Source organism: Callorhinchus milii, unplaced genomic scaffold (genome assembly GCF_018977255.1).
Source record: "Callorhinchus milii isolate IMCB2004 unplaced genomic scaffold, IMCB_Cmil_1.0 Scaffold17, whole genome shotgun sequence".
Lineage (NCBI taxonomy): Eukaryota > Metazoa > Chordata > Chondrichthyes > Chimaeriformes > Callorhinchidae > Callorhinchus > Callorhinchus milii.
This window is the reverse complement of record NW_024704758.1, coordinates 13,712,186-13,856,364: the sequence shown is the minus strand read 5'-3', so window position 1 is coordinate 13,856,364 and position 144,179 is coordinate 13,712,186. Positions and strand designations below refer to the sequence as shown.

General features: G+C 40.1%; 4 protein-coding genes, 1 long non-coding RNA gene and 1 other non-coding gene across 6 annotated transcripts; 5 read left to right on the top strand and 1 right to left on the bottom strand.

Moving 5' to 3' along the window:
* The first annotated feature begins 29,999 nt into the window (after positions 1-29,999).
* Positions 30,000-31,424, top strand: chst1 (carbohydrate (keratan sulfate Gal-6) sulfotransferase 1). The gene has a single exon (XM_007887866.2). The coding sequence runs from the start codon at positions 30,053-30,055 to the stop codon at positions 31,403-31,405; it is 1,353 nt and encodes a 450-aa protein (XP_007886057.2). The 5' UTR covers positions 30,000-30,052; the 3' UTR covers positions 31,406-31,424.
* Positions 31,425-34,625: 3,201 nt separating this feature from the next.
* Positions 34,626-98,357, bottom strand: LOC103175028 (transmembrane protein 263-like). Its single transcript, XM_042341437.1, has 3 exons — positions 98,291-98,357; positions 95,476-95,584; positions 34,626-36,067 (listed from the first exon to the last, which is right to left on the bottom strand). The coding sequence occupies exons 1-3, from the start codon at positions 98,294-98,296 to the stop codon at positions 35,781-35,783; spliced, it is 402 nt and encodes a 133-aa protein (XP_042197371.1). The 5' UTR covers positions 98,297-98,357; the 3' UTR covers positions 34,626-35,780.
* Positions 60,445-69,336, top strand: LOC103175027. The gene is made up of 2 exons (XR_487427.2): positions 60,445-60,663; positions 68,894-69,336. It is a non-coding gene; the product is annotated as an uncharacterized LOC103175027 (long non-coding RNA).
* trnav-uac lies at positions 60,753-60,824 on the top strand. Its single transcript has one exon. It is a non-coding gene; the product is annotated as a tRNA-Val (tRNA).
* A 2,521-nt stretch (positions 98,358-100,878) lies between the features above and the next one.
* LOC103175026 (guanylyl cyclase-activating protein 2) lies at positions 100,879-103,251 on the top strand. The gene is made up of 4 exons (XM_007887754.2): positions 100,879-101,378; positions 101,614-101,763; positions 102,519-102,627; positions 102,995-103,251. Exons 1-4 carry the CDS (start codon positions 101,184-101,186, stop codon positions 103,120-103,122), a joined length of 582 nt encoding a protein of 193 aa, XP_007885945.2. The 5' UTR covers positions 100,879-101,183; the 3' UTR covers positions 103,123-103,251.
* A 579-nt stretch (positions 103,252-103,830) lies between these two features.
* LOC103175025 (golgin subfamily B member 1) lies at positions 103,831-143,749 on the top strand. The gene is given in 31 exon segments (XM_042341494.1): positions 103,831-103,983; positions 108,201-108,260; positions 108,830-108,976; positions 109,683-109,829; positions 110,297-110,419; positions 110,530-110,697; positions 111,108-111,302; positions 111,813-111,935; positions 114,279-114,392; positions 114,541-114,865; positions 115,546-115,661; positions 115,906-116,023; positions 116,109-116,200; positions 117,066-117,217; positions 120,432-120,582; positions 121,241-121,364; positions 122,701-122,831; positions 123,456-123,503; positions 124,860-124,969; positions 125,171-125,339; positions 125,633-125,737; positions 126,080-127,820; positions 127,823-136,539; positions 136,920-137,098; positions 138,352-138,514; positions 139,308-139,460; positions 139,609-139,764; positions 139,932-140,029; positions 140,587-140,721; positions 141,783-141,897; positions 142,111-143,749. Coding segments are annotated over 30 exon segments (14,322 nt in total). The 5' UTR covers positions 103,831-103,983; positions 108,201-108,212; the 3' UTR covers positions 142,270-143,749.
* The last annotated feature ends 430 nt before the right edge of the window (positions 143,750-144,179 follow it).

The following is a 144,179-nucleotide window of genomic DNA, read 5'->3' as shown; positions in this document are numbered from 1 at the left end:
ACAGCCTAAAGTCATTTAAATTATGAGATGTGCAAAGCACCCAGTGAATTAACATATGGTAGAAATCAAATTTGCTGCATCCAGGGAAAAATGTGTTGCATGTGGGGAAGATAAGTAGAGTACTCCTTATTAATTCAGTCAAGGTAATTAAAGTGGGATTTATTTCAATAGATTTATTTCATCCGTTAGCACTGGAATTGAGAAGCTTATGGGGGAAATGTAAATTTAAGCTTGAGCATCTCATTATGATGATTGACAAGTGACGAGCTTACCAGCTAAAGTGAAAGCTACAGTAAAACACCTATGTGTTTTTTTTTAATAACACAATCTCAGGTTAAAAAATACAAATGCTTTAGAAAAGGATCCAGAAGTTAACTCGTTTGACTTTAACATACTGGACATATGTTTGTTAAATGTGATGATCGGATTAAAAGCAGTCGATTATATTTATGAGCACCACTGGAACCTTAGCTTTCACTGTTGTAGCTGCCTTACCCAAAGACACATCTCGGTTTAATACACAGCAGTGCTATTTTTGCAAGCAAAGGGCTCGCAGCATAGGAAATATGGCTCATCAAGCCTAAACCGGTGATAACAAGAACAACTTGCATTTATATCGCACTCCTCATGCAGGGTGGTGTCCTGGAGCGCTTCACAGTGGCAGAGTCTGACAATCACAACGAGCCAGCCAACGTGATAGTCATCCATTCGGAACGAGCTACACCAATCTCAATTTCATACCCTTGTCATGGAATCGTACAGCACAAAAAGAGGCCATTCGGCCCATCGAGTTTGTGCCGGAATTTTATATTCTTCCCTTACAAAATCTTAATCCTGTGGTATCTACATCTATGCAGAGGTGGAGGGTGATCTCTATTCAGGCAGGAATGTTGGAATAAGCGCTGGTTTAAAAGAAACGATTATGCTGGTTATACTATGCCAAATATTTGCACGTTCTTTACATCAAAGAGAGAGGGAGAGAAATAAACACATCAGTCACAATGGCACATTAAATCGATAGTTTTTTAAAAAATCTTTATAAAAAAAAACTATTTGGATGCGTTGCATTTGTCCAGCAAATGATTTGCTTGATCAACATTAACTGTTTCTCAACATTTTAAATACCTGGATCATGTCTTCTCTCAACCTTCCTTTCTCTGCTGAACTTCTGTTCCACATATAAGGCGGTCTTCATATACTGCAACTCCCGGGAGCTACATCAAATGCAAGATTTATTATTATCTTAATCACTCTTCACTTAACTGTGTCAAGCGTTTCAACGCAATGTGGAAGGTAGGATACTTAAAATGTTACGTAACATTTTAATTGTGGCCTTGCCTATGATTTATCCACGGTTAAAATAATTAGTTTCGAAATACCTTAGCGTCAGATCCCAGGTGCTCCTATTTTTTAAATATATATGAACACACCCAAATCTCTCTTTTTATATCTTTGCTACGAGAAAAGAATAACAAAACAATTGCACGCTTTTGATATAGTGCCTTCATTTGGGAGGACATCTGAAAGTGCTTCACAGGATAGTCTGTACACAGAATGTTCTCTATTGTACTGACTGCATCTTGGAAGTACAAAGCTAATATTTATTCGTTTGGCAGTCAGGCGACTGATACACGTGGAAACCCATCACGATACAGAATATCCAAGCCAGACTTGGTTTGTATTTAGCCACCTACACATGGACATTTCCCGATGGAATGTGTGCTCTCTCCCTGGAGAGATGCCCTCTTCTTACCGAATTTCCCAGCATATTAGGTGCAAGTTGGCCGGAGCTGAGGTTTGGGGACCCCAGAGTGTGTGTTGGGGTACTGCTAGAGACTAATATATACACAATCTGTCAGTCGAAAAATTCTCAATACAGTATTTCTCCAGAAAGCCTGATCCTTCCCCTTCTCACCCCACTTGTTTACTGTCATGGGATTACCCCATAACGGCGAGCACCATTACGCTTCAAATAATATCCATCTTATACAGGTCTGTTCTCTGCGAGAGAATTAACATTGTGTCACTCAACTCGCCCCTTAATTAGAAACTCTACACATTTACAAACCAATCTCCTAGGAGATTACCTGAAAACAGTTCCAAACAACAAACATGCCAGTTTGATCAAATTACTGGTAGGAATTGTAGCGTTTACATTGGATGCGCAAAATGAATACGAACAGTTTTTCCTTATTTATCTCTAATTTCATACTTGATCTGCTAGGCCAATGAATATTTTTCCAGGCTGTTTCCATATTTTGATACGTTTATCCAAAGCCTCTGACTTAGCCTGTGGTATTAGACAGTGATGCCTATTATCTCTGTTCTTTGTTTTTGCCGCTAAACCTCTTGTGTGAGAGGTGGATAAAGTTGGAAGCATTACAAGACACACCTCAGTGCTAGGCAATGTTTCTAATAATTATTTGGAGCTGAAATAATTCTAGTTATTTTTCATTTAATTGGTTGTTTTGCAGAGCTATCCAACTGCAGCAATAAATTGGTCAGAATTAGATACTGCATAAAGGTTATTGTGACACGATTGCAATTTCTATGGAGACCGTGGAGGATTAAAGCTTCTATATCATCCCACCAGCTGGCTGGGGATTTGCACTGCTGTTAAAGAGTGGAATAAGAACATAATAATGTTGAAACAGTTTCAGGCAGATGTAGCCCATTGGTCCACCTAGCCTACCCATCCAATTCCCCAAGGGTTCCTTCCAACACATCTATCTCTTCATCCTAATAACCCTGAATTCTTTTAATTTCCGGGAATCTGCCTAGTTCTATTTTGAAACCCTTTATAGTTCCGTGATCCACCACCTGGTGCTGGCTGTTTATTCTACATATACATATTTCACCTCTGCACNAAAAAAAATCTCTGGGAACATTTGCTAACATATATAGGGGCCCATGGTCCTCAGCTCATAGACAAACATGCACACAGCCCATTTATTAATCTCTCTGAGGTACAGCTAATAAAATGGTGGTTCTGAGAAATGTGATTTTGTTAGTAACACTAATTTTGAGGTCAAATATTTTCACAATGGTCAAATATGGGGCACAGAATTCTTAGAGGCAATGGTTTAAAGTCAACATAGCACAAGCCAATTTCAATAGAACACTGATTTATGCCAATAGGACCCCCACAAGTGTTTGTGCAGAGAGGAAAGCAGAGGTGCTGATAACATTTCTCATGTGGGTTGATGGAAGGTGTTTTCTTTGGTACCTGCAAATCAACACCATAGCTTTAGAATAGAAGTATTCACATTTTACAAGACCAGGACACAATAAAGGTACCATCTACATCTACACTGATAAATGCATCAGGCAGTGCACTGGAATAAAAATCTCTTTGGAAGTCACCCACAAATCGGATTAGAGAGAATTGCCTTGATTCTTTAGAACTGGTTGCATGTACTTCATTAATCAAGGAGCCATGAACAATGAATCTTTTATTAGCGACTGGCTCATTGTACATCAGAGTCTGCTCGTATGAGGGCTACTGCAATACACACGCATTTGCAAAGATCACTTCTCGGATGTTAGCAATTTCTGTCGCACATATGTTGCTCCAATAAGCAAACTGTTAATGTTAATGATATCCTTCTGACTAGTGTAAAATCTCTCACTGCATTATCCATTTGATACAGTGCTATTAAAATGTTCCAGCTGTGTCTTATTTACCCTTCCCTCCCTTCGAAAGCAACCTCAATATAAGATATCATTTTGTTTTAATAAACTGAACCTAGACACCAATTGTTATGAAGTTACGATAATATTAACGTTTAGACACTTTCCCCGGTTATTTCCGCTTGTTTTTTCCATAGTTACCATTGAATGATCCCAACACATATCTTTTAATTAAAACCCAGAAATAGTGTCAGAATGCTCAAGTTTTCAAATTATACGTCTGTGCCTATATTTTACTAGTTGCCATCTTATTCGAAATCAGAATTCTAAAATGCACGTATGACATATTCAGGGCTTGACTTAAAGCCCCACACTAGATAGTAATAAAAATAGTGTTTAATCATATTTCTTTCATTCAGCAAATACACAGTTACTATTACTGTTAAATGTATGTCTGGGAGCAGCACTTGCACATTTGAACATCTCTATATTCCTTGCAATATTGATTAGGGTTGTCTTTTTGTAACAAAAGTAGATCCATCTAAATGCTCATCACATACCTTCATGTTTCTAGGGGCAGGCACTTTGTGGTATGTTTGATGTGAGGTGATTTCCTGATGAAAATGGTTTGTGTGTTCAGACAGCCGTCTTCCTGTGAGCTTTCAACACAGTGATTCTGACAGCCCAGGCCCATTGTTATTATGTTGTGTTCTTATGCTGTAATTGTACCTCTAAGGTATGTACTTATTCTAAGGTTTGATACCTACACTGTTATCGTTCAGAACCTGGTTGCTTCTGGGACCTGCAACTCAAATTTATGTTACAACCGTGCTTTTTTTTTGTAACACCTTCACTGATTCTTTCAGTTTATACATCATATTGAGAAGGATAGCTAAACGTATTGGAATCTCTTTCCGCTTTGTACTTATATCATTGAGGGAATTCTTCCTAAAGAGCCAGGGTTGTCTTGTTCCTGAACAATAATATTCTTAATAATATTATTGGATAGTCTTCAGCTTTGCCCTATTCTTTAGAGGGAGGACAAAGAGATCTGATGGATGGTAAAGATCCCACGGAACGATTCAAAAAGAAAAGGGAGTTTCCCCCAGTGTCCTGGCCAACAATCCTCAGATAAAATTAATCATTTCACTTCATTCCATTGCAGGACGTTGCTGTGGTGTTCGCCTCCAAAGTGCAGTCACTACACTTTACAGAAAACCCTGTAAAGCACTTTGAGATGTCCTCCCAATGTGACGGATTTTTTATTTCTAATGTGTTTAATCCACACCCTTGAATGCTTTGTTAAAAACCACGAGTGTATCATGCATTTCGGGAACCAAGGATGTTAATGAGATTGCTTATCAGTCTCAGCAAATACTGCAAGTCCTTTAATAAAGTCATGAAGCTATTGCCCCATTACCTTTGATTATTCAATTTAGCAGCAGAACCTCAGTTCAAACATGTGGAACATTTGTGACAAAGTCTAAAATGAGTAGTGCCAAGGTCAAAAGCAAAGAGAAGTTTATTCAAAAGAAACTTACATAATTATTGCAATGGACAGTTTTCAAATATCCATTAACCTTTCGTAGCCTTGGGTGACATTACATGGAATCCTCATTTGCTGTTCAAGGTTGGCTTTTTTTTAAATATAGCTCAGCTATTACAAGTCAACTATACAAACTGTAGGAGTCAAGAGAGCAAAGTGTGCATTGTCTGCATTGGTGCACACTTTTTCCATATTTTAAAATTAATAACTCAACAGTGATGCCTGTCTTCACAAAACCTATCCTGCCCATAATGTTAGGAGGCAGAATATATACATTTTGTGTCAGAATGATTCTCAATACATTCTTGCACATTAACAGCTTAGGTTAATTAGAAAACACTTTCCTGTACAGTTCAAAAACCATAACTCGCACCCATAACAAATTCAGTTTGTTTAATCATCGCCCTAAAATGAGAATGTTCAGATATGCAGTTTCATATGCAAAATACATTTTGTATAAAATAAAATATGCTTAAACATTGCAATTAGTATCTTTGTAATAACACTAAAATGGATGTTTATGACTGAAATATCATAAATTCAAATTCCATATGATATATACCATAATGTTGCTTTTATTCCTGATTTACAGCATCTTATACTATCAGCTGTAATTGTATACATAAACTGTAATATTTTTCCAGCTGTCTAGAAGCACTATATTAACATTACTTTACATGGCGCTGCGTTGGGGGAAATCTATCATTGTAACAATATATGCCTTGTTCAGGTTTAGTTAATACTTCATTCACATAAAGACTCAACATTTTAAATCACTTATAATAATAAAAATAATTATTGCATTTGCTATAGAGTCTTATCAAGCCATCAAAATGTCTCCAAGTGCTTCACAGGGCTTTTATTGTAAAGGGCATCGATTTTGTATTTATGGGTCATCACAGCAGGCTTTCCCGAACAGAAGCTTTCCCTAACACTGGGAGCTGCATTCTGCATTGCAGAACTTCTTTCGGGAGTTTTGTTTTAAGTGTAAAATCACACTAATTATTCCGCAGAATCTCAGGGCAATATGTCCGTTTCACCTGCACGGTTATGAAGGGAAAAGCACGAGCTAAGGTTATTGTTGGTATCAAAAATGATGGATGGTGTGTACGCTTGCTCGAGGGTTACCTTCCAACTCGTCTCAACAGAAGTGTCGCGGGTTCAATCCAACATCGAGTCCAACACATGCTGCTCTGCAGTGGCATACTTCAGTTTCCCATCTAGGTTTGCCATGGTGTATTTTAGGCAGGGATTGTTCCGTACCTTTGTAGCTCTATTGCACGGAGCTCATTATACAGTAATCAACGTTTCCAGTCCTGACGTTATTCAACCATCACAGGGTACACACTGACAAAGAGGACAACTCTATTACAGGAACGCTATCCACAATCAGAAGACACACACTCAGCAGATCACTCCTGATAATGCTTTGTGCAGCATCCACCAGAAGTAGTCTTTATCCAGTTTATGTCTATCGTGTACAGATACAATGTGACCTCTGGGAAAGAAATAAGTGACTACAAGGACTTTCATTTAACAGGGATTGCAGAAATCAGTCATTTTATCCTCAAGGTTGTATTATAGTCCCATTCAGAAAGATGACTCAACTCCTAAATCTGGCCAAATATTTATTCTTGGTCTACATATGCATGTGCTGCATTTCACCCAGAAAATAATTCACTTTACAGTATATTCGCTGACATCTCAACAATGTGATAAGGCTCTATATCAAATGTAAGGATTATTATTACCTAAATAATAAGACAAAGCTTGTATTAAATTGTCCATACCTACTGTATCAATGGTGTGGAAGGATGTGTGGAGCAATTCATACTCCATGCCACAAATGGCAGATAAAGCTCAGAAGCAATAGATACAGTACAGAACCAAATGTACAAGAAAGATCAGAATGCAATGCAATGTGCACGTTAATCTGTACTTAGGCAAGAATAGTACTTATTTTATGCATGACAGAGGAAGGGGATTAGTTTTGCACCATTGTGTAAGCTGCAGAAAAATTAAAGCCCTATTCTTAAGAACATGAAGTACAGAACAAAAAGACAATTTCGACAATCAGTGACTTTACCCAACCAATTAAATCTGTCGGGAAAGGCATCCAGCTCCGGTCAAACTCAAACATGATAAACGCTGGAAAAGTGCTCCCAGACCCCAAAAGGCAATTATCACAATTCTAGACTATTAATCCAATTTACAATTCACACTTGTATAACTTTGACTGGCTATACTGCAAAGGTGACTTGTCCGCACTTTTTAAAAACATATGAGCTGTTGGGACTCCGAAGAGTATTTATAACTCAGTAAAAATCATCATCCTTACATTTGATATTGCACCTTACATGTCAGGAGGACGTCTCAAAGCGCTTCACAGAATATACAGTAATGTAAGGAAGAGTGACTGTGTATTTTGTGGGCAAACTATTTGACCATCTTGATCTATCTTTATTATTTTCAATTGCAGGGTTAACTAAGACACATTCAACGTGTTCTTGACATAATATCAACTGCTTTTGTAAGAAATTTCCCTGTCCCTTCCCGGCAGAACCTACTCTATGCAAATGAAGCAGGGTTCCTTTCCAAACACATAACAGGCATTCTGAATCCCAGTGACAAACGCTCTTGGACACAACATGAAATCCGTTCACCGTTTGCATTGAAGATAGAAACTCAGTGAGGGATTCACAGCTGCTCAATATTGCCGATTAACCTTTCAGATTCAAGTGTAAAAGTCAGAGCTTCAGCTGTTAAACTTATTTTAGTTTTTAAATTGCTCCGACAGTTTGGTACTGCTGATGGTTTAAAACAAGAAACTTATGCTGACAAATGGGGACCTTCTGACTACTAAGTCAGTAACTGTTTTAAATTCCCTGTTTGTCAGGGTAGAAAGGCGAGCTGCGAGGTCTTTAACTTCACACATTTAGAGATTCTCATGAGATTATATTGTTAACAACGGCATCTTTTGATATGCAAACTACAAGCTCATTATAATGCTGCTCCTCTTCCTCCTTACCCTCCAAAAGTTATTAATTAGAGAATGATGTGGTACAATGTCTCCTTCACCTTCTCGGAAATAAACCAGTGCTGCCACTTTCACTGACCTCTACTGCACAAGAAAGGACAATCGGTCAGTTACTACGACTGAAATCCAGATTGTATTTGCATGAGAAGGCACAGAGCTGGAAAGCGCATCGAGAATGTTGAATTTCTCGCAGTAACTTTCCTAAAGTGGAAGTGAGTTTGTTTTTGATTTTTTTTTAAACTTCGCTGTCAAGTCATTTTGCATAATGTAGTCGACAGATCAACGCACTACTTTGTCCTTGGCCATGTGTATCATAGCGTATCATTCTGCTTCAGTGAGCCAACGCTCTGCTTGGTGCCAGCTTGGCTCAACTGATAGCACTGCTGTCTCGGGAGTCAGACGGTTGTAGGCTCAAACCTCTTAATGCGACTTGAGCTCCGAGTCCAAGCTGACATTCAAGTGCAGGAACGGGGGGAGAGCTGAATTGTCAGAGGTGCCATTCTCCAGGGTCTCTCCAGGAGTCCTGTTGCAAGTCCTAGTTTAAATTCTGTTCTCAATTAAATATATATTCGGGTTTCCCTTGGAAGACGAGATAATAAAACCAGCACTTTTTGTTCACAAATCCAACAGACCTCCCTCCTCCAACCCTCTGATTACTATCCAGCAGGATATGGACAGAGACTTACATCAGTATTTTCTGGGAGATAGCACAGATTAAATGATGAAGAGTTAAAAGCTTCTTGGAATGAAAATTATATATATATTTTAACATCATTGTTACTGTAGTTAAAGTAGGTATAAATCTGCATGAGGGGGAGGGAAGGTTGGGGGAATAGGGACGATGTTTGATTTTCAAATCAATTCCCAAGGTTAGTTATTGTTCACTGGTAGGAGGAGAAATTGGGGTGACAGCTTGTAAGGTTCTTTTCAAAGGCACAAATAAGGACTTTAACGTTGTGCATTCTTTAGATGTAATTTGCTTTTTGCCTCACAATGAATACGAGTCCATGCTAAGTATCAGCTTAGTATGAGACAGTTTCACTTTGAAAGACAGAAGAATTTCTCACCAGCTTTGATCAAGTCAAAGCCAGGTCAACTGAGAAGTAGCACTGATAGCGATGGCAAAGATTAGAATACACGACATGGAAGTGAAGAGAGCAGAAAGTAAGAAATACAGTTAAAACAGTAAGCAGATTTGTTTTCCCTCGATGATAGAACACATTGGAATGCCCCACATTACCAACAAATAGAATTTCATATCCCAGCAAAATGGGAATTGAAACAATATATTTTCCGGTTTCTCATCTGTTTATAATGTTTCTTCACTCATTCTTCACATTTTAATTTTCCTTTTTTTGCGTCGCTTTATGCCACACGCTCAGCAAACCTCAAGGAGACAATTCTACACCAATATATTAAATTGATACGACAATATATCGAATGCTGAAACTCTTAAAAATCTGCTGCAGCGTAATAAAATCATTTGTAATGCAACATTTGAATTTGCAGCTAAATGTAATAATTCACTGGGAAATGTTCTCAAATGTGATACAATAATTTTCTGAGATTCCATACAGTTTTCCTCGACAACAACATGCATTTATATAGCACCTCTCATGCAGGGTTGCGTCTGTGTGGCTTGATACAGTCTATACAGCTATCCTAGGATTAAATTTGTATCATATTTTAGAATTGCTTCTCCGACTGAGACTATTCCCCCCACACACACACTCCCATCAGATTGCAATGCAAATGCCATGCCATCAGGAAGCACTTGTGGGAATAAATTGTTCTCAAGGCATTCAGTACGGTGGCCATTCTATTCAAGAAGCATAATAGCATCATAGAAAAATGAACCCTTAATCCTTTTGATAACCCACTGATTCATGTCTGACACATACAGCAAAACGCTTTGTTTTCAGCTGCTAAACGAAGATTATTCTGGTAACTGCTGCAAGACATATATGCAGGGTGAAGCAGTTTTCATTAAATGAATAAAGCATAAGTAAGCAGCTGAACTTTATACATCTAGTTCACTCTTCTATCAATACTGTCCTGAATTAATCCTATAACTCTTTACTGATGATTAGCCATCAGGGTGACCTTTACTGTATCAACTATATTCATTAGGAGTTTGTTATTTTCCCTTCATATGTTTTCTGGCTATACTGATTCTAATTTAGCAAGTTGTAGGGTGTAACAAATTAATATAACAAAATACAATGATATCTTGGGCAACGCATAAATAGTTTGCCAGGAAAACACTCTGCTTCGGTGAAGGTTTGGCTTGGATAATGAGTTCAACATAATGAGAGAGGGAGAAAATGTGACGAGCACATCAGAAATCTGAGCGAGCATTAGAGCGACATCCAGCCACCACACACTACAATATGGAACTAAAACGTCCCATTTTGGTGGTGGTACAAAGATGCTCTGAGTGAAAGAAATATTTCACATGGATTTGTTTATGCACTTCAGGTTTCGTGAAAATATACCCATAAATGTTAATTGTTTGACTTATTTCTAGGGCCCCCGCAAAATATGTGACATAAATACAATACAAAACAATTTGCAGGTGTATTGTGCCTTCCACGTCAGGAGGAGGTCACAAAGATTTTGCTGGATGGGCAGCCGAGCTAGTGCTGGAAACTGAGACGGTGGAGCGGGGAAAAGATAAACGACAGTGCAGTCAAAGAGGAATGTTTTGAGACCTTTTAACCATTCCTATTGGGTGAATTATCACTCAAAAAGTTCTGGTTCTGTTGCGTCTTTACACTGGTTTGTGTCTTGTACACAGTTATCGATGCCAAAATGTCAGTTCACGCTTCTGAATCACGAGGTTTGCTTGAAACAGCTTATCCTCCCGACTTGAAAGGCGCGATATAAATGCAATTTGATGTTGTTGGTGCTTTTCTAATGAAATGCTACCAGGACAAACAAGCAAACAACAAAGGCAAAGGTCACTTTTCTGCTCATTTAATGGCACCGTAAAAGAAAAATTAGATTAAAATGTGAAATGCTTTAGTATGGCACAAAATTAACCTAGTGTTTCAGTTCAATCTGTACCATCCAGTTCAATCTGTACCATTGGCACGTGATAATTATTTGCTGGAGTGGTTACATGCCAGAGAATAAGAAAAGCCATTAATCCTCCAGCAGATGGCATATCTGAATATTTGGATAACATCATGATTTTATAATCCTCACCAATGTAAATCAGATTTACTCAGAAATTCATGTTCAGCAACAACTCATTAGCCATATTCATGAAAGGCCTATAATCGAACGCAAAGATTACTATTGTGGTCTCCCTGAACTCAAAGGGAACAAGGGAAACATTAAAATATTGATTATATCTATGACAATTTTTGTTTTTTTTAAAAAATGAAGCTGCCAGAAAAAGATTGTAACACAACGGAAGAGATTTGAATTATTTTTTCTTCTTCCCAATATTCCATTGGGAAATAATGTGGCAAAATGGCAGAGACAGTGACCAGATTCTCAGAGGCATCAACCAAGCATCACTTGGGAATTAAAGATTAGAAAAAAGCAAGGTGTTTATCAGAGGACACTGAAAGCAGATAACTCTTCAATTCTTAAAATCACGCTTCGGAAAAAATAAATAAGACTCCCATCGACTTCCTTCAAATAATCTATTGATCAGAAATGGAACTTTTTAAATTAGAAAAGCGAAGGAGTTAGTGAGTTAAACCTCCCTTCTTGTTCCTGTTTTTTTTTCATATCATCTTTCTTTTGGCAATTTTTTTGAAGTCTCGGAAACAGAAAGGTCTTTTAATTTGGTTTTGATTGAAGCTTTAATAGAAACTCTGTCTAAGAGACTATCAATTACAACTGAGTGCAGGACATGTATACGTATCCAATGACAGCATTTATTTTCATTCCAAAGCCCTCATCAATTATAAACCCAAAAGGACATTTAGTAGATTTTCCTGAAAAAGAACAGACAGTAATGTCTGGAATATAAATGGTAAATCTCTTTCCTGTACGTCATCGAAATACAAAAGCAAATTAAAGATTTAATTATGGAAGACAATTTTAACGTACTGTAAGAACAGAAGAATAAATGCATGATTCTGGACCGAAAAGTTGGTGAGATATGATGCATTGTATTCGAGTTTAGAATTGAACATCAGTAAATTTCAGAAAAGCTCCTTCACTTCAACATTTAAACCTGATTTATTGTAGTTTTAAATTAGCATCAGAAAAGATTTAGATATTAAAATAAATTACTATGAATAGAAGAGAATCTGAAACAAGTGAATGAGGTAAATCGACATATACAATAGAAACATACTCAACTCATCATAATTTTACTGGTCTTATCCCATTAACTGGGAAAATCATTATTCTACAAACAGAAACAATGCATTTATTCTTCTGTTCTTGCAATGCAATGCATTAAAATTGTCTTTCATAATTAAACATTTAATTGATCAAATCAACGTGCATTGTTTGGACACTTATCATTAAACACTAATAGAGGTCTGACAGAGGATCTTATGACTTCTTGTGGGATCAGCCTGGCTCAGTCGGTCGTCAGAAGCTTGTGGGTTCAAACCCCATGTTGGAACTTTGAACTCAAATAGCATACGTTGACAATCCAATGCAGCGCTGGGGGAGAGCTACACTGTCAGAAAGTGCTGTCATGCAGATGAGATGTTACACCAAGGTCCCATCTGCCTGTTCAGGTAGATGTTAAAGATCCCATGGCTCTATTCAAAAAGAGAAGGGTGTTTCTGCTGGTGCCCTGGCCTACAATCCCTGAAGTAAAATTGGTCACTCACTTCATTGAGTTGCAGATCAGCCATGATCTTCGCAAGTGTGGGGACAGGCTCGATGGGCCAAATGACCTAATCCTGTTCCTACATTCATGGCTGTTTGTGGGACATCACTTTGCACAAATTGGCTGCTGCATTCAAAATAGAGTCACTACACTTTACAGTATGTTCTTTGAAGGGCTTTGTGACTGTTCTTTTGACGTGAAAGCTAATATATTCAATGCAAGGATGATTGTTGTTATTACATAAAGTTGGTATAAATTACTCCTTATTTTCCTCATTGTAGCTAAGACTGACATATATATGACCCACTCGTTGTGGTAATATTACTTTATGTTGAATCTCCTATGAAAGTGTACAGTGCCAGCACAATAGTCTTTTATACATTTGTAATCGGTTTGGAGCCTCTGGCGCACTTATCTTGAAAGAGGTAAATTATGAACGACACAGTTTTCATAGTGTCTTAGGTGTAGCTTTCCAGATTAAAGCAATTTCATCTAAAGTAAGTGAAGAACAGTGACTAGCGAAGTTTCACCGTGATCTTTTCTTGGCCCCTGCTTTATATAATCTCCAATGATGACCTTGATGAAAGGATTATGAGCAGAATATCTAAACTCATTGATCATGCTAAAAATGTGTGGAATAGATTTCGGTGTCACTAAGGAGGAAGATATCCACAAGGATTAGAGAGGCTTAAGATGGGCCAGAAGATTGGCAAATGGCATTTAGTAGATACCGAAAACATCAACTGTAGCATTACACAAGCAATGCAACACCATCATAGTTGACAGTAAATATGAACCATTCATTTAAACTCCTTATTGAACCTCTAAATACAGTTACCACACTTTAGAGTAAATCCTGTAAAGCACTTTAGACATTTCGACAACGTGATAAGGTACAATATCAAATGCAAGGGTCAATTATTAATTCTCATCATTACCCCAAAATATTCTGTAAGGCTTTGGCGAGATACAGAGTCTGGCGGATGAGGGCGGACTGTTTGTTTTTGAGATGCCAAGAAGGACAGATTTAATATATTTGGTTTTGCAATACATCATATTTCCAACAATGAAAAATGCTCTGCGGATTTAGAAAGAAATTGATAGTCATTCGCTTCCTCTCCACCATCAAAATTTGCACACTCATCCCACAGCTCTTGTGCCAGTTATATTGCAGTACCAACTGGCGTATTGCAAATCATTGAATCCTCCGATTCCCACGAGTTCAAGTTGCCAACAGGCCCGAGTTGCCAAGCTCAACATTTCAAGATGATCAGAAAAAAAATACGATACCATTAAAAGTGATATTGCGCTATGGTCTAGAATACAATCTGGCACCAAATGTAAAATAATGATCAAAACTTTTACATCTGAAAATGTAAAACCAAAGAAAAGGAAAAACATGGGTTTGCAAACACACATAAATAATTCACAAAATGAATTCATGGCTTTCTGAGTGGTGCACACTCTGTCTTTTCACCCGTTAAATTTTACACACTAGTTTGAAACCTTGACAGAAATATTGAGCAAAATCTCTTTTTGTCCAAGTATCTTATCTGTAATGAATCTTTGAGCAAACTCTCTTTGCTAGTGGCAGGAAGGCAAAACTGCCTCTAATTCAACCTTGGAGCAGCCATAAGGTTGGACATTGAAAACCTTGTATGGTGTGAGGTCAGAGTTAGGCAAAGATGCAAAGAAAAAAAGCACTTCAATCAAGCCATTTGTTTCAGCTGTTCTGCAGTGTTTGATGCTAACGCTGGATGCTCTCGACACAGATATCCATCACCTTGATCAGCATAAATCAAAAATCTGATTCCATCTGAAGCATCTATGCTATGCCTGTCTGGACAAAAATGATGAAACACAGAAAGCACAGCTGGTACGGTCACTGGCTTCACAAAATGTTCAGACTGCAATGCAATTTTTAAGATTGAAATGCCTGAAATCGACCAAGGAAATCTGTGACTTGAAACAATTAAGGTTCCGAAAATTGCTAGTTCTTCTCCTTCCCAAAAGGTGAGCCCTGACATTGACGGTTGTCACTGTACAATACACAAGCGCTGCCATCTCTGTACTGACACCCCACTCTGAGCTGAAACTAAATACAGGACCCACACTGGAAGTGGGTATGATAACGTCTTCAGCATTCTTCCCTGAAAAAGATTGAAGACCGCAAGCATATTTCAGTCCTTATGGTCACACATTTTAGTCAAAGTATTGGGTTCGATGTTGTAAGGAGCTGGAAGACTGTAACATGCAGAAAGTGCACTGGAAGGAGACAAACCAATTTTATAATACTAATTCTTGCATTCAAGTGTCTCAAAGCGCCAGACGGGACCTCAGTTCAACATCTCATCCAAAGGACGGCACATCCAACAAAGCAACATTTCCCCCACGCTGCATTGGAGGCTCAGTCTGGGTATAGGTTATAAAAAATATTAAGTTAAGTATATTCAAAAGCAACAATAGATACATAACTCACGATAATTTATTTGTAGCTATTTTGGTAACTTCTGCAAATAATGTCTTGGTATTTTGAGAGAAATAAAATCTTGGCTGTGCAGATAGCTGAACAGCTGTTTGTTTAATACTCCAGCGGACTTAAATCCCACTGTTTAAAAAAAACATAAGTGCAGAATCAATCTAATTTAGTTTCTGTTAGCATTTTAAATTAACAAGCCAACTATCAAATCGCTATTACAATTTTAGACAGTTGGAGTTTACATTGTTGTTTATAATTGGCTATAGGACAATTTGGGTTTTGCTTTTCATTCTTTTCGGCTTTCCTTCTTGTGCTATTTTACTTCCATCATCTCCCTGCCAGCCAATTGCCCCCCAAGTCTCTGTCAATGCATTAAGCTATCACTGTGATGAAGGAGGTGCATCATAGTGACCTGGCAACTTTATAGTATATTCTGTGAAGCGCTTTGAGACGTCTCAAAGACTTGATAAAGCACTCAATCAAATGCAAGGATTATTATTCTTATTAGACATTTTTCCAGAGAGTTTCTCCTCCAGCTATCAGGAAGTAGCTCCCTGTGTCTTTCTATAACGGTGCATGAAGATCAGGACCTCATCACACTGTGACCTCAATTATAGATGTGAATCCACATACATACTGCTACCCTGTGGCACACTCTTTTCAGACACCCGGGCCTTGCTATCACCAATAAGCTATGATACCAAGAATTGTTAAGACCCACAATTTTAGGTTACTTCATTAAAATATTGAATACATATCCTAAATACATTTCATGTTATTTGCATCACACTGTGGGATCATGTATCGGCTTGGTTCAGTCTGTAGCACTCTTACTAGTGGGTCAGATGATTGTGGGTTCAAGTTGCATATTGGGGACTTTGAGCTCATAGTCTAGGTTGACATCCAGCGCATTGTTCGGCTGAGCACGGCATCTTTCAAATGAGGTTAAACTGAAGTCTCGTCTACCTGTTATCATTGAGGCGTCTCACATCGCTTCACAGGATATACTGTAAAGTATTGATCCCAACCCCAGTTCTGGTCTGAAACACTGACTGTCCAGCGCCTTGGGATGTCCTCCCGATGTGAAAGGTGCTATGCACATGTAATTTGGTTGTTGTTGTTGCAGTGTGACTGTGTGTATTTTGTGGGTGAGTGCTTATGAAAGAACAGATACTCGTCATCCACAAGAAGCACTCCAGCTACGAATGAGTTAAATCATTTGTGCCAAGAACCAGGTGGAGCTTGCTATCGTTGTCAAGGTATCAGGTTTGTTCTGCGTATCAAAGCTCCCAGCAGAGCATTAAGCACCTCTTTAAATTAATTCAGGAACACTGTGCATTCCTGTCAACCAGTAGGTGCTATTTCTTATCCTTAACTGATCATTTTTGATATTCACACAAAACCATAAGTGGTGGATCGATGCAGTTAAGAAAAATGGCAATTGTATCGCTCTAAATTTTGGAATTTCACATTGATGACAACCAGAATTCAGAGTTTAGATAATGTCCCCACTGTTTAATGGCTCAATTAATTACTTCTTCAGTTCACAATGTGTGTTTTAACCATCATTCATAATTTATACCAGCTTGATTATCTCTACTTTATAATATTTCTTCCACGGCAAACATTGCAATATGGTATGGTATTAATATTTGTCACAATTGACTGTCAGAGATTTTCAAAGTTCACAAACACGAAAATACATCAGGTGCTTCACACACGAAAATACGCAATGTTCTATCAGTCTCGCACTGGAGTTATTTAAGAAAAATAAAAAAATTAAAATCACAATTTAGTTTAAAAAAAGGGTAGTTTCACAAAATAACGGCAAACTTCAAGACTTAAACCCAAGTAGAAAAATTGCACTCCCTCCAATCACACAGTCTACATAAAGTACCGACTGTAAAAGAGAGATAAGGTGAACAGCCAGTTTAGGTTAGACTACTTTTACACAGTGAGCAGAGTGTCCTCTGGTGAGTATGCAAGAGGCGGTGCAGACAGATTGTGTCAGCAAATTTAGGAGGTAATGAAATGGCTGCTTGGCAAAGAAATCAATAGAGGGGTATGAGAGATGTTGCAGTCAACATGTTATTTTTTCCACAAAAAGAGAGACGACAATGGTCGTTCAGTCCTGTGTCTGATTTTTTTCCTATACATTCAATTAGTCAAATTCCTGCAAATTTCACCAACAAAATATACAGTCAACTTGCTTTACAGTATATTCTGTGAAGGGCTTTGAGTCGTCTTGAAGATGTGACAAAGCGCTATATCAAATGCAAGGACTAATATTATTAACTAAACATCAGATGCTAACTGAAGCAGACCACTTAAAGAAGGGTGAGGTCAATGTATGCAGTTACAGTTCAGTTAAGGAATGGAAACGGTTCACAGATGGAAAGAAACCAAACCAAAGACAACCAAAGTCACGAGGTCATTTGAAACTTGAGTGAAAAAAAGTAAGGTACATTGGGAGCAGGATAATTGTATCTTTTTTTAAAAAAAATCTTAATAAGTCAAGATTGAGAATAAAGGAGTTTGCTTTTCTTCAGAGTCTTAAAATGATTAAAAAGGCACTTAATGGTCATTTGTTAGGAAGCGCTTCACTTTGAGTTTTGACAGCAGAGTAAGACTAATAAAGGAACTAATTGATGACTTAATGGAAACAAAGGCTTTTCACCTGGTGTGACAGTTATTGGCCATACAGCAGATTTCTGATAATTTGTTTTATTCCATTCATTAATTCTGGCTGATACAGGACTACAGCAATGAAGTGGTATTGTGGAGTGGGGGGGGAGGTCACAAGCAAGAGTATTTAAAGCCTCTGCAACTCATTGCAAGTATAGGGTTTCCTCATTCGTCACCGCTGGTGTTGGTTCTCTCTCACACCAATTTGGTTGCAATGGATGCTACAGCTAATCAACGTAACCAAGAGTAACATTACAGTTCCTGCAGCGTGCAAGAATTTAACAGCGGGAAAAGAAAGAATTCCACCTGGATCAAGTTCTGGTTGTTTTTCTTTAGCCTCATTTTATTTACTCCAGACATCCATGTGAATAGCAGCAATTACACCCATCAGGTTCCATCACCAGCCCTTGTAAAAATCACAAGCGTATTAAATTTGATGTTTTATTATTTCTACTTGTGGATTATTCTGATCATTATGTGGGCAGAGAGTGGCTCGAACCTATTCAACCCGACATTACAAGTGAGCCTCAATGTATGGGCCCAGAGTTGATGTTGAAGCATTGCTGGGGTTAATGACTACATCTTTATTAATGTTAAAGCGGTTCACTGACATTGTCAGGCTCGGTTACACTCCCCACCTCATCTCTCACAGTGATTAAACAGAAGCATTCAAAAAAACGTCAACACAGCTGGAAAGGAGTAAACAGGGCGCAACATTTATTGTGTTTATATGTAACTATGTTTTTAAAAGTCGCCGATGTGAGTAGGAGCTGTTTAAACTTTAAGAAGAAACATAAAGTAAATATGTCTACCCAGGCATGTCATCCCTTCTCAGCATTCCTCGTTGAATATGAATCATAAAATGTCAGTCCATAAAACCCAGTCGTGTACAGTATTGTGTCCAAATAAAACCCTCTGGAATGTTTTATTACAGTTACTAAATTCACAGATGGTTATTACATACAACCAGGCAGATTTCATGATTTTTGTGACTTGGCAAATAAAGCATTAATCATAATAAAAACAAGGGGTGAAGGTACTGAAGGTGCACTGGCAGCAAATAGGACCTGTTCACACTCATTAACCTGCTCACACTGTGGCCTGAGCATTTATTCAATACATGGCAGCCTTCTCTCTCTTGCTGAAAGCCACGGATGTTCATTACTTAACCCAACGAATGAAATAGAAATCCATATGTCCATACTCAAATAATATTTTTTTCTGTGTGAAGCTTTGTATGCCACTGTATGGTCTCAGAGTCTGAAAAATATTTTTAAAAATACAGTGAACCTCTGATAACTCATTGCCCCAGGGAAAATAGCTCAAATGACTACTTATCAGAGTTGGCTAGTTATCCAAAATACAGCGTCTTGTAGATACAAGGTACTCGAAGAGCTGGAATATTGAGTGACTATAGTAGTTATGTAGTGTTGATTACTTATCTCAGGCGCTAGTTATCAGAGTTTCAATGTATATTAATTTTATGACCAGACTTCTACAAGTGGCGCTCAATTTTTTTCCCATTTCTGTTTTTTTTAAGTCATTAACATTGACTACATTTTCTAGAAGTGTAGTAATAATGTGCATTTGTAATGCATACTACAACTTAAACATTGCAAATTACATCTTTAGGTGAATTTAGGTGAAGGACTATAATTGCACATTTTATTCCTTAGGGGTGGGAGTGGATACTAAGGAGATTTGCGGAGGGGGGGGGGGGGCGGAGTGGGGGAGGAGAGGTGGAGAAATATTATACAAAAGAAGCATTGCTAGACATAAACCTTTTGCAGGATGGATTGCTTATAAATATGTTAGTAGACCATAGCTCTGTTATGAATATTGCTTGCTTGCATAAATGTTATGGTATTAAGTTATTTCCTGGTATTCCAGGAAAGCATTTAATCAGCTTAGCATTCAGCCCTATTCCAATGTTATCACAATCAACCGCTCTATATAAACTCTTGTGGATTGATTTAAAATGATGATCGAGGGATCATGCGTTCCTTCAAAATGAAAGCTTCCATTGCAGCCAGTTGCTTTTGACAGGTAATTTTCTGCGAGGAACAGGGTTTATTTCAATAGTTGAAGACAAACATTAGGTGAATACTTCTCATGATTAACCTCATGACCCATTTTCACTGGGGCTTTGTGGAGAAAGCGTATATACTTTCAGTGTAACAGGAGATACCTGGGAGGGAATCCAAAACCGTAATCTGATTGAAGGGTTCAGGTGTCATAAACTGAGAAGGTATTTAATTAGTCCTGCCTAATATGTGCAATACCGTGACAGGGGAGACTGTGCAAGCGTGTCTGCAATCAGTATTAAATGGATATTTATTGCCTATTTGAACAATATTACTTTTTCAGAAGGTTTTAATTCTCGTCGTGTGGAGCTGAATTCTCTGGGAGATGCAGTCAATTGAATAATTCAAGAATTTAGCTGTATCCACTTCCTATGGTGTGTGTGTAGGTGTAAGTACCTTTCATTTCTAACTCTTGCTCTGCAGCTCAAGATTGAGTCACACAGTGATCACACCTCATCCCACTCATTCGATCATCCCAATCGCTCCTCCACGAGCAAGACAGCTGTTTCCAGCCTTCCCATACAATGTGTCATAGGCATTGGACCTTGATTTTCACTTTATTCTTTATGACCGGTCTTGGCTGAGAGCTTTGTGAGCAGCCGCAGAACATTTATCATGTGAACAAACCAGCCTTATCAGATTGAAATTCTAGTTTAAACTATGCGACAGGTTTCAGAGGTTGACGGGTGTTTGTGAATCTAACATTGACACCTGTTGTTCCAAGTCTCGATCAATCGTTCTTTACTCTCACTGTAAGGTTACCGCGTGTGGTTACTTTGGCAGGAGGAGATTTCAGCTAAAGCGAATAGCTAATGTCTAAAGCAGATACTAAGCTTTAATAGTGCAGAAGTTGATGACATTAACATTGCATAAGCATGTACTATATGGAGAGTAAATATTATATTACAATATTCATTGTATCTCCTGCCTCAACTCTGGTGCAACCAAACGTTCAACGTTTTGAATGGGAAGACACATTTCATGATACGTGACCACTAATTGTAGCTAATCCCTTATTTCCTCTCTCTCCTCCTCCCCCCCCCCCCCGGGCTCCAGGAATCCACAAATTCCTTTTCGCGAGTTTCAAAACCGTTGATAACACGATGTCAACCAGTTGCTGTAAACTTATCTTCCACAAACCAATCAATCTGTTGCAAATGGCAAGCTTAGTGATGAGCGCGTAGGAGAGCCGGACTAAGAGGTCACAGGGCTTTACTAAAAGGCCTTCATCCGTGGGATATCTTTGGAATATCTCCCAGTGGTTTGGCAAGCTGGTTTGCATCTGGGAATAAAATCACAAATGACTCTATTTTCACATTTGACCTTCTTAACTTTAAACCATGTGGGTGTATATATATATATATTATATATCTATTTTCAACAACTTGAGTATAACAGCGAAGGACATTACTGGTTGTGCAGATATGTAGTGGATTATTATTGTTGTGCATAAAGGGAAAATAAAAAAACACATCTTTACCCTTTGTGTACAACAATAACAATCGTTGTTAACAAAATAACAGAAGTTGTATCTTTCTCAGCATATCAAAGGCAGTAACTAAAGGATGTGAAGATTAGAAGTGACATTGTTTCCAAAATACATCATGCCATTGGATGTCTATATTTCCAAACTTAAAATCACCCTGAACACCCCCCTCCCACCTTCCCATCCATTTACCATAGTGAATGGCAACATCCATACAGTACCCTATCCATCTATCCATCCCGGTCAGGGCGAAACCTTGGGCAAGTTTCCTCACGCCACCACACGCCTCATAATAATCCCTCCAAAAAATAAAACAATAATAAATTGGTCATTTCAATCCACAGCTGTTTGTGGGATGCTGCTGTGCGCAATTGGCTGCCGCGTTTCACTCACAAATATACAGTCAATTCGCTTCACAGCATATTCTGTGAAGCACTTTGAGACGTCGAGAAGACGTACATCACACTCACGTACACACCCCGATTGTCAAGCGCCTTGAAACGTCCTCCTGACGTGAAAGGCACTACACCAGTGCCATTTGGTGGTGGTGTTGAACTTGCACAGGTCCCTTTTGCTTTCAATGAATGCTACAGCACAAGAACAGACCATTCACCCCCTCAAGTCTCTGCTGCCATCCCCCCGCCCCCCATGAACTATTTCATCTAATCCCTGTTCACTTTGATATAACTCTTGTGAAGCAATCTTTTCGGTTTCATCTGTTTGACTGCTCCCAGTGCCATTGTCCAGGACAATAGATGTTGAGAACGAACAGATTATAGGTATACATGAAAATGGACCTGACCAATAATGTTCGAGTCCTAAACATTAGGTTGTGACATTTCATTTCCCCGCTTCTGCAATAGTATTTCTCTGTTGCATCGAAAAATAGACAGATATATTTCTGCATTTTTTTCCTTCTCTATGTTGTGCATTTGCTGTGTTGTTGTTGTCGTCGACACAAGTTGAGCTTGTGTTTTTCCCCCCCTTATTGAAAATCATTAACTAAATGATGTTATTAAATATCTTCAATCAAAAATGTTAATGTGTCTGTAATTATGGAGGGGGGGGGGGGAGGCTGTTGGCGTTCAAGACAGGAATCTTAATTTGTGAGATCCACCATCATAGACTTTTATATGGGAGGGGGAGAGAGAAGGGTTATAGAGAGATAGAGAGGATGAGCAAGAGGGGCAAGAGAGAGGAGGAAGAAAGCGAGGAGGGAGAGAAAGAGAGAGGAGAGAAAGAAAGGGAGGGAGAGAAAGAAAGTGGGAAAAGGAGAGAGAAAGGGAAGAGAGAAACTGGAAAGAGAGAGACGAAGGGAGGAAATAGTGGGGAGGGAGACAGAGGGAGGGAAGAGCAGAGAGGGAGGGAAGAAGGGGGTGGAAAGAGAAGGAAAGAAGGGGGGGGGGGAAAAGAGAGAGAGACAAGGAGACGGGGGCGGAGGCAGAGAGAGTCCGAGTTAGAGAATGGTTGGAGATGTCAGGCTGTGAGCCCATTGCTCTCACAGATACAGTAATTATGGAGCTGTCGCCAACACATCGCTCTCAGCATCACTGTCACATGGAATCTGTCTGCGTCTCACACACACGGTAGAGAGAGAGGGAGGACAGAGGGGGGAGAGAGGGAGAGAGGACAGAGGGGAGAGAGGACAGAAGGGGGAGAGAGAAGGAGAGAGAAGACAGAGGGGAGAGAGAGAAAGAGAGAGAGAGGACAGAGAGAGAGGGAGAGAGGACAGAGGGGAGAGAAGACACAGAGGGGAGAGAGAGACAGAGAGAGGACAGAGGGGAGAGAGAGAGAGAGGGAGAAGACACAGAGGGGGGAGAGAGAGAGGGAGAAGACAGAGGGGGGAGAGAGGGGAATTGGGAGCCAAAGGGGCTGAAGATTTGCAAACATTTCGCAAGAGGAAGGCGCCGCAGCTGGAGATGCGCTCTGGCCGCTGCTATGCTGTGGCTGTGCGCTCAGCGGTTGGAGAGGGGAGGAGATGCCATAGGAAAGTACTGGGAGCGAACAGAGCAGCAGAGATTGTCTTCTCCTCGAGCAATGAGCTGTGAACTCCAGTGGAGAAGGTTTTTGGGGAGTTTGAAAGTGAGTGTCATTCCCTCCCTCCCCCCCCAACATCTTATATTTGAAGCTGAGAATGATTATTGTTGTTGTTGTTGTTGTGTGTGTGGGGGAGTAAATGAATATGTGTACCTACAATGGGGCTGTGTACCAAATGGCAGTGTGTGTGTGTGTGTGTGTGTGAGAGAGAGAGAGAAATAAGAGGGTGAGTTTGTGATCAGCATCGGTCGTAGCTGAGGGATAAGACAGAGGTAAGAGAGTGTGTTGAGCAGTGCAGCCTTGTTCAAATTAGTTGTTGCTTTTGTTTTATTTCCCCCTCTCCCTCCCTCCCCCCCCACCCCCATTCGGCATCTCTCTATTCGAGGGGAACATTCTCGTGTGCAAACAATAAATCAGAAATTGATTTGCAATCATTGTTTTTAAGAGAAAACCTCCCCCCAAAAAAAAAATCACACGCAAGTTTTTTTTTTGGGGGGGGGAGATCTCGAAGAAATAAAAGGAATGATTTCAGTGGAGCTGAAATATTTGCCACAAATGGGTTTAAACGTACATTTATTTGGAAGTCTTATCTACATTTCTCCCCCTCTCTCTCACCTTTTATCTACATGTACACTCCCTCTCTCTCTCTCACAAAGTCCCACCCAAGGCTATAGTGGGGGGGAGAGGGATTTGGGAACTGGGCAAAGGGACCTGATGAGAGTGACAGGGTCTCAGCCTTTGGTTGGGGTGGGAACTGGGTTGAACTTAGTGAGAGATGCGAGAAGGCAGTGACTGAGCGAATGGTCCGACCTGAGCGGATGTCCGACTTATACTCTCTGTACACGAGCACTTGTGGAGACAGATGTGGTAAACACGACTTGTACAGAGTGGAGACCCGGCAGGACCCCGAGAGGGGGGATACACCTCCCAAAACGGAAGAAATAATTCATTTAAAAAAATATTTAAACGAGAGGGATATGACTTATAGATCCCACTTTTTTTTTTTGGGGGGGGGGGGGGGGGTGGGGGGGTAACCAGAATTGTTGGCGGTTGCTCAGAAGTAGCTGATAATAGGTGGAATTGGCCACACAGACTGTGGGGGTGAATTGTTTACATTAAGATGGGCTTTTTTTTTACAAAACACACACACAGTGACCAAAAAGTCTTATTTTTCAGTTCCCCTCTTATGCCCCAGAATTAACCTCAGCATTTCTCTGAGACTCGTTAGACACTGTGATGGTATCACGACTTTCCGGTCACCCGATGTCTCTGATGTACTGTATATAAAGGACATTTATATTGTGCGTAAATGTGCGACTTCCCCGTTATTTATGTGCTACTCTGTTCGCTAGAGGGCGGTTCACGCCTTTCATCCCCTGTTACAGCCCCAATTCTCTGTTGCAAAAAGGAAACCCGTTTCGGTTCATGAGAGCAGATCCAACATTTTCAGAGACAGAGAAAATATACCGACGGTGACTCTTCGCTCCGTTGTGGCCGCGATCACTTCGAACCGTTTGCGCAAAGCGCGTTATTGCCACGATTTGGTCGCGACACATTGCAATGATTTTCAGGCAAAATCATCCAATAGTACCCGAAATACCATTGAGCCCACAACACGAGTCAGACCCCTCTGCTCGTTGGGGGCAGAGCTTTCTGTGTTGTTAAACAATCCATTTATATTCTAAAACGATCCGGTAATACAACAGCTTTATTTTTGTTCGCACAAAAGTACGAAACTCGCATTTTTTGTTAACAAAAAAAAACTGGTGGCACTCAGGAAGGCGTCATCGCCATAACAATATAAACCTGGACTTTAAAACCCAGGCGTTTGGTTTGCAAACTGACACTTACCCCCATTCCATCTCAATTCACACCACAGACTCTGGAGCGACTCCCCCAACCCCCAATAAATAAAAAAAAACGCAAATTAAACGATTTGGGAAAGACGGTGAATTTCTAACGTTGGAGAGCCGGTGACTTGGCTGATGCGTCTTAAGCTACTTCTGCAGAAAAGGCGAGGGAATCGCTCTCTCCATTTATTCCACTGATCATCAGACCAAAGACCACTTTGCAAAGAAGCCCCCGACAAGCAATCAAACCACCGAAACCAATCCAAGGCCCGACAGGCGATCCATTCTGATCATGTCCCAAATTGGGAAGGAGTGAGTTTGCTCAATAGACCCAATCAGTTCACCCAGTGAGTGAGTGAGTGAGTGAGTGCATTCTTCACGTGGGAAGAACAGTCACTGGGGTTCACACACAGAGATACCTCTTATTTTACTCCCCACCCACCCACCCACCCCATTTGCTCTTGCTATATACCATCTTTCATCTCAGGAGGACGTCTCAAAGCGCTTCAGGGTTTTTTTAAAAAAAATATATATATTGTAAAGTTGTAGGAGCTCCAATGTCTTGATGCATTTCGCTTTCAATAAAGCCTAAAAAAAAAGGCGAACNTTTCTTTTTGTAGCATAAAGTCGGGCCACACCGCTGGATAGTGAGAGGAGAGAAATTAATTAGAAAAAACGATTTGTGCTCAGCTGCTGTGATGCTGTCCCTGAGTTAGTACAAATTGTGTGTGTTTGGGTTTTGCTTCCAAAAACATGCCAGGTTGCAATTAACTTTTTGCAAAGAGAAGATTGGCTGATATCCATAGCAATGAGCTGTATTGGGACGATTTTAACTGCATGGGAGGGTGGAAGAAAGTATATAATGACCTTAATAATTAGCTTCTTGGCCATGAATTGAAACAACCTGCAGCTTTTTATATCTCAAGCTATTTGCACGCCCCATAATAAACTGGGTGGGGACAGATTCCTGTATAATTTCACTCTGTGGTTAGTGATTAAATATTGATAAATCTATTTATTTTAATTCCAATGGAGCAATTTTATTTCTAACCCATACAGTTGTGCATTGAAGTATCCATCTGTTTCAGTTCCACTCATCTCCAGCGCAGTACACACTTTTAATCGGTGCGTTAATGCGGAAAGAATTCTCTCGACTCAACCACAGGAGTTCAATATAGGTTTTTTTTTCTCCCTTTTTTTTTATAATATCATATAATAAAAAAAACAAGAAAATCGGTGAGCCGTCGATGAGATGTGCTGCCTTCTGCTCAAGTGGCAATATAATGTGTGCGATGTGATTGCCTGGTTAATGTGCAATTGATGTGTCGGAGGGAGAATTTGGGCAAGAAAACAGAATTGATGCATTTCGCTTTCAATAAAGCCTAAAAAAAAATGGTACCCACTGGACCAGTTGATGATGACACTGTCCATTACACAGAGGCACACCACTCCAGGCTGTATTCCGGGGTGTGTTCGCTGATGCTTGTGTTGGGATAAATAGATCTCCTAACTTCCAGAGTTAAATAGCCTGGCGATACGCACAGAGGAGGGAGGGCTAAGACTCAGACAAACTCATGAACATTTTGACTGTGACCATTTGGGTGAGATGCAGTTATTATTATTATTATTATTATTATTCATGTCCTTGGTCGGGTCCTCGAGTTCAGCAGAGGAGGAGGAGGAGGGGTGGGGAGGAAGTTGGAAAGTTACAGACCATCCCATTGACAACAACTTGAGCCCCGAGATGGATTGTGTGCGTCTCCCTCCCAAACAGTAATAGCCCATTGCTCTCTGAATTGGAGTGCGACTCTTTGCAAATTGAATTACAGTCAGTCCCAATGGCTGATCTGTAAGAATCATCGCCCGAATACATTCGCAGTGTCTAATCTTTGGGGTATTCAGAGAGAAATACTAACCCCCCACTCCCTCACCTGTCTTTGCACCAATACAGAAACATGGTTGACGCAACGTGCCGAGAAGAACTCATGTTTCAGTGAACTCACTCGAATCTTATACCCCCCCCAACCCCACCCAAACATGGCTCACCTTCTCACGTCTGCTGTTGTCTTCTGATAACTAAAGGAAAAAAAGTACTTTCAGCACCAAAGGTAAGGCAATGGGTGTCGGTGGCAACTGATGTGATGCTCTGCCCTCCGCACAAGGTTACTGGGAGGGAGTGAAACCAATTCACTTCCACAAGATATTGAAGCAGGATTTATACACTTGCTACTCCCCCCCCCCCAACCCCCCGCTAATGAGTCCCAACAAGTCCACACCTGTAGCCACTCTTTATGTGACAGTGTGTGTGTGTATCTGTATGTGGGTGTGTGTGTGTGTGTGTGTGTGCGCAGGAACACAAGGTCAACATCAGGTGTTTTCAAAACGCTGTGAAAAAGCTGATTGTGTGCATCCAATTTTCTTACTCCACATACGTCAAAAGTAAGCAGGAACCTGACTTCTTAGTGGATTGGCTGAAGTTTCTCCTGGGGTAATAATCCCTTTAAAATAATTGGGTCACTCATGGGAACACTGCTGTGCGAAACTGGCGGCTGAGTTTCGCCCACAAAATATTGCATTCACTTTACAGTATATTCCGCGAAGCTCTTTGAGACGTCTCAACGACATGATCCGGGGCGGTGTCAAATGCGGGGATTATTATGATGATGGGGTCTGGAGCATCACGTGTGCAGGTCTGCCCATTTCACAACACTGTGAGCAAACATCTGCATTGCTGCAAATGAGCTCCCATTTGTGTAAAAATTTGTATAAAAATTTGTATAAAAAGCAGTATAAAAATAGACCCTTTTCTCACAAAGCTGCATTCAGTCTTCTGAAACCAATGGTGCCACGGTGTGGCTAACAGCAACGGGTCCTCCCTAACGTGCTCACTGTCAAACAACCGTCTCAACTTCGATTTCAGTGACATGAAATATTTGGCTTACACCTGACGGTGTTCATCACTGTGCTGTGGAACGGAATCGATCTGTTGGGCAAAGTGGGATCGGGTGGTTTATGGCTGCAACGTTCCCTTATGCAGCGATGAAGCTGCTGCATCAATGCAAATGCAAGTTGTTGTCGCTGTTGTCGTTGTCGACGTTGACTACCGTATAGGGGCTTTTTGATTTTTGCGTCAAGTTAATTTTGCGCGAAATTCCTGGCAGCCTCAGAGTGTGGGAATATTGCCCCAATTTTACAATATCATTTTTGGGGCTTTTAAGTATGTAGGAACTTTTCCTTTTGCTCTTGCGACTGTTCCAGTGGCCACCTATACTTTAAATTGTGTTCTGACATCTCAAAGCAAAATAGCACCCACTCCCCCACCTCCCTTCTCTCCCTCCGCCCCCCCCCACCCCAAAAGGAAGGGGTTTAAAATTCTGACATCTGGAGCAAAGGTGAAGCAGTTAATCTCGATGATCGATGTCAAGCTCTTCCAGTTGTCGGGCTATTTCGCTGAATGTTACTTTACATTTTCTTTGCTCTTAAATTCATGACATCCCCTTCTGGCGTGAGGAAGCCCTGGGGTTCTGATCCCGCTCAACTGTCCTCGCAAAGCCTGGTTGGCAAACGGGGAAATTAATATAAAAATAAAACAGGACTGTGTATTTAATAGTCTTTTTTCCTCTCTGGGGAAGCAATAATAGAGTCTTAGCCCTTCTGTAATTGGTTTCGAAAGTGCAGAGAGGCAAAAGGATTCTCCTTTGCAATCCCCTCCCATAGAAAACATGTTACTTGTGGAGTCCTGTAGAGCACTCGCCTCGCAAGCGAGAGACCAGGGTTCAATCCCCGGCAGGTCAGGGCGAAACCTTGGGCAAGTTTCCTTACTCCACACAGAGCCTAATAATAATCCCTCCAAAACCACAAACAATAATAAATTGGTCATTTTCAATCCACGACTGTTTGTGGGACATTGCTGTGCGCAATTGGCTGCCGCGTTCGCCCACAAATATACAGTCAATCACTTTACAGTGTGTTCTGTGAAGCGCTGTGGAGACGTGAGAAGTGCTGTATCAAACGCAAGGATTATTATTATTATTATTTCCTTCTTTTGGTGTGTGTGTGTGTGTGTGTGTGTGTGGTGGGGGGGATAACAAGTGTGACTCTCGCGTGGATATTCAACTGACTGTGATCTTCCACGTGGGGTTGACTTGGGAGAGGAGAGCCCCTGTGGGGAGAGCCCCTGTGGGGGTCACACCAGCATTTGGAGCTGAGCCTTCATCAATGGCTCTGCGGTGTTTAAGACGGATTAATGTTATTGTAACCGTTAGTAGGGAGTCCCCCCCCCGCTGTTTGCTCACTAACCGCTGTGCTCTGTGTTCCTGGCTGTGCTGTAGGGTTGATTGGACTCGGGGTGGGGGGGGGGGGAGTGATCGGCGGTGGTGGGGGCGCCCCCCGAGCCGTGTGGCCCGCGGTGGAGATGGAGTGCTCCTGGAAGGCCGTCCTGCTGCTGGTCTTGGCTTCGGTGGCCGTCCAATTCACGGCCATCAGGACCTTCATCGCCAACAAACCCTTCCACATCTGCCGAGTGGCCAAGCGCACGGGCTGCGCCTCCTCACCCCCATCGCTTCTCCCCGGGCAGCAGGACCAGGGGGACCCGGGGGACCAGGACCCGGGGGAGCAGGACCAGGGGGCCAGTGGCAGTCGGACCCCCCGGGGCTGCGGCCAGGGCTCGGCCCCCGCCCCCGCCCCCCGCCCCAAACCCAACCACATCCTGATCCTGGCGACCACCCGCAGCGGCTCGTCGTTCGCGGGGCAACTGCTGAACCAGCACTCGCGGGTCTTCTACCTGTTCGAGCCGCTGTACCACGTCCAGACCACTCTGATCACCAACAACAACAGCCTGAACCGGGTCCGCCACCCCCCGGACCGCCGGGCGCTGCTCGGCTCCTACCGGGACCTGTTGCGGAGTCTGTTCGACTGCGACCTGCACTTCCTGGAGAACTACATCAGACCCGCGCCCGAGAGGCACGAGACCCACCGGCTGTTCCGCCGGGGCGCCAGCAAAGCCCTGTGCTCCCCCCCGGTGTGCCCGGCCCCGGCCCCCCGCCGGCCCGAGCCCCTGGAGGAGGGCGAGTGCGCCAGGCGCTGCGGGGCCCTGAACCTGACCCTGGCCTCCAGGGTGTGTCGGCAGATGAGCCACATCGCCATCAAGACGGTGAGGATCCCGGGCATCAGCGACCTGCGGACCCTGGTCCAGGACCCGCGCCTGAACGTCAAGGTCCTGCAGCTGGTGCGGGACCCCCGGGGCATCCTGGCCTCCAGGATCGACACCTTCCCCGACAGCTTCCGGCCCTGGAAGGTCTGGAGGAGCAGCGGGAGGAGACCCTACAACCTGGACGTGTCGCACCTGACCACCACCTGCGAGGACTTCCTGAGCTCGGCCGGGACCGGGCTGTCCAGACCCGGGTGGCTGAAGGGCAAGTACATGCTGGTGCGCTACGAGGACCTGGCCCGGGAGCCCGGGAGGAAGACCCGGGAGATCTACAGCTTCATGGGGATGGAGGTGGACGGGAACGTGCGGCGCTGGATCCTGAACAACACCCGCGGCCCCGGGGGCTCCGGGCACCACAAGTACGCGACGGTCCGGGACTCGGCGGCCACGGCCGAGAGCTGGAGGTTCCGCCTCTCCTACGACATGGTGGCCCTGGTCCAGAGCCTCTGCAACGCCACCATGGCCCGGCTCGGCTACAGGATGGTCCGCTCCCCCCGGGAGCTCAGGGACATGTCCGTCAGTCTGGCCGAGGAGAGGACCTTCCTACCCTTTTTGTAGAAGAAACTTTTTTTTTGGGGGGGGGAGTGGGGATGGGGGGTGGGGGGGGGGGGGGGGGGGGGGATGGGGGGGGGGGTGGGGGGATGGGGGGGGGGGGGGGGGGGGGGATGGGGGTGGGGGGGTTTTGTTTGGTGCCCAATTTAGTGGTTATATATATTTTTGATAGACAACAAAAGGGGGAAAATGGAACCACACGACGCGTTTCGAAAACGTCGCATTTTATTAGGTGACTTCTCTTTTTTTTCTCTCTTCCCCCCACACACACACACACCCCCCCCCCCACACCCCCCCCACACACCACATCCTCCTCACCCCCCCCCCCACCCCCCCCCACACACACATCCCCCACCCCCCCCCCCCCCACACCCCCCCACACACACATCCCCCCACCCCCCCCCCCCCCCCACACACACACACCCCACACACACATCCCCCCCCACACACACACATCCCCCCCCCCCCCCCCCCCCCCACACACACATCCCCCCCACCCCCCCCACACACATCCCCCCCACACACACATCCCCCCCCACCCCCCCCCCCCCACACACACATCCCCCCCCACACACACATCCCCCCCCACACACACATCCCCCCACACACACATCCCCCCCACACACACACATCCCCCCCACACACACACATCCCCCCACACACACACATCCCCCCCACACACACACATCCCCCCACCCCCACACACACACATCCCCTCACCCCCCACCCCCCCCACACACACACATCCCCCCCCACACACACACATCCCCCTCACCCCCCCCAACCCCCCACACACACACATCCCCCCCACACACACACATCCCCCCCACCCCCCCCACACACACATCCCCCTCACCCCCCCCACACACACATCCCCCCCACACACACATCCCCCCCCCACACACACACATGCCCCCACCCCCCCCACACACACATCCCCCCCACACACATGCCCCCACACACACATCCCCCCCACCCCCCCCACACACACATCCCCCCCCCACACATACATCCCCCTCACCCCCCCCACACACACATCCCCCCCCACACACATCCCCCCCCACACACACATCCCCCCCCCACACACACACATCCCCCCCACCCCCCCCACACACACACACATCCCCCCCCACCCCCCCCACACACACACACATCCCCCTCACCCACCCCCACACATCCCCCCACACACACATCCCCCCACACACACATCCCCCACACACACATCCCCACACACACACATCCCCCTCACCCCCCCCACACACGCATACCCCTCACCCACCCCCCCACACATCCCCCCCACCCCCCCCACACATCCCCCCCACCCCCCCCACACATCCCCCCCACACCCCCCCACCCACCCACACATCCCCCCCACCCCCCCCCACACATCCCCCGTTTAAATGAAGTTTGCGCACTTTCTTGCTCGGTCGATAGCAATGGATCAAAAGGACTTGGGTTTTAAAATGACATAGCCCGACCGAGGTATATTTTACTGTTGGCTGAAGACGTTTTAGATAATAAATGTACAAAAAAAAACAAAGAATATTTTTAAATGCCTTGTATCTTTCTATAGCTTGTAAATACCTTTAAAGAGACTTCCAACACTTCTGCGTGGAGATATTTTTCATCACCATATTCACCACAAACTTAAGACAGGGTGAAAGACAGGGTTACCAATCTGGTTCACACTCCCCCCCCACCCCACCCCACCCCCACCCCACCACCACTTCTTTTATAAGGATCAAGTTTTGATTAGTGCAGTAGTTTCTTATCCATTGATACAAGATTCCTGACATTTGGGAAAATTGCGTTATAAACTGTTAGTTTCTCCCACAAAATACACAGTCAATCTACTTTACAGTATATTCTGTGAAGAGCTTTGAGACACCTCAACGATGTGATAAGATACTATCTATCAAATGCAAGGATTATTATTATTATTACTACTACTACTACATGTGGCAGTCAAGTCATTATGTAAGATCATAAGAATTTGCCGAAAGAAAGAAGACCAATGTCCATCCAGTTCACCTTCCACCATCCTGGCAGTCACACACCCCAACCAAACCATACGCTTTATCCCGAGACATTATTTCCTAATCTATCTAATTTGCGTTGGAAAGAATCATTGCGTCACTGGAATCTCTGGTATGGTCTTTATACTCCGGGGCGCAAGTTAAAGCTGTGATTCTAAAATGGGAGCATGGGTTTAGGGAAAAAGATACTTATTCTAAAATGCTGTTGTCAGTGACTTAGCCAGGTATTACTGCTCAACCCAAATAAGTGGCCTAATGGAGGTGCCACCAGTTGAATCTCATCCCGTTACATGCTCCCGCTAGTCAGCCCGAGCAATTTATTGTGGTCTACAATGAACATAAAAGAAAGTAAATGTGGGGACACGGCTGATATTTAATTTTTAGCTCTTCAAGTAGTCCAGTCACTCTCCTCCCGCCCCCTCCTTCAAGAAATGATTTTCCTTTTAAAAAATAATAATTGCCTGTTAGGGAAAGCCCATTCAGCTAGTCCTAAGAGGCTCTGTAACAATTCAGAGTCAGTCAGAGTGATAGGTGCAGCAGTCAAATTACTCCCACTGTCCCTAAGCAACATACTCAACATAACAATTGCTACGCTTCAAAGTCACTCGTTGCGTAAAGAGCCTCGAGATGCTTAAACGTAATAAAAGTCCAGTACCAATGGACTTCCAACAGTTTATGGCAAAACAGTCGGTAAGTTGGAACTGTAACCGCCGGAAATAGAGCTCATCCAAATGACTTGACTGGGCAACTTTTTCTAAATATTATATTCAAATAAGAAATGGAATCAGGCAAGTTTCTGACTCGTGTTCGGCTTCCAAGACTTGTGTTCTGAGGTCAGAAGTAGTAGCTCCAGACGACCTTGTAAGCTAAGTCTCTAACAAAGTAGATGGTCCAAGCTTGAATCTAATCCCGTTTCAGGAAGCTTGCCAGTGCTCTGTAACTCAATGTACACTCTGAGATTCCCAAGCACTGTTTTTTGTCAACCTGCATCTAAATGCCCCAGGATTAGCTAAGCAAGGTGCAAAGCCTCTGGGGATAGTGCACACTGAATACCAATGAATGCCACACTGAATCTTACCAATGTAAGATTCTCAGTACTTTTGTTTGAAGACTCCAAAGCACGGTGACAGGTTTCCAGTGTGTGTTTGTGGTAAGTTGCTTAGCTGACCAAAAAACACAGCACGAGAATATTTGAGTTTGAGCTTTCGAAACTTTATTTCCATTAAAATACAGACTTACAGTATAATTCATAGCTTTTCACATGTCATATTTGCAAAAATAGTTCTATGATAGACAAAAACTAAACATTTTGGTCAACAGCAACCAACTCTCTATTTCAATCTTAATATATGGACACATTTCAGAAATATTAGATGTATAGAACATTGGTGCTGGGAAGGAAGGTAACCACATAGTATCATAAACAAAACTGAAACACTAAAATAGCAGCGATAGTATCTTGGGTTGTATGCAATATTTTACTGAAATGACATGCTGAGCCAGTGTAATTTATATTGAGTAACATTAATCCACAGTGAAGACTTAAGGTTGCACATCTTAATGTGCAACCGAAGGAAAAGCATTAAAAGCTATAGCTCGACATTGCTCCCAACACTGACCTAATTAGGCACAAAAAATAGGAGCACAATTTAGTGCCAATACAAAAAAGTGACTTACTGCATTTAGGAAATATTTTTTGAAGACTTAATGCTAATTGTTCTCGTCAAAGCATTCAAAATTTCCTGCCACCAGCATATTGGATCCATTTGAAGTGCCCATTCACCCTTGTAGTGTTCTATTGCAAACAGATGAGTAAAACTTGAATACTGAAATTATTTCCATTATAACTAAATAATTAACTAACTAACATGATCAAAACAGGCATATAAAATGATAAAAAGAAACTAATAGATAGATTTTGAAGGGATTTCTGGTTTCCTTTCGGTGTTGCGAATACATGCTTTTCTGCAATAGAAACAGAATGCTGTGAAGATCTGAGTTGCAAACATCAGGACCAGGAAATATGCTGTATATTTGGTATAACCACAACAGTCAGGATGTTGCCAATGCTTCGGCCAGTGGAAGCCTAGAAGCAAATGGTATACCTTATCAACTGACAACATAGCATGTGAGGATCTCTTCAGTTTATCATGACAGCAAAGTGACAGCAAAGACCTGATGAAACATGGCATGAGCACTGTAGGATGAAGCAACATATCCCACAGGTTGCCTTCTGTTTTTTTAAAAATAACTTATACCTTGGCACTGCATCCAAGCCATGCCGGGTATATTAAAATCATGATGAATATTTGAAAGAAAACCAACCCTAGTTATAACTGAAACATTTAGTCAGATTTGTCCTTTTTCTTTGGTGTAAAAGGGACCTTGCTTGCTACAGCTGATCCCACAGCACTGACACCCCCTGTCACTGCCGACATACTTCCCTTCATTAATCCAACGCCAGCGGCTGGAACAGTAATCACAGCTGTTTTGGTTAGCTCAAAACTTTTGCTTCCAACCCAAGCCACACCACCCAGTGTAGCACCCACAGCTCCTCTTGTGATACTGTAGAGGCCACCGGTCATTCTCCAGATCACCCCGGGTGCCTGCACAGGATGTTCCTTGTTGGACTCTGTATAAAAAACAAAAAGGTTTAATAAGAACAGATATTAACAGTGTAAGTGGTTGAAAGTAAAACTCTTCTGACACTGCTGTCTTGCCTATTTTTGCATAGGAAATAAAAATTAAACGTTAAATGAAATACATTCAATCTCATCACATAGCGGCACCAGTTATGGCTGCCAGCTGACCCCATTTCCACTGGCATTTTCCCAGCAATTTTAACCTGTTGTTGATTTTATAAATCTGTGATGGTTTACCACCAATTAAGAGGGCACATGGCATCCCATTTCAAATCAACATTTATACCTGTGTGGAAGGAATAAGAACCATTTTAGAAGAACTTGGAGATTTCTATATGGCTGTTAATTCATGGGCACAATCAACATTGAAGTCAAGAATACACAATGAAACTGAACCACGATGAAGTGCAACTGCCTTAGATTACAAACTAATCTTGCACAACTCGTCTGTTTCTTATGTCAGTTATGTTAGTAATTTTACACTGTTCAAATAATTCACCTACAAAATGCAATCAGTTAACTTTAACAGTAAATTCTGTAAAGTGTTTTGACGTGATGATGCTATACCAAATGCAAGGATTATTATTTATTATGATGGATGTTAAAATCATGTCAGGTTGATATAAAATCTGCAGTACACCCCATGAATTCAGACTCATGATCTGGGATTAATCGGTTTTAAAAGATAGGGATATGAAACCACTTTAAGGTGGTGCAGAGCAAACATTGTAAGTTCAAACCATTCCCAGGTGGTCCACTGATCCATTGTTAAGCTTTTAATGTTAGTAAAGAGCCAGCAGTCCAGCCACTGACATTAATAATTGAAGTGAATCGAAGTGACATTCGGATGTTCGTAGGTGGGGACCCACAAATGCTACAGTAGAAGGTAGCTGGAAGCAGAACCCTTGTCTAAAATATCTGTGTTACAACTGGGCGATTAAACACCAACCACCAGCAGGATTATAAAGTCCCTGATACCAAAGTACTACATTATTAAGTATTGTAGCAGTCTCTCTTTACGAAACTTGGAACTGGTAACTTGTATTCTGTAATCGGACAGGATAGAGGAACTGTCTGCACTATTTAACCACAACAGACTGTGACTCCCACACACCTCTCTCCCCTCCCTAGTGCAGCAGCTGTATTTGGGGTTTCTTCATGACATCACCTTGTAGCACACAACATTTCCAGTTTACAGAATGGGTCGGAGATGTGGACGCAGGTCTGTAAAATCTGTAGAAGAGTCCTTTTTTTTTAAAAAAAGACAACTACCTGATTTTGCCCACATTGAAGCTTAAATCATTTGAGACGCTATCTGTCGAGTGATCTCTTACATTGGTTACAGTCCTGACTGGGGGGCAATAGAGTCAATTCTAAGCTTGTGCACTGTGTAACTGTTTGAATGAGATCACATGAATGCATATTCATTCACTCACTCGAGCTTTCGTGTGAATTATCCGGGTCATGCTTCTCCCCCTGGTCTCCTTCATCTTTCACTTAAAGGTCAATACTGAAATGTTCGTTCAGGAGTAAAACGTCAGACAAATTCATGTCCACAGCAAATGCTGCTAATGCAGTACGCCTTAGTCAGACTTGCTTCTCCCCCAGATGAGTCTCCCACTGTTATGACGGCTGAGTTTCAGAAGTGCGAATGATCTCTCAGCACGACTCCAAAAGCTCTGTCGTGCAAGCTCTGCTATTGCCTGGCAACACAGATACTAACAGGTGAAGTTGCATTACCCTTCTCATGGCTTCCTGTAAACTCCGGGTACTTTTATCCTGTAGAACAACCACACCACATGAAGCAGTATTTGAATAGTTCAGATGATTTTTTTTTCTCTCTCTCCCTCACTGTCTAAACTACCACTGCCATTGCTTCATTTAAACTGATATTATTATTTGAAGATAATGTTCGGTGGATAAACATTGTGATGCACCAAAAAACAGCTTAATTAGCAATTATAGTCCCTCCAGCTCAACTGGAATCAAAACCCAAAGGAATCCAAGTGCACAAAACTCTTTTTAATCTCTTTACCTAATGAACTTTGTCTAATTTCTTACTAAAATTAATTGCAGCATCAATAGATCCCTTTATAAGACTCGTGAGAAAGCAACTATTTCCCACTGTAGCAATGACCACAACGTCACTATCTATTGAGTTAGTTGTTCAGTCCATTCATCATCACTGTTGGTTGGTCTATTTGTTGTACACTGGCTTTGTTTCCCTAGCTGAGAGGTAGTAGGATCAATGTCTAATTATCTTTTAGATTCAATTCCATTTCCCTGATACGTAGAATATGCTTTGAAATAAACATCTGCATTAAAACTACTGGTCATGAGTATGATTTATTAATCTTGATAAATCCTCTCTGTAAAAGTCTGAATCTAATAATAAATACTTAAGAACCTTTGGAAAATATGCATAATGCAACATAATAATGTATTCACACTGTTTTATTCCAGATAACATTTCCTTTTATTCTCTGGTTTGTATAGTGGTAAGGTCAAAATAATAAAAGAGTTGAAGTTGAATCAATTTTCTTATTGCCAGGCAACAAATCTTAGAAAAGTGTCAAACCTCATAATTAAAATCAGAATCAAACTAAGAAATATATTCTGTTTTGGTTACCATGATTCTGACCGTAAAGGATTGCACAAGAGTTTGAAGCTCATGTTTCTATGGGTCCCACCAAGACTATTCTGTTGCTCAAAAAAAACGAGTAACACAGTAACACAGCGTACACACAATATTGCCTTCGGATTTGGTACAATTGGTGGAACAGATGGGTTCGATCCGTGAGGCATCCCATACAAATATAAATCTGATGCAAATGTCGTAATAAAACAACCTGCACTTACATAATATGAGATCTTGAGATGCCATGTTGATCACTGCACCACAAACCTACATTTAAAACAACTCACTCTAAGCAGTCATCATTAAGTTTTAGCTTGCTGAACAAACAGAAAGCCTGGACAGTCAGCACTCCAAAGCTACAATTATTCCCACCCGATTATGACATAAAGGTTCTCAAAGGAAAACGGAGCAAGTTCTCGAGCAATAATACCATTAAAAAACCCAATGAGTGGCAGAAGCAATTAAATAGATCAATTGTTTTCAGGACTTTCACTTGTGTACACAAGCACAACAAATTTCCATGGTAGATCAAGAAGCTATGTAATAGTCCGTCTGAAAATTTTAAGTATTCTCCGATTGAACACTGTATTGGTATTACAAATCATATTTACTGTGCACCTTTGTATTTAGTGAATACAAAGTGCATTACTTAGTCTAATCTTCCTAAATATTCTTCAAAGCAACCAAAGTCTCCTGGGAGTTCAATATTACAGAACCTAATTATCCACTGCCCCCCTCCCAATATTTTCTGCATGGAAGAGATATTGAGACACCTGGTGCCGAAACTTATCCAAGCTCATATTTGTTACAGCTTTAATAGATATTTAACATCATTTTTTGTACCATTTAATGCCCAAGGTTTATAATAAACTACAAGAAAGGCCTTTTCAAGAATTTGTAACACTCCTGATTTGCGAATATTAGCTTCCCATACATTTTAATACATACTTAATGTCATATTACTTGGTTATTTATGACTCATATTTTTATAATTTAATATTAAAATTTAACCACAGGAACAACAATTAAACATGCAGTGCTATTTCACAGTTTGGGGTGATAAGGTTTAAAAAAAAAACAATTTATACTATGAATTCTGATTTACTAATTTACTATTTATACGTTTGAATGATTTCCACTTTTTAATAGAAGAGGTGAATATCATGATCCTCTCAAAATGATATCAAGATATTTAATGTGCGTTGTACAGTATATCCATATACAACACACACATTGGTAAAAGAAGACTGAAAGCGGACATGATATGGGTCTTTGAAAAACTGAGACATAGGTTATGCCGACACATGCAAATTAATTAACGTACACTCTGACAGTAGAACCAAAAGACAACAGTAAAGAATTAATAACTTTCAGGCAATGATAGAGATTAAAAGCTTTGTTTCTAAGGCCATTCATTTTCTACGAATATTCAGTGGTATTCTTTTTCTCGCTCGTGAAAGTCAATTGGTGAAAAAAAATATTTTCACCTTAATTTAGATTTTAGAACCCAAATGTGCTAATCTTTTCAGTGTCAGCGTTGTGTGTGTGCCCAAACCTACCTGACTGCACTGCCAGTTCTGGGAATGTGCAATATGACATCTAAGAAAAGAGTCCTTTCTGTCCCCTTAGCTATAGAAGGAAAAATACCTATAGAGATTAACTTTTCTCTGTATCTTGGGACTTGCAACCTGAGTTGCTGGAAAGCACTAATAATGTAAGTTGCGGGGAGGAGCTGGGTGTTTCTTGGGACAAATGGTTATGTTGTGCTTTCCAGGACCGGACAGCTCCATATTGGATCGCAGGACAGTCCAATGTGCTCGCTTAACACTAAATGGAGTTATTTCAGGTTATGAATAGCTCCTACACACTCACATGACACGCCACAAACCTGGCCTAACAGTCAGGGTGAAGGGTCTCAGGCAACAAATGCAAATAAAGGTTCTTTGCTATGGGCAGATCATATTTTTATATGGATGATTTTTTTCTTCTAAAACGAGAGGCGATACGTCTTCTTTTCTACCCCATCCACGCTCTCCACTCTCTCGTTCTCCTCCCTCGTCCCCAGGATATAGGATACAGTTACAAGGGTCTTTGACTTTTACTGAGTTTCACAATCTTTACAACCTGTTTGGAAATGTTACCTGTGCAATCCAGAAATGTGGTTTTATTTGAGTAACGCAACAAATGATATCCATTATGAAAATATCTCTTTGCGAGTCTTGATTAAACCACTGGATATTGTTTTTTTATTTATCGCGATATTCTTACATTATTGGAAAATGTACCCTTGTGCTGTACAGCTTTTTTAAAAAAAATTACTTTGCGCAACTTAACTTCCCGCTGAAAGAAAAGAAGATAACTAAAAAAGAACACATTTTTAAAGCAGATCAAACCTGAACCATTAATTCCATTCTGCTTGAGTGTTCTATTCTGTTCACATTCAAGTGATTCTAATGTGCAGCTTATCATATTTGTCTTAATTTGACAAAAAACAAAATACGATGAATCCTCAAAAAGAGACACACTGTAATGTTCACTAAAAATTAATGGCTTTATGTTTGGCTCCTCGCGTGTGACCTATTTTCCACACTAAGTGGAAGCGGCAATGCCTACAGGCCGCGCTGAGGACCCCTGCCAGCTTAGAGACAGCAAACTCAGAGTCACCACCAGCTGGAAATCATGGGACACTGAACTGCAGTTGCTGCAGCGCTGCTGGGGTGCTCGAAGGTTACAGGAAAAAAAGATCGACGAGGGTTCGTGCTGAAATGGGAATGCAGAAGGTTTTAAATGCAAAGGATCTGTTCCGGGAACTCCTCTCTCTCAAAAGTGCAAGTGCCAGACTGTCCCATGACTCTGTTTCACAGTATCAATTGGTGATTTGTACTGTCAATCATCAACCTTCCATCGCTGAGTTAGATTGGATTGGGAATATGAGTCACAGAACTAGTGTCCTCCCGACTGCTCTTCTGTATTCACAACAAAGTTCAGAATGAAACTCCTATTGACCATTGTCCTCTCAGTAGTGTCTGTTTGTTTCATATCCACAAGGTCTGGAAGCTTTCATTTTGTGGTCGTTGCCTATTCACTTTGTTAGAGTTCTTTTGCCTTCCGTACACATTGGGTTTGCTAACTCTTGCCACCTACTTGGATTAACATGCACACACTCGCTCAAACAAGTGACAAGAGTTCTTGCTTTCACCTCCTTCCAATTGTCTTTTTATGTCAACTGTGAGTTTTTCTAGATCAGGCAGATAAATTTATGCTATGAGTAAAAAGATAATAATAATCTTTGCATTTCGATATGGAACGTCATCACATCTCCAAGCACTTCACAGGATATACTGTAAAGTGGGCATTCTGCAGGGGAAACTCAGCAGCCTGTTGCGCACAGCAATGTTGCACAAACAGCCATGGAGGGACATGACCAATTTTATTTGGAGGATTGTTGGCCAGGACACAAGGAAAAACTCCCTTCTCTTTTCGAACAGTGCCATGGCAATCTTTAACATCCACCTGAACATCAAATGGGACCTCGGTTGAATGTCTCATCTGAAGGATGACAGTGCAACTTGCCCCCAGCACAAAATTGGAGTGTCATCTTATATATATATATTATATATAAATATCCAGGTAATACAATGTAAAACTGGAAGAGAGCATTCCATGAAAATACCATTGCTGTTTGCCCCGGAAAGTTGAAGGCTCCTTTCCTTTGCTCTTTAAATGAGATATCATCTCTACATCGCTTCCTATATTGACAAACTCAACACAAACTACTCTCGCCTCAAAATGCTTCATTCGATCCAATGCTTTCTCATTTTCAGCAGAGTGTATGTTAATTCAGAGCGAATCCTCTAAGACAATTCTCTTACTAATAGTTTTAAACATTTGCTTTGCTGAACAAAAGACCAGAAACTGGCAAAATATAGACGTGAAGAATTAACCACAATTATTTGCAATTCTATGATTCTGAAGAGATGCTGATAGTAAATCTATCAAAGTGAATCTAATTAAATCCAACACGTTCCTTAATTAAAACTCCCACTGAAAGCCAGCTATAGTTTAGTGTCATTTTTACACCTTGTCTGTGTGAGTTGTAAGCAGTTAGATTGGAGCAAAATGATGTCTGGAGGCTGATAACCTGATTCTATTTTATCATTTCAAAAATGACATTTTATTGGTGTCGAGAATGCTCTGAGTTACATCATTTACAAGAATGGAAAAGACCATCGAGGTCCATATTTTGGGCAGTCCCCCAAATCATCCTAATCTTGGAAAGTTGTATATGTGATGTTCAGGCGCTATACCACATGCAGGTATTATTCCTATTGATGGGCTCTCCTTTTGACACAGTGGGGAAAGAAATCATAATGAGTTTTACTGAACCATTAAGAACAGGAAGGTCCCAGAGGTATGGTTGGGTGAGGTATGGGGCAATGTAAATAAGATTGAGGATCTTGAAGTCAATCTGCTGTCAGTGGGCAAGTGATGGGCCAGCAAAGCTTATTATGGGCAAGGATGTGGGTCCAAATTTTGGAAGAACTGGAACTTGTGGATGGTAAAGCTGTGGAGACCAGAAAAGTCCAGTCTGAAGATAATGAAGTGCAGATAAGGCTTTTCGCTACAATTGTCATGAGCTAAATGAAGAATGGGCATCAACATCAAGGACGTCACCAAAAGCTGCTGGTTCATGGAAAGGAAGTATAAAACTTTTCAAACACAAAAGTTGCATAAATGTACGCATGAAAGACAGCCAAAAAACCTCCCATTACTACAGGAAGAAAATATTTCAGCTGTAAACTTTTTTGATCTGTACTGAATATCAGAATTTTGGGGGAGGAAGGGCAACAAATTCAATACAGCTACGCTGGGCTAGTTCCACATATAAAAGTGAAAATATTTTTGCTCTTTGAGCAAATTTAAATCTGTACCCTGGAGGTGGGAGTTTTTCTTGCTGCCAGGCAACAGAATTGCCATAGGCACATTCACTGTACGGACAGCCGCAGCTAATCCAATCCCTTTACTAATTTGCTAGAAAACTGAATTAGCAGCTGCCATGTAAACAGCTCGCTTGGATCTGTGTTACTTTGGTAACCATAATGTCTTTCATATTCATGAACTAAAATAATGCAAGTACCCGTCACAAACTTCTTGTAGCCAATTTACCTTTTCCAATTATAGAGATTAATAATCTTAAAATAATGTTTATTGTGTTGCTGTATACTACCAGTCAGTTTTAAAACAAATACTGGATATAATTTACACTATACAATTTACTAAATTTAATAATATTGCAAGACTGCAGAACGATACAGGTGGCAATCACCCGGTTTGTGCAGCAAGATTCTGATTCGGTATTCACAGTCTCACCTGCGTGCACTAAGCAATTAAGTAAAATTAATGCTGAGAATTCCTCTCGTCACTTTCAATTCGCCAACCCCCAAAACAGGCAATGTGTGTAAAGTAACAAGAGGTTTAACTCAATCTGCTGCACACATCAAATCAATCGGAATAAAGAAGTAACAATTATAATATTCCTTGCAGCTGACGTAGCACCTTATCAGGTGGTCGAAACATCTTATAGTGCTTGAAAGGATTTTACTGTAAAGTTTATTAGTTGTGGGTGAACGTTGGTGGGATGGTCGGGTAGGTATTCTGGAAGGATGAGATCAAATGGCCTTCTTCATCCAAACTGATCATGTGGCACGCACGGCTGAGTTGAGCAGAGCTCAGTACGTGGGCAGCCCGATGTTTTGGAGGCCATTATGCTCATCTCTGCCTTGAGCCACCAATTATTACTGCAACTGAAGTCAGTGCTGGTAATGTGATTCTCAAGGTTGGTAATGACTATCATCAAGTTCAAAGAAAATAATGTTATTCTAGGTGTTATGAATCTTTGACTACGTTTCTAAATTTTGTTCCTTTGTGATTTTTAAATAGGCTGAGGTTTGGCTGAAATGGCATTTTTGTGGTTAACTTATTACATAACCAAGTTAACCACTTCCATGTTATGCAATCTGTACCAGCGCCATGCGTCGCTTTGCTCTGTTTTGAACAAAAAGAAAGCTTCCCTCTCAATCTAGACTCAGAGGAAGTAAAGTCATTTAGATTCACTCACGATAGGCCAACGGGATTTATTGTGCGAGCATAATCGCAAAACCAGGATGTCTTGCTTATATTACAGACCACGCAAGAGAAAAGCCCTTCACTAAGCACTACGTTTAGATGCCTCATTATTCACAGAACACAAAATACTGACACATGTGTGGTATTGACAAACACCTTCACTGTGAAATAATGGTGCCTAATCCATGTACATGCCTTGAATATGAAATACCACATGATCCCACAAAAACCCGAAACACATTGTGTGAATCGCGCTACTATCAATCTGAAGCTACCACTCCATTGACTAGGACCAATTGTTGGGAACCGCCAGAACAAATTCAAAGGAATTATTACCGACTCACTCAAAACCGTTAATGCTGCATTTGTATGTTTGGCGGTGGTTCTCTGCATGTTTTTTGGAAACGATTTTTAGTGCTGTGGAGCAGGAAGAATGAATAGGGCTTCCCACTCCGCACCACTATACTGCTGAAAGAAAGGAACTTTCCTTCTGGTAGTAAGAACACAGCACAATCCTGTCTTACCGCCACACTTTCCAGCAAAAGGCACCAGACAATAATCAAACAATAGTAATACTGGATGCTTTTCCTTTACCCCCCTTAGTCCAAAAAGGCTGAGGCTAATTATTTTGCTCCTACTTCAAATTGGGCTGCGATCAACAAGCTTAGCACAGATCGGGAATCAAACCTGTGACCTTGTGGTTTGCATGGTTTAATGCAGCACTGAACTGTGTACGGTATTTGCCCAATCGGGCACGAGGGAAGACACTGACACGGTGGCATTTTGCGTTTCCGTAGTCGACTCTCACACACTGAGGTGCAATCAGAGGAAAGGCTCAGATCAGGATGTAGAGGACAGCTGGAAGGAAGAGGAGGCAACGTGTGGCTAAGCAAAGAAAGAACAGATAAAAGATGATGCGAGTCCAGAGCAATTTGGGAGACTGGGGAATAGGTGGTAGATAAGAGTACATGTCAAGTGAGATGAGACCAGTGGAAAAGAAATGTAAAACCATCCACTGTAGTAACTCATGTAATTATTTAGTGAGGGAACTGGCTGTGAGCACCAGTTGTTTGCTTGTTGCTGCAGGAAAAGCAGCACCAGCAGAGAAATAAGAACCACCATTAAGTAGAGCACAAGCAATAAACCTACAAAGGGGGAGAGCAAGGGAGACGGCTACAGAGATTAATCATTAGTCCATCAGACAGTATAATTAATGAAATGGTGTATGAGTATGAAGAACATATTGCATAAAACTGCAACAACTAAAAACATTTCCTCCTTCGCAATTATATCGCGAGGCTATTGAAAATCAGTAATAAAACTATGTGACTCAAATCATCTGGTGGAACATGCAGCAAGGCAGTCGATATTATTTACTATGCCCAAACCCGTTCAGAACCCCAGTTCTTAAATTATAGGTAGGAAGCAACAGTGCGTTACCTCTATTCGTATACATTACAAGCACAATGTATTATAAAGGCTTGTGAATGTCAGAACTGTGATATCAGCTGCTGTAGTACTGAATTTATTAATATTATGGACATTGTTCAACTGGATTCTTAAGATGGTTCCACAGTTCAGAGCTGCTAAACGACAAAGTAAATGATAAACCATGAAATAAAAACAACAGAGACAATTATTGCTTTTAATAACCTGTAAGGTCCCTAGAAAATGCTTGAGAAAATAATTCCAGTTTTTGCACAAGAGAGTGCTTGCGACAGGTGGAACTGCTTGCAGCAAGCGGGGTAATAACTTTGTTCATTACCTGAACACTGGAGAGTCTGAGAATAGAAACTGCAATACAGATAATGCCTGTTTTATTACAAAGTTATTATTATTATTTTAGGCCATCTCCTGAGGGATTTTCATTTTGCGAACAGATTTTAAAGAGACACTAAAGAAGCACAATTCAATTTCCTGCTTGGATTTCCTGACTGTAGACCACAAAGGCAGCGTATTTGAAAGGTGACATCCTCCATTTGGGCGATTTCTGGCTGAAGGTTTCAAAACCTTCAAATGACAACTGTTAATTGAGAACAATTTGGTCACAATCTAAAACATTAATGTCAATTTGCAGACAGCAATGTCCCACAAACCACCATGAAGCGAATAACCAATTTTATTTGGGGGGGGGAAGGGGTGGTGTTGCTGGCCAGGAAAACTGTGAAGAACTCCCTTTTCCTTTTGAATAGAGCCATGGGATCTTTAACATCCAACTTTGGTTTAACATCTCATCTGAAGAAAAACAACTCCAACAAAGCAGCACATCCCCCAGCACTGCATTGGAGTTATCGGCTTACACTATACGAGTCCAAAGACCCAACGTGAGGCTTGAACACTCTACTTTTTAACTCAGTTCTGAGAGTGCAACCAACTGGGCCCCAACTAACCCACACACGATGACGTACACTGTAGATAATGCAAACCCAAAAGCCACCAATCACCGAGTTTATTCCAATGGAATAGTTTTACAATGATCACATTTGCGTCCAGATTTGTCAGTGTGAAGAGCAATAGTTTCCAACGTTCCATAGTAAACTTTCAACAGTAGCATCTTTCTGAATTGCACAAAACTGGGTTCCTTTTTTTTCCCCCCTCCAAAAGGGAAACAAATCAAATAATCGAAACATAGTAAAGGATACAGCAAAATAAAACGATTCTTTTCACAGAGTATTCACAGCCAGCTCGCTATCATCTTTAAGTTGATGAAAACACAGTGAAGCAGATATTGGAGCTCTCAACTTCAATCAATGCCTCAGCTTTTGAAGAAGCTCGATTGCCTTGCCCTTACACAGGTCAATTTGATGGAAAGCGTTAACCTCAAAGCTGTCATTCTGCTTTGGCCTCGAATTCACTGACCATGGACAAGTGGAATACAAGATTTATCATTAACTACGGAAATTGAGTTTGATTTCTTTAAAGGAGTGGAATCAGTCTTTCAAATCACCAGCTGAAAGGCCAAGTATCACAGTCGTGCCCGAAGACCTTTAACTAGAAATACCGCTTTTGTTTCTGTGTGAGAAGTTTTTTTTATTGCAACTCTGCTGTCAGCTTGCTCAAAATGTTCTTCTGCAATTTGGAAGGGACAGGCTCTCACCTCTCGTGCAATGAGAACCACGGTGCCGCAAGGGTTAAAGCTTGAAAAGGCTTCAGTTGGCGAGACGTTACGAGCTTTGTTAATGCACCAACCTTTATGGAATGAAATTAAAGTGTGATAAATGGTGGCTGCATAATTTCTTTAGAACTAAAATTGTCTAATGTACCATATGATGTACCTTTGAACATGCTTTGTGGGTTAAGGATCAGGCCTATTTATTTGATTTAAAACAAGAGCTAAAAGGTAATAGTAAAGACATTCAGCGATGTCATTAATCTTCTTTGCCACATTTAGTTAATATGTTTGGGAATCAACTTTTTTTTTAATAAAAAGTAATTGCTCCGAGTCTACAAATTCACACTTACTACGTCAAAAATTTCTCCACTGCAAATTGTTGGTAAAAGATGTCCCTCTGGACTCCCATTTCTCAAAGTCATCTCAATCAATGCATCATTTTCTTCCAAATAGGACTGGGATCTTAGAGTGATTGTCACACACATATTAAACGCCCCGAGTTACATCATTCCATCAGAACTAGCTGGCAAGAGGTAGCTGGCATAAGAATACAAAATGAGGACAATAAAGGTAGATAGCCTAAATAAGCGAACGATTAATATTCTGATCAGAATTTACAGCGATCAACCAATTAACTGGAGAGAAGACGGTAATGCAATTATATTATCAGCTCCATCATTTGGTTATCCTTCAAAAAAGTACTATTTTGAAGCTACGAATGGCAATAGGGCATCTTACAGCAACATGCTGCTTCATCGGAACCACTAATGTATCACTCTGACAGACTAGGCAGAAGAGAAGTATTTTAGAATTCATACTCATTACAGACATATCAATAGTCTTCCATTACCTAGGTCACAAAATCCCGTAGCCCAGCACTAATTGACAACTTCAGCATACATTGCAACATTGGGCATGATTTTTGAATGCATCGTGCAATGCATTAGGAGAGCTGGAAACTGATTTAGACGCAGAAGGAATTTTCAAATATCAAAAAGAAATGTCAACATGTAAATCATCCTCAAAATAATTGACGCAATATAGATCAATAAACTTCTGACCGGTCAAAAAATGTTTGTAATTATTTTGTGAAACACTGTACCAATAAATGCTTCGGTTATAATATAAATACACAATTAGATATTGAGGGTTATCGTGTGTCAACCTGGCGCAGTGGTAGCGCTCTCACCTCTGAGTCAGAAGGTTGTGGGTTCAAGCCCCATGTCCGGTCTTGGAATCAGATAGTCTATGATACATATAGTCTGACACTCCAATGCAATGCTGAGGGGAGTGTTGCATTGTCGGAAGTACGATCCTTCAGAGAAAACGTTAAACTGAGGCCCTGTCTCGTTTGCCTGATCAGGTGGATGTTAAAAATCCCAGGGCACTATTCGAAAAGGGAAAGAATTTCTCCTGATGTCCTGGCCAAAAAACCTCCCAAATAATATCGATCACTCAGTCCTTGGCTGTTTTGTGGCACATTGCTGGCTGTCATGTTTCGCCCACAAAATACACAAGAAAGTCCACTTTACAGTATAGCCTGTGACGTCTCGACGACGTGATAAGGCACTATATCAAAAAGTGCAAGGATTATTATTATCATCATCATACTGTTATTATAATAAAAATAATCCTTGCATTTGATATAGCGCTTTTATGTCTTCTCGACGTCTCAAAGCGCTTCACAGAATGGACTGTAAGGTGAATTGACTGTATAGTTGTGGGCGAAATGCGGCAGCCAATTGTGCACAGCAGTGTCCCACAAACAGTCATGGATTGAAGTGACCAATTTATTATTGTTTTTTCTTCTTGAGGGATTGTTATCAGGCGGGTGGTGTAAGGAACCTTGCCCAAGATTTCACCCTGCCGGGAATTGAACCTAGGTCTCTCGCTTGCAAAGCGAGTACTCTCACCACTGAGCTACACGACTCCACGAGATTCTGAAGGCTTCTCATTTTGTGGGATATATGGCCACAGATCTACGTGTCTCCCTTTAAGCATTCTTTTAACATAACCTCCACACATCTTGCTGATTGAATGGATTATAGCATAAAATTGCTTTGTTTTTTTTCGGCTTGAACAAAGATTGAAAATTAGATTCACTGGTTTGCTAATGGAAAAGTGAGATATCCATTTCTTAGTACAGTACACTGTAGGATTAGAGGTGACGTAGCTGAATAAAGTTAGTACAATAGTCACAAGGAAAACAGACACAAATGAAAAATATGGTGAACCGGAGCATTGTAAAATACCTCAGCAATGAAGAGGATTTCATCCCCTCGCCACTATCCCTTATGTATTTGGAAAAGATATTAAGGTAGACATGCTGTGTTATGTAGAAATAACATAATACAACAATATAAATCTATATAAGTGCACAAGTGTAAGACACCAAGTGATTTCATTTTGTCCTTTTCGCTAAAACCCTGTACGATCACATTTTGTACGTGTCTCTATAATCAGAGAGCAAAAAAAAAGACGCAAAAGAGTGCAAAATAACACCAGGGGATCTGTTCAGATATTTTAAGTTCATCGTGTTTTTGCAATGAACTGTTTTCTGCAATTCTTTCTAAGACTAAGAACATGACTGCCCGTGTTTCACCCACAAAATATGCAGTCAATTCACTTTACAGGTGTGAAGCGCTTTGAGACGTCTCGAAGACGTGATAAGGCGCTGTATCAAATGCAAGGATTATTATTATTGTTATCAGGAATTTCAGGCTTCTTGGGAATGAATCAGGAGGCAGTGAAGTACTTTTCCTCATAAGAGCAACGAGTGGAATACTTGTTAGTAAGTAAGTCACCTGGATTGTTCCTGTGACACTGTGTTCAGATGCAGAGCAGCAGTGACAATGGTCTGAGAACAGGGCAGTCAGCTGTCGTGTCTTTCAGGTGAAGAATTATGTGCGGCGATGGGGGAAAACAACAAGGGGATTGAAGTTGAGATGCAGAAAATATGTCTTTTTTAAGAAAATAGCTTTAACCAAAACAAGTGCTGCAGATCAGCCCCATTGTGGCCACACAAACATATCAGTCACACCAATACGACATGATCCTTTTTTTAAAATAAAGCAGGAAATCAGTAAGAGGTAGCTGAAAAAAAAAACGTCAATGTAGATTCATTACTAACGGTGTTTTGTTAGAAAACGACAATACTGTACGCTTTGTCAAAATGTAACAACCACCCTTCCTTTTAGCTCTTAATGTGTTGATTACAACAGTTGCTTTGTACACACGCAAACAAAATAAGCTGCTGCCCAATTCATTTTTTAAAATAGAAATTCTAAGGCCCTGCAATTAGTCTTACCCAGCTACTGTTGGTAAACGATCTTCACTCCTGATGCCAGTGGAAAGTGCATTTGAATTACCATTGCTGCAATCCTGCAGCATTAATAACTTTTACTTTATTAGACTTTAATACTTTGATACGATATGATTTCACACTGGGACAGGCTCTGTAGAGCTTTGACTTTTCTTCTTTATGTTTTGCTTGAATGGTTGCTACATATATTAAGTAGTAATTAAGTGGGGGGGAATTAAGTGGTACCTAGTTCAAAGGGATAGCCAATGCTTGTTTCTTGGTACATATGGCTTTGCACTGTGCTTAAACCAACAATTAAATTCACGACACTTTCACTGAATTATCTTCCACACAAAAAAGTGCTGAGCCATTTAACTTACCTTTCAATAAAAAAAATAATCCTATGCCCTGAAAACGAAAACCTATGGCACAAGATATAAATTCCGGTATAAAGTAAATATGTTTCTATTTTATTTAATCGTTGAATTATCTTTGTGAAAAACATTTGGACTGGGGAATGCTTTTTGCTGGCCAAAAAAAAATCAATTTTCCCCACTACACAAAATAGCACACACACACAACACAAACAATACACACACAAACAACACACACAAGGGCTTGAAACCTTATTCCTCTGACTCAGACACGAGTCCAAGATCGATCCAGAGTTCAAGAATCACTAACCCATCACCGCCAAAACAAGTGACAAAAAGTCGTCAATTTTGGAGACATTCATTTGACAATCATTTTGTGAAAGTCAGTTCCTGTGCCATCAATCCATTTTTCATACCATTGTTGTACAATGACCTGTACATACCCTAGCTGATCTCCAAACATCCGTTAGGAAAATAAAGCTCCTCATTCTTCTCTTAGTGCCTGTATTCGATCAGCACCCTTATTCCTCAGCTCTTCTCTCTCCCAAGCATGTCGAGACCGCACTTACACAGGCATCTTACGTCAAGTTCAATGCTTCCAATTGTTTTAATCAGCAGTGAATCTTCCTGACACCAGTGAAATAGACAAAGATGCTGAAGACATTTGTTATGTGCTCCTCTCTTTTTACTTTTGATTAACAAGGTAAGAGTGACGAGTGTAATTCAACCTAGATCTACATTTACTCTATTAATGTAACATTTTAGAGCATCCAGAATTTGGTTAAATTCTTAAGTACAGCTTTCATTTTGAAGTTATGTTTCTTTGAAGGATTACAGAAAACGGACTTCAAAGTTAAGCCTGAATTCAACAATTTGCCAAGTTCTGGGAACTCTGAAGTTCTGTATTAATAGAGTAAATCTAGACCCAGGTGGAATTTGTCCCCGGATATGCTTTATACATTGAATCAGTTCACATTGATTCATTATGAAACGCCACATTTCTCACCCTGTAAATCCCAACTGACATTTATCTTCCACTGAGGTGTTCTGCTGCTTTGGGTAACACATGTTAAAAAAGAAATTAGTTCACAGCATCTTGATTTAGATTAGAAGATGCTTAGTAATGATCACTGTGGATCAGCCAGTTTCTGGCAGACATGATGCAGTATGGTTTTAATGGGAACTTGCACTTATTAGGTTGTTTTGGTGACTTATTAGCAAGGTTGAATGTGTGGTGGCCTGTCCAGATTATAATCCACCCCTATTTCCGCCTTCCCTTCCGTAGAAAAATAACATACATAAACAGTGAGTTTTGGACCAGCTAAACTGTATAAATGAAACTAAATTGTATGGATACTAATGTTACTGCAGGCTTTTTTTTGCTCCATTTAAGAACATTTATCACACCGGGGGGGGCTTGAATTGTCGCTGTGTGAGGGTTGAGGACAACGTGAGGGGGGTGGGGGGGAGAGGGAGAGAAGAGAAAGAGAGCATTAATGAACAGTACAGGAAAAGATGTCCCTCGTGAGCAACTATAAGTGTAATCGCAACGAGAGCAAACAAACTGTTTGTCGTGTAAGCCCGGCACACAAGTCGACAATAATGACTTCTGACATCGGCCATCGGAGTGAGGTTTCTGAAGGAACGTTTCGTGATTAAACTGCCAACAGGTGACGGGAGTCTACTCAGAATACACAGCAGCTTCCGAAAGGACAAAAGGTTATAGAGGAAAATACATATGGACGTGATCAATTAACACTAAATGTCTTGCTGGGTTCTTCTCATCATAAATGTTGCTCCCAATCAGGCATGGATAATGAGAAGACCAACTACAGTAATTAGATTTATTACAGATATTTATCAAGCCCATTGAAATTTACTTAGCTTCCTTGTAGAAATGAACACAGACTTGCAACAAATCTGTTTGCATTCTTCGAGAGTCGTTCTTGTTACAAACCAGACCATGTAAAAAAAAAATCATTACGACAATTAGTCCATTAAAGCTCTGAGCAATGAGGGTCGTGAAGTCGTTTCCATCTCTGGTGGCAATTGAAGAAAATAAAAACTCCAGCAGTGGCTCGGATAAGTTCCCAGGAGGGTACATCCCCAGTCCCCAAAGAACATCACTCATGTTGGGTTAGGGAAGAACAGCGGGTAATACAGTGAAAATAAAGCACTCGCTCAGCTGCTCAGCAATAACTGAGCACTCATCATTCACACTGATAGGACAGCTTCAATTCTTGATTTGTACTGGTGCTATTGCACACAAAATCTTCTCAACTGTTTACAAAGATCATCCGGATTGATACTGCAGAATTGTGGTGCACTGTTCTAGTAATATACTGAGCAACAGCCTTTCCATTACAATATCTCATTTTGGTTGGACACATCCCCTCAAGATTATTCTGACGAAGGATCGTGAACCCGAAACGTTGACTCACTTTCCTTTCTCCATAGATGCTGCCTGACCTGCTGAGCTTTCCCAGCTCTCTCTGTTTTTGTTTCAGATTTCCAGCATCTGCAGTATTTTGTGTTTTGTTCCCTTTAGATTATTGTTGCGCAAAAATGGCGAGAGAACTGAATGGGTGTAATTCATCCCTTTTTCCACCTGGCAAGATTTCACCGACCTTCTACGTGAACAGTATAGAAAGTAAAGGAACAGACTGTAAGAATTTACTCATGTATTTACATGCAGCTCACCATTACAATTTACATTATCAGACTTTACAATTTACATTTGCATAACGCCTTTCAAGACAGAAGGAGGTGTCGAGGTGCTTTACACAACTGACTGGGAGACTCAATTCTGCACTGGGCCTCACAGCCATAAAGTGAATGAGCAATTTTATTTGGGGGATTGTTGGCCAAGGACACCTGGGGAAAGCTCCCACGTCTTTTCGAACAGTACCATGGGCTCTTCAATGTCCACCTAAAGGGTAGAGGGGACCTCAGTTTAATTTTGGATCCTGAGAACGGCAGCTCCAACAATGCAGTGCACCCCCCAGCACTGTATTGGAGCGTCAGCCTAGACTGAGTTCAAAATCCTGACGTGGGGCTGGAACTGAGAACCTCGTGACTCAGAGTTGAGAGCGCTGCCAATCGAGCCAGGCTGAGATCAAGAGCAGGATTCCTGAGCTGTGGTAAGCTTCCCTCTTTAAAACACAGCACTGCACATAAAACGCTGGTTTAGTAAAGTGTTGGGGGGGGGGGCGGAAAAAAAAATCTCTCTGTTTCCCTGCCCGGCCTGAACTGCGAATATGATAAAATTATCTCTCTCCTAAAAGTAATTTCTTATTTAAAAAAAATCTTGCCTCCTCTAATGTTACTACTCCACTGAACAATTCGAGCTTCATTAAAAGCCCGAGACAAAGGCAGTGGTAATTGAACGGCTGGTGCGTTTTTATTTATGTGTTTGCTTTTCTGAGAACAACTTAAAAACGTTATGGAAATGTGAGGACATAACAAAGCCAAGAGATTTTAAGGTCTACATCACACTCACACCTAATAATCCAACTAGAGTATCCCGCTGTATGCTTCAGCAAGTGCTCACCATGCTAGTCTGTAAGCTTTTGTTAAAGAAAATCAAAAATGTAACTTCTAGAATTTTGCAAGATCACAGTACTAGTTTCACAATCCTTTCAACTTCAATAAGCACCCAAGAGTAAAAGCTCTGTCTGTGCCAAACTTGCGAAGCATGAACCAAGCATCACTGTGAATATATTGGAGTTCAGATGACAGCTGATGCCCTGTCCACAGCTTGTTCCATCAGAATTACCATGACTTAGACCCTGGAGTGTAGGGCAGCAATGTCATTAAAGTAGGATTAGACCTTGTTGTTTTATTATTGCTAAGTTATATACTTCGGAGACTGAGAAAGGCGAGCAACTAATATTTGGATCCTTTTTTCAATTACACATTCGATGAACTCATTTATTTCGGCATAGAAATACGCTCAATGTAAAATGAAAACAAGCACCTGGTTTTGAAGAGAAAATAGAGTTCACATTGTTCATTATCTGTGAAATATCTTCAAAAGGTCAACTTCCAGTCTCCATGTAAATGTCACTTTCCAATGCAAGCCACGATACAATGACATTTAAAGGATCAAATAAAAGGTTACACTATTCCCATAAATCCGTATCCTTAATTTTTTTATATTTTCCTTCATTCCTGCTCTTTACTGTATTATGCATTTTCTATGCCATTAACCTGTTCTAATTCTGAGACTACACAATCTCATAGATCTAAACTTTGGTCAAATTTTCACTCTATGCGTTTCCATATTTGGTACAGTGGTTCATACCAAAGCTTTGTGACCAAGCACTATCGATGAGACATAGTTTCTAGCACACTAAATTCATGTGCAGGAAAATTCAAAGAATTCAGAACAGATTTCTCCCAACAACAACTTTCCTGTGAAACACTTTGACACGAAAGGCGCGATAACGAAAGCAAAGAGCGTTAGTTATTACTGTACATTTTCAACGTTTGCATTTCTTCCAAAAAAAACTTTTTTCATTTAATAAAATGTGCCGATCCTCAGCTCGACCAGGAACAGTGCTACTGACATTTGCATCATTGACTTCATAGAAACATAGTAATTTACGACACAGAGGGAGGCCAATTGGCCCAGCGAGTCTTGTTGAACTGGCCACTTGTTAAACTGCACAAAGACAATACCTGCAACGATACTTCCCGGTATTAATTTTCTACTGGAGACTCTGGTGTCTAAAGTGTGCGTCACTTTCCCCCCTTTCTCCAGGTCACCACAAACCACAATGAGCAATCATTCCTTTGAGCCCTTTGAGACGTCTCGAAGACGTGATAAGGCACGATATCAAATGCAAGGATTATTATTATTATTATTATCCCAGTCAGCGCCCTCACGGAGTGATCAAGCGGCCCTATTTCCTTTCAAATCATGGATTGCGTCCCCCATTAAGCATTCCTTTCTCTTGCACGCACTTGGACTATTTCAGGCATCAAGTAAAGAGAGCGAGAGAGAAATGAATGAGCAGACAGCTCGGAAACAGGAAATGCATCAAAATTACTTTGAATGACCTTTCTGTAAAATACTCACCAACAAGGGCAATGAAAAGAGGTGAATAATTTAAATTCTAAATCCAGTGAACTAAAAACGACAGCATTCTTATCAAAATCCTTCCCTCCAGTTCTACGAAGAGGCTAATGAAATCTTGCCTATGAATAGTGTTGAAATGGAATCGAGAAAACTTTCATTTGCATACATTTCTGAAATATGACCTTCGTACATATAGGGTTTTATTAAACTGTTACACGCTGCCAAGGCAATTTATTTTTACTGGTGCCCCACTCATTCACTCACTTAAAAAGCTTTTCTTGAACACTTAAGTGGGGAAAAAAATGAGACACTGTGTTTAACTAAGTGTACTGTTGCTCAGTGGTTAGAGCACTCGCCTCGCAAGCGAGACACCTGGGTTCAATTCCAGACAGGGCGAAACCTTGGGCAAGTTTCCTTGCTCCACACGCCTAATAATAATAATCCCTCCAAAAACAATTTTCAATCCATGATTGTTTGTGGGACATTGCTGTGCGCAATTTGGCTGCTGCGTTTCGTCCACAAATATACAGTCAAATTCACTTTACAGCATATTCTGTGAAGCGCTTTGAGACGTCGAGAAGACATGAGAAGCGCTATATCAAATGCAAGGATTATTATTATTATTATTAATGTTGTACGCTCATTGTGTTACTGCAGTAGCGTGGGACATCGCAAACATACGCTGTTTCCTTACAACGTAGATTGGGGTCCATGAAACAGGTCATCAATACAAGAGGCTTTTGGTGTTTCTGGAAACAGCATCTGTGTACTCTTACTGCAGAACCTGTGTAGGCTCTTCTCATCAACCCCATCTGCTGAAAAGGACAGGCAAACATTGTTCACACCAGCACATTTGATCAGCAGGTGACACTGACCCACCTGTCTCGCTGTCAATGGTTGATTCACAGAAAAACTGGTAATGTAACGTTTGCACCTACACAGCAGTTCCCCATCCATTTGGCATTGATTTATGATTAGCCTCAGTACCAAATGCACCAAAGACAATAGTTTGAGTTTTCAGTAGGATATTCGACAATAAACACAAATTCTCTGGGATCCACAGAAGATTTAATTACTATCAGACATCGAGAAATCAATAGGCGTATCTCAGTAAGACAAGTGGGTGCACAAAGATCTTCTGTAAAGAATGTTCCTGGAAAAATTCCACAAGAAGTTAATTTGATGAAGCAATAGAATACATGCAGAGGTTTATTATGAAGCTTACTTACAGTAATTGAAAATCGGAAATGTTTATCACAGAGTTTAATATGTTGATTTTAAATATACTTTAAGATGAGTGCTTATAAACCTCTAAGTGTGGAAACTGCATGCACTAAACAGAATAGATGCCGCGTCTGAGAATGACACAAATTAATTTTACTTAATTTTGAAATTTCAAACACGAAAATGAGTGTTACCGGTTTGCTGTCCACATAAAACCCATGCACATTCTGAGGAAGAAAGGATGGTATCAAGTTCATTATTGTGCGGCTCCTTAGGTTGCAAGCTGGAGTTGAATGACAGATGGATGGAAAGATGCCATTTTAATATAAATTCCACCATTTGCAGTGCCATGAAGAGAGGAGGTATTAGTAATGTGAGAAAAATGCAGCCTAATTTGCAGATTTGCAATATTTGATCATCAAGATAATCATGGCCAACATCAGTCAACAATACATTCTGGAATGTTTTGTGCTTTTCATATACCGAAACACACTAATACTCCTTCAGCGTTGCCAGTATTTTTGAATTTCTATCAGCACTAAAACAAAATGGCATTATGCAAGCAATTTTCAGCTGACTGGATTACTCCACATCACAGCAGCTCATTGCCACACACCATAGTTGTTTTACTGGAAAAGAACAGAATGCTATAGACCTGTACACATATCTATACATTTAGCTGCAAGCATTTCCACACCCTGCTAGAAAAGCAATGGGTTTGCGATTCACAATAACCTCAGCCAAAAACCTACTTCCCCTCCACCACTGCATACGTGCTGGGCCGTTTATCAGTTAGCACATCAATGATCACAGCATTAGCATTAGAGGACACAAGGACAGAAATCAGAACATGCTTTTGAGATTGCCAGGATGCCATCAGCAATCATCCAACGCTCTGCCAGGGATAATCTGCCGCAAATAGCTCTTTGCTGTCGGTAAGCTGCACATCTGTCCAAGGAGTTATGGACAATAAAAATTCAATGTGTAGGTTGCTTTGGGCAAGTGCAAATAATTGGAACTGCTGTACCATCTGCAGTTCAGAATCTCTATNAAAAAAACACAGCCCTTCCAGTCAAATTTCTACACTATCACAGCAGCAACAACCGAGAGTTAAACAAGATAGCGAGAGCTCCTTTATACCTTGATTTCCAAATTTAATAATTTAAATTCTGACTGCACAAAGAACGATTATTTTTTCTGCCCTAAAGCATTTGTGTCTTGTCAGATGTTATTTCCGTTCAAATTTCTGAACCACAAACTAATAATGTACACCTTCTGGCTTTGTAAGATAGCAAGTGTGTATTAAATAACAGCGATAATTTTCTTTTTACCACCACTCCCTCAAACATTGGTGCGCAAGGTACAGTTCAATAACTTTTACTATTATGGCATGTCCTTAATACTACCTCAAAGGACGCCACAAGAATTTTAAACAGATGCACTCAACTCCGCAAGCTGATCTATGGTTAGAATTTGCTGAGTTTGAAGCGGTGACTGCCATCTCCTCCTGCTGTACAAAATAATAATGGAGTCATCCACTTCCCATTCACTCCCAACATACAGAATATTTGATCCAGAGATCAATATTTAAATTTTAATACTCTAAATCAAACACAAAAGGTTTTCTAAAGCATTACTTTTGACACCCAAAAAGCCTGTACGCTTTCAAATATAACCTGGAGTTGTTGGGCTATTAAAATAAAAAGTCCAGATTATTTTAAATTCTGTACGGTTTCTGTACAGAGAGAATTACTACATGAGAAGATCTAGTGAAAGCACGCACAGTGTAAAAGATTACACGGCATGCATCATTCTTACGATATCAATGGTCTCTCCATTTTACTTTTCCTTTCTCATTGGACCTTTTTACTATATTTCACATCTCTGCTTGCAGTCGGAATGGCCTAGATTCTGAAGCAACCCGAGTGGAAAATAAACTACCCCATTCATTCCTGTGATTTCGGTCGGAAAATAGTGTCTGAAGCGTAATAGTTTGTACCAAACTGATATTAAATTTCCTGGCTTAGTTGCAATACATCAACCTCCGGTTCAATTCAAAGTACAGATTCCTGGACAAATGGATGGATCCGTTTCAGGGCACTCACAGAATCTAACAAGCAAGTTACATCGTGGGAGAAGCAGTGGGAAAGCTTGCGAGGCAGTCCTCTCAATGGCAAGCTGCGTGGTTTTAGCTAGTTAGACTACAGCAGTTACCCCAATTGGGGTCCCTAAGCCTTGGCTCTTGCAAACCTGCACCTAATACTTTCCAGAATTAGGTAAGCAGGATGCATCCCTCCAGGGAGAGTAAAAAATCCAGAATCCTTCATGATATGGCCATTGACCACTCTCATGCATGATGGGATTGACTCAGTGAATGCGGAACTGAGCACTAATCATAAGGAAGAAGTCTAGAATTGCAGAACTGAGTCACAGTGGAAACGCAGAGCTAAGTACTAACTATCTGGAATGACACAATTTGACTCGACTTAAGGAACAAGTAAGCAATGGTAAACTTGATGTCTATGATTTGGGAAAAACAGGAAATAGACGACAGGACACTTGACACATCTTAAACAATCTTAGTAACAGTCCAACGCCTACATGACATAAAGGATACATACATAAGAGCTATCCATACTATGATAAACAAGTAATATACTAAAGGATAGAGTCCTTACTTTAGCTGAGCTGCAGGCAATCAAGACAACATCTATCCCAGCTTCGAGGACAGGTATGTAATACGCTTTCTGTCTGTACCACTAGCTAATGCAATTTAACTGATTGTGTGAAGTTTCTCCTGTATGAAGTCTATCATTATGGAGTCCTGTAGCTCAGTGGTTAGAGCACTCGCTTTACAAGCGAGAGACCTGAGTTCAATCCCCGGCAGGTCAGGGCGAAACCTTGGGCAAGTTTCCTTACTCCACACAGAGCCTAATAATATTCCCTCCAAAACCAAAAACAATAATAAATTGGTCATTTTCAATCTACGACTGTTTGTGGGACATTACTGTGCGCAATTGGCTGCCGCGTTCGCCCACAAATATACAGTCAATTCACTTTACAGTGTGTTCTGTGAAGCGCTTTGGGACGTCCTCCTGACGTGAAAAGCGCGATATCAAATGCAAGGATTATTATTATTATTATCAGGTCCTAATAAAACTATTGGACTTAATATTGTTCATTGTCATGATGATTTGAGAGTGAGAATAATTTATTGAAGAACTCAAGAAAACATACCTCGGAGGGGCAGGTGAATGAATCAGCATTGAAAGCATCATTTACCTACTATCCTTGGCAGTTTTAAATGTTTAACTTGTCCTCATCTGTCAGGCCCTACATGCCCTCCCCAATTCTAATACAGTACACTGTTAAGGATCTCTAGAGTGTATATGAAGCAGGGATAGGAGTACTGGAATAAATCACTATATGTTTTAATTTGAATCAATACATTTTTGTAGCATGCCCACAGAAATGATTACTTCCACGCAGATTAACAGCGACGTTCTTTTAGTAATAGAAGTGATCGTAGAGTAGATGGATTTAAATGCCGCAAACAAACAGTTGGTGGTTAAGAGTAGTTTCTGCAATATCGGCTCATGCTGTGGACTGCAGTTTGCACATCTGTAACACCAGCAGGTGTTTCACAATCATTTCAGAATATTTCCTTCACTCAGAAAGAAGCATCCCATTTCCTGTGGATGCTATGTCAAAGACGTTGCTTCCCATAACCCCACAGCAGTTTTCATTTCCACTGGTCCATATGAACATGTCAAACCCAGGCTGGCTACTCATTTGCACTTCGAAGAGGAACCATGGTTGTTAATCTGCTCTTAGCTCTTGTGCACCTGCTCCATTAAAGCGCTCACTCTTCAGGGGGCAAGTCAGATAATAGAAAGAGAAACGAGGAAGGGTTTTTTATAAAAATATAATACCCCTAAAGAAGTGATAGACAGTGTTAGGCAATGGTAATGGACAACATAATATGATGACTGATAAGTAGATTCTGTTATCAGAGTTTTATCATATCGACAAAATTAGCAATGTATACCAACACACAGATTATTACAATACATTATTAAAGGATATGGAGAAAAGGCCAAATGATGACTGCAATCTTAAAGGCGTCATCTTCCTAAAGTAAAAAAAACATGCAGTTTTCCAACAAAACCTCATCTTTGGCAGCATTTAGTATTAAAACGTGGCAACATTTTTAAAGCTTTTTTTTAAAGTGAAGTTGACGCGGGGATTCACTTCAACATAGGATAAATAATATACTTCAGCAGTGCAAGTCACAATGAAGTTAAATAATTATTAAAATTATACAGTGCTATGAATGAGCGGCAAGGATTAAAGGACAATTTATAGGGGTCGTAGAGGTGACATGATATCAGTGTCCAGCTGACTACTACTGCAGCCAAAACACCAAAAAGTTGAGGTTAAAGTGAGCACATCAGACTGAGGCAATCGGCGCCTCCAATCAACCAAACGAATCCCAGAGACAAACCACCCTGCCAGCAGACAGAACCAGACACTAAAAATAAAGGCACAAAAGAAAAATTAAAACCAAACTGAAAGCATTCAGTTGCAGTTTCCATTTCCACCAATTTGAGGCTGAACAAAGAAAAAAACATCCAACTCATTTGAAATAAAAGTTACGTTAAATAGGCACCACAAGCTGTCTTTCTAAATCTTTCTTGTGGGTTTGTATAGCAAAAATATTTTTTTAAACATATTTGACAGGCAGATTGCAGCTAAATGGATCCTGGAGCTGTAAAAGAGAGGCCACTAAAAGACATTTGTACGCAGATCAATATATAATCACTGCAATATACAATGCTCTGTCACGACAAGATTTCATTCTATTACCAAATTTACTGATGACTTGCACTCCGTACAAATCAATGTACTATTAGAGAAGAACAAAAATCTATACATTATTTACCTGTACATTGTTCATCACGTTTTAATTTGTCACTTATCAATAAATAGCGATAGCATTATCCTTTATTTAAAATGCTTGAAAAAATAATTTAATAGCATTGGTACTCAGTTTGTCTACGTACAGATCTTGATCTCTGAAAAATAGAGATGATGTTTTGAGGCAATGTGGTAGAAAAATACTTGTTCTACCTTGTGACTCCCAAGAAAATAGAATGTTTCAAATGAAGTGGTACTGGCTGTTTAAAACAGATTCTCCTGTGGATTTTATTGCCAAATAGAGCTTTAAAGGCCATGTTACATTTTACGGCAAGAGTATTAGAAAATTTAGGGCGCAGAATGGCTCAGTTGGCAAGGACTAATGTGGAACAGTAAAGTCCAGGATTGATGTGCTGAGTAACTGATCTAAAAGGAGGCGGTGTGTAAAAATTACTATCAATTAACCTTAGCAACCTCCCCAAAATACCATGCAACTCTCTTTTGTAGCCGTTTCTAATAAATCAATGTAAAATAAACTCAACGTTCAGATGTACACTTCAGAAAATTTGCCTTTGTGCTGTCAAGCCTAAGTTTCCATCGATACATAATTAATTTCACGACAAACGTGTAAGCAGTTATCAAAACTGCTTGTGAACTGAGCTCAAGCAATACGTTTGCAAGTGCTTAAAATTGCTAAACATTTCACCACACCAGGAATGGGATTACATCAGTCCTCCCACGCACAATCAATCGCCATAGTTACTCACACATCTCACCTATTCAAACAAAATCTAATTAAAACTTTATTTTAAAAAGAGAATGTGGAGTCCTGTAGCTCAGTGGTTAGAGCACTCGCTTTGCAAGTGAGAGACCTGAGTTCAATTCCAGGCAGAGGGCGAACCCTTGGGCAAGTTTCCTTACTCCACACAGAGCCTAATAATAATCCCTCCATAACCAAAAACAATAATAAATTGGTCATTTTCAATCTACGACTGTTTGTGGGACATTGCTGTGCGCAATTGGCTGCCGCGTTCGCCCACAAATATACAGTCAATTCACTTTACAGTGTGTTCTGTAAAGCGCTTTGGGACGTCCTCCCGACGTGAAAAGCACTATATCAAATGCCAGGATTATTATTATTATTATTAGAATAAGATCCTGTTGGATTCGACTGAACTCTTAATTTTTTTTAAATAGAAACAACTTAATTGGCCAACGCACATGACAGGAAAAAGCAGAACCTGGGATTTTGTAACCGAGAGAATTGGTTTGTGGATCAGAGGGCAGAAGCTGTACTTATCAATGCCTGATGACAGCTGTCTGCCAACGTTGCAGGAGGTTCAAAGCAATCGACTGTCCTGTGGCTCCATTGGGGAGTACCATTAATTATTTTTACACATTTGGATTTGTTTTGAAAATGTTTTTCTGCGCTCCCAAAATGAAGGATGTCATCGCTGGGAAATGCGACTTTTATTTTGCTTTTTCCTCTCCTTATGTTCGTATTAAGAGTTTCTCAGGTCAGGGAGAAGCACAGCAAGAACTGCCTCTCCTCCGCCCAATAATGAGCCTTAATTCCAACCCCCACCCCCCCCCACCATTCATTCCCGCTCCAATTTCCCAAGCCCACCATCTCTATAGTTAGATTAAAAGTAGCCAATGCAGGACTAATTTTCGTTCAATTATGGCACTGAGCTTCACTCGGAAATAGGTTGAGATTGTCCAAATGAATTCCATATCACATTCTAACCTTCAGCAAAGAAAAGGTTCTCTTTTCTTATTAGTCTGGGCTAGATATGTATGAATCGAGGTCCCAGAGGACAAAGAATACTGCGCAAACTCAGGGAAGCATCTATCCTCTCTCTCTCACCCACCCCACCCGATAAATTTGTAATTGTGGTGTCAGCCCTCTCTTTTACAAAATAATAAATTAAGTCTGACCCATTATCTAGCAACACACTGCAGTAATAAACCATCAACAACACGAGGTAAATAACAGTGCATTTTACTTTCTGCGAAGGTGATGATTTCCTTCACATGTATCGTCAACTAAACATCGTATGGAACAAAGATTTGTCCATTTTGTTTGCTTCTCTTACAAAATAGTCACTACACTTTACAGCAAAGCTTTTGAAGCACTTTGAGATGTCTCCCCAACAGGAGAAGGCAGTACTGTGTATCAAATTCAAGGATTGTTGGTCATCTCCAGAGTGTGAGAGTCACTTATTTAAATCAACATATCGAACTAATTGCCACATTAATGGAGACTGTTCAACATTTCCATTGCTTGATAAACTTGCTTTACACCCCATATAACAACTAAGTGTTTATAATAATAATTAGTTATTATTATTATAACCACTAACGGTATTTAATCATTAAGGATGCCTTTGTCATATTTGGTTTACGTTATCTGTTCTCTCTTTAAAACCAGTGGTGTATTTCTTAGCAAATAGGCAAATAAATGTAGGATGCTGAAGATAAACTACAAAAGAAGTTTCTGTTTGAGGTTTTCACAACCTGCTGAAATGAACACATAATTAAATGAGTCCGCATTTCAAACCATTACAATTAACTGGTCTAAGAAATAAAGAGTGGGTATAATAATTTTTTTAAAAAGCCTTACATTTTATATATTAGTTGAGACATCTCAAAGAGCTTCACAGAATATACTTTAAAGGGAATTGACTTTGTATATTGTGAGCGAAATTATGTATAGAATTATAAGTACTGGCAATCACACTCCAGAGATATCCTAGTTAATATCAAATGCAACTTCATTATCACATTAAAGTCCACACAGTATCCCTCGTCAATTCTTCTTCATGAAAGAAATGCAAAACACCATGGTGAGACACACATGGACTAAGAAATGACCACTATTACTGTAAAAAAACTCTGGTGCTGTTTGGGCTTGCAATCAGACACTCCTCTGGATTGAAGAGGAGCTGTTACAAGCATTCATCGCGGATGTCATTCTTGCTGCAAAAAAAAATCTGTGTCCAACACTTGTGTGATGTCGTGATGCACGTTGGAAATGACATCCATCACTTGCGCAAGTGATTTAACTTTCCTCTCCAAACCAGCGGCAATGCTCTTTGAGACTGACATTTGATCTAACAAATTGTACTTAGTTGTGACTTGACATTTGAGTAATTATGGAGCCAGTCACGTTGATATGTGACAGGAGAAAACTATTTCTGCTGCTGTAGTGCAGCACAAAAAATACCCGTACTCTGCCTGCATCCGTTCACACTCCTTTGTGGCCGCCAATATAATAAAAATCAATCAGAACAACTTGTGATACACAACTCCCTCGTGCTATCCACACTGAAGGTTTACATTTGGCTTCAGTAAATTAAAACATTCACATTTACAGGAATCAGATATGATATTAATATTATGATAATATTAAGCCAAAGGCATTTATGTTAAATAAGCACTATTGTGTTTCCACTTTGAAATTAGATTATACATTATCTCACACGCTAAACACATAAGTAGCCAGTCAACTCCTCTGGTTTACAAGATTGCAGAGGAAGGCTTTAAAATCCTTACTGTGGTTTTCAAATCCTTCCAAAGCGTCTGCCTGCCCTACCTAAGTAATCCTCTCCAGCCCCAGATTCTACCCCATACTCTTTGCCCAAGTCTGGTCTACTCTCTCTTCCTCCCACTGCACTTCCTGCACTCCCTCAAGTCCATATGAACCTTAACAATAACCAAAATTATTGCAACTGTGCTTTGAAGGGCTCAATCGCAGTTTCCTGCTCAGTAGTTTAATCTCATTATGTGAATTTAATTTAACATTTGAATAGTCAGGAAATGGAATACCTCTTTGCTCACAACAAACACTGCAGTTACCAGAGGAGTATCAGCAAACTGTGTTACTGTGAATTATTGACATGACTTTATAGTGTGTAACAAAGCTTTCCTAAGGATGCTATAATTTGTCCTGTGTAACACAATCCCCAATAATAAGGAAGAAGATTAAACTGCCAATAATTTTCTATTCTAATGTTACGCCTACAGTGCATTTAAGTTGATTGTTCACAAAAGTTTCAACTTCACATCTGATTAAATGAACTGTGAGATTATTATACACCCACTGAGTGGTACACTGGGGAGAAATTCTCTAATAAGTACGAGCTCTGGAAGAACTATGATTGGAGATGGCACAGGAATACTGCAAACAGACAGAACATGAGATCTTAAACAGTTTCAAAAGTATTGCTGCTGTGTCATCCCACGTAAAGCATTTGTATACAAAATAAATTGCAAAAGACTTCTTTTTTGCCAGTCAAAATAGAAACAATACATCATTAGCTTCTCCTTATGTGAATACATGAACTACAGGCTACAGGACAAACTTGTTCAGAGAAAAAAAATTGCTTCTCAAAGCTAGTTCATTTTGAGACAGAATGAGAGGATTGCAATAGTCACTTCATATTAGCTTTGTCCTCTCAAATCCAACCCAATGAATGGGCCGAAAGGTCTTCCCTCTCCACCAGCTTCACAGATAATCGCTGCCAAACATGGTGGCTGTAATTGCAGGCGAACGCAACAATCAATTTGTACACAGCAAAGTCCCACAAATAGGCATCAAGTGAAAGGACAATTTATTTGGAAGATTATTGGCCAGGACACCAGGTACAACTCTCTTTTGAATACTGGTTGGGAATGTTAACATTCACCTGAACAGGTCAATATGGCCTTAGTTTAATGTCTTACATAAAAGACATTTCTTCTCTTCTCCCAACCCACTCTCCTTCTCATAGTGGAATTATAGTGGCTCAGATCCCAATTAGGACTTAAATCCACAATCTTTTGACCCAGAGGCAGAAGTGCTACCAGTTGAATAAGAGACGATATCATGTCAACTCTTTGTGGAAATAGACAGCAGTTGTATAGAGAAGGCCAAGTGTCGAAATATCCCAATTTTCAAGCAGATGTCCAATGGTATTGAGGTATATTGTTACATTAGAATGATATATATAGGTATACTGGGATGACCACTATGTCCTTCACTGCCGTTTCTAATGTTTCCAAAGTGCAACTTCATCCATTAAATCATTCATTGTGCCTCGCATTTGATGCTGACCTTACGATAACGCTTCTACAGAAGCAATGGATTTGAGTTTGTGTCTCTGCTGCCACAGTCTACTCAATTTATTATCTGATCAAAGATGGGACGTCCTCCCGACGTGAAAGGCGCTATACAAATGTAATCTTGTTGTTGTTGCATTGACTCACTATGCTGAGCTACGAATCACATAAACTATAAAATAAATCACTTTACATAATGCAAAGCCTGTTACCACAAATATATGAAACTAAAAATAATATTGCTATGTAGGAGATTCAGATCCATATGTTCATCTACTCGCTGATACTTTCTTTGGAAAATGAGCATGCAGAAAGCTAAAGTTGAAATGGTAGGACTGTGTGTGGGAAGAGATGAAAGAAAGAGTGACAAATGATAATCAAATGTGAAAGCACACACAAATGAGAGTGCAGAGGTGAGTCCTGTGCTGTCTATGACCATCATGATGGCTTTGTGAGCTGACTGCCTTTCTCTGATCAGTATGAAAGCTGAACAAGTTTTACTTAAAAAAAATAGAAATATGAATTCAGCTGGCCGGGAGATACCATCATTCTGAATTAAAACTTTCATTACCTCCAAACCATTATTCACATTTTGGGGATTATGAAGCATTTGTATTTAGTTTTCTGAGATTCTGCGCACCAGACCTGATTGTGTTACTAATAATGTCCAACATAAACAAATGGAAAAGCAAAGCTGATGGTTTTCACTGAAACAGTCCCACATTAAGGTAAATTTTATGAATCACTGGCCCTTCAAATTACTTCTTGCAATATATGTGAGCCACCAATGACCATTGCTAAGGTATAGTGTAGTATGCTTACCCCTCTCCCTCCATTCCAGCAAGATATTAAAATTGGTTACATCCACGGCTGACTTAATCTATTCAACTCTGAAATTGCAAAGAAAGTGTATGAAATTCAGAATTTCTCTCATTATTTTTCAGGGATCGCTGAACAAGGATATCAGACACGGGTGGGAAAAAAAATGAAGAGCAATCTATCAAAGTCGAAAAATACAAACATAAATATAGTATTTCCTCCTGCGGAAAAACGCTCTTACCTCAGCAACATGTTTCTTCATAATTATCCACCCAAAAAAATAAAACGAGACACTGAGAGGCAAGGGTTTTTCTGTCTATTTTAAATGCAAGGAGGCAGAAACCAAAGTTGGAGTTGGAGCGGGGAGCATGGCAGATAAACTGTGGTCCCTTTATACTCATCATTTAACAGTTTTTGCAACTCCCAGTTCTCAACTCTTTTTATTTCCGTGTATCTTTCATATTTCTATCTGACCTTTAATCTAATCCGCGGGAACTGTATTTCTTGCGAGTGTCTCATAGGGATACATTTTCCTTCCACAGTCAATTAAAATGGTCTTTAAAACCAATTTTTTTCTTCAGTTTTATATTCTCTTTGTGCTGCCCACTTAATCCTCCCTAGAACTCCTCTCAAATTTTGCTCTCCTAAAGCCATGCACCTCGGCACTGCCATGTTCATTAACATGTCTTTTCAGAATGTCCTCCTGAAGAACAGAAGGGATTTGTTGCAAAATGATCATAGCCTAACACAAAATACCACAAGGAAACATTATATTTTGAAGTCTGATGATGCTGGGCACCCTGAGTTTCAGAGAAACCTATATTTTGTCACTATATTATGTTAAGACTTTCAAGAGGTTTATGATAAGGACCATGTGCGAGATCCCCAGGCCAAAAAAGTGCACAAGGTCATGCCAACACTTGCAAACAGTATGTCGGATGTGATCTTTGTCTGATCACCTGGTAATTGCGGACCTGTAATTAACAATAGTAAGTCACATCCCCAAATCCTCCTGCTGCTTGACGCACTATTTCTCATTAGCTTAACACTGCATCAGTACATATCATTCCTGGGACACATACTGTTAGAGCAACGTAAAGCCAGCACAGAACAGGCTGAGTGTCATTGCTGTGGCAGGTAGCAGTGCCCGTTCTATCGTTATTATGCAACATGTAGCTAGAAAGAAACAGAAGTTTAGTGATTTTCCCAAACCAAATAATTATCAGTCTGTATAACAATCCCAAGTGATTATCTCTCAGGCTGAGTAACAATAAAATGACAGGCACAGCAGGAGAATGCTAAAATTGCTCTTGGCTCACGAGAGCAATCCATATTAAATTCAGGAGATATTTTTAAAATGTTTATTTCTCACTCTTTAAAACAATGTAAATTATACACCAAGGCATTAGATCCTTGAAAAAAACATTTCTTTTTTTAAAAAAAACTATTACCACCAGCTCAAAGATTTTCTTTAGCGGTGGCAATCTACTCATTGAGATAATAGCACAACTTAATGATTCTAAGTCTTTGCCATGAGAATTCTTCTTTTTTGGGGGATGGAGGGATGGAGTGCAAGGATTAATACCTATATTATTCAGGCTATCTTCACTAATTCTACTGGTCTGCACAGTTTTGACTACTTATCCTAGAGGCAAATTATGTTTCTTTTCTGGAGCTAAGAGCATTACAACATCACATCATCGACAGACAAAACCTTTGAAGTTCTTAACAGTGATGGGACGTGCTATTCTTTCTTAAGGATTCCCACTTTTCCAGCAGATTTTCAACACATTTTTGCCACTGGTTTTCCAATCACCAAAATTGAGATACTGATGGGTTATAATGATATTTTCAGTTTGAGCAGAATCTACATGAGAGGTAATGAACCATTTGTCTGCTACTGCTGATTTTGGTCGAAAATCTACCTAAGCAGTGATTCAGTTGGCTTGACATTCACGATGTCTGCAAACGCACAGACTTTCAGAGAATAACATAATGGTCACAGTGACAATCCCTTGAAAATGTGCAGCAGTCGGAAGGTGAGCAGGGGATGTCAAGTGAAGCTTTTGTGCAGTTTCTTGCAAATTGCAAAGTTCTTCCTTGCGACAAAGCCAGCAAAATATTCAGAAGAAATGGGAATCAGTCTGATGATGTACTCAGTTGAGCGTGACATAGTGAATCTCTGCTTGAGGAATCATGACTGTTGGTGCAAGCTATTTTTATCAAATCATCATCTATCAGACCATAAACTATAGCTCTTAGTAACCAAGAATTGTACCACAGCAGGTCACTGAACACACAGGATTATTGTTAAATGGGTGGGGAAGGAAGGGTGGGAAAGGAGGGAAGGAAGGAAAGGAAGGATCTGTCAATGCACCAGGTCAGTGTTAACACTAAATGTGCTCCACTGAATCCGACACTATTTCAAGTTATTTGAGGAACAGAATAACTTTAGGAGCTGACCAGAAACAGTGGAAGAATGATCTGACATTGCTGTACTTATACGGCATAGTTGCTGCTTGTCAACAAAGTCCTTCTGTGACAACAAATTTCCAATCCTACTTTCTGGGCTGAATTTGAGAAGACAGACTAGACTTTAACACAGGACCCCAATCCAGGTCTCCTTGTAAAGGAATTATTTAATCCTACTGAAAACGAACTCACCATTTATTGCAATTGCTAACAGCATTCATTGATTTTTGCAGCTCAGTTCAAAGACCGGGTTTGTGCACAACTTTGTAATGTATATCGATCAAATTTGGAGTCATTGTAAATTGTTTTGGCTTGACAGCACTACTTGCTGTTTTAAACCGATATGTATTCTCACTACACTATAGAATCATATTATGATCAGTTCATTTCAATGCCCTTGGCTCAATAGTGGTTTTTTTGGGGGGGAGGGTGCAAAATGTTGATTACAAAGAATGTACAGTACGGAAACAGGCCACTCTGCCTAACCAGTCTGTGTCGGTGTTTATACTCCACGAGTCTTGACCCATTCCTTACTCCTTCTCATACCCCTCTATTCCACTCTCTCTTATGTGAAGGTCCAGCTTCCTCTTGAAAGCATCTGCACTGTCTGATTCAACCACAACTTCCACATTCACACTTCCCTCTGTGTGAAGTTGTTCCTCCTAAATCCTCTTTTCGATTGCCTGGTCGCTGTGTTATTTATGTCCCCTGGTTACAGACTCCCATCCGCACTAGCAAAGTTCCACAAACAGAAATGGGGTGAACGGCCAAGGTTTGGAAGTGAGAGAAACATGGCAGATCAGGTGCTGTTTAAGCAGATGTGTTGTAACAAAAAGACGTCAAGGGCATCATGGCGTCAGTAAGGAATTATTACGTCCATGATTCACAGAGTTTTCCGCAGAGAAACAGTGGCCTTAGTTTCAAATCTGAAGAACAGATTAAGACAGTGCACTGAGGCAGTTTGTTTCAAACAACTAGGTAGAAAAAAAAGCAGAAACAGAGGAAAGCCTAACAACATATCATGTTGGACCTACTAATAGTTATATATGATAAAACCGATTGGACATCAAGTGATAGCCGAGTAAAAATATCAAGCTGTTGCCCCATTGTATGTTTAAAACAAAACAGGTCAATATTCCTCATTGCAGCGCTCTGGGAATGAACACCTACTTTTAGCCAAGAAAAGCATTCTGCATTTTGCTTCACATACTGTATCGATTAGACTGAAGAGCAGACTGAGAAACGAGTGATGGTTTACACAGATCAGTACCCGGACGTCAGCTCAGTTCATATGCCACTGGTTCACCAGTAATAACAACTATTTCAATTGTTTGATGCATCGACTGATCTAAGTGAACGCTCATCTGACAACAACAACAAATCCGCGTTAAATCCCCCATTAAAATAATTACTTGCAGACGTGTTGCTGGTGGCAGGTGGCATTCAATTGCATTATTACACTAGTTCCCAGAATTTGATTTAATGCTCACGATTATTCTGCAGTAGCAATTTACACAATAATCCTGGGCTCCCACCACCATAGACACTAGCATTTATTTGATCGCTTGCTCTGATCCATCATAAAATCGATTAATGCAAACACCTCAAGTTTTGCAAAACTGCCTCATTCTAGGCTATGCTGTTGCCTAGGGATAATTTATCTCTCACCACCCAAGGCTCTTAAAGATATGTTAAACATGGTGAAATGAGAACACACACCTGTATATGTTTGCCTATAAACATGTAAAGTGACAACAGATTGCAGTGAATCCTGTTATTAACTTTGAAACATCGTCCCAGCTTGAAAGGTGAAATATCAAATGCAAGTATTGCAAATATTATTATTGCCAGCAATTTCTTCATCCATCCACACACACACACACACATACATATACTCCTTTCAGTATGTTGGAAGAAAAGATATATTCAGTGCTGGAATTATTTCTTTTAAAAAAGCCATAAAATTAAAGTTATATAAGTTAGCTTTATGTCCCAGTTCTCCGTGAGGTAGAAGAGGCAACATAATACAAGTATTCAAAGTTAACGCAAAAATATACCCGAACAGAATGTGATCAGCTTAGTAAATATCCCTAACCCTGCAAAGGATAATATACAAGGCTATATGCAGCTTTAAAGACAAATATAACCTTTACTTCCAGATTTAGAATTCATGCGCACAGCTCAAATAGCAAACACCTGGTCACCTGTGTAATGTCTCCAGGCAGTATTTTCATTTATACAGTCAAATGAACTGATAAAGGAGCACTGGGAATACTGTGCAAGACAGACTTGGGAAGATTGTCAAGATATAAAGCACCAACCAAGCTTTTTGTAATAAACCAACAATGTTGTTGATTTTATTCCTGGTTTAATTTTGAAGCCAAACTATGAAAAAACATCAGATTTGTGTATAAAACACATTTTCTAGAAATCAGAACCTGTACGTTTCTGTGCCCAATGACTCCATACATATAATGTTGGGAGAAGTCGATATGAATGTCAAATTTTCATAGAAATTTAAATATGTTGAAGAAAAATGAGATCACTTTTGGAATTTCCATGCCGTGGAATGGAACGCCTTCAGCATTCAGTGTCATCATCAAGATGGCCCACTCTGATTTATATAACAAAGATACTTAGCATTTACCAATCTACAGCATGCATTTTTTAAAAAGGTGCTTTCTCTTTCCAATTGATGAGTAGTTTTGGTAACCTTCTGATCACTGGCCAACTAAATCTCTTCCCAGCTGCAAAAATAACGTTGACAATCATGTTGTTCTGCTGCTGGAATCACGGTGTGAAGTTTCGTGCTAGAAATCGGCTTGCTGGAGACTGTCACCATTTCTCATCTCTTGCTGAGGTTTCCACCTGTCCTATTTGGCTGCATTGCAGCAAATAATTCAAAACAGTAACAGCAGGCAGTACAAAACATGTTCAAATTAAGCAAAAAGGTGTCATGATCATGGTTTACCATCACATTTGTAATACAAAGTGTAAAACTCCTGTTAGAACTACAGGGGGGGTTGAGCAGAATGTTTTTAAGACAGTCAATTATATTAATTGAAAACTACCAAGGTCTGTTCTGACGAAGGGTCGTGGACCCGAAACATTGACTCACTTTCCTTTCTCCATAGATGCTGCCTGACCTGCTGAGGTTTCCCAGCTCTCTCTGTTTTTGTTGCAGATTTCCAGCATCTGCAGTATTTTGTGTTTTGTTCAAGGTTTCATTTTGTTTTTGAAGCTCAGGATAGCTGAGGGTGTCCCTAGCCATTCCCTCTTACCTCCTTTAAGGCACGTATCAAGACCCTCCTCTTCAACCACGCCTTCATCTCCATACACTGGCCATCTTTATAAAGTTACACCACCTTTCAACTTTTATCGAAATGTCCTCAAGATATAACCTAGTGTTCATTAACTTTGATGAGAGCAGCTTCACGTTGTCTGGAAATCTCCAGTGAATGATCAATAATCACATCCTTTTACCTTCTCTGTCACTGCTAATGGACACCGCTTCCATTTTGTACACATTTACTGTTTTGTGTTCCAATATGCATTCCTTAGAGATAAATGTAATCAGCCACTCTGCTCCATCTACCTTACATTTTATATATTTTCTTCTTATGTTGTTGGGCTCTTCGCATTAGACCCACTGTTTACACTGACAGTCTTGAGCTTAAATGCCTTACGTGAACAGTTTATTTCATGTTGTCTTACACACTAAACTAACAGCTGGATTAAAACCGAAAGATGCACAATACCTGAAAGAAAATATTATTTTGTCAGTGTGCTATAATCAAGCTTGCTTTTTAATTTTAAGTGCATGACTGGAGAAACTGTGAGCACCTGGTAAGGAATCATTTGCCCAGTGTGAACCAATTAAGTTAGTGGGAATGAAAACACAGTTGGCTTTGCTTTTACATTCGTCACTTGCTTTGCATCCAGCTGCTTACTAAAATACTTGTATGCGTAATATACAGCAGCAACGTTATTACAGAGGTCATTGCAGGCATAATGAGACTTTTGGTGTCAATCATCCACAACTTGGTAATGATGAACAATAAGCACCGAGGGCTAATAATCGCAGCATCGTTAAAAAAAAGACGTGTGTGTTTGTGTGTATGCACACACAATTACGTTTTACCAAGTACAGTACCTTCAGTTATACAAACAAACAATTTAAACTGCAATTCTATTTCAACAGTGACAGTGCTTTTGACGAATACAATGAATTGATGGAATTATCAGTGCACAGTTTGCTTTTTATATTTTTTTAATAACCTGACTATATTTATCTACCATTATAAGACACTGTATAAGTGAAAACTGTTTGGGCTTAAAACACCTACCTTCTGAATTATTGGGCTAATTTATTTTTTAGTTATTTAAAATCTTTATATTGAGTAACTGCCTTTTAGTGATTTTTAAAACAGAAACACACAGCTGAGTGGAGGTTTGGTTCATTTTTTCCGTATAAACTGGAGTGTTACTTATTTGAAGTAGGTGGAGAGGGGCGGAGATCTGAGAGAGAGAAATTTGCTGCCAATTCCTTAATGACAGGGAGACAACCACAAACCACGCAAAGACTTTTACAAAAGGCACTGACTGCAAGTATTCTCCTTCTTAGTTAATTGGCTACTCCCTCCGGATACAATCATAGTTACTGCAAGAAAAGCCTAGGAAGGATATAATGGAAATGAAAAGGGTGAAAAGAAGAGAATCTCTCTTCAAAAACAAATCCCTAACCACAGCAATGTACCCCCTCCCCTATACATGACATCAGGTACAAATCACTCCACATCTGTAACTCCGTTATAAGAAAATATTTTAACATTGACAGTGAGAACCTTAGAATTAACGTTTGGTTGCAGACTCCTTATATACTTCAATAACGGGCATTAACTACAACAATAACAACTTGCACTTATATAGCGCCATCCACGCAGGATAGGATCTCAGAGCGCTTCAAAGCGCTTAACTAATTGGTAAACAGATGTGGATAAAGTCCGTCAAATAAAAGTTCTACAGCTCTTCATTTCTTAGGAACTGCAGAGGAATGTTAAGTACTGTATATAAATGCAGATTTGTATTCATGACTCCCATTAGCACACTGCAAATCAATTTTCCAGAATCCTGCCAGGCCTGGCTGCTAATTAGTAGATCATTAGACAGCTAATTTCTCACTACAGATTAAAATTCACCCGCCACCGCCGCTCCACCCCAACGTCGCCAACATAATGAGAAGAATTCTGATCAACATCCACGTGAATACTCCCTGGAGGGGAGTGCAGAGTTTTGCTTAGCAATTACAAGCACTAGAGATTTTGTTTAATCAATTTACTTTTTGTTTCCCATGATATTTAATACTTTACAAAAGTAAGGGGTTTTTTTTTCCACAAGAAAGTGCATTTTGCCAGCACACTTTTGAAATAAGTGATTAACTTGTCTATCAATGTAGCAGTCTATAAATGGGTATTTACCCGAGTATGTACCTTTAGGGGGGGGTTGATACGGTAAGGGATTTGCATCTAATCTAAGTTACTTTTCAAATGGGAATAAAAGAAGGAATAAAAGACGTGCTTGTTTTTCTTGGCAATCCAGGGAAATTTATACCATTATTTATTCAGTCCATTATTGGACTTGGCTGAATCTTGAAACTTGGGCTTCTAAAAAATATCCACACTAATCACAAGATAACGCATACTTTGATGATAATCATTGTATTACATTAGGCCTCTGCTACATGGCTCTTCCAGCTCTGATGTCTATCAAGTTATAAGTATTTATATTGATGTGCTCTGCACAGCTTCATTCCCTTACAAACTTATGTAACGTTGGCTACATTCACCTAAATCCAATTCAATTACCCACAACTGATATCAATAAAAGTCTATTATTTGTAATCTCTGATGTACTATACCAGTCCAGAATTTGAAATTTGTGTTTTTCTTTTGACTTTGGTGTGGAAGAAAATCAAACTTTCAATGTCATGGAATCCAAAAATCTGCTTTCCCAGCAACACCTGTATTTTCCATTATTCCAGCAATACTTTGGCACCGAGTTATACAATTTAGTTCATTACCCTATTTGTGTAAATGGCTGGTAAACAAGTAATTTCAGAAGTTGAAAATGCTAAAACCTCGTTTCCGCTGACATTAGTAATAAATGCCAAAAGCAGCTTTACTTAACAGCATTTTAATGAACCTATAAGCTGGAGCTTTTTAGGATTTTTTTTAAAAAGAGATTATTTATTTTTATTCAATTGAGCCACAAAAGCCCAAGCTTTAGTGTTTGATGTTACAGTTTCCAAAGTAACTAATCCTAGCCTTTTAACTCTCTGATTGCCAGTAGGTCCAGGGACAATCTAGTCTCTCCAAGTGAAGTGGTTTATAGTATGTCTTGTGGCTCACATTGACCCTGAAATCAAGTTTAACGGTAACATGAGTACCGATACCAGCAGCAGAATCACACAATATGATGTTAACAATAATAACAACATACGTGGGAACAAATTTATAATTTAAAAAAAAATTTCAAGCATTTTATTTCTGTTCTCCATCATGTCCCCTCATTTCTCTCCATTGCTGAATTTCATTTCTATCTAAGATACAGTATCTCAGCTATTTGGAGGTCGGACCACCTTACAACATTTGCCTCTGGTTGAAAAGTGCCTCCACAGTCTGTTGTGTCAGCTAATCAAGTATCAGGATTACAAACGGTCACATCAAAGACTTGATTACATTTTTCAAATTTCAGACATAAGAGAACCGCCAACTCGCCAGCCAGCGCACTGGAAGGATTAATATGCTCAAAGCTGAAGGATGTTGACTAAAGCTTAAGATAGTTTGATAAGGTTTAAAAAATACCTTTACAAAGGCTGGCAAAAAAAAAAGAATACTGTACGTTTAACAAAACAGGGAATAGATTGATGCTTGGTTTAAACCAGGAGGTTATACTCGAGGTTGTTATCAATCAAGTGATATTTTTACACTAAAATTGGGTTCTCAATTGCTGCAAAGTTACTTGTGTGCAGAGCGGTGTGTGTGGGAAAGTGAGAACATTTAATCGCGGGTCTCAAACTATCGCAATTCTCCCACACCTCTACCGCAGTTTAGATATAACAAAATACCCATTAGACCATTTGCTTGATAAGGAAATTTTATGCTATAGCCATGCAAAGAGGGAAGAGGAAAGAACAGGTGAAAAAGAACTGTATAAAAATGGGAAGACACAAATGAAGTGTAAAATGTGCTCTGTGTATTTTCGCAGGTTTTTACTTTGATGACGTTTGCTCAAGTTTCAAAATTCAGCAAATTGAACAGTTTTTTTGTAAAACACGACATTAACAGCCAAGGCTCGTGTTAGTTTGCATTTTAAGACACACCTTATATTTTGCAAAGATGATTAATATTAGAGTGTATAAAATTTCCCATGAATATTCTGCTCCATGTTAAGGTAAGGTGCTGATTAAATTACAGAGTTCTGAGATTTCTGCGAGCGATTCATCTAGCAATTTACTGCAGTAATGAAATTCAACCGCAGACCACATACGAAGCCATGTAGAAAAAGAGTAAATTAGTGCAATGCCAGCTCAGTCCTGTGATATTAAGGAAAATGTAATCATGCATTGCTTTGTCCCTCAATATTTTCTACATTCAAAACAAGGTTAAATGAACATTAAAGGGTAATAATCCTGTCAAAAAATAAATAAATAAAAATGACAATAATTTGGCCACTCAATCTATGACGGTTTGCTGTGCGCAAAATATACAGTCACTCCACTGAACAGTATGTTCTGTGAAGCTCTTTGATAGTCTCGAAGACGTGAAAAGAAGCTATATCAAATGCACAGATTATTATTATTATTATAATACTGTTACTCGAACTTCTTGCTCAAATGTAAAGTATAAATAGGTTCTTAGGCAGCATGAACCCCATTATATTCACACATCACCAAAGGTGCTGTGTGTAACATAGAATTTCAGATCAATTGTTAGAACAGGAAGATCTTTATCTAATACAAAGCTGATGGAGGACTCGATTCTGATACCAGATGCCCACAATAGTAAAAATTTCCTTTCCCAGAAATATTGGCCCGCAAAATACAAAGTCACAACACTTTACATTAAGCCCTGTACAAAGCGCTTTGAGATATCCTTCTGACGTGAGTGGTGCGGTGTCAAATGCAAGGATTAATCATGTTATCCCTCTTGCAAATAAACACAAAAATGAAAAGTATAAATGAGAACTATAGCAGCATTTTAGAGCAATGAGAGCTAATGAATGCTGAGTGTGCAGCTTTCATTACTGATGAAACTTGCATCATTAGTTTACGTGAAATCCATTACATTAATTACATTAATTAATTAATTAATTACATTAATCTCACCATATCTCACCATATTACACCATATCTCTGAACAACAGATATCTTACAGAATGGATACACGCTGAATCAGTCCCTAAATCCCAGAGCCAGGTTTTAATTCTATTAATGATTTCAAGTTATTAGATTATTAGATTGAGACAGACAAATGGATGGGAGTTACCTTTTATTTACCTTCCATCCTGCTTGGCTAGAACTAATTAGGCTTCTTCACAAGTTTATCTGCACAATATAAAATATTTAAGAGAAGCAAATCTTAAAACAAGGCATAAAATAACATTGAATTCTCTCTTCAAATGAGCCAAAGAGTTTCTTCTCTTGAAGACCTATTTGTCACTATTATCCTTGTTTACAATGCCCAGTTTATTAATGTTAAAACAACTCGACCAAAACCTGACACGATAACCATACAAGCTGCCCTTTATCAGTAACCTATGGGATCAGGTCTGAGAAGCTCTTGATGACAGAGACTGTGTGCAGCTCAAGTCTAATGTAGGTTAAAACGTATTCTCTGTCGAACTACAAGTGTCACTGTGGAAACCAAGGACCTTGGTGGGCTGAGTTTACCCACATTCTGGTACAAAAGAGAATATTAAACCCCTGAACTAGAGCATGTAGACAGTATTGCCAAGAAGTCGTCAGAAACCTTAGGAACAACTCCAGCTGCAGCCGTTTGTCATAGCAACCACTATGTGCCAATACCATAAAGTTTAAACCACACCAAAAAAAGGGCACCGAAAACTATTTCGCAGGGTTAAAAGTTTGGGGAAAATTCAGTATACACCGTCAAGAGTTGAAATGGCTCGATTCCCTAAATCAGTTGTTAACCCAAATTCAATGAACGACGAGTCTTGGGGAGAGTTGGACCAATCTCAAAACAAACGCTCTTTGGAAATGATGAATTTAATGAGCACGTTGTGAGTTACTCCGGTGGCAGATTTCCAAATTGAAGTAATGAGGAAAAAGTAACCAGAATGAGAGAAAGATTAGACAATAAGTGACACGAATAATACATGACGGGAGGGGAGGGGAAAAATGGATGCTGAACGGTTTCTATGCTAAATACCACGTTTTATCTCATGGTCAGACGCAGACGCAGCCTAGTATTGAAAAATTATTACAGATGCCGTACAATACATAAATGCTAATGGGCACCAGAGTTTTCTGTTTAAATTGGATTCCGAATCAGTTAAGGTAAAACACTAAAGTGCAATTTATCTTTATGAAATGTTTCACTTTACCAGTTTATGTTGCCTTAGGAATCATGAGAACAACTTAAGAAGCCTGTTGTCTACAAAACAAACAAAAGCGCTGGTTTTGGGTAAAACATTAAAGATAACTCATCAGAAATTATCTGATATCTGATTTTTTTTAAAAAAGCCTGAAAATTCTGGTAACCGCCCAGACACCAAGCCTTGAGCTATTTTTTTCTGAGTCAGATACTGATTGACCTGTTGTTATAAAAGATCATTAAATAATAGTCCACATTCTCTAATAATGGGCCTCTATTCAGCACAGGATTATACTTTCATGGTTTCCAACCCTGCATTTATCTACATTAAAATCCATCTGTCATTTATTGGTTCACTTATTCATTGGCCTAGGTCTTCCTCGTATCATTCACCCACATGCTCTCTTCTAAATCTTCCATTTTAGCACCGTTGGCTTTGTATTGTTCAGCCAGTTTTCAATCCAACCAAGTAATTTGCCTTTAATTCAATTTTAATAGTATTCACTGGATATACCTGATCTACTAGTTATTTCTTCAAAGAACTCCAGCAGATTTGTGAGGCACGACTTATACCTTCTTAATCTACATCAACCACCCTTTGCTCTTTAGAGCACTCTATGGTCTTTAGAAGAGCATTGATACCATGTACAACTGTAATGCACTCATTTCACCATAACAAATGTTAGGTGAATTGAACCATAATTACCAGCCTCACATCTCACTCCTTTTATTGAATAAAAGGATGACATTTCTAATCCTCTCGTCGCAGGTAAAGCTCCAGTGATTACAAATCTCCTACAAATATTAAGTAAAGACTTCAAGTATTTCCTCTCTCCTCGACTTTGAGGGTGTATCCCGTATAGACTGCATGCCTTGTTGACATTCGATTCCTTGAGTTTCTCCATATCACACATCCTACTCAGGTTGATTTCTTTTCCACTCTTTATGCTGATTGTGGGGTCCTGTAGCTCAATGGTTAGAGCACTCGTCTCGCAAGCGAGAGACCTGGGTTCGATTCCTGGCTGGATGAAACCTTGGGCAAGTTTCCTTACTCCACACACCTGATAATAATCCCTCAAGAAATAAAAGACAATAATAAAATTGGACACTTCAATTCACGACTATTTGTGGGACACTGCTGTGCGCAATTGGTTGCTGTGTTTTGCCCACAAAGATAGTCAATTCACTTTACAGTATATTCTGTGAAGCGCTTTGAATGTCTAGAAGATGTGATAAGGTGCTGTATCAAATGCAAGGATTATTATTATAATAAAACTAAAGTAAATCTCCACTGAGGAAAGGAATGTCCTTTCACTTTTGTCACTCACTCATCATCAGCTTCAAATGCACCCAAACAAGACGCAGCTTCTTTTAGTTAAACCTCAACAAAGCTCCAATTGCGAAGAGTGTCAACTGATACATGAACCCTCCACCTACACGGCCACCCTCAGACATTCCCAGAGGGAGGTACCGATGAGCAACTAACCCTGGCCCAGAGGATAAAAGATTTTGGTCAATGAGATGACATTCCTTGAAAGGACTTCAAACCTCTCTGGTATTTTATCAGGAAGACTGTGCGGTTTAATTTCGCAGATGTTAATGGGCAAGGAGAATTCTGTTGCTTAGTGATTAGAGCACTCGCCTCGCAAGCGAGAGGACCAAAGATTCAGATGCCCTCAACACCCAGATGACCCCACTTGCATTGCACTGTTTCCTCCAGGACGTTCTTGGCAGTGATGGTGAGGCACAAGGCAGCTCAGTCAGGAACACTGAGTGGACGTTCAGTCCTGGAAATTCAACTTGATAAACACTGCGAGCTGATCCTTTGCAATACTCGAATAAATCAGTTCTTTATTTTCTCCTTTTGTCACTTTGCGTAGTTTCCTCATTAGGCTCACAAAACACAACACACAGTGCTAATGACTGCGCGCATCCTGTCACGGATGATCAAGCCTTTTCTACTGCTTCTTTTCCCTTGGGTATCGATAAAGCTCTGACACACCCCACCACATGCTTCATCTAAGACTTCAGTCTCCAGGTAATTAAGCTCCACTGGAAACCTCACACTCTTAATTTTGTGAGATGACATTTTAGTATTGATTGTCGTGATCGTCCCGCTCCTCACAGTTTCCCGTCTAACACAGCACGGAGGCAGAATTAATGAACTGTCATAATTTAGCAATTCATCCAGATGGCAAAGACGCTCTAAGCTGATCTGTCATTGTTCAGCAGCAATCAGAAAGAGATAAACTGCCACTGCCCTGAATTCATTTGTTTTGATTAGAGAGTACCATTTAAAAGCATCACATTGCAGTGTGGGTGTGTTTGTGTGGGTGTGTATATACGTGTGTGCGTGGGGGGAATTAAAGAAAAGTTTTCACTTTGTTAATTTTCATGATTTAAATACTTGCAGTCACAACACAAATTTGGTCCTCATTTTCACTGATGCCCAAATACTATCATTTTCACAAATTTATCCAGTTACCCTCCTCAGATTAATAGTGTGATTGTCCATCTGAAATACAAAGTCCTTTCTTTCTTTCTTGCTTTCTTTCTTGCTTTAAGAAATTCTGTTGTAATGATCAACATTGATTTGCACCTGTCACTTGACTTCTAAAAACTTTAAATCCTTCTGAACCTGGCAATATTTCTGCCGCTTCCAAGTTCGATTTCATCCTTCAAATTTGTAGAGCTTTCCCTTGCAATATCCTCGTCCAACTTATCAATGCATATTAAAAATATACAAGGATCCCAACACCAGACCAGTCCTGGAATGTCCTGGCTTATACAATAGCCTCTTCACAGCTCGGAAAGTTGGCATGTGTGGCTGTGCTCTTGTTTCCCACTTTTAACCCAATTTCCACTTCCACAGTTCAGGCCTTATTCCATGCATCTTAACCTGGTCATTAATCATTGATGTGCAACTTTGCCAAATATGCTTCCCGTAAAAAAACAGGTACAGCAACACAACATCAACCACATTTCCCTTACTCAACGCATCAGTGATATCTTTGAAAAACACCATCCAGTAATTTGCCCCCAAATTGTCCTTCATCGGGTTATATTTTTTAGTGTTTTCACTCACACGATCTGTAGGATTTTCCCTCAAAATCAGTACCTAATTCCGAGGAAGCTGTGTACCCTTCAATTATTAATGGAGTGCCATCACTCACTCACTGAATCTAGGTTCAAGCACTATCGCCTTGGATTCAGGAAGGCTGTGAGCTCACATTGTCAAGGCTGAACTCACATGTCCCAATGCTGGTAAAGTGCTATATTATTGGTGACACCATCTTTCAGATGAGGTATAAACTGTTTGCCTGTTCAGCTGGTCATTAAAGATCCTGTGACACTATTCAAAAAGAAGAGGGAGTTTCTCCCCATGTCCGATCTGTGTGACGTGAATGGCGGGATATCAAATGCAAAGATTATTATTATAATCTTACCTAAATAGAGAATAGTGGCTATTCCAGAGAAATTACAATGGTCATTTGAAATCTAAAATAATTTTCCTGTCCAGGAAACGTGACCAAGTGTCTACAAAACTTTAGGGACCTGCTGGGAGAGTTTTACATTGACATTTTATCTGACCTTCAGCAGGTTTCATGGTGAACTTCCACAGCCAGGACACTCCTTTGCAGCTGGTACACTGAAGGATTAACTGTGACCGGATCACTAATGCCCCATTCATACTGCACAGTTAACAACAATTCAATGTGGTTTGTGCATTGAATCAATGCTAAAAGGTTTAGGGGCATCGATTTGATTCCAAGCCCCACTCGAGGCTGTGATTTCGAAACAGAATTGATGGCAATGACTGCAGTGTAAATTGTGTTTTAGTGTAGTCGATTTCAAACAAACTTTTAAACCGAACAAAATTCAGTTTGAAGGTCCTTGGCTGGTATATGCCACCGTGAAGGTTTTTAATGTCAATAAAGAGACGGTTATACATTGAAATATAAAATGGTGTGGGCAAAATTCTGTACCTGGAGTTTATTGCACTTGCAGAGTTAGAGTCGATTCACTTACAAATAGACAGAAACTGTGGAATGGATGTAACGAAAAATCGAGATCACGAAGGTAAAGAAGCTCATTGGGGAATACTTTTGGGAAGCTGGGACGCAATGCACGTTTGAAGGGGCAAAATATTCTCTGCTACCATTATAGTTGTAGAAGTGCTTAAAATAAGTAAATGGAATTCAAATGAATCCAAATAGTACAACTGTAAAGGCGATAGCTGCCCTTCTCTGGACCCAGGTATTTAGGTAACTGGTGTGAATGTGAAGCAGTGCATCACATTTGTGAAAAAGCTTAAACTTTCAGCCAAAGGGTTTAATAAGGATTAGCTTTAGTGTCCTTTTATCTGCATCCCTTCTTATTTTCTTTCAATGACAAAATTCCGCAAAAGCTTATATGAAAGTATAAGCTTTAACTGAATCGAACTTTATATTTCCTTCTCAATGCAGGAAAAGGCTGTTGTATGACCAATTCCGATTATTCTGCTTCAAATACAGGAATTTCACCTCAGGTTTACACATGGATTGCTATAACTTTCCAGTGCATGTCCTGTAGGTTGTACAACACATTCTACAGGTTTCAACTTTGTAAAGATTTGCATTGCACAATCATGTGTAATTCGGTAATAGTTCTTCTGCTGTGAAAATGACTGCGCTCGCTTTGCAACATCCATTTCCTGCATAGCTCTGTCAGCACAAACATACAGAGCAACACCTATTCTCCGGAACAGTACGGCTATATGAATAAATACTCCTGGACTAGTTTATTACTGTCAATTCACGTTACAGTATATTCTGTGAAGGGCTTTGAGACATCTCAAAGGTGCTATATCAAATGTAAGGAGTATTATTATTATTACAGGTACAGCCTTGAGTCATTCAATGTCAATGTACATCAATAACTTTTAGTTTGAGGTAGGCAGAATAAAATGACTCAAATCTACGCCTGTCCCCATTAGGATGAATGTCCAATTACAATCTGAAAAAGTAGCAGAGTGACTGGTCACAGGTTAATGTTCATTTCTCCACACACAGCGATCTCTAATCTCAGACCATTTGGAGAGATGACATCAATTGAAGGAGTGACCCTTCAAAACTGACCCTTTTACAATCTCAGTAAACCACTCACTCAGCTTTCAGCTGGAGTTTTTAATGCGGATTAATTCTAGTGTCCTGATTATTTCTAACCCTCCTTACTTTATTTTGAAAGCATAACAATGGAAAAATTATCTGATAATCAACTTTTTTTTAATAAGTATAATTCCTCTCCAATTTTCTTCTGTTGAAGTGTGTGCTTCACACAGTTGCATTTTCGTGGTTCGTGCTTTTAAGCCAATCGCCGTGCATTCGAACCCAAGAAGTACCCTCTCCAGTGCCTCAACTAAGTGGTCATTCATTGAGCCAGTCTAATCATTGAGCTTCAGCAAAGTATTTATCCTGGAAGGAACACAGCATCAAAGTCCAATTCTGTGCTCTGCATGCATGCACTTTTGTAGCAGTTTCTGATAGATTGTGAGAATACCCAACAGATCCCCCTCACCCCCCGCCCCAACCCCCTTAACCAAACACACACACACACAATATACGGAGATGTGCACCTAAGCTGAGATCAGCTAATATACTGTAAAGTGAATGGACTGTATATTTTGTGGGCGAAACACAGTAGCCAATCTTGCACAGATGTCAAGGTTCTTTCTGCCATATACCCCCAACAAAGTACACAGCCGTTCGATTCCAAATTTCCAAACAAAACAGCTGCCCCCCTCCCCAAATCTGGAGACGGGGACTTGAAATAAATCAAAACAAGCCTGTTACAATGTAAAAAAAACTTAATATCAAGGAAGGAAATGAATTAGGAATCTGGAAAACAGCTCATCTGAATTGTCAGAAGATTTTGTAGGTATGCCATGATTTGCACGCTCAGAAAATAAGTTTTTCTCTTCCCTATGGTCTCCATTCAGAGGACACATCTATCATCCTTATACATCAAACTGTCAAATTGACACATACTTAAGCTGTCAGAATGATGGAAGATTCAGTGTAGAGATCTGGGTTCTGTAAGTATAGGGGGTGGAAAATATTAACATATAATTTCAACAGTAGATGATGATTACTATTTTTTGGGGAAAAAAAGCTTTTAAAATCTCTTGTAGTCATACTAATTTCCCCCCAAAAAGGTTGCAAGAAACTAGCTTACCAAACACATGCAAGTGTCAATTGTACTCAAATGCACACTTTTTTTTAAAAAAAGATTGAAACGCGAAAGATAGTAAACATACTCCTTTTCAGCTTTACTGTCAATGTCCCATGTCAGGATTTCAAGCTCATAGTCCAAGCTGACACTCCAGTGTAATGCTGGGGGAGTTCTGGATCGGACCAAATTATCTCCTTCTGTGCTGTAAAAAGTTCAGTGATTCTGCGAAATGCTTTAAAATAACAATAATTCTGTAATTCTTGCATTTGAAATAGCGCCTTATCACGTCTTCGAGATGTCTCAAAGCGCTTGACAGAATATACTGTGAAGTGGATTGATTGTGTATTTTGTGGGCGAAAAATAAGTCTTTATGCAGCAGAAAGAAACCTCAGCTTTTTCCCAGTGGCTTTTGGTTAGGAACATGTAGGATAGAATGTGTGGGTGTGTTAGTTATTGGATTGTACTTGGGCTAAACTTAGCAACTAAATCGTTTTAGAGCAGGTTATGAAGGCAATGACCATGCACTTGTGCAATCTCCTAAGAGCAAACCTTAGCACATTTGCACTTCATGCTGGAATGTGTGCTCCACTTTAATCAATGAAAGCTGAAGAGACCAGCAAGATTACGTACTGCCTGGAGCATTACATCCAGTTTGTGTACAGTCATTCTCTCACTGTTTTCAATGGGAAGGAAAGTGACAAAACAAACTGTTCCTGAACCAAATTAGAACCAAGAAAACTAAATGTCAAGTCGTAGTACTTGATCTAAATTTTACTGGAAAATTAGGTGATTTGGGATTTTGATACAAGTCACTGAAAGATATCAAAGGAATCCTGTACTGCACCCAGCATGTTGCACAAATCCACAAATTGGACGAGCTACACTTACTTGTTCCAGCCCACAAAACCGCTCCAATACAATTTTCTTGAAATCGTATTCTTGAAAAGATCTCGAGTCACATTTGCAAACTCCAAAGCTCTGCCGAACTGCTTATTGTGAGATACGCAAAATTTGGGATTCGACACTCACGGCACTAGATTCCACGCGGGATAAAGCCCAGATAAAACAAGGTGTCGCTTATTTGACTTAACTTTTGCCGCTGAGATTGATGAGTGTATCCAATATAGAGGTGCGACGTACCATGACCGTTAGAGTCGGATTACTATACATCTAGCCAGAAATTCATTTTGAAAATGCCCCAAACTGTGTGGAAAGCTTGTCTCAGTAAATCATCAGTAAATTTAAAAAAATGCCATGTGAATTTACAGTTTTCATTCAATACTGTATTTTGATTCAAATTGCAAAGTCTCTACCCATCGCAATACTGTAAACATTGCTTAGGACCTGACAGTTACATTGCACTTGCTAATAGGAATGCATTATCAAGCTTCAGCATCTCACATAGACCAAGTTGGAACAGCAATGGAAGAGATATCAAAAGTCTGCTTGCCTTATGTGCTTTGCTTGTCATTTCACATTCAATATACAGAAAGCACCAATAAGTCTGCAACATGCACGTTCACCTCCAGGCTTTACCAGAACAGTTTCTTTTATGTTAAAAAAAATGTAGTAAACTTGAAAACAATCTGCACTACATTCACTGAATTATAATGGGCATACAGGAATTTTTTTAAAAAATCTCAAATTTGAAACGTTATTCATTCACTTTATTGATTAAAAAAATTCTAGTTCATGCATCCTTCTTTTTAAAAAAAAGTTATTTTTAACCCAAGTTTTATTTGGTAAATAGATGGTTCAGTTAAGGTTAATCCTTGTGCCTACCTCCACTCCCGAAAGCAGGAAGCTGAGGCGGATTGAATTAAATTTACCGAAGCCCAATATATTTGGACCACCTTTAAATAACGTTTATACCTAACTCACTTCAATCATGAACAGAGAAAGGCTGTGTATCAATCAGCTCATTAATAGTAAAATCCATTTTATTTTCTCCACCTACATTGAGCATTCAAACCAGACAACATCAAGTAGAAGTGCACAGCAAATTTGTATTCTCTTGTGACACCTCTTTAACGGGACATGACAATCTAATTAGTGTTTGATGAACTGAGGCATAATTATTCGTAACAACAAATGCTGTCATTGCCGGTTTCCTGAAAAAAACTATTTATAGCAGATACATTCAATACTCTACAAGTACTGTGCTTTAAAAGCCGTGCACATTGCTTGAAATATACTCAGGAGAAAAGCTCAGGAGAAAACATTATCCATACATTTCTTCCAACTTAAGCACATCAGGTTAGAACAGTATAGTCGGCCTTGACAACTTGGGTTGGCGAAATCCATCATTGGAAATCTTCTTTAAGAAGAAGATATTTGCGCTTTGCCGTGCTTAGATAAACATTAGACGTGTTTGGAAGATTTTTAAAAAATACTGCTTGTGTGAAAGGATATCGATGCAACAACTTGCATTTGTATAATTTTTTCACATTCGAAAAAGATGCCTTCAAAGGGATGCTCATTCAGGAGATTTCTGAAGGAATGTGGAGAGACAGTAGCAAGGGAAAATGGTTTTGGAAGAGAGTTTGAGAGGGCACGGGCATCGTGTGTAAAGGATCAGGCATCACTGGTGAAATACAAGGAGTGAGGAAGCAAAAGACCAGAGTTGGAAAAGGAGAGAGAATGGACTGAGATATGAGGAAGATACGTAGGGTCAGGTGAAACCACTTGCACTCCTCAGCAAACAACTACAATACACATTTAAGAAAGCAAACATACAACACAAAATAGAATTAACCATCTCCCAACCTAATGATTTTAGACACTCGTTATGGACAATTTGCCAGGTCAGGGTTTTAAGGACGGGCAATTGGAGTTGGGGTACAGATCACCCATGATCTTACAAATGGCGGAGCAGGCTTGAGGGGCTGAATGGTCTACTCCTATTTCTATGTTCCTGAGAAACAACTGGCATCGAAAATGTATCATTTTAAACTAGCCCAAAACTGATGATATTTCAAGCTCCTCTCAGGCAACCTTGGAACAGAGATCAATGCAGACAGATGGAAACATAATTGTTCCTCTCTAAGGACAGAGTAGCACAACACATGTTTGCTTCTCATTCCACTAAAGATCACGAGGAGTCAATACAACTCCGAGAGGACTGAACAGAAAGGGAATTGGGTCCTTGCCATCTCGTTGACGTTGAGAAAACAGAGGGTACATCACTCCAGCTGCTCCCAGTACTCCCTGAGGTGCAACACTTACAGTGGAGAGCAATAAATAGGCAGCTTCACTGAAAACCTTTTTTTAAAATATTGCACCAAAAGAGATCAAAACCCAAAGCAACCTCACTTTTCCAATATATCTCAAGATTTTACCTTAGGGAGGGGACAAAAAACTACATATTTTGAGGCAAATTAGTAAACAGATACACGCTATAAAAGAAGAGTATTGGAGATTTACTTGTATAAATGTGCCCCTCAATCAGTATCAATCTGGACAGCCACCAACTAACCCAACACATCTAAGAGCAGCTCACCATGCGTGTTTACTATTTAACATGCATATTGACACCTGACGAACCCGTCAGACATACAAGTTACATTGGACCTTAGCCTTCACCCAAATTGAATTTGATGATCACGAGGATGCAAAGCAATATTCCCCTAGCTGCTATTCATTCTGTGACAAACCCTATTTCTGAAGAGGACCGACTTTCACAGACAAATAAGTTCTCCGCACTTCCCGAGCAACCAGGTTTTGCTTCATTATTAAACACTCAATCAATGTATCAACTTCCCTTGATCTCGATGCGTCCCCGTTACAGCGTTTTAAACAATTCTGACAACTGCATTCTCATCTGTCGAACACAGCTTCCTCTTGTGTAATACAGACCCACCTGCCTTAAAAAAAGAATAAATTTATTCTGTTTGTAATTTTAATCACGAAAGAAAATATAGAATGTAGTATTCACAAAAGAACACTCACAAGATCAGGCACAAGGGATTGGAATGATCAGAGACAGGAAAAGTGGGCGGACAGGAACGCAGCTTTGAAGCACCTTCACTCAGGTTTTTTTTTTTGTCTTTGTGTCTCCAAATGGATGCAAGTGTCCCTTCGATCATAAAATTCATCTATTTTAAAAATAAAAGATACATGAATCATCCAATAATATGTGAGCTGTACTGCAACGACTTTCACACGAGGCAGGGATAGAACTACGGTTCGAAGGATTGGTGGGGCGGTAAAGGGATCCCTGACCTCTCCATTGGCTCTGTCACTGACATTAGGTCTGGAGACGTTCTGACATTTTATCATCCCTCACCTTCATAAAAGTGGTATGAAATAACAGTACGTTTACCATTTAATAAGCAAGTGCACAACTGTCACCAGTCTACAGTAATGTTCTTCTCTATTGGATCATATTCACTGTCTAGTTTCGCATCAGTTTGTTGGCCACAGCTCAATTAAAAACACATGATAGTGTAGTGCAAATTAAAAGGAACTGAACAATTTATTCGGAAATCACAAGCACATTTTTGAATTACTGGTGTTGCTTCACAAGAGCGTCATCAACCACAAAAGCAGCAGGGTTTCAAGCAGAAATAAAATGTGACTATAATTAAAGAACCAAATAACTTTACATGATTGTATTTTCAAGTAATCTTTAATACACAAGATATTTAGGACAATTAATAACAAACTGACTCAATAAAGAGCAGTTAAGCACATCCATTTGAAAAGCATCCACACTAAAAAAAAACTCCTGCACAGACCAGTTGATAATGCTGCTCATCATTCAACCATTTCAATCATTGAATGTTTAACGAACATACATTATTTTTTCCTAAAACAGCTACTAGAGTCCACCTAACGCATTCAGCATCATCCACTGCACCCCAACGATTTGACCAGAAAACAATTCGGAAAAGTTATAACGTATAGTTTATGTACTATACATGCTTTCTTTGTGAAAGTTAAGGCCCTGGGAACTGGGCCCTGCATTCCAGAGGGCGAAACCTTGGGCTGGGACATGCTGTGCGCAATCCAACGTGAAACGCGCTATATCAAATGCAAGGATTATTATTATTATTATGTACTGACTTTCCAATCGCCAAACCACATGAAGATTGGAAATGCTAAATATTTTTTCTGGTCTCTGTCGCCACCTGGTGAATGCTCTGCCCAAATCCTTCGCAATGTGTACACAGCCGTGCAATGCATAAATAGTACTTCCTTGGGTTCTGCACGAAAGAGACTGGCATTACATACGTTAACATCTCGCTCCCGTTTGGTCTATTCAAAGATGCATCTTAATTACTGTAAACTGTGTAATTGCTCACTGCATACGACCACTGAATTGTCACTTGTTACAACTCAGATCTGCTCAATCTGGTATTTATCCCGAGTCTGAAGACTACAGCAGCGTTTAGCATTTGTGAATGAGGTTACGCTTACCGCAAAAGGGCACGCTGCGCAGAATTGTTAGGGATCTTCGTAGGAAAAAAAAAGAGGGGGTTGGGGGAGAGGAGTGCATGCGCAGAAAAAATGGGTGGACAGTGATTACATTTCACTGGCTTTGAAATACTTTTATTGGACTGTTTTGGAAAGGGGCGGTGGGGGGAGGGAAATCGGTAAAAAGAAGCCATAACTGGATTTGGTGTACCTAAGTTTCAAACAGACCAGATTTACCAAACAAAGTATTTGAATTAACAAACTTGATTTAACGCAATAACTATCACTGAAAAGTCCCATAGTTTTTGTTCTGCTTTGTGTGTTGTGTCATACCTTCTGAATCTGTGCTGATAAATCAAATAGCCACTGGTAAAATGTATGGCTGATTTAATTTTGTCTTTTCCACTTCCCACCCCCCACCCTCAATCTTCATTTCACCAAAAGAAAAACTCAGTTCTGAAAGCCTCTTGTAATTTTGAGACCCACTTCCCAACACAGCAATGGTCATTTGGTTCTGATTCCTCCTTCCACTGTGTTAATGTCCTTTTCAATTGCTCAAAGTGTTCACATTATGATCCCACCAGCTACTCACAGGTAACGCTGATATCTATACATAGAACATACTAACCTACATTGTTCCTACGATTTTCAAAGCCTTGAGCTAATTTGCAATTCTCACACCACCCAGCTAGCTGTGAAACAAGAAAGTGACCGTTGTGTACATCCACACTGAGATCAATTCAAAATTGAAATAGTAAATTAAAGCCACGTGAAATTTCTTTGAACGACCGAGTCCTGTTTCTACTCTAGTAGATGCTGCTTCTCAACGACAGGTACACTCTATAACACAACGCTGGGACTAAACGTACACCTGGGTTTAGATTTACTCTATCAATGTAGCATTTCAGAGCATGTAGGATTTATCAAACTGTTGAATTCAGTTTCAACTTTTAAATCCATCTTCGGTCGTTCTTGACGTAGGTGGCAGAAGCATTTGATGACTGGGGGAGGGCGGGGGGTGCTGAAGGTTGGAGGAGAAATTGGTACAAGCCTTACCTCAACGCTCAACACCAGGCGACTAAAGAAGCTGGATTGACTGACAGCTGCATCATCAACGAACCAACAACAACCGCTGTCACCTATGGCAGGAATCTCCAACCAGTCAATCATCACTAGACTCTGGATTCTCTGAAAAGCTACACTGTAAATCTACTCAGACGGAGTATCTACCAATGTCTTTGGTGGCAATACAGTGCCCTCTGCAGTGCCGGGTTTTGAACAGCAGAAGTATGCGGAGTTTCTAGAACAGAACGGGGTTTAAAACCAGTTTCACTTAAGGTGATGTGCAAAAACGTTTCGGTTGCCGCCTTGTGAAGATGCAAAAAAAAAACATCAATAAACAATTTAAGTAAGAGAGGGATTCTTATAACATATAGCAGAGGTCTAGTTACAAGCGATTTAAGGCAGAGTTGCACAACTACAGCTTGCTGAAATTCTTACAAGTAACTAACTGCTCCTCGGTGCGCGTGTATATAAACTTTTTGCAGCCGTGTGCATAAGAAACGGGAGAAATAGCTGGAATCCTGCCCTCGGTACATTCTGTTACTTTGCTGTTAGTACTGTAACTGCGGATCACCCGAGCCAGACGGATACCGACGCGCACAGCGGCAACACACGGTTCAAGAAGCAAAGGCTGATTTAGCACAAGATGGTAAATTACCTCAGCGGCTCATTTAAAAGTGTAACTGATCTTGACCGATGACTGGGAAAGCGCATTGATAGAACAACTACGTTTTCCAGCAATTTTAAGTCATGAAACGTTACCATTTCCCCTTCAATCTCGGTATAGGCAGAAAATACACCCGTTAACAAATGAAAAACTGCATCGCGTTGACTGAACATCCAAATGAGAGGAGAGAAAAATAAATCTGATAATTTTGGGTGGGGGGGAAACGTTGTTGCGTTGTGTTTTAGTGCCTAGGTGAAAGACTGTAAATAGACTGCTTGTCGTCAAACCACACTGCTGTGGGATGCTCTTTTCTTCATCTTGATCTTCACATAACACCGGTCTTATTGAACCAACGTCGTGACTTCAGAAGGGAAGACAAAGTATTTATTCAAGACACAACCGGAGATCTCGCAGGTAATTGCATCATTGGCCATGGATTTCGAAAGCACACACCAGCGAGAATTAAAACAAATTCTTAAAACCTTATGGTAACATTTCAAAGCTTTTGGAAAATCGTAATCACTTAGAAACATCAGTTATCCCGAAGCTAACACCTGCCGTCGTTATTAGGGAGATATTGCAGGCTCATCTACGACATCTTTGCAAAACCCTTTCAGTGTCTTGCTTTCTCAGGTAAAGGCAATGATTAATACCAAGGTATTGTTCCATTGCACCAGCAGTTATTCAGCATTTCCAACTGGCATTACATCAGCCCATGTTGGCTGCAACTTCTGTGGAAAATCACCAACAAATTATGCAGCATAAATGCAACACAAGTAAGTACTGATGACTGCTATGACTTACTGCTGTAGAAATCACACAAGCTAATTAAAAAAAATTTGAGCTTCAGATTTTAAGACTTGGTAATAATAGCCAGAATAGCAAATATTAAAATAAAAATGTGGAGCCGACAAGAAAATGTTCGGGTCATTGATTGAGTACAAATTAAAGCTATAATCTTTCAACTCATGACAGAGGTGATCTCCAAAACCTCCCGGCCCACAGCTGTGTTAAGTCATTAATTATGGCAGGGTTGCTATTTTATGCAGCAAGGCTCTATTCTTAGAACAGTAAAATATTACACTCATCGGTCTTTACCCGTGCACACAATGTTCCCAGGTCAGAGATAAGAGACGATACACAGCAACAGGAGCGAGTCCTTTTGAGTCTATCAAACAAGTGAGGATTATTATAAGTTTGCATTGTCCACTGCTGTAAGTTAGAACCATGTAGTGAGAGCATCTCTCCAGTGTGGCGGTTACAGTACCTTCCAGAGGCTCCTCTCTGAGATAAGGTGGCACTTCATCGTAAGTGTCATCTGTCACGTCACTCAGGTCCGCCATGTCTTGAGTTAGTTCAGCTTGTGTGTCCGGCCCCTGTTTTAAATAAAAGCGGAAAAATAATCGATAACATTCTCTCAAAAGGATCAAATGAAACAAAAAAATGAAACCCTCAAACACACACACACACAAAAAGGAGCCTTGTTCATCAGAAACCCAAATTCTATTTGATCGCTTTTGGAAAATCACTTTTGGAAACTCTCCTCTGACATTCCTCCTTATTCCCATTTTCCTCCCCCTCCCACACTTTCAAAATCCCAACTCTTCCCCAACCTTCGGCTACCTCCATCCTACCCTCCCAATCTCCTTCCCAGCTGGACACCCACTCCGTCTCGGTAAAGTCCTTCGTGAAAAGCACTACATTAAGTGACGATTGTTGCTGCTGCTGTTGACTGATTGAACAAAGAAACAGCAGACCAAAGGAATGCAAGATCTTATAATAATAATAAATCCTGGCATTTGATTCAGCACCTCATCGTGTCTTTGAGACGTCTCAAAGCGCTTCACAGAATATACTGTAAAGTGAATTGACTGTGTATTTTTGTGGGCGAATGTTATATCCACATCTTGAATGAGGCTGACATCTCCCAGATCCATTCATCAGTGTTCAAATATAAACATGAAGTTCAGGACCAACTGGGACTCAAGCCATAGTTAGCGTTGAACTTTGGTCACAAGGATCTTCAGGAAATCCCTATTTCACACACGGATCTGGCAATTGCACCAATGTAGGCATTTTCAAACTGGAGAGAGGAAAAAAAAAAACAAGCTTTTAAACATATGCTCTTCAGGCAAGTCGTTTGCTGTTTTACTTACCCAGGTTTTCACTGTTGTGTTTCGCAAAAGGCATAGTTTCTATAAAATAGGCTAGGTTAAAAAAAAGAGGATGCTTTGCTCGCTCAACCACTTAGAATAATACAGCCAATTGCGACAGTAAATTGCTTTCCTTGAGTGATGTAGTGTTTTAAATGAAATCCTCTGGAGTAAAGTAATGTAGTTTTTAGCAAATTCACTGCACTTTACAATATTTTCATGTTTGCTATGTGCACGTCCGATCTTTGGTGATGATTGCCTCTAAATTGGGCGGACCATTCGGGACAATTTGAAACATCCTCTTTTGAATTGGGAGTATGTTATGCGATGAAGTAAAACGTGGCAGCTGTTAACAATGTTACACCGCTCGTAAATTTACCTGGAACACAGAGAGACTGGAGTCCTATTTTCTCTTAGCGAAAGGTAGCCCTTCGCTGGTTTACACCCAAACAAACAACTTGGCACAACCCAAACTAATCACTGGTTACATTTCTGAGCACGCAACACATTCCGCCCGTCAACCACATAACTTGGGCACGAGAAGAATGTTTTGTAAACATCAATTCAAAAGTTTGTCTCCTCCTGTACACTCGCTCGTGTGTGTGTGTGTGCGGGGGGTGGGGGGGCGGTAATGCAATTCCAGTACGAGATATTCTCTCGTTGGTTTGAGCTAATGGTGATCTTCGGTCAGTACACTGTGGTAGGAAAGAGGAGGCACGATATAATAATAGTAATAATAATCTTTGCCGCTGGTAGTCTCGCCCCTCGTCGTGTCATCGACACGATACCAGCGCTTCGCCAGATCTTACGGTCACGTGTAGTGACCGAGTGTTTGGAGGGTGTGCACAGCAACGTCCCACAAACAAGAACGACGACGACGACAGCAGCAACAACTTGCATTTACATCGCTCGCTTCACACCTGACGGCGTATCGGAACGCTTCGCCGTGGTGGAGCCCGATGTCTAGCCGGGGGGGTGGGGGGGGGGGGGTGGGAGGTGACCACAGGTCTCTTCCTCTTCGACCCTGACAAAGTGAATTATTTTATCTGTGTGTGTGTGTGTGTGGTGTGGGGGGGGGGAGGGGGGGAGGGAGGGAAGGTTGTCAGCCTGGGGGAGAGAGGGAGAGAGAGAGATTCTCTTTGGGGGTTGACTGAATGCTCTCAGGCCTGCGCCTGCGAACACGACCTCCAGGAGAAAGGCATCGTTGGAGGAAAAGGAAGGAGTGAAGGAGTGAGGGAGAGGGAGATAGAGAGAGAGAAGGAGAGAGAGAGATAGAGAGAGCGAAGGAGAGAGAGAGATAGAGAGAGAAGGAGGGAGGGAGAGGGAGATAGAGAGAGCGAAGGAGAGAGAGAGAAGGAGAGAGAGATAGAGAGGGAGGGAGAGGGGTTGTTGGTGGTGTTCAGCATTCAGTGTATGAGCTGAACAAGAAAGGACCACAGAGATAGAGACAGTCAGTCACACACACACACACACAGACACACACAGAGAGACACAGACAGACAGACATAGAGACAGACACAGACACACGGACACAGACAGACACACACACAGACAGACATAGACACAGACACACACACAGACACACACAGAGAGACACAGACACACAGAGACACACACAGGGACACAGACACACGGACACAGACAGACACACACACAGACAGACAGACATAGAGACAGACACAGACACACACACAGACACACACAGAGAGACAGAGACACACACAGACACACACAGACAGACACACACACACAGACACACACAGAGAGACACAGACACACACAGAGAGACACAGACACACAGAGACACAGACACACACACAGAGACACACACAGGGACACAGACACACACACACACACACACACACAGACACACACACAGACACAGACACACACACAGACACACACACAGACTCGGGCCTCTCCCCTCACCTTCATTGCCGCTGGTGATGACGATGGCTGAAGCCGCGCGGTGTCCAGGGCCCTGTCCCCGGGGCCACAGCGGGGACTGTGGGGGGGGGGGGGGGGTGACACACACTGACACACACACACTGACACACACAGTGACACTGAGGCTGAGGCTCCGCTCGGGGTTTGAGCCACAACAGGAACTGACGCCACTCAGTGTTTACCCGGAAACCCCCCCCACCCCCACAGTCTGTCACTGTGTCACTGTGTCTGTCACTGTCTGTCTGTCTGTCTGTGTCACTGTGTGTCACTGTGTCTGTCTGTGTGTCACTGTGTGTCACTGTGTCTGTGTCTGTGTCTATGTCCTGTCTGTCTGTGTCACTGTGTGTCACTGTGTGTCACTGTGTCTGTCACTGTGTGTCTGTGTCTATGTCCCTGTGTCTGTGTCCCTGTGTCTGTGTCTGTGTCTATGTCCCTGTGTCTGTGTGTCTGTGTCCCTGTGTGTCTGTGTCTGTGTCTGTGTCTATGTCCCTGTGTCTGTGTCCCTGTGTGTCTGTGTCTGTGTGTCTGTGTCTATGTCCCTGTGTCTATGTCCCTGTGTGTCTGTGTCTGTGTCCCTGTGTCTGTGTCCCTGTGTGTCTGTGTCTGTGTCTATGTCCCTGTGTCTATGTCCCTGTGTCTGTGTCTATGTCCCTGTGTCTCTGTCCCTGTGTCCCTGTGTCTGTGTCTGTGTCTATGTCCCTGTGTCTGTGTCCCTGTGTGTCTGTGTCTGTGTGTCTGTGTCTGTGTCTATGTCCCTGTGTCTGTGTCCCTGTGTCTGTGTCCCTGTGTCTGTGTGTCTGTGTCTATGTCCCTGTGTGTCTGTGTGTCTGTGTCCCTGTGTCTGTGTCCCTGTGTCTGTGTCTGTGTCTGTGTCCCTGTGTCTGTGCCTCTGTATCTCTGTGTAGCTGTGTCTCTGTTCGAGGCGTCTCAAAGAGCTTCACAGTGAACAGTGTAAAGTGTAGTGACTCTCTTATGTTTTGGGGGCGAAACAGTCGCGGATCCAAGTGACCAAATGATTATTATTATTATTTTACGGGGGGGGGTGGGGGGGGGAGGGTTTTGGGAGGGGAGTATTCCCCCCGGAAAAGCCATCCGCCAATCGACTAACAAGCGGGTTCCTACTGACTGCTGGTAAACAGAAGCGTGTGTGTGCGTGCGTCTGTGTGTGTGTCCGCGTGTGTGTGTGTCCGCGTGTGTCCGTGTGTCCGCGTGTGTCCGTGTGTGTGTGTGTGGAGTAAGGAAACTTCCCCAGCGTTTCGCCCTGACCGGGAATCGGACCGGTGTCCTCTCGCTTGCGAGGCCAGGACTCTAACCCCTGAGCCACAGGGACTCTCCCACATCACCATCTCCTCCTCCTCCTCCTCCTCCTCCAAGAGGACTTGTCGGACAAGTCGTGCCGCGAGACGTGCAAAATCGCATGCGTGGCGAGCGCAAAGCAATCGCAACAAAATGGGATTTAAATTTTAACGCAATCCCCCCCCCCCCTACTTTTTCACCCCCACCATTACCACTTGGTTGCTCGCTGTCGAGAGGACCCGGGTTCAATCCCCGGGCAGGGCGACACGTACGTGGACCTCTCAGTTCTGGTTTGGGTACTCTTAGGAATGATGATGATAATAATAATAATAATAATAATCCTTGCATTTGATGCAGCGCCGTTTTCGAGACGTCCCAAAGCGCGTCACAGAATACACTGTAAACTGATTTGACTGTATATTTTGTGGGCAAAATGCTGATGGGTTTCCGCGTGTGTCAGTCCCTAAAAACATGACACAAAAAAAATTGGGGTTATGCACTAGTTATTTCAGGGCTGTCAAGTGTTTTTTTTATATAATGTTATCAATATTTTACTCGGGCGATGAGAATGTCAGAAGTAGTTGACAAAACATTGTGGTGTTTGTTTACAACTACTGAACCACACTGCCACCCAGCCAGAAAGTCTTCTTACTTCACCCAAAACAAACCGAGTCCGGGAAATGCCACTGAGAGCGGGTTCCCAGCTCAAATCAACAGCTTAGTTCCCCGTTGTTGCAAACAAATCTTGATTTCCAAGTCAAAATAGAATGAAACGTTAAATTCTAATCACTTTTCACGAGCAGATGGGTGCTGCTTTTGGCTGAAAGCGTTCTTCGTGTGTTCATTTAATTACGGGACTCATCTGTATTTATAGTCTTCGAGGCTTTCACAAAGACATCCTCTTAACCGGGGATTTTGAGTAACTAGAGCCCAATGGCTTATAAAGTGGCGGGAGGCACAACAATAAATTAATTAAATCGTGCCTTAAATGTGGTTACCCTCGGGTTATTTTAAAATGATTAATTTCGAGAAAGACGCCGGGTGTTACTGGTTAAAGTAATCAATAATAATTCTTAATATCCTCGCATTCTGAAAAGTGCCTGCACACATAAAGTATAAGCTCTAAAAAAAAACACAAAATACTGCAGATGCTGGAAATGTGAAACAAAAACAGAAGTGGCTGGGAACACTATGCAGGTCAGGCAGCATCTAAAAGGAATTATTCTTTTAAAGGCTGCCTGACATATGTTCAATAGATGCTGCCTGACCTGCTGAGTGTTCCCAGCGACTTCTGTTTCTGTTATAAAGTACAGGTACCATTGATTATAATGACAACAACAACTTGCATTTATAGAGCGCCCTTGAGGCAGGGTCTCCCTGTGCAGTTAGTGTCATCTTAAATCAGCGGGAAAAGCAACCTGGAGCAGAGTGCGTCATAAACAGACCTGTAATCTCTGAATAAAAGTGGGAACCCCGTTGCGATGCTGATCAAAAGCACAACTAAAAAGTGGGGGGGGGGGGAAGTAAACCGGAGCCATTCAAACTCGGAACAACAAGGACACATTCAAACTCAATCGCAATGGGACAGTACCAGTGCACCCTGATGGAGGAAATCGACGTAGCAGATCTGCAGGAAATGTACAAGAAGTTTGTGATCGAGTGCCCCAGTGGCGCTCTGTTCTTACACGAGTTCAAACGGTTCTTTAACATCTCAGACAATTGTGAGGCTTCGGAGTACGTGGACAACATGTTCAGGGTCTTTGATAAAAACGGGGTAAGTGTAGAAATAAATGGTCGGCAACGTGTGCGGCATTAACTTGTGAAGCTCATGTGGATTCCGTAAAATGGGTTTGTTTCAAGGAATGACATATATTCTATACATGTATATATTCTGTGAAGCGGTTTCAGACATCTCGAAGACGTGATAAAGCGCGATATCAAATGCAAAGATTATTAATATTATTATGCGTTACAATAATGTTAACCGGGGTTCTCGTTTGTAATAACAGGATAACACCATTGATTTTTTGGAATATGTAGCGGCTTTGAATCTGGTGCTGAGAGGCAAACTTGAACATAAACTAAAGTGGTCTTTCAAAGTCTATGACCGGGACGGTAACGGAAGCGTGGATAAGAAGGAACTGAAAGAAATAATCAAGGTAGGAATAAACTGCAATATCTGTATCCTACCATTGTCTGAAGATTGTATTGAGAATTATCTCTCTTATCTCTCAGCCGAGTGTCTGACACATACACAAAACATGTAAGAATTACATACATCCCACCTACACATGGAAATCCCAGAGACAGATTGTTGGAATGGAATGCGCTCTCTCTCTCTCTCCCTGGAGGGACGCATCCTGCTTACCTAAATCCGGAAAGTATTAGGTGCAGGTTGGCAAGAGTCATGGTTTGGGGGGACCCCAGAGTGTGCGTTGGGTTAACTGCTGGAGTCTAACCAACTAAAACCGCATAGCTTGCCATTGATAGCGCTATCCGTCAAGCTTTCGTGTTGCTTGTCCAGCTAGTACCACCCCAAAGTCAGGGCTTTGGCTTACAGGAGTTAACAGGAGCTTATGGTCACCTCCACCTTCCCACTCCCGGCTCGGAGTCAGGCTCCGCCACTGTTAAGCGCTCCGAGATGCTACCCTGCGTGGAGAGCGCGGTATAAGTGCAAGTTGTTGTTGTTATTGATGAGCTACAGAGGGCTAGCTCAATTCTGACATTCTGTTCCCAAACGTGTCACCTTGGAGCCAGTTCAGCTCCAAACGAGACCCTACTTACCCACCCCCAAGGAGAAAATACACACATTTATAAAGTAATGAAAATTGACATTTGGAGTGTTTTACCAAAACGTTTATTTCCTTATTTATATATTTATTTGTTTGTTTATTATTTATTTATTTAATTTCAGTCAATTTACCGAATGAAGAAAGGCTGGAGGCGAGATAAAGAAGATGACCTCCTGACAGTGGATGAAGTCTGCGACAGAATCTTTCAGTTGGTGGATGAAAATAGAGATGGTAAATACCCTGCTTTCATATCATTGCTCCTTTAAATACTTCAATACTAAATCTATAACTCGTGCTGTTTTGGTTCCGAGCTACGTGCTCTGTCTTGGTTTTGCTTTGCCTTTCACTGGTGAAGTTGCAAGGTCACGGAAAACCATAATATCATTTGAAAGTCACGTATTATTTGAAAGTCACGCATGTGTTAAATGTAACAGGATGGGTTAAAAGTCTGCCTGTTGTTGTGATGTTAGTACTCCGTGTGAAGGGGGCTATATAAATCCTAGTTGCAGTTGATGTTCATGTAGAAAAATTCTTTCTTCAGAAATACTAGGAGTGTAAGATAATGCCTACGTTTTGTTTCCCACTTTTACTCTTGTAGGAAAACTCTCCCTCACTGAGTTTGTGGAAGGAGCTAAGAAAGACGGATGGGTGATGAAGATGCTTCAATTGGACATGGCTCCTTACTCTTATCTGCTGGAACAGAGAAGAAAGAGCGCTGTGTTTTAAAATACAGAGCGCCGTTCCCTCGCATGATTTGACAGCTGAAAACCAAAGAATAAACAACAACAACAACAACAACAAGATTCCATTTGTAGAGGATAAATGACAAGATTAAAGGCTAATTCTTTAATTCTAAAGGGAAGCAACAATGGATACCGATTTATTTCTTTTTATTTTCCCCCATGTGTTTCTTCTGCATTTGCACTTGCAATATCACAGCTGCACTACCATACCCTATGGTACATAATTCTTCAGTCCTATATTTTGACTATGAATTGCCTTCTACATTACCGCAGTATTTTTTTTGGGGGTGGGGGGGGGGGCACGACATGTCAAGCGACCGCGGAAAGCGAACTAGATGGACCTTGATCTTCTTTCCCCCACCCAACCCCCCCCCCCAGCCCCCCCCCACCCACCCCCAGCTAATGCTTACAGCGCCCACACACACCTACAAAAAAACACACAAAAACCCGCCCAATCGGGCGTGAAGTAGTCCAAACCCGCGGACAACCCGCCCGATCCGGTGACGCTTGGCCGCCAGCGAGCTCCCTTCGCGCAGGCGCAGTGAGAGCGGGCGGGCGGGGGCGGTGGTGGGGGTGGGGATGGAGAGCGGGGTGGGCGTGGCGCGGCGCGTAACGTAACGTGACGTAGTGCGTAACGAACGTAACGCGGTGCGTGGCGACGTGAGAGGTGACGGTTGGTGGTGGTGGGGGCGGGGAATCGGAGCGTCAGTCAGTCAGTGACCAGCGGCTCCTCTGCCCGAGGGGTCACCGCCAACCATCACCCCAATGGCCGTGTGATACCACCCCACCCTCTTCTTCTTCCTCCTCCTCAACCCGGAGCCGCCGCCGCCGCCGCCGCAGGCAGGTCGGTGACATGACTGACTGACTGTGGGGGCAGGAGAGAGGGAGAGAGAGAGGGCGGTGATTCTGTGTCCCGAGGCCTCAGCCGAGATCAGGCCCCACCTGACGATGTCCCATTACCTTCGGCCGAAACACGGCCCTGGGCCATGGGCGGGGGGGCAGTGGGGGGAGGCAGACTATGCGGGAGGAGGGTGGGGGGGCAGTCTGTATGCGGGGGGAGGGAGGGAGGGTGAGGGGGGGCAGTCTGTATGTGGGGGGGGTGGGGGGGCAGTCTGTATGTGGGGGGTAGTCTATGCGGGGGGAGGGAGGGAGGGTGAGGGGGGGCAGTCTGTATGTGGGGGGGGTGAGGGGGGCAGTCTGTATGTGGGGGGTAGTCTATGCGGAGGGAGGGTGAGGGGGGGCAGTCTGTATGTGGGGGGGTAGTCTATGCGGAGGGAGGGTGAGGGGGGGCAGTCTGTATGTGGGGGGGTAGTCTATGTGGGGGAGGGAGGGAGGGTGAGGGGGGGCAGTCTGTATGTGTGGGGGTAGTCTATGTGGGGGGAGGGAGGGTGAGGGGGGGCAGTCTGTATGTGTGGGGGCTGATCTGGGCTGAGCTGCCCTTTAAATATAATAACCATTATCTCTTTAGATACGACGAGGGTTTGTTGTTTTTTTAAAATTTGTATAAAGAAAGATGTTTTTTTTTTAGTCACTTACCATCAAATGCCCATGATCACTGTGATTAGATGTTCAGTCATTCCCCCCCCCCCCCCCACCCTCCCCACCCCTGAAATGCCCTTGTTTACTTGAGAGGTTTTGATCATTTACCCCCTACCCCCCCCCCCATGCCTTTATTTACCTTGGATTTTTTTTTAGTCATTTGCCCTGGAATGCGTTGCTGAATCGCCTTGAAATGCTGATGGTGGGAGGATTGGGGTGGGGGGGGGAAACCCACTGTGGAGAAGTGTGGGTGTGGGTGGAAAGCGCAGCGTTAATGTTAAAATAAGCTTGAGGAATATACTGCTGCTGCTGCGGTACTTGGCCAGGGTTGCCATTTTGCTTGTGAGCAGGGGAAAACATTTGAGCAGTTGTGCATTCCCTAAGCAGTTCACATGGCAGACAGTAAGGGGAATCAGGCTCAGCGCTGCATTTGTCACTTCAGCTGACCCAGTTACTGGACAAGAGAGAGAGTTGGGACTGATTGGATTAAAGGATCAGCGCTGTAACTTTCCAAAAACTCAGGAATTCTGCGAAAGAGATTTGCAAATGGTGCACCTAGAAAAGACTTGCCAACGACATAGCCTGGCCCCCGCATGGTCTTCTGCTGAGAAATTAAACCGGGTTTAATCCATGTTAGGTGGAATCGTTGACTTGAGCATATTTAAGTGCGCCTTGGGACGTCCTCCCGATATGAAAGGAGCTATATAAATGCAATTTGTTGTTGTTTTTGCTGCTGTTCTCATTTGTTAAGTGGAATGAATTTTCTTTTGGTGAATCACTACTGCAAAATGACTGATGGAGTTATGGAATGAGTGTGCATTGGGCTGGTCCATTTTCTGTAGCATTTAAAATCCATATGGCAGTGTAGCAAATTTATAAATAGCTGAATGTGTTATAGAATTAAAGGATAGCAGCTGTTAGTGTGTGTTCTAAAGCTATGTTTGCACTTGCTGTACATATCACAGCAATCCTAGACTGGGGCGAGTTCCAGCTCTAAGTTGGAGGTGGTTTATTTTGTTTCATAGATTCATAGATTTATAGAATGTTATGGCACAGAAGGAGGCCATTCGGCCCATCGAGTCTGTGCGGCACTTTGACAGAGCAAGTCACTTTCACTAACCCCAATCACCAGCTTTCTCCCCATAACCCTGTAAACCCGTCTTCCCCAGATACCTGTCCAGTTCTCTCTTAAAAGCTGTTATCGAATTGGACTTCACTGCCCTTTCGGGCAGATCATTCCAAATTCCAACAACTCGCTGAGTGAAAACATTTCTTCTAACCTCCCCTCTTCTTTCGGTAGATATCTTAAGACTGTGACCGCGGGTCACAGACACACCTACAACGGAAACAGCTTTTCCCTATCTCGCCTGTCGAAACCTTTCATGATCTTGAAGACCTCTATCAGATCCCTGCGTAACCTTTTCTGCTCTAATGTGAAAAGTCCTAACTTCTCCACTGTCCTTATAGCTAAGGTTCCCCATTCCTGGTATCATTCTTGTGAATCTCCTCTGCACCCTTTCCAGTGCCTTAATGTCCTTCCTGAAGTAAGGTGCCCAGAACTGGACGCAGTACTCCAGCTGAGGCCTAACCAGTGTTTTGTACAGATTAACCATAACCTCCCTACTCTTATACTCTATGCCCCTACTAATAAAGCTCAGTACACCAAATGCCTTTTTTACTGCCTTATCTATTTGCCCCGCTACCTTTAATGATTCGCTTACTTGAACACCCGGATCTCTCTGTACTTTCACTCCCCTTAAGATTGAGCTACCAAGTCTATATGGCCTTCTATCATTTTTCCTACCTAAGTGTATCACCTCACATTTATCCACATTGAAATCCATCTGCCACATATCAGCCCATTCCACCGTTCTGTGTATGTCTGCCTGCAGTTGGTTACAGTCCTCCTTACTATTTACTACCCTACCTAACTTTGTATCATCTGCAAACTTGGAAATAGTGCTCTCTATGCCCAAGTCCAGATCATTAATATATATTAGAAAGAGCAGTGGTCCCAATACCGATCCCTGGGGGACACCGCTGCACACCTCCTTCCATTTCGAGAAACACCCATTAACCACCACCCTCTGCTTTCTGATACTCAGCCAGTTCTTAATCCAAACTGCCACTGTCCCCTTAATACCGTGGGCCTCTAATTTTTTTATTAATCTCTGATGCGGTGGGAACATTAACCTCTTATGCAGTGGAACACAAACACCATTTGCGTTCCAAACAGCTAAGCAGTGGTTCTTTTTTCCAGGTTGAACTGACGCTTGCTAAGGCATTGCTCCGTAGGGACAAGCTTCCCTCCATTACCGAGGCCAAGTGGACATTCTTTGGGCACTTGGATAGAATGTAAGCTTAGATAGAGTTTTGGGCGACAGCACAATTAACTGTGTCAAGCATAATCCTATCTTCATCCCATCGGCAAATACACATATTTTTCAGCAAGATTCACTGGATCAGGTTTCAGAAAGCCTGGCAGATTTTTGTCCGTCTCCAATGTCGATATCTGGGATATCGTATTCTTCCAGCTCTGAAATACTCTTTTAAAAACATTTTTGTGATCCCTTTGTTTATGGTACAGATACGGAAAAATTCATAGAAAAGAACGACTTAAATTGGACTTTGGTTGCATGAAGTAGTGAATTTTCTTGTTGAAGTAATTGTTGTGTTGCAGTGTGCTGTTGATATTGCTGGTGCACTGAAACCCCACCTTTGGAAATATTCCAGATAGGACGTTCTTCAAGTTATAACTTGTGTGTAGTTGCAATACTGGAAATAATGTCAGATTATTGTACACATATTTTCATTGCTTTATAACATGTGACAAATGAGACGTTTTATGGAGGTCCACGTAATTGACTCAGTTTTGGGGTTATGCTTTGTGCCAATAAAACCATACACAATTTTAGGAAGCAGTCTATATTTATTCGAGCATTATCTATTCTAGTCCTGTCCATCCTGTTTTCCAAACTGGTAATTACTTTCACACTTTCGTAAGACATTGTGTGTTGCTTTTTGGCTTTGTTCAGGGCTATGTCCTATACTGGCCTTGCCCCCTCCTACCTCTCTGACCTGCTGACTCCCTACCAACCTGCCCGCTCCCTCCGTTCATCAGGCTCCGGCCTGCTCCATGTCTCCCCCCCCCCCCCCCCCCCCCCCCAACCCGTCCTACCATCGGTGGACAGGCTTTCAACCTCTCTGCCCCCACACTCTGGAACTCCATTCCACGGTCCCTTCGCCTCGCTTCCTCCCTCGCATCCTTCAAGGCCGGTCTCAAGACCCTTCTCTTCGACCGTGCTTTGGTCTCCCTCCCACCTCCCTGCCTTCCCTCACCCCTACACCACCCCTCCCCCATGCTCGGGCCCCGACATCTGACTGTTCAGCCCTTTGGGACATCCTCCCGACGTGAAAGGCGCTCTACAAATGTAATTTTGTTGTTTTGTTGTTGTTATTGCAATACATCCAAATAAGATCTGAATTAGAAGTAACCTTTAATTGCTTTTGATTGTTCTACAGCAATATACAATCATGTGGAAGTGGTACTCTGCAGATGATCCATCCCCTGCACAAGCAGGGGTAAGTATGTCTTACTAAACAAAATTATATCTGAAATGAATATCCTTTAGATTACAGTACAAGATTACATTTGTCTAGTGCCTTTCACGTCGGGAGGACATCCCAAGGTGCTGGCTTTGAGATAAAAGTAATGATTTTACTTTAATATTATTTATTAACATACATCTAAATACAATTGTTTGCCTTTTTATTATTGGAGTTTTGACAAATAAGTCTGATCATAATCTCACCTGAAGTCCACACCTATACACCTTGCAGCAGGAATCTCTGTGTAGCTGCCAGGAATGGGAGATCAGTAACTCAGCACACACAAGGCATTTAAACTTGTAACCTTCCTCTCTGTATAACTTAGTGGTGCACCTAGTCTTTGGGAAAGAGCTTGCAATTATCCTACAATAATTATTTGAAGGATTCAGAATTGATGATGACCTGTTTCTAACTAATTGGACCTCTGTTCTTTTAAAACCTGAAATTGAAAAATTATATTCTCCATTACCTATGGAGCAATGCCCTAGCAAGTGTGCTGTATAGGTTTTAACTGTGTCCCATTTATGCAAATTAATGTGCAGGCACAGGACTCCCTGCCCGATGTTGGCCATCAGTCTGTGGCTGATATAGCTGAGCAGTTGGCCCATACTCAGCAACTGGTACTACAGCTGAAAGAGCTAATTCGAGATAAAGACAACCAACTTGGCGTAAAAGATCGACAACTTAAGGTATAGTAATTCAGAAAATGCAAGTCTGCTTATTACAGTCTCATTTTAGGGGAGTGCTCAGACCCTTCTATTTTTATATTTCTGACAAATTTAATTTAAACAAATGTGTGCACTTTTAGAGACTAAAAGTAACGGAGCTTTCCCCTTTATAGTTTCTTTGAGCAGAAACAGATTTAAATTTAAAAACAAGAAAAAAAGTTTATTCACTGTTGTGCACATTGATGGGATAAGATAGGTGTATTATGGACAATTGTTAATCTGATTAATGTCCACACAGATAATTACTTTATCAGAACTAAGTATTTTGCTCCATCAATGTTCTGGTTTTTGCAGCACTGTCAGCAGATGTCTTGTGGACAAAAGTGATTATTGAAACTGAAAAATACATATATTTTTTGAACCAGATAAAATCACTGTTGCTTTAAAGCTCATCTTGATTTTTCACTTTGTTTTGAGTATTGTGAACTTGGCGATCTAGTTTCACTAGTGAAATGTTTCATGAAAACATTTTAGATCGATTATTAAAATTTGAAAAAGTACAACTACATTTCTTTCAGTTTTTAGTATGTGCTTCCACAATAGTTTTGTTTTTATTCGATTTGGATAGAAAATATTATTATGGCATATTTTCTTAAATCTTGAATCCTTGCCATATAATGTAAAGGGGCTACATGATTGGAATGTAACACTTGCTATTTCACTGTAGGAAGACAAAGAAGCGTTTGAAGCAAAGCTTTCCAAAATAAAGCTTCAGACAAAAGCAAAAGTTACTTCATTAAATGCTCAGCTGGAGGATGTAAAGAAACAACTTGGTGTATCTGGTTCTAAGGAACAGTCTTCAGGGAAACACAAGGTATTGCACATTGCTGGAAACACTATCTTCATTTGTAAGCATTGTTACTGAAGTCGAGTTTTATAGCCAGCACACAAAACTTGTTGAATGTTGGTCTCTTTAAAGCTGACAGAAAAATGTATTGTTTTGCGGACTGATTCGTTAAATTACATTCCACGCATTTGTATGAGTGGTGTGCGGGTAGATATGATTTACGCCAGAAATATTTGGCATCTATTGAATGTACACTGCAAATATTTGTAAGTTGGGATCTGGATTTGTGTGTAAATAACAAAATCACATATTTGCTTCTGGTATATTGTGTGTAAAATATCCAAAACAAATCAGAGGAGAATAGAAACATTTTTCTAACAAAAGGACAGCAAAATTCTTTCTTTGATTCAGTTAAAACACTGTTAATATGAGCAGTTATGGAGAGGACTGAACTAAATTTTACAGCTTTGCGTCTACTTGTGATTCAAATGTAGCAATCAGGTGAAGGAGATCAGGAAAATGCAGCTGCAAATCGAGGTAAAATTTTGATGTTAAGGAAAAAGGTCGAAGAGCTGGAATCGCAGGTTCTTCAAAAAGCCACAGAATTAAAGAAAAAGGCAAGTATTAGTTTTCCTGTCCCTCAATATTCTTTTTCCAAAAGTCTCTACTTCGTTAATCAGAACTGTGCAAATACAATCATTATAGTTTTTTTAAATATAATTATCAGGTGGCAGATCTCAAAGCCCAGCAGCAGCGTGGCTCAGAGATGGACTTGATGCTCGCTGAGAAGGACAAGAAACTAGCAGAAAAAGAGGCTTATATTATTGAGCTCCAGTTAGCTACTGTTTCAGACCAAGCACCTAAACAAATGATTCTGCCCAGTGAAGAGATTAAGGTAGGGAGGGCATTTCGCCCACAAAATACACAGTCAATTCACTTTACAGTATATTCTGTGAAGTGTTTTGAGACATCTTGAATACGTGATAAGTGCTATATCAAATGTAAGGATTATTATGATTTATTATGTTTGGAGACTTCCTGATTATCTTTCCTTGCAGTAAGTCCTGTTTCTCAGTTAATAACCTAATATGAATTCCAGTTGTGATGCGCAACATTTTCCAATGGTGCTTTTTTTTTCTTTTTGCATCAATTTAGTTAGTGCTTTTGACGGATCAAGATCTGTGTAAATATTGACTGTTCTGCCATTCACATTTATTCTTAAAAACTGTATATATTTTCTTGCATGGAGTTGTTGTTTAGATATTGGCAGGTAACATTTTTAGCTGCTGTTTGCTCTTATCTAAGAAATTGCAAGATCAGCTTGTAGAGAAAGATGCTTCCGTTCGAGACTTACAATCGATGGTTCACAGCCTGACCAGGAAAGTTGAGGAGAGTGAGGAAAAATTCAGCTTTCTCCAGGAGGAAACAGAAAATTTGAAGGACCAGCTTACCAAAGAGAAGAACCAGTATCAAGAGAAAGAAGCGATGTACATGAAAAATGTGAGTGTAAAAGCGCTGCAATCAGGATGTCATCAATCTATACGAAGTAACCTATACAATGACTACAGTTTTTTTGCTTTAAATGTATGAAAATAAACTTTGTATAGGTATCGTGGAATGATGTTCCAGTTTATATTCATATGTTTGAATTGTGAATATAGTATTTTTTCACACGTAAAATATACGATCAATTCATTTTACAGGATATTCTGTGAAGCACTTTGAGATGTCTCAAAGACATGATAAGGCGCTATATCAATTGCAAGGATTTTTTTTGTCTGTAAATGCGTTTACAGAATCTTTATTGTTGCAGTTATATCTACATTATAAATGTAAGTGTAGAAAACTAATTATTTTAGAATGGCCTGTAAGGTTTTGATCTGATTTATTGCTTAAAAGAAAAAGAGGAAACATGCTGCAGTCACTGAAATCTACATCTTTCTATGAATCTTTATGGTGCATTGGCTGTTGCCATATTTTAGTAGTTGAAAACTGTTGTTTTTGTTTCAGATTCAAGTGTTTCAGGAAATGATTCAGGAAAAGGAAAACAAACTTATTGAACAGGCACAGAAGCATGAGCAGGAACTGTTCATCGTGGCAGCAAAATCAGATGCCAGTGCTGATTTTGACCAGGTTAACATTTATTTGTGATTTTTATTATTATAAAATCTTACATTGAATTTGCAAATAAAGGAATCGGACGTTACAGTACAAATTATTAAAATAAATAAAGTTTGAGTGAGAAAGGGCTGATGGTGGATCTAAAATAAATTGCAATTACTTGTGGAAAATATATTACATTTATTGTAAAAGGATTTGACTCCTAGATTTGGCTGAATGCCTCCTTTATTGCTTGTAAATACATATGTAAAACATTACCTTCTAAAGTTGGCTGCTTCAATTGTCTTAAAATGATTCTTGTGGGCTTAAAGATGAACTAATGGCAAATTTGAAATGACTTAAGTAAAAACAATGTTGGAATATTGTAAGTTGCACATTAGGTGTAGTTGGTTCACATGTACATTGAGTACTGGAAATGTTAGTTTCTGCAATGTACTGGTGTGTGAAATGAACCTTTTGTTACTGCTTTGTGCATGCTTGCAGGCTGTGTTCTTTCCAAATACTGTATGTATGCCTGCTCTCGCTAGTTTCAATTTGTAAAAGGAGTACAACGGTCTGGACCTTCTCCCAACTCCAAATGCTGCTACATTCTCACAAGCATTCAAACCACAGTAGACAGTATATAGGTGTGTTCAGGAATGTGAGTGATCTGAAGGGCAGGATCCGCAACCACAAGGTGACTGGGAAAGGGGAATGCACTGCCAAATAGGTGTCACACCCAGATTCTCAGGTATATAAAAAAAATTGTAACAAGGCAAAAAAAAAAAAAAATCCACTCGCTCCCAATGAAGAGCATATCTGTTTATTCCTTCTTTTCAATTCTTCGTGATTTATTTTTCTGTTTCCTCCAATGTATGATCTCTCGTGGTTTGTTGTGCCTTTTGCCTACCCTGCTGACTGGCTTCTCACCTGTACTGAAGGGGTGTGTGTGTGTGTGTTTTTAGGCTTCAGTTCCTACGGTTCCAGTTCAAAGGCTAATTTTTGAAGAGTGAAAAATTATTTTAGGCAAGTCTTGTAAACGTATACCTTTTCTCATGGAAAAAAACTTGCGCTAGTACTCTCTTACGTGTTGTACCGCTTAATAATCTTGTCTTTCCTGAATTTATTAAGTGGACTGATATAATAAAGATGTTTTGATATGTATTATCTGTTGCATCTTCTTTTCTTTCCTTAACACTAGCTATGCAATTTCCATTGACTTGCGGCTTAATTAACTTACGAGTTAACCCTGCTTAAATATCAAGTATACCCATAGTTTTAGTTACTGGTGTAAAACTAGTTCAAACCAACATACTCTAATTTTTATAAACAAGCAGGGCTTCTGTCTTTGAATAGTTGAATCACAATATTGGACTAATTTTTGGGCTGTCTTAATTGAAGCATATTGCCCCTTTTACGCTTCTGCCTATTGGGACTCTCCTGGATCATATCCCTGCTTACTACTTTTTCTTTTTATATGTAAAAAGTTTAATTTTGTGTGAAAAGGTTGCTCCAGAATTCTAGATTAGTGTATAAGGTCATTGTTACCAGGTCCACCTCCTTTCTTCATTTTTATAAGATCCATATCAGGACCCTACCGTATGCTGCTGATAGCTGAAATGTGCTCAGTCCAGATAAAATGTTTTTGCTTGGCTCGCTCCTTTTTTTAAAAATAAACAAAAAAAAACCCTTGGAAATTCTCCTCGCTCCAAAACCTCCTGTATGCTTTGGTATAATCAAGTCTTCAACACCTGTCTCTCCTTGCTCAAATACCTTATTTGTGTGTGTGTGTGTGTGTGTGTGTTAAATCTCTTCACTACATTGCAGTACTCTGAAAATGAATGGTTAATATTCCTCTGCTTAGCAAACTCTGCCAGATATGCCAGAAATTACTAGGAACAGCGATTTACTTAATGGATAAATGGATACTTCAACAAAAGCTTGCATTTATATATTGGCCTTAACATAGAATAACAAGGGAATAAGTTCCTTTAGCTCAAACATGTACATGTGGGAGAAAAACTACATTTTGTCTGAGCAGTGTAATGGGCTTTACAGTAGTAATAGTTGGGAGAGCAGTGTTTCTGTTTCTATCGTTTCCATTGTTATTCTTCCTTGTGGTTTTAAACTTAAGGCTTCTAAGATAAAGATCCTTTTTGAGCAGTAGTTAGATGACACTCTTCACCACATGTTAAAGTGGAAATCTCATCCGTTCCTATGGTCATTACCTGGTAGAAATATAAAGCACATATCAAAAGAAGAACATGGTGATGTTTGGAGATTATCATTAGGTTCTATGCTTTAGTATAATTTCAGGATTGTTAGATGCATTGCTGTTGAATATTCCTCTTAAATGTAATATTTTTAATTCTTTAGCTGATGAAGGCCCTCAAACAAAAACTGCATGAAAAGGAGGAGGTACTATTAGGAAGGACCCAGGTTGTAGATGTGCTGCAGAAAGAACTTGATGGGAGAGACCAGCACATAAAGGTGAGTAGCTTATTTGTGCCTATTGTTTCAGTACAGGGGCAGTAATTCTTGGTGAATATTTAGCAACTTATTAGGGAATTGATTAATAGGAAACTGGCTTGTTCAGAACTTTCATTTAAGTGGTTGTAATGCTGCTCTGGATTTCTAGGAGATAACTGAAAGGTTAAAGCTGCTTCAGTTAGAAAAAGACAACATTGAAGCGAAACTCGATGCTGAAAAGCATATAATGAGAGCGCAGATCAGAGATCTGATGGAGAAACACGAGACAAATCTGAAGAGCGTCAAAGAAAAGCACAGCATTGAGCTGAGTAACATCAGAGAGAAACATGAAACAGAACTATCTGAGAAGGAGCAACAACTGGTGCAACTTCAGAATCAATTAGGCTTTCGTCTCCACGGACACGACTCTGCAGAGCTGGTGTCAAGTACTTCTGTGGGTGCGGCTAGCAGAGAGCAAATTGAAAAATTGCAAGGTAACTACTATTTGAATTCAAATAATGATGCTTGGCATATCACCAGCTTACCACCAAAACCCTGTTCTGCTGGTAAAGTACGGTTGTGATTACAAGATTACATGTCAGGCAATGTGATCCACATTTCAAAATGTTTGCATTTGCACAAAATAACCAACCATGTTGAGAACATAACCAGATCCAAGTAAGAACACACAGTAACTGGCACAGCTGAAGTACTCCTTTATTGAGTGTTTGAGTGCTGTGTTTATTGTGGATATATTTTCAATTAAATGTTTGTGTCAAAACCCCTTTTGGAGAAAAACATTGATACTGCATTTCAAAACAAAATCTGTGTGTATATCCCAGCAATTTTGTATTGTTTATATGATACTCAGATTAATTCATCATAAATAGCTAGTCTGAGAAACCCACCTTTAGACAACTCTTAATGCAATGTACTTTCTGAATGAAGTTCAAATTACATACAGTAATTTATTATTGCAGCAAATGTAGACATTTTAAATTAAATAACTGAGATATGAAAAACTGGATGATGCAAGATACACGTCAATAATTGCTCCTACAATTTGGAGTGAGTGATTGATATTTGGTGCATAATATTGGGTGTTTTAAGGTGTGGTTCCATACACTGATTAAAATGGAATGTATTAAAATTCCCTCCTGATCTGTTTTAAAAGAACAAGTGATACTTAAAACCGAAGAAGCTGCCAAATCGGAGGCCAAATTCCTGAAAATGAAAGCCTGGTCCAAATCAAAAATCAGGCAGGTTGAAGAAGAGCTGAAACACGCACAGGTATGTGTGTGTGGGTGTGTGTGTGTGTGTTACGTCTGGCCTCTACTGATGGTAGTGGTAAGGAATGGAAATGTTTTGCATGCAGTTTGAAACTTAAATAATTCATAAAACTACGAAAGAAAAATATGAAAACTTAAATGATCTGCAAAATAACTTCGAACTTTTTTTAATGTAATTTGTAGCAATCAGCAGCAGTTTGGCAGTTCATTTGCTCTTAAGTTAAACCTGTTTTTTTTCCCATTAGTCCGCACCTCTATACGATGAGCAATTGGCCTTCAAGCAAAGAATCGACGAATTAGAGAATGAGAAGGAAGAGCTACAGCACAAATGTACTGCCTTTGAAGAACTACGATCGCAGAATTGTATGTATTCATCAGATTACTTCAGTTGCACTGTGTATTTTGTTATGATACAGGGTGCTGAAATAACAATGCATTTTCTTTGCAGATGAACTACTGGCAAAGTTAGAGCAGTACGAGGAACAACAACAGAACATGCAGGCAGATCTAGAACAGGTTACGAAGAGAGCTGCTTCCCAGGTTGGCAAACATAATCTCTTCTGTGCTTCATTTGCAGTTCTTTGCAGATTTTTTTTTTTTTACGAAAGTGTTTTTCACTATAAAGTCAATTTTGTTCAGGTTAATCACTGTTGTCCTTTGATTTCAAACTTCTAAATCTTTATAAGTCAATGTGTTAACGTAAGACCTATATATTTTTTTGCCATATAAACCAAAATAAAATTGGAAGAGTATACCACTTGGGAATTTAAATCCATACAATTGCAGGAACACTGTTGCACCAAGTGGTTCTCATTCTGTCACCCTTTCATGTGTAGCTTCCAAATACACTGAAAGAAATCGTGAAACAGTGTGAACTGTAAATCTGTTTTTGCATAGTTGCACAATACTGCACCTTACTTCAGTGTTTTTTGTATTACTTCTTCAGGTTAGAGAGATACCTACGTCACAAAGGTTTAACCTTTGATTTAGATCGCTTAGAAAATGAATGATTAACCTTCATCCAGGTTGTGATGAAGTTGACTAGTATAATCAGCCCTTTCTATTTTGATCTGTTCTTGTTTATTTGAGATTGTTGACCTAACTACATTTATCACTTTTTTTTAAAAAGGAAGAAAGGTTAAATAGATGAAAAACTAAAAACAAATTGAAAAGCAAGAGAATAACGGTGAAACGGGATACAAACTGAACTTTTCATTTCAAATTATGTTTTAAATTGTTTGATAGGATTTGTCAGATTTTTTTTGTTTGAGTAGCTTTATTATCATGATAACTATGAGCTCAAATCCAAATGTAAGGCACCCACATCCTTCTGAATGGCACCCACATCCTTCTGCGCTAGAACTTAGCCAAACCGACACTGAAATAGTTTTGTGACTTTCTGCAGGCAAGTGAATCTGGCAGTGCAGATGAACTGCAGAGTAGGCTGCTGGAGTGGCAAGAGATGGTTTCTGAAGCTACGTTAACTCGGGGTCAGGCCAAGGAAGAGAAGGCTGTTATGGAACTACGCATGGCACAGATTGAGGAGGAAAGAGAAGGTAATTTATGGGAATCCAGCCTAATAAAACATGGTTTTATACAGAGATATGTTGGGATTCTCTTTGTAATTGTCATGTGGAATGATAAGAATTGCTTGATAGCAATTTGTTTCCTACGGTTTCTTTTTTTGCCAATTCTGATTGAAACCGAAGTATTCGTACATATTTGACAAACAATTCATTGTTTTACTGAGAAATTACCATGTAGGTTTAGTTATGGTTCTTGTATATGTGGTACAATAAATAGCTTTACATAATTTTACTGAAAATGGAAGGATTATTTAGCCTTCAAGGAGCAATGGGTGCTTCCAACACTTCAATGGGTGCTGCTGCCTCCAGTTATAAATTGTTTGAACCTTCTGTACGACGATGATTTTAAAACTCATCATTAAAGTTCAGCAGCCTGTCAAGTTTCTTTTAGGGACTATAGGGTTTTTAGAAAGTTATGCAGTTGTCTCGAGTCAGGTTGACAACTTAATGAGATAGAGATAATGCATTATTTGGATTGGAGAGTCTTTGATTTGTCCTGTCTGACTCGCATTTGAAAAGGTTTTCTCATTGACATCGGTGCCTATTCAACTTGCTGCCTTCATTCTTTCATCAAAATGTCATGTATGCCCAACCAGCCATTTCATAATTTAATGACATTTTATTGTACTTAACAAGATTCCACTCTAATAGGATTTCACTACGCTGAATTTAAGAAGGAAATTGCAATAAATAAGAACAAACAAAACTATATTTACAATGGCATTTATATGCATTCTGTCTTTCACACCAACTACATGCCTTTATGTCTCAATATTAATTTTGACATGGTGAGTTTCTTGAATTTGTTCCAATATCATTGTCGAGGCTTGACCTTGTTAATCATTTTGCTAATGTTTTGAATTATTCATGCAGTGGGATAATGGTCTGATAATTAATTGATTTTTCTTAAACACTAATTAACTATATAAGGTTTGTACAGTCATGCAAAGCCTGGACACCATTTTCACTACAAGTTACATGTGAAGAATCTTCCATGAAACTAATGTTCTGTATGAATTATAATTTCAAAATGCAAGGAATATATTGATGCACACGTTGAAAAGATTCCAACATCTGAAAACGATTGCATGTGCAATCCTCATAGTTAATTTGCTACTTTTCTACAACTGTAAAAGTAATAATTGTTCTACACTGAAAAAAATATTGTCAGGAATTTAATTTAGTTTCCCTTATGTTCTTTTACTTGCTTTTGTTTCATTATTTTCACTTATTACAAGTGTATAATCATATTCATTGGGGGATAATTAAAAGCTGTACATTTTCAGATTTGATGTGCATCTGGAAACATCTGTGTTTTAAATAGTAGAAAACTGATTACTCATTCCCTTTTGGTTGAGCATGACTGTTGATATTTCTTTTTCTCTACAATGTCCCCACGAGCATTCAGCGATTGCTTCCCCTTCCCCCTCCACTCCTATTACAACTGCGATTTGGCCAGCCACAAAGAGCTTAGTTTCCCATCAGTTTTGTGCATGCAGGTTTCTGCCACCATGATAGTGAGCAGTGTACTGCTGGTTATTTTTGGGTTTCAGTTTAATACTTAGAAGTCATCAGCAGTGCACTCCAGAAGCTATCATGGTGGGACATCTTGTCGTCAGTTGTGCATGTAATGCTCAAAAACACTACTAATGAACATTTTCTGTGGCTGGTGATATGCAACGATTCATTTGTTAGCCCTTTCTTTACCTTCGCACAATAAATGAATGCTTGCTGTAGTTTGCATGAAGTCGTCTTAAGTTCTGATAATATCATCTCTCGCTTGTTGCTTTGCAAGATATGTTTGTTTTATGTGTAGAACATCTTTGCAATGCTCATTCTTAAAAATCACAAAACGGATGGGAATGATACTTTTGCAAGATAGTTTTTGCATTAAAATTTACAAATAAGTGTATTGGCAAATGCATTATTACACATTTTAAGTACTTGTCCCCCAATAACCAAGTTATCCACCTGATTACGCTTACTTAAAGCAATCTCTCATTGCATTTAAACTCCCTTAATTATTGACTATTAATGAGCAGCTTTATAAACTACACTTGTGTTTGTCTGTATGACAGTGACAGTTGCTTGACTGATTTCCTCAAAGTACAATTAATTGTTTTATTAAATTATGTGCGTTTGAACGCAGTTCCACTCTGAATGAATAATTGTAAGTCCAAGCTTTCACTTGTAACTTTATGGACAGAAAAGACAGTATAGTCACTGGTTAAATAAAAAGTGGCAACTGGAATTCATGTAGGTTGACAGAAGCTTATGTTGACTTCTAAAGAATGGTAAGGCCGATCAGATATGTTGGACGCAATCTGATTATTTGAAATTCAGCTTAACTGGAAAATGTCTCTCCCTGTTCAAACTGTGGAAAGTGTTGAGACTAATACTCCAGTTATATTCTAGGTACCGGTACTTTAGTGCATCACAAGGCATGTAGCTCAGCTCTGTTTATGGGCAAAATGAAGCTCTGCCTAATGGCATTATGTTAACGACTCTGAATCCCAGTCAAAATATAACGTTAATGAAGAGCTGGTGAGATGACTTGAAAATGATTAAAATTTGCTTTTCAATTGTTATACTAACATTCTGAAGCTGGAGTAAATTGCCCACTTTTTTTGATTAGATCTGTCTCAAGAGTCTTGATGAATGAAAAGTTTGAGGAGTTTAGTTTTGCGCTGAGGCAGTTCTTGAAAACTTAATCGGCAAGATTTACTGTAAATTGTAGTGACTGGGTATTGTGTAGGTGAACATGCAGATCAATAATATGCAAATCAAAACTAAACCAATTTAAACAAAATATGAGCAATTTTTAATGGGGGAATAATAATAATCATAATAATTACTTTGATAATTAAATAACATCAAATATTATTTTATGGCAAATAGTGAGTTAGGTGAAAGTTATAATAACTGCAAAACTACTGCTAATCTATTAAACAATCTTAATTGTTTTGTGTTGCTTGTTCCTGAACTTGCTGCATTGTTCGACACAATCTAAATTGTGAATAGATGACGCATACTATAATTTTACAACCATTCAGAGTGAAATAAATACTTTGGGGAAGTCAGAAAGTGCTTGTTTACCAAATGGTTACTGGCCGTGATCAGTGTGGTATGAGTCTCTGTGTTGCTCACACTATCTGTCTGAACGACTTGCCTTCCTGTGGCACAAAACTGATTGAGGATGACTGGTTCTTTCCTGGCTGCTCCGATCCAGCATTGGTCTCAGGACAGCAGGAGTTGGAGGAGGAACTGGTGCAACTTCGAAGACTGGGCAAGCAGCAAGGACAGAGGAAAAGAGGCATAGACAACTCTAATCTTCAGGTACAGAATGCGCCTTTGACTAGGCTCAAACAGCCTTTTTTCTGCAATATTGAGTGAATGTTCACATACACGTGAATATTTGAGCACAGTACTATATGTCTTGGGATTCTGTGGAACCTATTTGGCTAATCAACTTTATAATGGTTGAATAAATGTTTTTTGTATTTATGGGAAGGTGAATACATTATGAGCCTTGCTGAAACTTTCCTCTCTGCATTTGCTGAAACAAAAAAATCAACATTCGATGCCTTAATTCTACCCTCCTTACACCCCTCTTTAATTGTATGTATTGATATTTTTCTAGATCAATGAATTCCTCCAAGAACTGTTAAAATACCCTACTAAATGTTATGCAGTGCTACTGCTGGTAGAAGCAATAAAGGTGGTGGCTATTAATTGAGATGCAGATTATTTGTGCAAGATCTGTTTTCACAATGTTATTAACTCTAGGGGTCGAATATAAACTATCTGGGGAAACTTGAAATTGGTGTGACTTTAACAACCAAAGAATCTTTATTTGAGTAAATTGAAATTGTAAACATTTTAAACCTAAGTCATTTGTAGAACAGCCAATGAAGGAATGGAGCACAAAAATAGTATGAGTGACTTTTCATGGACTACATCACTTGGTTAAAACCTTTATTTTTCCCCCTTTTAGGACGAGTATGAATATGATGAGAAAAGGCACTTTGATGACTCCAGCATCTGTATGGAAAGCCCTGATATTAGTGGAGGCGAGAACATGGGAGGTTTGTGGCCAGATTACAGTTCCCACCATACAGGTGTGATACCCATTAGATAGTTTCTGAAAGCATGCACGATATATAAAGCTTATGGCATCTTTTCAGTTGTTCTGCACTTTGTTTAAATTAACCCAGTGATTAGCATATTTGTTGATTAGCATATTTCTAACCTCATTCGTGTTGGTTTGAATTTTTATTGCGTTTCCTCCTTTAACCCAGTGATCAGCATATTTGTTGATTAGCATATTTCTAACCTCATTCGTGTTGGTTTGAATATTTATTGCGTTTCCTCCTCTTCTAAAATCCTGCTCTTAAAATTATTTTACTTAATGCAAAGCATGTGCTTGCTGCTTAAGCTGCCTAGTTTTCGTTCCAAGATATCGTTTGGTGCAAATCCCTAATTATGATGTTTTTTTTGTTGCTTTGATTCAACTTGAATCAAATCAAAGTGGCACTGAATTGACAGGAAAAAAACAGAATGAATCTGTTTCCAGTACTGCTATTGCAGCAAAGGAAATTGCACTTTAGAGTGCCTGGAAGAAGCGTTTTGTCAGTGAAGGGATCACAACAACAAGATTATATTTGTATAGCGCCTTTCACGTCGGGAGGACGTCCCAAGGCGCTGTACAGTGACAGCATTTCAAAATCACGCCAACAAAGTACATACAATATGCAGTATACATTTCGCCCACAAAATATACAGTCAATTCACTTTACAGTATATTCTGTGAAGCGCTTTGAGATGTCTCAAAGACATAAGGCCTATATCAAAAAAAGGATTACTATAGTTATGACCAATACGGCAGGTGAGTTGCAACGTTCTTGCTTTTTATTGTTATAAAGGATCACAGTGTCAGCTCTAATAACAATAAAAATGAATTGACATTTGCATAAACCTATAACCGATTAATTATAGTTTTAATAAAATATGATCAAGTGACGTTAACATTATTCTGCCTACTTTTTAAAGTTCCTGCACTTTTGAGCAAGTTGTTTATCCTAATTGTTTCTAGGGGAAGTTCAGGTGAGATGTGGAAGTTGAAGGTTGTCGAGCAATAATTGTTTAATATTGTAATTTTCTAACAATATATTTATTCTTCACAAGAATATACAGTCAATTCACTTTACAATATACACTGTGAAACACTTCAAGTTATCTTGAAGACATGATAAAGGCTATATCAAATGCTGTTATTATAATAAAGAGAAAGATAGCAAAATGATGTTGAAAAGTGCAGTATTAGGAATTCAATGTTTAGCTTAAGGAAAAAAATTAGTTCAGGTAATTTTTCAAGTTGAAGAAGAGATTAATGTAATCATGTTAATTTTCAATTCAACAGTTTTGGCAATGATCGTTGTGTTTTGAATTGTACAGGACTGCGGACAGTTGTGGAGGAATTGGAACTGGAACGAAACAGCCTACAAGAGCAAATTCTCGTTCTGGAGGAACGCTGTCAGGAGTTGGAAGATAAAGCGCAGCTCCGTGCTAGAATTGAGACACTTCAGGTAAGGGAGAGAAACCATTTTGAACCGTTGAGTTTTAATGGTAGACAAATGTAATTTTTGTTAGTGTGATGCGTAGAGAATCGTGCAAAAATAACTTTATTTGCTTTAAGAAAAAGTTTGATCTTGAAATATTCCTAATAGTTCATTATTTATGCAATAATTACACTGGTACCAGTTTGTACCTCTGTCCGTATAATGTATAGGTGTTCAGGAAATGTATTTCACACATGGATATAAGGTTACATTTTATGTATTTGTAGAGATAGTTGGATGATAAAATGTCAGGTTGACAGTACAGTTAAGTCGCTGACTTTATCTCCCCTTAATGAATTGAACAACTTTTTTGGAACCAAAGTCCATTTAAGGGATTAATTTATTTTGAGCCTGAACTGTGTATCTCTTGCTTGACCAGTAGAACGGTTATTTTTTTTTCTATGCTGTTTTTATTTAATGGAATCCTATTCTACAGGATGACGATAAACTTTGCATTCTGACATAATGGGCCACAAGTGTAATTAGTGTAGATTAATCCCTTGGAATGAATTTTGATTCATGTTAAACATTTGCTATGGAGTGTGGAAAGACTTAACTGCAAGGATCTGGTAACAAAGCCTTTTAATACAGGTGACGTTTGGTGTATATGAAGAGGGGCAGCTCCTGAGGCTTACCCAGGTGTGTGTTTGCCCATATATTTACACATGGTTCTCTTTTGAGGTGTTGACTATCAGTTGTAATGTAAAGTTGGTCATTTTCTGTTTGGTTGGTCTTCTTATAATGTACTTAGATGTGTTAACTCACAATTGACGTTGTGGTTTACGTCACTGTCATGTTTTCACTGTTAAGCAGGCAGCATTCACAGCGCACTGGGTGACTGGGCAAAACACCACAATGGGAAGGAAGAATTCCTTTTTAGAAAAACTTGGTTGATGGGAACTGTACAGAGAGATGATAAATATCTTGCATTCCATCTCCATTTCACTTGGAATGGCCATGACTACAGAGGGAGAAATAAAATAATTATTATGCCTTTCTTTTCATGAAGGTTGGGCAAATCCTAGGAAAGCAGGAAAAATGTGTGAAACCACTAACTTTCCATGACTAACATGTCCCGTTGTTCCAATGCTCAGACTTCCATCACTTTTATTTCCTATTGTGACAAAGTTGACTGTGTTTCTTCCTGCTTGTTTGGTAACAATTCTGCTGCGTGGAAGGACCAGTTGTGTGTGGATTGTGCTGCTGAAAAGATGTTGTGATGCCCTCAGTAAAATATTTAACTGTTCCTGATTTCTAACACATCCGTCTAGAGGGTAACCTTTTATGCGTCGCATTTGTTTAATCAATTTCTTTATTGTTATTTTCTAACCATTAACTTTTGTGACTTTAAAACTAAAACCGTCTTACAACGTGATAAAAAGGACACAGCGGAAGTTTCAGTCATGACATGGAATTGACCGAGATTGTGTGTGTGTGTGTGTGTGTGTGTGTGTAGTGTTTATTATCAAACATGGGAGGGGAAGCTGCATAATGAGGCAGGTAGAGAAAGACTGTTTCCCCTCCCTGGCCCCCCATTCCAAACAAACTGCATGCATTGGTGAACATTTGTAGATTAAGAATACAACTGTTAAATACTCCTTATGTGATTTTAAATACATAAACCAGATACATCAACTAAAAAGCACATTGATAATCAGATTGTCTTCATGTTTGCAATTGTCTCTTGTATTTGTGAATTGTATGATATGTATATCTTTGGAATTGTTCTGGAAATATTGCAATGTGTAGCATTAATGCCAGGATAGTAACAAACTGATGTCTGATATCTGCTTCACAGATATATTAAAGGTAACATTTACATAGATCATTTTGGTAAGGTATTCTATTTTGTAGCGTAGTTCAGATTTTTAAAATCTATTTTGAAATAAATCTCCTGTTAGAGATTGCAGAACTGTAATTTACCTTGTGAGTATTATAATTATTATTGAACAATATTAACAGAGAGACTGTTCACACTTCTATTTCCTGGCACAGAATGAAATGGATCGTTTCCAGAGCCAGATCTCACTTCTGCGCACACAGCAGCAACGAGACTCGGAGAAACACCAGCAAATTGTTTCTAGTTTGAACGATCAGCTGAAAGAGTAAGAATACAGAATTGCCTGCTTAGTTAGGTTTTTAAGCAGGGTCTTGTGTCTGTGCAATATGTTGTACCATGATTGGATGATTGGAATTAGAAATGTTTACACACATTGTGCGTGTTTCTGAAGAAATGTGGATAAGTGTTTATATATAGATATATATAAATAACGCTGATGTGTATGTTTTATTAACAATTACTGTAGAATTCGTGACAAAAAAGACATCCTGGAGACTACACTGGTGGACAAGGAAAAGATTTTGGTAGAAGCCTCAGCAAAATTACAAGAGATTGATAAATTGAAGGATTTCCTGAACGAGCAAGAACTAGACAACAAAGATCATTGTGCAAAACTACTACAAACTGAAGAAAATGTAAAAACAATACTTTAACACCTTACTGTTTGTTTAAAAGAAAGAGCATGCTTGGTGAATTTGAGCTGCAGTTTTGTTTAGTTCATAATATTTATCTAAACTTCCGATAAGCAACCAATTGAGAATCTTGATATCAAACTGTTTTCAGCACAATCATTTCACAGGATGGCATTTCTCTTTACATGCTGCTTATAAGCCATTTGTGATTAGTGGGAAGGGGACTTTATTTGCAGCCCATTATAGCCTTTCAGCAAGATAAATTGTACATAAGAATTTATTCTTTTTTTTCTTAGCTGGTGGAAGTTACTAAAAAGTGTAAAGTTTTTGAAGTAGAATGTACTGACCTGAAAACGACAGTCCTTGACCTCACGGAGAAACTTTCTTCAAACAAAGAAAAGGTATAAAACATTTTTTTTTAAATGTATTACTGACCTGTTAAAGTTTAAGTCTTGGTGGATAATAATTTCCTTTCTGTATTTGTAAATTGTTTTTATTAGCCATTCTGAATCATTTTGATTAGGGTTTTTAATGGAATGGCTTTGTTGCTGCTAGTGCCGTCTGTCCGTGTTCATTATTATGAAATTAATGACCAACTTGTAATTTGTATCTCGCATACTTTAAGTAAATTTCAAAGAATCAAGGTTTTTTTTGTCAACAAGTCTGAATGAGAAAATATAATTTATACTTGTGCCTTTTAAGAGTCATGCTGAGTAAATACACGCTTTCTTTGGAATGTTCAGGTCCAGAAACACGAATGTGCAATGGAGGTGCTGCGCGAGGATCTCGAGCAGACAAATGATGAGCTAGAACGGCTTAACTCGAGTCACTTGGAGGAGAGAGCTCGCCTCATTGAGGACTTGCAAAATTGTGAGAGAGAGATGGATACACTTAAAGAAGGCATCGTGGAAAAGGAGAATGAACTGGCTATCATTTCTGGCAGCCTAGCAGATCATTCAGAACAAATTGAGCAATTGAAAAAACAAATTAAATCTAAGGAACAGCAAGCTAGGGATCTGGAAGCGAGCTTAATTAAAGCTGAGCGGGAGGTGCTGTTACTCAAGGAGACACGGGGTGAAGATGAGCAGGATGTCAACATCAGGATTTCTTCTCTTGTAGATCAACTCTCTAATATCGAGTCTGAGCTCAAAACTGCTCAAGATGGAAGTGAAGCGAAAGGGAAAGAGATTGAAATCCAAATGAAACAAATTAGGGAAAATAATGACACAATTCAAAGTCTTCGTTCAGAAATACAGAAGCAGAATACATATTATCTTGCTCAACTTGCCGAATGTCAATCACAGATCTCTTCACTTAAAGATCACATTGCAGTGACCGGTCAGAAGCTTCAGGAAACCAGTGTCGCGAATGAACAAGAAATTGGCCTACTGAAAGCTCAACTCAGTGAAAGTAGCTCAGCTAAGGATGAACTGAACCGTCTACTCAAGGAAAAAGAGCAGAGTTTTGAAAGTGGAATGAAAACCTTGAAAGACCAGTACAACATCATTGCCGCTCAGGCAGATGGAAAAGATGACGAACTCGTGAAATTATCCAAACAACTCGCTGAACATACGGAACATAAAGAATACGCTGAAAAGACATTGCAGAATAAAACAGAGATGGTTTCCAATTTGGAGCAAAGGCTTCAAACTGTTGAACAAACCAACAGTCAACTAACTCAAGAAGTGCAAATCAGAGAAGTGGAATCTAAAGAGTTAAAAACACAGGTAGGGGAGCTGAGCAGATCAGTGCTAGACTTGGAGAACCAAGTGAAAACACTGAATGGAACAAATACTCAACTGCAACTTACACTGGACAAAAATGCCCTGGATTTTTCAGAACAAATTAAACTTGTATCTGAGTTAAATGAAAAATCTGCTAATTTGATGCAGATCCGGTCCAGCTTAGAAAGTCAGGTGAAAGATCTCACCATTGAAAATAAAACTCTTAAAGAGTTGCAAAGTAATAAAGATGATGAACTTTCAAACAAAACCGTTCTCATGCAGGAACTTGAACACAAAATAGAATCTAAAGAAGTAGAGATTTCACAGTGTATGAAGACCATCTCCCAGCTTCAGGCAGAGAAAGACAACTTGACTCCCAAGGCAGAATACCTAAAAATAATGGAGCAGAAAGAAATGACACTTGTAGAGCAATTGGATGGGAAATTAAATGAGTGTACTGTGCTGAAAAATCAGCTCTTAGAGCATCAAAAGACTACTGAACACACGCAAGGTCAGGTGACATCTCTGACCACGCAGCTTGAACAACTTCAGCATCTAATCACTGAAAATAAGGATGCACTGAGCAACAAAGACGCTGAATGCATTTCACTCCAAAACCAACTTCGCCTCGGACAAGAGTCGCTGATGCAGTTAGGGAACCAGATGAATATTGGGCTTGTGGAGAAGGATGCAGCTCTAAAAGAAAAGCTGTCTGAATGCAATGGCTTACAGAACCAACTAAGTGAGCAACACGTTGCCACCAAAACTTACAGGATGAAGTGCAGACATTGGAAGAAGAAAGAAATAAACTGAGGCAATGGTTGGCTGACAAAGAATCTGCCGCAAATGTTCAGTTTACTGAGCGCCTCAGTCTGCAGGAACAGCTTGACCAGAAAACTGATAGCATTGCATTGTTACAGCAGCAAGTGGAAACATTGACGATTCAGGCTGAAAAGGTTCAGAGGGAAAATAAAGAATTCCAAATCTCAGTGAGCAAGAGGAATGTTGAATATGATCGACTCCAGGGGAAAGTAAATGAAAGGCAGACTGCAGCTGCACTGCTGGAGGACCAGCTACAAGTTTTGAACGCTGAAAATGGCAAGCTTAAAGACGAGTTGAAAGAGACGATCTCTGTGTTGGAGAGTAGATCCAATGAAGTTGTATCCCTTCAGAGTCTCCTGTCGCAGCAAGATGAAATGACAGCGTCACTGAAAAACGAAATCAGTAGCTTAAATTGCACAGCCAAGAAACTGGCGTGTGAACTCCAAGAGAAAGAAGGCACTTTAAATCAACAAGTGTTATCGCTGCAACAGTTTCAGGCTAAAACGTCACAAGATGAAACGCACTTGACACAATACATGCAGATAATTGCGCAGTTACAAAATCAAGTTCAAGCGTTGGTGTCTGAGGCCACTCAACTTAAACTAACCCTGCAGGAAAAGGAAACCTTGGTTCAACAGCAAACCAAAGACATCTCAAATCTCCAGAAGACTGCAGCAGAGTTTACCGTACTCAAATCACAGTTTGTAGAAAACATGGAAACCATCTCAAAACTTCAAAACCAAATTCAGGACATGACTGTTCACTCTCAAGAGTTCAAGCAGAACATGGAGGCAAAAGATGTAATGCTCGCATGTAAAGTGGGAGATTATGTCAAACTGAAAGCAGAGCTTTCTGAAGCGCAGGACACCGTTTCCCATCTCAGGCTGCAGTTGGCATCTGGGAGCTCTGAAGCAGATCAGCTGAAGGTTATTCTTCAGGAGAAGGAGTTGGCTCTCACACAAATCAAGGAGAGTAGCACCGTGTGGAACGAAGAGTTAGCTCTAAAGATGCAGACAAAAGAGGGTGAATGTGAAAACTTTAGAGGAAAGATTATTAGTCTTGAAGATACCATTTCACGGTTGAATAATCAAACAAAGGAGCAACATTTGGAAATCAACCAATTGAAGGAAGTTCTTTTGGGAAAGGAATCTTCACTCTCACAGCAGGGCAAAACACTGAGGAAATTGCAGGACAAAGTGGGTGAAATTGATCTGTTGAAATCTCAATTTACTGAGAGCACTGAGCTGACCTCTCAGCTGCAGAGTCAAGTGCAGAATTTACTTTTTGACTCTAAAAAATGCGAACAAATGCTGCAAGAGAAAGAAATTGCATTCACCCATCTGCAAGACCGGTACGCTACCCAATCTGAACAGTTGAATGAACTTGGTGGAATACTTAGTTCGAAAGAAGAAGAATTAGCAGGTCTTCGGAGACAGCTTCATGAAAAGGATGAGACTGTTCAAGTTACAGAGAGTAATGTAAATGCCTTGAACAGTGAAGTTGAGGTATTAAGACAGGAGCTGGAAAAGGGTCGCTTGTCACTGAAGGACTATGTCAATCTTTTGCAGCAAAGAGATGAAATGCTTGTTGCAAATGAAAAGAATACGGACACCCAGAGAGCAAGTCTAGAAATGCAAAAAGAGCAATACAAGAAAGTTGAAAAGCAGCTTGAGACGCTCAATCAGAATATGCAACAGAAGGATCTGACCTTGCAAACCCTGCAGGAAAAATCTCTAGGTCAAGCACAGCACATAGAGCAGCTGGAGATGGATCTGAGGGTTTTGAGTGAAAAGTCATCTCAAGAAAGTCAAGACAAAATTGGGAGCATTCAAAATCTTCAGCAGCAATGTGATCAACTATTTCAAGAGAAAGCACGACTGGAGCAATGTGTTACCAGCTTAAACCTAGAAAAGCAGGAAATGGATGCTTCCTACCAGAGCCAGTTGCAGCAGAAATTGGAGGAATTGCAGGTACTTGAAGAAAACATTGCTACCCATATGTGTCGGGCCAGGGAGCAGATTGATGTTATGCAACACATGAAGGGAGAAAATGAGCATCTTCAGACACAGGTCAGTCTTAAGTCAGAGGAAATTGCAGGACTGAAATTAGAGATTCAGGAAGTCAAGCAAATTCTGAAGAAATCAGAACAAAAGTTGGCAGAATGTGCTAGAGAAGCAGAGCAAATCAGCCCACTGACAGAAAAACTGGGGGATTTAGAGAAGAAATTAGAGTTGAAAGATGTTAACATTGGTACTTTGCAGCAGGCTTTTGATACTTTGCAGGAACAGCTCAGCGAACAATCATTGCAAACCAGAGCAAAGCAGCTGAAAGAACAAGAAAAATTGGTATCCACTTATAGCCAACATGTTGATGAAAAACAAGCTAAATTGGATGAATTGGTTTTGAGCAATGAATCTATAATAAGTGAGTTGAGGCAACTGCTACGTGAGAAAGAACATGAAATTGGAAATTTGCAAAATAGTGCATCAGCAAGGGAAAAGGGTACAACAGAAATGACAGAAAATATGGCAGCAAAATTATTGATTTCCGAAGAAGAAACGTTTGCATTGCATAATGAGCTCAAGCAAACTAAATCAATTCATCATTTAGAATTAGAAACTTTACAAGGAGAAATAGCTGAGCTTCGAGGGACAGAGGAGCAATGTCAACTTAAACTGAAACGACAAAGTGATTTAGATGAAAATGACCAACAAGCCAATTCATTGCAAGAAGAATTCAATAATTTGGAGCAGGAGTTAAAGAAGAAGACAGAACAATTAGATAGTGCAAGTAAAGAAGAAGCTCAACTTCTTGAAGCCTTACAGAAGAAAGACCAAGCAGTATACACTTTAACTGTACAGATTAGTCAACACCAAGACTTGGTGACTTCACTCAGTCAGCAGCTAAAAGAGAAAGATGCTTCTATTCTGCACCTTACAAAATCCATATCAAGAGAAATGGTTAAAGCAGCAGAGGAGAAAAAACAACTGGCTGATGAAGTGCAAACCCTTGAGATGCAGCAACGTGTTTCTGATGAAAACATAAAGAAGCTTACTGAAGAAGTGAGGGAGTTTAAGAAACAAACGGAACAGCAAGAAATGCTTGTTCATACAAAGGAAGCCCAGCGTCTAGAACTCACTACTGAACAGGAGCAGTTACATTCACAAATTGGAACGCTGACAAAGGCGAGGGACCTTCTCAAGAAAAAGTTTCAAGCTGCACTGGTTACCAGAAGGGATTTAATGAAGAAAGTGGAAGAGTTGCAACGAGAAATCACTGGTGTTGCTGAGAAAGAGAGGAAAATTACCGAACTGCAAGAGACCTGCAAGGTACTTGAAGATCAGGTACACAAGTTATCTTCTGACTTGACAAGTGGTCAGAAGCAGATTAAAGAACTTGAATTGCACCTGGAACGACTAAAACAACAACTGATGGAGAAGGACAGTGATCTGAATGCCCTCAGTGAGAGCCTTTCTGACAAGGAAACATTCGTAGACCAACTGCAGCAAAGTGTGCATGAATGGGAAAAGGAAAAAGAAGTTCTGTCTGCCCAGTTACTTCAGATGGCGAAAGAAAGAGATTCCTTGATCGTAAAACATCATTCTGAATTGGAAGAAAAAGAGAAAACGTTTGAAGTTGAACGCTGTCAATTCCACTCTAATCTTGAAAAGCTCAACATGGAATTAACTAAAAAACTGGAACATTCAGGTGGAGAAAGCTCCAGTAAAAGTGAAACTCCAACATCTGCTGAAGATGTTAATGATGGCGAGAGTGAAGAAAATGATCTGCTAACTGTGCTGAAGCAAGAAAAAGAACTTGTGCAAAAGAAACTTCAGGCAGCTCTTTTAGCGAGAAGGGAAGTCATCAAAAAGGCCCACGAGAAGGATAAACTCCATATAGAACAGCTATCGCAACAGAAGGAAGAATATAACCAGATCTCCAAGCTGTATTCCACGCAAACCAAAGAGCTGGAAAGTGTCAAAGAGCAGTTGTCAGTGCATGAAACCAAGCTGACTGAGTTTGAGTATAATCAAGAATTAATAGGTTTGCTCCAAAACCAACTTAGTTCTGTTGAAGTCACACTTAGCGATAAAGAGAACACTTTGAAGCAATTTAGGCTTCAGCTTGAGGTACAGGAGAGCAAAATGCTTGCTCTCTTAGGTCAGCAAGATGGCATTCAGAGCCTAGAGAATAAACTAGCCACCATGGTTTCCACGTTGGCCACTAAAGACATGGACTTGAAAAGGCTTGAGAAAGATGTTGATCAATTTTACCGGCAAATAAACGAACTCCAAGCAGAACTGGAAAATGCACAAATTATCATTGCTGATAAATCTGAAGAAGCCCAAATGCTAAAACAATCTTTCTCCAATTTGGAATGTCAGCATCAACAGGAAAAGGACAGTCAAGCTGCTGAAATTAGTCAGTTAAGAAGTCATTGTAAGTCCATCCTGACTGAAACCGAAAACTTAAAAATAACTCTGGAACAAACCACGAAGGAAAAAGAGAACCATCATTGCTCTCTAGTTCGTCTCGAGTCACAACTGTTAGAATTACACCAAGATAAAGACCTGTTTGTGGCACAACTGACTGCTCTTCGGAAAGAAAATGCAACACTCACAGCAGCATTGGAACAAACTGCACAGTCCCAAGAAAAAGTGCAAGACGACACGATATGCGCAGAAGATATATTGACTGTAAAATCAGAACTAGAAAAAGTGCAAGAGACTGTACAAGAAAGAGGGAGCACCATAACAACTTTGGAACTTGCATTGTCTGAAAAAGAGAAGCTTATAGAAGGACTGCAATTACAAATACAAAAGCACTCAATATTTTATGAAATGGAAAAAGAAAGAACACAGACAAATGTCTTAGAAGTACAACAAGGGGCACCAGATAATCCAGCAGAAACTAAATCCAGAGAGCTGATCCAGAGAAAATTGCAAGCAGCATTAATATCACGTAAAGAAGCCTTGAAGGAAAATCAGACTCTGAAATATAAGATTAACACTTTAGCATCAGAAAAAGAAGACTTCATGTCTAAGGTTTCTATTCTTGAAAAGAGTTTGGTTGACATGAAGAAAGAGCAAGAGCTCGTTCAAATTGAAATTTCATCAAATCACGAAGAGAAAAAAAAGCTTCTTTCTGAAGTCGATCGAGTTTTCACTGAAAATCAAAACCTAATTGCTTCTTGTGACAGTCTGAAGTACACACTAGAGACTGTATCTGAGGAGAAGCAGGTGTTTTCTCACCAACTGAATTTATTGAAAAAAACTCAGGCAGTAGAAACATCAGAATGGAAAGCAAAGTATGATGAATTGAAACAAGAATACGAGTCCCTTCTGCAGGCCTACGAAAACATTGGAAATGAAATGGATAAGATGAGACAGATCGTGGAGGCGACAAGGAAAGAAAAACGAGAAGTCCTTTTTAAATTGCATGAACTTGAGGCCAAGACGCAAGATCTTGAGAAACAGCTCGAGGAAGCAACCGATCAAAATGAAAACATGAAGGACAAGATGAGAAAGTTTGCAAAATCCAAGCAGCAGAAAGTTCAGGAGCTTGAGGATGAGATTGAAAGACTTAATGAATTCCAGACACGTTCTGCCGCAAAGCCGAGCCAAACATTTCAGATGTCTGCCCAATATAATCAACTCCGAGAGGAAAATAAATTGCTCCAAGAAACCTATGAGGAGCTTAAGATACAATTAGAGACGACTCAGAATGAGAAAGAGCAACTACTGAAAGAAGTTAATTTATCTACATCTAGCCGAGAAGACCTTCAGGCTAAGAATAATATTTTTCAGTCTGAATTACAGTCCCAAATTAACTTTACACTCCAAAAAAATGAGTCCTTATCTTCAGAAATGGACTCACTGTGGACAAAACTTGCAGCCAAGGATGAAGAAGTCCGAGTTTTGGAAGAAGAAAGGTGTTTGCTCTCCGAGAAGCTTGAACGGTTAGAGTTGAGTTGTGAGGAGGAGGGCCACGAAAAGAATCGCACAATTGCAAGAATTCAACACGAACTCAAATCCCACCAGCGAGACACTGTCAATTTAAACGAAAAAGTGAAAATTTTAGAGGATGACAAGTCTCTTCTCCAAGAAGAACTTGAAAATGTCCAAGAAATGTCAGACAAAGTCAAAAACGAAAAAGAATATTTGGAAGCAGAATTACTTAAAAATGCTGACCGGATTGATACATTGACAGAGGATCTAAAGACACTTAGGCTGCGAAATAATTTGCTCGTAAATGAGTTGGATTCTTTTAAAGAAGCTAAGCATAATTTGATCAAAGAAAAGGAAATGCAGGAAGTAAAGTTGGTGAAAGAATTTGAGGAAAAACTACGGTCTGCTCAAAGCGGTAGCACTCGATCTAAAAGCACAACCAAAGAGTTGCAAGAACTTCTCAAGGAAAAGCAACAGGAAATAAATCAACTTCAGAAGGACTGCATTCGGTATCAGGAACTCCTTTTAGACCTGGAGAGAAAAATTAAGGCGTCTGAATTTTCCAGTGAAGAAGTGCAAAAGAAATTAGAATTGATGACAACCGAAGCCTCCAAATCTGATAAGGAAATTAAATGTCTTAAAGACGAACTGATTAATTACAAAATCCTGCTCAATGACACAAGAAGTGAAGCCGATCGTCTCCGGGCTCAGTGTTCAGGGCTGATGGACGAAGTCAGTGAGAAAGACGAGAAGACTAAAGCCCAGATCACTGAAAAAGAAAAAGAACTTTTGATGATCCTGGATCAACAGAAGACTGTTCATAACAAAGAGATAATGGATTTTCAGGAGAAACTGGATTCACTGGAGCGAGATAAAGACCGAGTGGTAGGAGAACTCCTAGAACTACAAGCTGAATTGAATGGGCGCGATCTACATATTAAAAAACTTCAGGTCGAGTCAAATAACAACTTGGCAAAATTAGCAGCATTTGCAAAAAGTATGTCTTCTCTCCAGGATGACCGGGATCGGATCATTGAAGAAACCAAGCAGTGGGAAAATCGTTTCCAAGAGACTATCCAAAGTAAGGAGAACCAGGTACAAACAAAGGATGAAATGTTACAAAAACTTAACGAAGAAATTAAGTTAAAAACCTTTGACATTCAAGAGCTCCAACGCAGGGTTTTAAAGTTAGAGCAAACTATAACTGAAATTAATTTATGTAGTAATGATACAGAGGTGAAGTATCAGAAAGAAATTTCTAACTTGAATGATATTATTCGTGAACACTCTGAAAGACTAGAAACCACACAGAAGTCCCTAAAAGAAAAAGAGGAATCTTTGTACAAACTATCGCAAGAAAATAATAATTTAAGAGTTCAACTGTCTGATACGAGTGACTCTGTGAGCAAACTGGAAATAACACAGCGAACGCTAGAAAAGGAGCTGGCAGAAAAACAGTCGGAAAGTCGCCAGCTTCAGTATGAAAATGAAGGATTCTGCACGGAGCTTCAGAAGCAGAGTGCCATTTCACAGCAGCTGAAGTCAATGCTGAGCAATAAAGACGCAGAGATCTCCAAACTTGTGTCGTCAAAAGATGGTGAAATGTCTGAGTATTTGTCAGAAATACAAGGACAATGTAGAAAGCAAATAGAAGATTATGATAGGAAGCTGCAGATTCTTCAGGATGATAAGTATAACGCTTACAGTGAATGTCGGAAAACGGAAACTAAAGTGCAAGAGTTGCAAATACAGTTTGACAAAGCCAGAGAGGAAAAAGACCAGGCTATTGCAAAAATGGACGCCTTTACAAAATCAATGACATCCCTTCAAGATGACCGTGATCGAATAATTTCAAATTACCGAGAGCTAGAGGAGCGCCATCTCAGTACGCAACGTCAGAAGGACGGTATCATTCAGGAAAGCGTAACTGAAAACAGCAAATTGAAGCAAGAGTTAAGAAATCTCCTCAACCGAATGGACGATCTTAATTCTGAAAATGCGATGCTCAAAGCACAACTGATTAAGTACAGGGAAGAGCTCAACCAAGTCTTATCCTTGAAGGACAATCAACTGAAGGAGCTGTTGGAAAAACAACTACAACAAATTAAAAAGCTTGAAAGTGAAAAGGTCAGCTTTGAGGAGCAGTGCAGAGAAGCGCAGAAATCCCTCGAGCATCAGAGTGAAAACACAAAAGCCTTACAAATGGAGAATGGCCAAATTGTGGAACAGGTTGAAGAGCTCAGAACTATTCTTGCGCAGATGAAGAAAGATAAATCAGAAATAAATGAGACACAATTAGTTCTTGAACTTGAACAAAAACTTGCAACTAAAGTTCTGGAGTGCAACGAGCTCCAAATGGATCTAAATGTTAAAACCACCAAATTGCTGGAACTGGAAAGGAAAATTATTGACGCTGAACAATCTGCTGGCAAGAAATTGTATGAACTTCAGGCCAAGTCCACAGTAGCCATGGAAATGTTTCAACGCACCACTGAAACTGCAGAAAATGAAACTAATACAGCTGAAGTAACGGTGGCTGAATTACCAGAAGACTTTAAGATGGATCAAAGACTTTTAGATGTTTTGAACCAAAACCAAGAGCTTACTTCTCAGATTAGGTCTTTGGAGAAAGCAATAATCTCCCTGCAGAATGAGAGAGATCGACTTATAGACGATCTAAAGCAACAGCAAATCAAGCATGAACTCAAGGTAGAAAAGCTAAATGCTGTTATTCTTAAAATCGAATAGAACTATTTTGAAATTGACTTTTCAGCATTTTTAGCAATAAAAACAGAAGTTCTTGGGCAACTTAGTGGCAGGCACAGAATAACAGATGTATCTATTAGCTTCAATAAGGAATCTTTAAAAGGCCATGAATTAAAGATTAACCAAGGGATAATCATTGGCTTCTGAATCTGCAGAAAATACAACTATACATTTAATACATTTCTGTGTCCTTTGAGCAGGAAATTAACAAAATAAACTGACAGGAAAGAAACAAAGAAATAGTGTTTTAAGCATTTTGCATAATCATATTAGTTTGGGGATCACTAAATATGTTAATTTTTGTTTTAAAATTTGATTTTCAGTCAAAAGGAGTTACTGGTTTGAATGATCAGACTTCGTGGATTGGTAGTGATGATTCCGAGATATCGAGGTACAGAAACCGGGTGGAAGAACTTGAAAAGCTACTTCAACTAACTAAGAAGACGCAAGAACAAACTGAGCAGGAGATTGCTTCCTACCAGAATGAATTGGCAGAACTAAGGTTAATTGCATCCCTGAATTTTGTTTCAATTAAATTTATAAATGTTAAGAAATAACTGTAAGTAAAGGCACGGTTTTCAGCTGAGGAGAATTTGGTGTTTGACGCACCGCTCTTTTAGAAAAAAAGCCCTATACTGTAGATTTTTTTTAAACGATGATTTTATACGTTTCATTATTGGTCCAGTAAAACATTGAGTTTCATTGCTTTATAAAGTGCTTGCTCTGATGCAAATAAATCATGTTCTATCTGGAACTCTTTGACACGTCAGCGGCATTTTGCTTACTGGGCATGTATAAAATCCTAGATGAAAGGTGTGATCGTGATTGCATATCTACTTGTTGATGGGTACTTTTAGATTTCTGTTCTGCACAATTCATTTTTACATGATAAACCAATGGGTTTTACTAGTGTTATAGAAAACGGGAGTATCTGCCATACATTGGCAGTCATGTCACGGTTTGAGTTGTAGGATTGTTCAGCTTAACATTAGAGTTGAACAGTGCTGCTCAAGCTAGGTGTAACCATGACAGCGTTTTTACATAAGCTGATATTTTACTTAGTAAATGGAGCATTGCTCTAGAGTTGAACTGCGTTCATCTGAATTGATATTCCTTAGTCTGTAGCCCAGCATAAATCTGGGGTAGATTTATGGGTTGTATTAAGTACTTGCTGGTAGACTACTTCGAATAGGATGAGAAAGTGTGGTGTCGGTTGAATATTGCACAAGATTATGCATGTTGGAATAGTCTTATTTCATTCTGTCAAATCCTGGAATACTGTTTGATGTTTGATAAGGTGCTTGTGATGCAATAAAATATGCTGCATCTTCACTAAAGTAGGAAGCATTCTGACTTACAAGATTCTAGAAGTTTTAGAGAACATTTGCTATTGTTATAGGTGTGTGTGGAGACTCTGTGGTATATACACATATAGGATATTTATTTGGGCCGTTTGGGGGAATGATGAATATTTCCCTATGGTAATATTTACTCAACACTATTCTGAGCAGATATTCCTTCATTACATTGCATGTAAACTAATTTTATTTTTTAATTGCCTTTTATTCATGTATGTGATCAAGAAGACTCTCTTACCTAAGCACAAGCTGCGTGTTCTTCTTCAATACTCCAACTATAGATTTATTTGCAAGCTAAGCAACGGTGCCTGTGTTTAATAATAATCATTGCATTTGATATAGTACAGGGTCAAGCGTTAATGTGCATATCTAAATTAGCACTTATTTTTCGTTTTAGATCTGAGAAGAACCTCCTGCTTACACAGTCCAATGCTGTCAAAGAGCAGTATTTGATAGCGCTGGCAGACAGAGAGGCACAAATTGCAGAGCTGAAGCAATTGCATCAAGAAGCGCGGGGAAGTGGGGCAGTGAGAACCCTGAGCAACACATATCCAATACAGGTAAACGCTTCAAAGAAACTTGTATTTATCTGTTTGTGTTATTTTTGGGGAAAATGCTTATCGAAGCACTTCAGCGAAAGTGTTCCATTTTAAAATCCTTCCTAAAATAAAAAAGTACTTGAAAAAAACTTTTCTATCGAAGTTTTAGTCTCTGTAAGTAGTCACCCTGTACTTCGAATTCAAGATCCTCATCCTCACCTACAAGGTCATTCCCGGCCTTGCTCCCTCCTACCTCTCTGACCTACTATCCTACCTACCTGCCCGTACCCTCCGTTCCTCTGGCTCCGGTCTGCTCCACATCCCCCGCCCCAATCGCCCTACCATTGGTGGCCGGGCCTTCAGCCTCTCAGCCCCGAGTGCCTTCGCCTTGCTTCCTCCCTTTCCTCCTTCAAGGCCGGTCTCAAGACCTTTCTCTTTGACCTTCAGCTCCCCTCTTGACTCTCTACCCCCTCCTCGCTCCCTCCCTTCCCTCCCCTCACCCTGACCATTTCCACCCAATGCTTGGGTCCTGACCCAACTGTACAGTGCCTTGGGACGTCCTCCCAACGTGAAAGGCGCTCTATAAATGGAACCTTGTTGTTGTTGTTGTTCCTGACGAGCAAAATCCCATTCCAGTGTTAAAATAACCTGTAACGTTGCATGTGTCTAGCATGATATATTATGCAGGAGTTAAACTGGCTGTAGTAGAAATATCAATTGCAATCTTTAACTCCTGGAAGTCTTGATCCAGGAGCAATACTGTCACATCGAAATTGAACTTTTTGAACGAAAATGTTGTGGCTTTTTATTGTAGCGTTTAGAAGCGGTGTCATTGGTGGGCAACGAGAATGTTGCTGAACAGGTGAAGTCTCTTCTCGTGGAGAAGAAGCAGCTACAGATTGAGGCCCAAGGCTACCTACAAGAGCTTCACCAAAAGGAGTTACAGTTTCAGCAGGTGAACGGCAAGGTAGCAGGCTGTTTGTGACAATCTGCTTTATTTTTCATTGTGAAGTCCATGTTGATATATCGGGCACAGACCAGTAAATCTGCCTTGTAGCCATTGTTTGGTCGATTTAAATCTTAAAATTGTCCATTATTTCTCTTACGAAATGCAGTTCATTGAAGAAAAGACCGTATTATCTAGTCAACTAAAAGCAGTGTCTCAGTCACTACGTGATACTCAGTTGCGCTATGGGGACCTGCAGAATCGTTATTACCGACTTGAAAGGCAGTACCAAACGATGCGTTCTTCTTTACAAGATGAGCAACAGGTACGTGGGTTAGAAGGTCAGAAGTTGCTGTTACTGCATCAAGTCACTTTCCGCTTTATTTTCCATTTCTATCCCAATGGGTTTAGCCCAACGTCAGCGCTCCCAACTGATTTCTACAGTAGCATTAAATAATAATATATAGTGATGTATTCGTAATAATACTACAGGACGAAGCGAGTGAGGAAGTGCCACCAGGAGCTCCACAAGAACGTGCGAGTGTTATCGTGGAGATCGACAATCTGGAACTCAGTGAGCTACAGAGGAGGTGAGACTGAACCATCCTTGATTCATTCACTCATTCAAATGCAACCTTTTAAGTTTCAGATTTTGAAGAAACGTTGTCAACGTAAAAATAGGCAACATCCCTGGAAATATGAAAGGGAAGTGGTGGTAAATTCTGCNTTTTTTCAATGAAATCGGAAGTATCGTTTTTGTTTTTATAAAATTAATTTTAAAAATGAGGTATTTCATTGCAGCAGCATCAGTAGTCCAACGTTCTCTTCTCAGATTTCTTCCAGCAAAGATGCCATTTCCTACCCAGAGGAAAGTAGTGGCATAACATTATAGTATAAATTGATCAAGGCCATTGTTGCCCTGGATTCTGGCTCCAGACAAACCTGACTTGAGATTAGGGTCCAGCGATTGATGTAGGAGGAAAGTCTGTGAGAGCCAATCATATGTGTAAAATATTCCAGAAACTAGCTTCCTTTTGAATTTCCTGGATGCATCAGGTACTGAGCAAAATTACTGATCAAGTTTTCTTTGGTTAAGAATTTTTGTTGATATTGATCACCAGTAATGGATCTTTTGCTGCTGATTTAGGCTTTTAGCGTCTGAACAACGTAACAATTCAGCCCAGCAAGAGATGTCCCAGTTATCAGAAATGCTGGCAGATGAACGGTTGAGGAGACATGGCGCAGAGGAAGCCTTGCTAAAGACCGAAGAAAGGCTTAAAACGTGAGTGTGTGAAGGCATTGCTGCTCTGTCCATATATAAGGTTTTTGTTTTTACAGTTTTTATTTTTGTTTTATTATGCATTTCTAGTCATAGCAGTGAGAAAGGTCCATTAATGAAAACAGCCAGAAAATAATCCTTGCATTTTGGTGCAGTGCCTTTCACGTTGGGAGGACGTCACAAAGTACTTCACAGGGTTTACTGGAAAGTGTGGAAACTGTATTTAGTAAACTTAACGATTTCAGAAGCCCAAGTGAAATAATTTCAGTTTGGTCTTAATCACCTTAGTGCATATAGGCAGATAACACAGCACCCAAACGGTATGTAGCAGCCTGACACAGAGAATAACTGGTTTGGGAAGCAGTGGAGAAGTATCACAATTGATGCAGTAAATGGTGCACGTATAAGCCTCTGGTTAACAAAACATGCTGGGACATTGTGCATAAGGCTTTGCCCTATATTTCACCTAGATTACATCTGACTGACATGGAAATACCAGATGCCAACACTCATTAAAACATGTGGAAAACTCCCAGCGCTGACATCCCTTCTCATCACACACAAATGATCTGATGCTAAGTACTAGTTTAGCAGCCAGGATTGGATGTCTTGGCTTCCCAATAAAAACAATCCAGGACATATCTTTCAGCATTTGAAAGAGAAAAATAGGTTAATTTCTAAAAGAAAATTCTTTATGTTAAACTAATTCTCTTCTAGATTTCGAGCATTTTATTTTTATTTTTGCGGACTTTTAAGTTGAATAAAATTTCATCGTCAGGAATAATGCATATACCTGATTGTGACTGTCAGTGATTCTGGAGATGAGTACCCGAATCGTCAACCTGCCTTTTTTTTGCTACTTTTTAAACATTTTCTTGGTTTTATTCCTGAATTTGGGTGTTTTTTAAAAAGAAATCTGTTTTTTTGACTTGGGTTCTGCAGCGCCATGGGACGTCCTCCCGACGTGAAAGGCGCTATACAAATGTAATCTGTGTTGTTGTTGGTTGTTTTAGGGGAATTACGTTAATCATGTGGATTGTTCTTGCTTCATGTTCTTTTTCCAGTCTCGATACGGCTCCTAGCAGAGCAGCACCCAGAGAGTACATGATTCAGCTGGAATCGGATGATGAACGTGAAGCTTTGATCATAGACCCCAGTGAGCATGTTGTTGTCCATAAGGTGTGTAAAAGCTATTCACTGAATTGCCTAATAGCTGAGGTTCCGTTTTGCTGAAACTAAGTATTGCCATCTTTAAACATTAATAATAGTAATAATAATCCTTGCATTTGATATCACGTCTTCGAGATGTCTCAAAGCCCTTCACAGAATATATTGTAAAGTAAATTAACTTTTTGTGTGAAATATTCAAATGATTGTTTCTGTCTCTCTCAGGTAAAGAGAGGAGCTCTCTCTTTTAAAAGGTGGCTGCGTGGACGAAGCTTCTACTGCTCGAAGCTAATGGGTTCAAGAGCCAGATCCCGATACCTTGTCTTTGTGTACTTTGCGACACTACACATTCTTGTTTTCATGTGCCTGACAGGACTTTTATGAATGCAATAAGTTGACCAGGAAGAATTTTTATGCTGGACAGAAGATGTGCCATTGTAATTTTATGAAGCTGCTAAAGAGTTGAGCACTGATACTGCTGTGTAAATTTTTTTCATATCAAAATACTCTATGAGGTATATTGTTGAAGTATGTCTCACAATTGTTGGATGGCATTGTAAAGTAAATCGAGTCCAAAATTGTATTGTTCCCACATGCTACTAAATTCCAAAGATACATTGCTATAAATGGTTATTTAAATAGCTGCTTTATGTATAGTTTGTACATATTTTGTGAAGTGGAAAAGAATATTTAAACCCAATCCAAGAAACAGGACAACTGTTAAAAGGTAGCAAGATTACTTTTGTGTCTTTGAGTGCATTTGTAAATCGAAATGGTACAGGTAGTTTAAGACACTGAAATTATTTGATGGTTAATGGCAAATGCCCAACATCAGGTTCATCTTGACGATGGCAAGACGTTTGTAACAAGAGTGCAATTTAGTAACGCAGATTTTGAAAACACTATATGTGTTTGGGAATAAAGGCTTATTAAGCGTTGAGCGTATTCAAGTAGTTCTGTACTGTTTAGTTGCATGAATTGTGTTTTAGATGATAACTGGCATTAAAAGCAATGCCCGAGGTGTTTGTCACCAAACAAAATAAAATCTATTTGTTTGTTATTTTACAAAACAATAATGGGATCTTTTTCGAGGCCACATTGAGAAATGATTTTGACAAGGATTCAAATCTTCTAGATGATTGTTTCTTTGAATGTCTGAATCTAGTGGTTCATTTCAGCTTTTATCAACATTACAACAGATGTGGATCAGCAATCTGCTCACTCTGTATTTCACTGTAATTACTTTTAATGTTACTTGAAATGTCTTATCAAATGTTCAAAGCAACTGGAGTAGAAGGTTATGTGACGTACAACACCTGGGGTGCTGAAACCAATGCATTGGAGTGTAATCAATAATTGGGAGGATGTCTCAATAGATAAATGCATCTTTGTGTAGTGTAACATTCTCTATGGCAAACAATTGGGCTGTATATGCCTAGCTGACTGAGATTCTGAGAAAATGTTGCTAAAACTGACCATGTTAACTAAATATTTCATTACCTGTTCAAAGTAGTAAGTGGCTTCTGTTGTATCGCTTTTAGAGCTAACACAGAACCACCCAATCTCTTCAAACTGTATTTTGCAGGAATTGCATCAAGGTTGTACAATGGAGTAATAACTGTTATAGAGTTTGATATATGATATGAATATTTTTAAAAAGACAAGGCGGCGATCTCCATTAGCATGTCTTCACAAAGAATCTTTTTTTTCACTGGATGGTGCGATGCTCTCATTTATCTTCAGAATTTCAAATGGAAAAAAAACTGATCAAGACCAGTTGGTATTGTACAATGTATATTTATTTAAAAAAAGCTGGTTTGATGACTTGGGATAATGTATAAAATATGAGAAACCAATTATTGCATCTTTGCTCTGGGATGATTGAAGTAATGCCCATTGAACAAACATTGATATAGATTTCAACATTTATGAGTGTGCATCTCTGAATAGGTTAATTCAATCCTAAACCTTGCAGCAGTTTCATTCTGTCCAACACACGCAAAACTGGGTTGAGGCAGCCCAAGCTCATATAAGACCCTTGGCGCCAGAGAATAGAGGATGCTTTTAATATCAAACCCAGATCTCCAAGGGTGGCAGAAAAATTAGTCGCTGCGTCCCCATTTTCAAACTGTGTGAGGAACTGACACACAAATCCTAATTCAGTATAAAATAATTCAGGAAAAGTATGGCTTATTCAAAGCATAATGATTTTTTAAAAATCAGTCAAAGATAAATAAGCAAATTGTATTACTTAATTTTATATCATGGCTTAAGCCTGATATATTGCGCTTCTT

Bases quoted from the DNA above. Each gene is read 5' to 3' on its own strand.
- chst1 (XM_007887866.2), top strand. From the start codon at position 30,053: ATGGAGTGCTCCTGGAAGGCCGTCCTGCTGCTGGTCTTGGCTTCGGTG.
- LOC103175028 (XM_042341437.1), bottom strand. The intron at 36,068-95,475 runs GTACTGTAACCG...TTTTTTATACAG, and splicing joins CAGAGAGGAGCCTCTGGAAG to AGTCCAACAAGGAACATCCT.
- LOC103175026 (XM_007887754.2), top strand. From the start codon at position 101,184: ATGGGACAGTACCAGTGCACCCTGATGGAGGAAATCGACGTAGCAGAT. The intron at 101,379-101,613 runs GTAAGTGTAGAA...TTGTAATAACAG, and splicing joins GGGTCTTTGATAAAAACGGG to GATAACACCATTGATTTTTT. The intron at 101,764-102,518 runs GTAGGAATAAAC...ATTTAATTTCAG, and splicing joins AACTGAAAGAAATAATCAAG to TCAATTTACCGAATGAAGAA.